This window comes from Nymphalis io, chromosome 29, assembly GCF_905147045.1.
Source record: "Nymphalis io chromosome 29, ilAglIoxx1.1, whole genome shotgun sequence".
Lineage (NCBI taxonomy): Eukaryota > Metazoa > Arthropoda > Insecta > Lepidoptera > Nymphalidae > Nymphalis > Nymphalis io.
The window spans coordinates 7,748,911-7,893,089 of record NC_065916.1 but is presented as its reverse complement, the minus strand read 5'-3'; the positions used below and the strand labels follow the sequence as shown (position 1 = coordinate 7,893,089).

At 38.2% G+C, this 144,179-nt stretch overlaps 1 protein-coding gene, 2 long non-coding RNA genes and 2 pseudogenes across 3 annotated transcripts in view; 2 read left to right on the top strand and 3 right to left on the bottom strand.

The window, feature by feature from the left end:
* The window catches only part of LOC126779410 (uncharacterized), a 6,315-nt pseudogene extending 285 nt beyond the window's left edge, over positions 1-6,030 (top strand).
* Positions 6,031-47,583: 41,553 nt separating this feature from the next.
* Positions 47,584-51,942, top strand: LOC126779409 (uncharacterized; annotated as a pseudogene).
* Positions 51,943-56,145: 4,203 nt separating this feature from the next.
* LOC126779767 (uncharacterized) lies at positions 56,146-105,167 on the bottom strand. Its single transcript, XR_007670397.1, has 7 exons — positions 105,085-105,167; positions 104,522-104,577; positions 92,196-92,284; positions 91,634-91,689; positions 73,237-73,325; positions 72,921-72,976; positions 56,146-56,165 (listed from the first exon to the last, which is right to left on the bottom strand). It is a non-coding gene; the product is annotated as an uncharacterized LOC126779767 (long non-coding RNA).
* A 21,218-nt stretch (positions 105,168-126,385) lies between these two features.
* Positions 126,386-127,782, bottom strand: LOC126779769 (uncharacterized). Its single transcript, XR_007670399.1, has 3 exons — positions 127,710-127,782; positions 126,825-126,856; positions 126,386-126,467 (listed from the first exon to the last, which is right to left on the bottom strand). It is a non-coding gene; the product is annotated as an uncharacterized LOC126779769 (long non-coding RNA).
* A 15,714-nt stretch (positions 127,783-143,496) lies between these two features.
* Positions 143,497-144,179, bottom strand: part of LOC126779408 (piggyBac transposable element-derived protein 4-like) — a 4,965-nt gene continuing 4,282 nt past the window's right edge. The window contains exons 4-5 of the mRNA XM_050503329.1: positions 144,124-144,179; positions 143,497-143,634 (exon numbers count right to left, since the gene is read on the bottom strand). The exon at positions 144,124-144,179 is cut by the window's right edge and continues 175 nt beyond it. Of these exons, the coding sequence (XP_050359286.1) occupies positions 143,497-143,634; positions 144,124-144,179 (194 nt within the window). The remainder of the gene's footprint in view (positions 143,635-144,123) is intronic.

Below are 144,179 nucleotides of genomic sequence, written 5' to 3'. Positions count from 1 at the left end.
ACCGGAGTCGAGATGGACCTGGTCAAGGGAGTGGCAAACGAGCTCCTGCAGAAGGAAAAGGACACACTTGAGATAGCGGGTAACATGAAGAGAGAAACCAAAGTTGCCGTCCATGATGAAATGGAGCAAGAGCGCTCACGACACTCAAAAGAACTGGAGCGAATCGAGAGGGCTCATAACAAAGAGCTAAACAAGTACCAGGTTGTCACAACTACCTAAAAAAAGACGTGCTAAGGAAACAACGCCGTATCTGCAATGCTCCTCCTCGTGGATAGTTTTTTGGGAAGATATAGAATCCGGATCAAATGTCGCAAGTGGTATATTCGATTATTTTATCACATGATTGATATGGCAGTGATCAATTTTTAAGTACTGAAAAAAATAATCCAAAACTTACTTAAGGATATTACAGATCTGAACTAGTAGACACGTTATGCTTATAAAAAGTACGATGCGAATAAAAGAGGAAAACCTTCAAGTAATTATATATAAAGGCAGATCGAATCTAACAAACACCGAGGTCCTGCCAAAAGATTTTCGGACTGATGGTATAGTAGTAGTAAATAGATTTTATTTATTGTTTTATTTTTATTATTAAGATGATGATTTTCATAGACTGAGTGCATCAAATGCAAGGTAGTTATGCAACCAGTACCACGAAGAACATTTACAATAAAAACCTAAAACTGCATCGTTGCATTTTGTCGTTGGATTACAGGAAAACCTAACTAAGCAAATAAATTCATGGGAAATAATATTTTTTAGTTTAGGTATTTCAATAATTAATTAAACTGGGCATCCAAATCTGTTCAGACGTATTTAATTCACTCTTTAGTTATTTTATATTTTTTTTAAATACAATTTGGCTCGTCGGATACTTGACTAGGTGGTTGCTTTGTATCATAACAAACGTCGGAATTGTTTTGATTAATTTAATTTATAAATAATAAGGAAATTCCTAAACTCAAGAATAAAAATATAATATGAATATTTGTTTAATTTATTTAAAAGTCTACATACCATGAAGTATATTTTTTCAAAATCTATATTCTTCATTATTACCTGGATTGTATTTTTATTATTTTTTACGTAATCTATGACAAATTTCTATTTAAGGGAGTGAGCATACATATCAACTCGGAAACGGATCGTAACCGTATCAACTCTAACCGTTCAGTATTCATTGTATGAAACTGCCTACTGCAAAGCACACTTATCGGAATCATAACGTAAAGGGCTCGCCTCGGGTGATCCAGCGGTCCCCGCGCTTACGGCTCGCCCTCGTCTCTCCGTCGGCGCGCTTGCGTCTCATCGTTCACCCTTGCCCCTCTCACCCCTCCCACGGCCTGCCTGCAGCATACTATTGTTGCCATAGCCACACGTGCTGTCATTTACAAGGCAACTTCCAGTCGTATTGGGCGTATTTTATTAAATTTATAGGTTAGGTTTCAAACAAAAAATAACAATGAAAAGAGAGAAACTTATTGAAGAAGTGAAAAAATATCCTTACGTACTTTAATTGGAATAGAGTATACGTACACTAAAGAACCGATGACTGTGACACCCCATACGGCTTCCAAGAAATATTTAGATATTGTAGGACAATTAGATACTGATAGATTAAATTACACATATATTAAATATACAATGTGAGTTGTCAAAATTCGTTGAAGCTTGTCCACGTGTTACGAAAACTGCAAACGAAGTTGCAAAATCTTTTGTTGAAAATTTTATACTTAAATATGGTGTTCCTAACAGCATAGCGACCGATAGAGGGACAGAGTTCATCAACACAACAATGGTAGGGGTATGTAAGCTATTACATACAAACAAACGCATGGGAACATTTTTAAGGATACCGTGTGTTAATTATCCCGATACGTGGAGCACATGGTTACCTTACTGGCGCTTCTTGTATAACACTTCCGTATATCGAGCGACTAATTATACTCCGAATGATCAAAATTTGTTTTATGTATTTGAGTTATTGTAATGAAATGTTTTGATAAAATTTGTTGTTATTTCTTACATTTAAATGGATTGAAATTTTATTTAGGTTATGATATGTGCTTTTTGTTTATTGGATATTATCTACAAATTTGACAAATTCTTAATATCGTCCTCTCATATGAGCCCAATATCGGCCCCCGGGACGGTAGTTAGGTCACTTCATCTTTTTTTGACTGTTTTTTAATTTTATTATTAGATACCGAAGAGAAAGCTAATTAGAAAGCAATGAAAAAAACCCGTTGAAGTGCCAAGTGCCAAGTGCCATATAAACAAGAAATAATAGATGCGGAAATGAAAAAAATGAAAATGATGAAAAAAAAAGGAAAAAATGGGTTAGAAATTTAAAGAAAAATACGTCAGGAAGCAATAAAAAGAAAACCAAAAAGACGGGTAAGAATCAATCTTCTGGCAAGGACACGTCTGAAGAAGACCCAATTTCAGTTTCTACTGACGAAGAAGATAGTTGCCCAGTAAATATCTTGAGAAAAGGTTCTCTCAAGATACAAAGGGAGAGAAATTAAAAAGATGCACAAAATGTTCCCAATGGATGCATCAGGATTGTTTTGAAAATACAGGAATAAATTTTACTTGTGCAATCTGTTTAGAGAATTAAAATTACTTAAAGTATACCAATGATTAATAAAAGTCTGATTAGATATAATAATTACGATTATTAATAATTACTTTTAACAATAAAATTTAAGTTTACGCACTGATTATTGTGAGCTTGAGCTGACTAAAAAATATTCTCAGAATTTCTAGTATTTTGTTAAAGCTATTTTTGTAGAAACGTAAGTTAAAAAAATTTAGATTTTTCAAAATAATAAACAAGAGTTTCAACTTTTAACTTTGATGTTTCATTTATTACTTCACTTAATATATTATTTTAAAAAAATATTTTTTATAAAAGGGGAACGTTATTTGGCGACTGTACCCATATATATGAGGCCTATAAAATCAAAGGCAGCTAAACGCCTTAATGTCGTAAAATGCGAACTATGGCGCCATCTACAAAATCTATTTTAGTCAGTCCGTAGTTTCATGCAAAAAGCATTTCCAGACAAATTAACTCATGAAAAATAAAAATAAGTATATAATTTTTTTTTGCCATCGAATTTGAAAGTAATCTCCTTAAAAGTAGTATTTCTAATTATACACATTTATTAATTAGTTTATTTTAAAAATATGAAAACCTGCCTATAAAATCATTCCTCTCGCTTTCCAACAAGGAACCTCAGCTGATTTTTTTTTTTATTTTTTTTAATCTTAAATATTATATACTATTGTATTATGTCGTATATACTATTGTAGTGTAGTATTCAAGAAATGACTCCTAGAGCACAATGAGAACAGAGAAGACATTGGAGAAAAAACACACAAAACTATTTAAAAAAGAAAGAAAAGAAAAAATACAAAAATATTAATAGAAAATTCGCCTCCAGACAGTGACTCGGAGATCAAAATCAATCCAGACCCTCCTAGATCAGATCCCTTGTTGCTCAACCGGGATCGTCTTCAAATAATGAAAATATAAGATTAACTAAGTTCAATAATGCAATAAATGCATGCGCTACAATCATATGAAGGCTGTAAAGAAACTGAAAGATTAAATTAATTAAGTAAAAAGAGAAAACGATGCTTTGCGTAAACCAAATAATATAACAATATGCTTCAGTTCATCAAGCCAATCATGGACTATTGATCAAAGTAAAATTATAGCTTTACGACGTCTTAGCTGTTTTGAATTTCAAGATTGCAGCGTTCCTTATATTCATAATAAACATTTAGGCTATCTTCATTTTGATAATTACGGTGAAGCACTGGGAGATCAATTTAATTCGGATAGAGCCCTAGACGTCGATAGCAATAATTTACTAAGCATAATTTTAAATACCCTACATAAATCTGACGTTTTGGAAAACTTGAAACCTCTCTCAGGTCCGATCGATTTACAGCTCTCACCTTTAGCAAATACAGCTACCACACCAACAAAGACAAGATCTCCAAAAATTAAGATTTTATCCGATGTCCGTTTTAATTGGGAAAACAATAAATTTTATAAAACACCAAATAATGTATTTTAATAAAAAGCTAGAGTCATATAAAACTATATAAATAAGCACCAGCTACAATTCGAAGCGTTTATCAATTCAAATGAGAAAAAGAAAATAGTTATAATAATTTATTTGACTCAAATGGCAGTGGCGATTTTTTTTTTATATTTGCCGGGAGGGCAAATGACTACTCCACCTGACGGTAAGTGGTATATATCATATCATATATCAACAGCCAATCATTGTCCACTGCTGAACATAGGCCACTCCCAAGGTGCGCCAAAGCTCCCTGTCCTCCGCCTTCCGCAGCCAGCCGGTCCCCGCCGTCTTCTTAAGGTCATCGGTCCACCTGGCTGGAGGGCGCCCTACGCTGCGTTTGCTGATCCGCGGTCTCCACTCTAGGACTCATCTGCTCCAACGGCCATCGGTCCTACGACATACGTGACCAGCCCACTGCCATTTCAGCCTGCTAATTTTGCAAGCTACGTCGGTGACTCCGATTCTTTTCCGGATAATCTCATTTCTGATCTTATCCTTCAAAGATACTCCGAGCATAGCTCGCTCCATAGCACCCTGAGAGACTGAATTTGTGGACTAGTCCGGCAGTTAGTGTCCACGTTTCGGCACCGTATGTCATGGCAGATAAGACGCATAAAATCCCCTGCCCTGCCGATACCGCGACCGCTACCTTGGTCGGGCCTAGCGGGCTTGCTTGTAACTGGGGGTCTTTTTTAGGCGCATTTACCATTGAGGAGGGTTTGCCCATACTCGCCGCGCTGGGCAGGCGTGTTGGCGAGCGCAGTAGGGGGGTATGATAAGGGGGCTCATGGGCTTTGACTGTGACAACGTCAAGCACTACGCTGAACAGAAAAGGACTCAGGGCTGAGCCTTGGTGGACACCAACTATGATCGGGAAAGGGTGTGTGTCGCCAACGGCGGTCCTTACTATCGATTCCGAATTATGGTACATGTCTCGGATAATGTCAATAAAGATATATTATTTAAATATATACTCCAGTTACAGGGCAAAGCAGAGACTGCCTTGCTCTATTAAAGAGTTCGCTAATTGGCAATTGAAAAAAATCCTCAAAACACAATTCAGTGAGAGGAAACATTTTGCCAATCTGCTGACAGAACTACAGAAATGCAAACAACAAAAAAACGAAACTGTAAGCCAGTATGCTCTAAGAATTGAAACCCATCTCTCATAACTATTACCTGAAATATCTATCTCGCACGGTCACTTAAGCCGAGAAATGATAGGCAGAACAGCAGCCATGGAGGAACTAGCACTCCATTAGGGCCGAAACACATAACCGTGTTGCGGCATAAATTCCTGCGTTATGACGTCATATTTGTTGACTGATTCAGTTTGTTTGTAAACAATTACAGTTTTTGCAAAAGGTTTCACAAAATGCAACTGATTCCAGTATAAATGTAATGGAAGGAGATAGAAAGGCCCAAAATGAAATAACAGCATTGCCTCGTTATCAAAGTGAATTACGAAAACGAAAGGCAGATGAGAAGGATGACTTTCAAGAAAATTTGTTGAAAATATTAAAAAACAGCGGAGAATAGACATTTTCATTTTTTCAAGGGGATTTTACCATCTCTTCAATCTTTGAACGATCATCAAACAGTAATATTTCAAAGTCGAGTACTTCAAATACTAACGGACATTCTTCAGCCTTCAATTCAGCAATATACACCTCACGGCTATACTCAAGATTATCAGCATCAGGGCTATAATCAAGGAAATTCATCTCAAAGATACAATAATACTTTTCACAGTGGCTACTACACTTCTACTCCTGGATGTTCGTTTGCTGAACCGAGGACTGCCTCATCCTCACAAATACATTTCTAGCCATCAAACCAACAACGTCCAACAACTTCACCATTTATACTGGACGAAACGTCAGGTACTTCCTATGGTACACCAGACGAAGAGTTTGATTTTTCTTAAATTTATCATTGTATTTTTGAAAGACCAATTAAAGTAACTAATTAAGTATAATGCAAAAAACTTAATTTGATTCCTAGTGCCATAAATATCAATAAAACAATATCAATATAAAACGTATTTGTTTTACTTTACCTTAGTCAATCCCAACATTTCCAAAGCAGTAACAGGTTTCCTTCCTTTAATATATATATATATATTTTTTGTATATATTTTGATAACCCACTTAATAGCTCTTCAAATGATGATATACTCATTCTGAAGTAGGCGAAAAATTTTTTTAAAAAAAAAATCAGCCCAAATCCCAAGTGGCGACGCAGCGAGAGGGAATAAAAGGTACCTTTGTGCGGGGCCTGAAGGAAGCAGCTACATCCATCAAGACTGCAGTGGAAGCCCTCTATATATAGTAGATCCTCGTCATCAGAGGTTGCAATTCTGCAGGCTGACACTGTTCGTCTATGCAAAGAAGTGGAAGATTTGCGCAAAGATTTACTAGAGTTGAAGGAACAGGCCGCACGTCCTGCTCAATCTGCCTCATCTTTGGCAACGCCGCAGACCAGTGTTGGCAATTTATCAGCAGAGGAGATAACAGAATCCGTCCAAAGACAAGTTGGAACGATGGTGAACGCGCGTTTTGAGGTGATCGAAGACAGGCTTCTGCCCGAGAAAATTGTTCGCCCTTCTCTGGCGGTTGATCGTCAAGAAGCGGTTATAACAGCAGTCTCTAATGTTCAACCTATAGGCACAACTGCTAAAGAGAAGTTTATAGAATAAGAAAAAAGAAGAAGAAAGACCTAAAATATACTAATACAAACAAAGATAATAAACAATTAACTTCTTCTGTCCCAGACGGCATGTGCGGCCGCGGAAAATAGCTGGACGGAAGTGAAGCGGTTAAACAGGGATTGATCTATGTCAAAATATTAGCCGAAGCTAAAAGCAAGATTGACCTGGCAAGTTGCGGTATCAATGGTTTCCGGTTTAGAAGAAGCAGCAAGTGGGGCTCGAGTTCTTGAAGTACCAAGTGCAGCGAGCAGTGATAAAGCAAGACTCACTTGCTCAAAAACTTAGAGAGGTCTTCTATGAAAGCGTGGCCAATGTCTCAAGACCAACAACATGCGCAAAGATACTAATCCATGGCTTGGATGACTCTGTCTCGACCGAGGAAGTGATTGATGCAATAGCCAAACACGGTTCTTGCTCAAAGTTAGTGAAAGTGGGAGAAATTCGTCTTTCCCCAAAGGGCTTTGGAAACGTCTGGGTACGATATCCTATTATTGCTGCGAAATGATTGAGCAGCGTCGGTTGCTTACAAGTAGGATACCCGGCCCCGACCATATTACTAATAAAGTAATTAAATACTTACCCGCCCAGATTCTTTGCTTATTAGTAGCAATATTCAACGCCATTATGGCAGGCTGCTCCTTCTCAGACCAGACGACCACCGTTATCGGTATTTACAAGCCCGGTAAGCCTAGAAATCTTCCTACTAGTTACCGTCCCATTAGTTTAATTAACTCATTGGGTAAGATATATGAAATGTTAATATTAGCCCGACTCAAAACAGTTATAGAGGTCAATAACCTTCTTATTAACGAGCAATTCGGCTTTAGAGCCGGATACTCGGCTACACATGCAGTGAACTGCGTCACGGAGCACATCTTATTAGGCCTAAATCGACCTCATAGGCCGTGCTACACAGGAGCCCTTTTCTTCGATGTAGCGAATGCCTTCGATAAAGTCTGGCATAACGTACTTATATATAAGTTACATATGCTAGGCATTCCCGTTAGTCTTGTACGTATCGAACACGACTATCTATCGAACCGTACATTCCGGTACAACGTAGAATGCACTCTGTCCTCTACTCGCCCCTTACGAGCCGGAGTCCCTCAAGGATCCGTGCTATCACCCACTCTCTACTCCCTGTACACATCGGACAACCCGAAATGTAAAGATACAGAGCTAGTCCTAGTCGCGGACGATACCGCTATATACACCTGTTCTAGATCCGCTAGATTCATTACTCTCCGCCTTCAGGCCGCGGCCAACGCTCTAAGCGCTTGGTTTCGAACCTGCACTGCAGTATACTTTCGACGGGGTGGCAGTAGAATTAACTCCCTCCGTACCCGTCCGGGGTCAATAACCCTATACGAAAGGCCCGTTCCTTGGCTTAATAAAGTCAAATACTTAGGTGTCATATTAGACCGTGCACTGAGTTTTAGACCTCAAAACACAAATATAAGGAACAAAGTTTTCTTTGTTCTAAGTAGACTATATCCGATGCTATGTAGGCGCAGTAAAATGTCCCTTAGAAATAAGGCGACATTATACAAAGCATGTATCCGTCCCATTCTTACATATGCTAGTGTCGAATTCGCATACACTATTAGGTTTATTATCAACCACAATCACGAAAAAAATATAGAAAACTTCGTGAGTAGTAATTCCTTAAAATTCTTCTAGATCCTATTTCTATAACTCATTAATTTTTGTGAATAAAGGACGTGGAAACCTGGAACGAAGACACTGATTATGTGGCTACCAAAAATATCGTTCATTCTTTGTAAGTAGTGAACGACATAGCTGAGCGCGGTGTTGAACCAATGAAGAACAAAAGCAATATTTGCTTTTGTTGGTGAAAGAGTGTAGGAAAAAGTACCCTCATACTAGCAAGGCAAACCTTGTATCTTAAAAATAAATGATTCATATATTTAAATAATATCTCAATTTATAATATCAACAACAATTTTGTATTTTTTTAATGTCCTGACTTATTAATAAAAGAATCCAACAAATATAGATTTTGAGTTTTTATTTAAAATTCAAACCTTTGTAGCGACGCTTAAATGTTATAAAAAATTTAAAAAAATACTGAAATCGTTTCTTATGGGTGTATATAATCAAATTAAGTATTGCCCCGGGAAATCAAAGAAGAAAATTTTTTCCTTAGAAACAAGGACCACGCAATAAACTCCAATAATGATAACCATGTATGTTCAATCCGACAAATATATTTTATTTCATAATTATTTCGACAAATAAGTAAGATTCAGTGGGCATACAGTACACTGATAAAGATTTCTCGTTGTCATAATGTAATTATTTTATTTAATATATTTCTACTGGTGGTAGAGCTTTGCAAGCTCGTCTGGGCAGGTACCGACCACTCATCAGATATTCTACCGCAAAACAGCAGTACATGGTATTAATGTGTTCCGGTTTGAAGGGTGAGTAAGTCAGTGTAATTGCAGGAACATAACATCTTGGTTCCCAAGGTTGGTGGCGCATTGGTAACATTTCTTACAATGCCAATGTAATATACCGTCGTATAGTATAGCATACCGTCGTAAGTGGTCACCAACGCCCATATACATTGACCACCTGACGAGGTGGCCCATTTGCTCGTCCGCTTACCTATACTGTTTTATATTGTTATTAGGTTGCACAAAGCACTACCGCCAGGTTTTGCTATTCATTTAAAAATAACAATCAACAGGAACCTTTAAAAATATTAGTTGAATTTTACTTACAGATTTCAAAGATGTGTAGACTCTTCAACTTCACCATCACCGACTGCATACTGTTACTGAAATGTAAATAAAAAACAAATGAAAACACAAATATTTGTTAAAAACGTAACATCAGCCATGTTAAAAAGAAAATTTTGATATCTTTCTATTGGTTTATGTAAAAAATACTTATTGGAACAACCGGGATAAAACAAATGTTAGTGATTTTTTTTTTAAATTGATTATTTTAATTTTGTAACTGGTTGTCGTCCAAATAATAAATAAATAAAATCAAACATATCATATTTATTTTAGGGAGAATATGAAGGTAATGTTTAGTATGCCAAGACATGTAGCGTCCCACACAAGGGCCTTTCAAATTCCCCGGGAATGAATTAAGAAAAATAATTAAAAACATTAAAAATGGATTATAATCATACATATATATTGGGAGTTTTGATGTAATGTGCAATTTCTGAAGACATTGCTTTGTATAATTTATGGTTTGTTAATTATATATAAAAAAGTATCCATTTGGTTACTTTAATAAATTGAAACCTTGAAAATAAGTAAGATATACTCACACATTAGAAGACAAAATCATTCAGGGCTATATCTCTTGATGACTGTGTTGTGTTATCTGCAAAGCAAACCTTCCAGAGTGCACACCATTCTGAATAAAAAATATATAAAAAGTTATTATCAAAATACACATAATTATGTAAAAATGCCTGTAATTGAACTTACCCTACCGTAACAGCCTGTGAATGTCCCACTGCTGGGCTAAAGGCTTCCCCTCTCCTCTTATTTAGGAGAAGGTTAGGAGCTTATTTTACCACTCTGCTCCAATGCGGGCTTGTGGAATATACATGTGGCAGAATTTCAGTGAAATTAGACACATGCAGGTTTCCTCACGATGTTTTACTTCACCGTCAAGCACGAGATGAATTATAATCACAAATTAAGCACATGAAAATTCAGGGGTGCTTGCCCGGGTTTGAACCCACGATCATCGGTTAAGATTCACGCGTTCTTACCACTGGGCCATCTCGGCTCGGTCGTTTTTGACATATTAGCATTCCTCGAAGTAATACCGAGATTAGCAACAATCAGAATCGTGACTACGTTTCACGTGGAAGAGGCCATTCCGGAGGCAACCGAGCAGCCCGCAACGCGCAACGCGCATATCAACGATTAAATGAGCGCCAGATGATAGCAGATTGGTCATATGAACCTGAACGATATGATCCAAGAAGGGAGGTCAACCGCAGTCCAACACAACGATCAAAGGTATTTAAGAAGCCGAAGACCCCAAAACCTGGTTCAGTGCAGGAAGTTAAATTCGATACGGTAGAAGAGCCCTTACAAGATGAGCCTCCCTATGACATTGGTCCGCACTCTATATTAATTCCTGACATTGACAAATACTGTCCGAATTTTGAATTTTCTGAATTTATTTCTTTGGTAAATGAAAAGTGCGTGGCATAGACCCAAGATTACAAGAGATACCTACCAATCTCCATGTTAACGCATGCAATGGCAACACATCTAAATCTAGAAATTCTAGAAAAGGCAAGGAAATCCGATCAGAACGTGCTTAATTTAAGAACAGACGCTAGGGAAATACTACCTGAATAATTGTATATATTATTGATCAAATTTTGATAATATTAACGAACATAATATTCTTATTAGATTACTGGATAACGCGAGGTGTTTTTAATAGAATTGTCACGAGAATGACAAGATCAGACGAACTACCACTGGTTCTCTGGACAGACCTTTTAATACATACGTTGATAAATTGGTTCTGTGATATTCGTGATGATGAAACAAATTGTAGTAGTAGTGAAATAGTAACGAACACTTCGATTGCAACCAAACTAAGATGAAAACGATGAATTGAAATTTTATTATATTATTGTTAGAGAGATCATAGCAAAATTATAATTTTCTCTAATAAAATCCTTATTCAAAATAAATAATCGGTTAAAAATAAGATAAAGTCAGATCGTGCATGGAGTACTGCAGCCATTTATGGGACGGCTCTGCTAAGTACCAGCTTGAAGCTTTGGATTCAGTGGATCGTCGTGCTTGAAGGCTCATTGGCGACCAGACACTGGTCGCAAAACTCCAGAACTTGAAACACCGTCGTAAGGTTGCCTGTCTGTCGTTTTTCTACAGAATATATTTCGGAGTGTGCCCAGGAACTATTTAATTTGGTTCCTCCGTCACCTTTTTACCATAGAACTTCGAGGCATCGTAAAGATCTGCACCCGTCCGTTGTTGATGTAACTAAGACACGTACGAAACGATTTGCTTCCTTGTTTCTGATACGCACCACTAAGATCTGGAATACCCACTACCTCCGTTTTTCCCACCACCTACATTAGGGGTACCTTCAAGTCTAGAGTGAATAGGCATCTTCTAGGCAAGCGCGCTCCATCTTAGACACCTGTCACCTGCCATCAGGTGTGATAACAGTCAAGCGCTAGCTTAAATACTTAAAAAAAAAAGAAATGCGGCACTGGTGTTTTGTTAGATAACCGCATAGAGCGCCGCTACAGACACGAGGTAACTTGAGGACTCCGCCCCATCGGATGAGCAGTTTAACGTACCAGAGCTGGCTGCAAGGTGAGGATCCATAGAACCGAACCTTCCCCTCAACCCAACCACCCCTTGCGACAGCTCATTCTAACCGGCGCAAGGAGATCCTACCAGAAAACCCCTTACCCTAACCCAGGGTATGTTTAAGGGTATGGTATTAGGTACTGTGTGCAGTAAACAGCCACAGTTTCATGACCAGGGCAAGAGTTTTCGTGCCCCGTGGCCCGTGTGAGAGCTTATAAAGAAGTTCACGCGGGACTACCCCGTTACAAAAACAAGATGTCGAAGAGTGCAAAAATTCTGATAACAACAGCAATTGATCTTCAAGCTGTATTGTCTTGTCCTCTCGGTCAATCGTCCTCGTCATCGAGCTGAAAATATTAATATTAACATCTTGTGTATGGTGACAAATACGTGTGCTGGCAACACTGAGCACGTGGACACATGTCTACGACGCTGCACTGAATGCCGTGTACGGTGCACCGGATGTTAGTTTATATTTTGCTGTTGGGTGTTCGCACGTGTTCATAAAAATCGTCATGATCGTAGAAAAAAGCAGAAGATCTATCCAAAGACATCCTCCTTCTAGAGAAAATTGGATAAGAACTGGCGGAGTTATTAGGGTTATAAATTATTAGAAAATAACCTTAAAACCAAGGAAACGCGGAACTCGTGTTTTGTCATATAACCGCATAGGGCGCCGCTACAGACAAGAGGAAACTTGAGGATTCCGCCCCATCGGATGAGCAGTTTAACGTACCAGAGCTGGCTGCAAGGTGAGGATCCATAGAACCGAACCTTCCCATCAACCCAACCACCACTTGCGACGGCTCATTCTAACCGGCGCAAGGAGATCCTACCAGAAAACCCCTTACCCTAACCCAGGGTATGTTTACGGGTATGGTTTTAGGTACTGTGTGCAGTAAATAGCCACAGTTTCATGAACAGGGGAAGAGCGTGTGCCCCGTGGCCCGTGTGAGAGCTTATAATTAAGTTCATTTTGTTGCTTTTGGCACGAGGGAAAGCGAGGAGCCACTGAAATAGGGGTTCTTGTTTGTAAAACTTTTTAAAAGAAAGTTCTTCGAATAACCCAAATTCAGACATAATTTTTATCTCAGATAACTGTTGCGGTCAACAAAAAAAAAACAAATACATTTTAATTTGTTACTTATTAGATCTATAACATACAAGTTCTTAATTCATGGACACACTCAAAACGTAATCTGGACCAATTTATACCCCAGATCAGTACGCGAGTCTAATCCGTAATGCCAAAAAGAGTGGTAATAGTTTCATTGTGAATGGAATGAACTTTCATAACTTGACGATTTAAATCTTAAATAGTTAGTTTCTAACGATATTAACTTAAACACTTAAAAGTAGGAAATATATGGAATTTACACCGACTATTTGTGCCGTTATCTTTGCAGTTCACAATACAACAACATCTATTATTAGGTTTTTTATTTTTATTTATTACGAACTCCGTGCGAATTGACTTTACTTTCCCGGATTGTTGCGTATTTCTGCCACGGTAAGCGCTGCGATCACTACTATACCCCCACCAGGTACTTCGCACATAGCGAATACAACTATCGACTTCAATTTCATTAATAGCATTTAAACAGAAGTACAGCAACTTTGTGCGGTTGCCAATTTGCCAGGGTTGCCAATTTTTATAAATATACAGAATGTGTAATAATTTAGTTATTTTATGTATCCAGATTTTATAAAAGTTTGCCTCGTACAATTGAATACAAAAATTAAAATTCGAATTCTTTGCAAGATTTAAAACATCAGTAAGTTTATTAAAGCTAGACTGAACGCTTCGAATTTTAAGATCAACAAAAATATTGTTTTTTTCGTATTCATTTAATAAACTTTTGATCACAAAATAAAAATAAGTTTACCAATCAACAAAAAATCCGAAGAAAGCGCGGAGGGAAACATGCCAGAAGTACAAGCGGAGGTCCACAATCAACCATCGCGACCACACCGGTTGCTGCCTGAAGATGCTGCGGTTGCGGACGAACCGACTTCATGAACGACCGAATTAGCTGAAGAATAGACCCCATTGAGGCGTGTCTTTAATTGTGTCGTCAGAGTGGTGTGATATCGGTCAGAGGTAAAGAAGGGAACAGAAGCAGGGGAGCCGAGACACCGGCAGGCGCCAGTTTTGCGCACGGCTTGCATGCTTGCGTCACTAGTATTGTTTAATAACCCTGGTATATGCTCTTTGCCGACGACGTTGTTTTCGTTGGTGAAAATGCAACCGAGGTGGAGAGCAAGCTAGAAAAATAGCGAGAAAGATTGGAGATAGTCGGTTTGAAAACTAGCAGGACCAAAACGTAACGTCTGTTTTGCGATTTCGATAGTATCTCCAATTTTTCTCACATAGCTTTAAATGGTGTCCATTTACAAGTATGCTCAGAATATCGTTACCTAGGTTCATCAATCCAAAACGATGATTACAATAACAGAGTATTGAGGAACCGGATAAATGCAGGGCGAATGAAATGGCGACAGGTCTCTGGGAGCATTTGTGACCCACGAATGAAGATCAAAGGGAAGATTTATAACACCTGTCGTGATGTATGGTTCTGAATGTTGGGCAGCAAAAGAAGAGAAAGTAAAACTATAAAACTGACAGAGATGCGAATGTTAAGAGGGACATGCGGTGTACCTAGCATAGACAAAATAAGAAAGGAGTATATCAGAGAAAGTAGCACAAATAGATCAAAGTTGAAAGAGTAATAGATTAGCGTGGTATGGGTATGTGATGAGGACGAAAAAAAAGCATGTTACTAGAAGGGTGATGAGAATGAATCTCGATGGATATAGGGGACGGGGGAGGACGCAGACAGTGTGAAAGGATATGTGTATGAAAGTGATAAGTATTAAGATGACGAGTGACAGAAAGAAGTGGACGGAAAATACATGTTTGATGAAATATTATTCGGACTGCTAAGACAAACTTATTAAAGCTGTCTTTAAAAACGCAACGTCATAAAGTAAAATATATATATTTAATAGTATAATAGGTCTCACATTGAAAACAGCGGAAGAAGATCTATCCAAAGACGAGAAAGTTGGAACCTAAGAAACACGGCACTCGTGTTTTGTCATATAACCGCATAGGGCGCCGCTACAGACACGAGGAAACTTGAGGACTCCACCCCATCGGATGAGCAGTTTAACGTACCAGAGCTGGCTGTAAGGTAAGGATCCATAGAACCGAACCTTCCCCTTAACCCAACCACCCCTTGCGACGGCTCATTCTAATCGGCGCATGGAGATCCTACCAGAAAACCCCTTACCCTAACCCAGGGTATGTTTAAGGGTATGGTTTTAGGTACTGTGTGCAGTAAACAGCCACAGTTTCATGACCAGGGGAAGAGCGTGTGCCCCGTGGCCCGTGTGAGAGCTTATAAAGAAGTTCACGCGGGACTACCCCGTTACAAAAACAAGATGTCGAAGAGTGCAAAAATTCTGATAACAACAGCAATGTGGCAATATTTGATCTTCAAGCTGTATTGCCTTGTCCTCTCGGTCAATCGTCAGCATTTATTTATAAAAGTAAACTAAACTTTACAGTCTCAAATATTAAGGATAAGAAAACATTTTGTTACTTTTGGCACGAGGGAAAGCGAGGAGCCACTGAAATAGGGGTTCTTGTTTGTAAAACTTTTTAAAAGAAAGTTCTTCGAATTACCCAAATTCAGACATAATTTTTATCTCAGATAACTGTTGCGGTCAACAAAAAAACAAATACATTTAAGTTTGTTACTTATTAGATCTATAACATACAAGTTCTTAATTCGTGGACACACTCAAAACGAAGCGGATACCGCCCACTCGATAATAGAGAAAAACATTCGTCAAGCAAAACAATCTGGACCAATTTATACCCCAGATCAGTACGCAGGTCTAATCCGTAATGCTAAAAAGAGTGGTAATAGTTTCATTGTGAATGGAATGAACTTTAAAACCTTTACGATTTAAATCTTAAATAGTTAATTTCTAATGATATTAACTTCAACACCGTCAAAAATTGTGATGGCGAACCAATCAGAATTTCCGACAATAAAATAATGAAATCCGTTAAAGTTTCTGATACCTACAAGTACAAAACTGCATATTAAACTGAACTATGAAACGAAGCTAAAATTAAAATTAGTCGTGCAAGCAAGAAAAATAACACTGATATTAACTTATAGCTCTAAGTTGCCAATTGTAAACAATAAAAAGCAAGATATTCAACAGCAATAATTTTTTACAAAAGATTAAAGTACAAAGTTTAATTTCAATTAATTCAAAATGAAGAATAAAAGGCTATTGTGGAAGCGGATCTATCACAAAACACTTCAGAGATAGCTGCAGGCGTCGGGGCAAGTGATAAAACTGTATTAATCCACTTGAAGCAAATCGGGAAAGTGTGCCCTAAACGAAAACTGACTCAGAAAAGGTTACTTGTGTAATTTAACTAAGTCAGATTGTAATAAATAATATTAGATGTGATACGAATTAATATTAAATATTACTGGAGAGTATTTGTCATTTTTAATATTAATTAATAATAATCTATATTTTTAATCTGGCAAGAAGACCATTACTAACTACTCATTATGACGGGAAACTGATAGACTTGAATTATCTTTACACACCGTGCGGATTTCGTGTTGAGATCTAGTTTTTACAATTCAGAAGTAGGATAAATATAAAACACACAGTTAATTAGAATAAATAAAAAATAATTATGGAATACGAAAATATTAATAAAATCGCCTTTGAAGGAGCCGCTTTACTCCAGATAGTATGAGTTACTCGAAAATGTTTCGCTGAAACTTAGGCAGACAATGATATTCCAGCATGATGGTTGCCCCGCACACTTTCGAATGTCCGTAAGACAGTGGCTAGACAGCAATTATCGTAATAGATGGATTGGCAGAGGAGGACCAATCCCATGGCCAGCGAGAAGTCCAGATTTGACTCCGATGGACTATTATGTCTGGGGGCATATGAAGCCTGGTTTATGATGTTTCACCAGTACAAACAATTGAAGAACTCAAAACAAGAATAATGAATGTTGCAAATTCTATTCAACATAGCTTGAGTAGTGTTGTAGTAAAAAGTGAATTAAGAAAAAGAATGCGTATTTGTATACGAAATAGGGGATCTCATTTTGAACACGAATTATGAATAATAAACAGTGTAATTTCGAAAGTATGGAGTAACTAAAAAGATTAAGTATTTTGTTTTTGATTTAAATTCAAAATTGCAATGACAGCTCTGGTTTATCTCTCCTTTTTACCTATTACCCCTATTAAAAATAATCTTTAACTACTTTGCATTGAGGTCCTTTTGTCTTTGATCCAGATTTAATTTCTTATCAATAGCATTTCTTAGAATTTCCTACCTGGTCTCTTTGTTATCTAATTTTCTCCTGAGTTTATGATTGTTACTGTACTTTTTATGTACCGATGGATAGCTAAGGAAACGCAGATGTTTTTAAAATGATCCGCACGATAAGAGCCATAGTGATTTTTACAAAAAAATTGCGAGTAACTTAAAGAATCAAAATTAAAAATCGAAAAGTTGTACAGTTTTGGATCTGTAATTTAAAAATGCTTGAAGATTGTTTTTGTTTTATAACTGGTTATTATTAACTAGGATGTACCCTAGCAAGAAATACAAAAAAAATAGGGAAAATACGTTGATTTTTTTTTATTGAATTTTAGAATCTTAAACATCCTTTAAATAAAAAAAATATTAAAAAATTAATAACTCGAAAACGATACACTTTTGCATAAGCATTTTCGGGGTCATTTGATAGCTATTGTCCTGAACTATAACCCTTTAAAAGGATCGTGACATATTACCCTGTAACCCTGTATAAAGGCAGATCGAATCTAACAAACACCGAGGTCCTGCCAAAAGATTTTCGGACTGATGGTATAGTAGTAGTAAATAGATTTTATTTATTATTTTATTTTTATTATTAAGATGATGATTTTCATTGACTGAGTGCATCAAATGCAAGGTAGTTATGCAACCAGTACCACGAAGAACATTTACAATAAAAACCTAAAACTGCATCGTTGCATTTTGTCGTTGGATTACAGGAAAACCTAACTAAGCAAATAAATTCATGGGAAATAATATTTTTTAGTTTAGGTATTTCAATAATTAATTAAACTGGGCATCCAAATCTGTTCAGACGTATTTAATTCACTCTTTAGTTATTTTATATTTTTTTTAAATACAATTTGGCTCGTCGGATACTTGACTAGGTGGTTGCTTTGTATCATAACAAACGTCGGAATTGTTTTGATTAATTTAATTTATAAATAATAAGGAAATTCCTAAACTCAAGAATAAAAATATAATATGAATATTTGTTTAATTTATTTAAAAGTCTACATACCATGAAGTATATTTTTTCAAAATCTATATTCTTCATTATTACCTGGATTGTATTTTTATTATTTTTTACGTAATCTATGACAAATTTCTATTTAAGGGAGTGAGCATACATATCAACTCGGAAACGGATCGTAACCGTATCAACTCTAACCGTTCAGTATTCATTGTATGAAACTGCCTACTGCAAAGCACACTAATCGGAATCATAACGTAAAGGGCTCGCCTCGGGTGATCCAGCGGTCCCCGCGCTTACGGCTCGCCCTCGTCTCTCCGTCGGCGCGCTTGCGTCTCATCGTTCACCCTTGCCCCTCTCACCCCTCCCACGGCCTGCCTGCAGCACACTATTGTTGCCATAGCCACACGTGCTGTCATTTACAAGGCAACTTCCAGTCGTATTGGGCGTATTTTATTAAATTTATAGGTTAGGTTTCAAACAAAAAATAACAATGAAAAGAGAGAAACTTATTGAAGAAGTGAAAAAATATCCTTACGTACTTTAATTGGAATAGAGTATACGTACACTAAAGAACCGATGACTGTGACACCCCATACGGCTTCCAAGAAATATTTAGATATTGTAGGACCATTAGATACTGATAGATTAAATTACACATATATTAAATATACAATGTGAGTTGTCAAAATTCGTTGAAGCTTGTCCACGTGTTACGAAAACTGCAAACGAAGTTGCAAAATCTTTTGTTGAAAATTTTATACTTAAATATGGTGTTCCTAACAGCATAGCGACCGATAGAGGGACAGAGTTCATCAACACAACAATGGTAGGGGTATGTAAGCTATTACATACAAACAAACGCATGGGAACATTTTTAAGGATACCGTGTGTTAATTATCCCAATACGTGGAGCACATGGTTACCTTACTGGCGCTTCTTGTATAACACTTCCGTATATCGAGCGACTAATTATACTCCGAATGATCAAAATTTGTTTTATATATTTGAATGTATTTGAGTTATTGTAATGAAATGTTTTGATAAAATTTGTTGTTATTTCTTAGATTTAAATGGATTGAAATTTTATTTAGGTTATGACATGTGCTTTTTGTTTATTGGATATTATCTACAAACTTGACAAATTCTTAATATCGTCCTCTCATATGAGCCCAATATCGGCCCCCGGGACGGTAGTTAGGTCACTTCATCTTTTTTTGACTGTTTTTTAATTTTATTATTAGATGCCGAAGAGAAAGCTAATTAGAAAGCAATGAAAAAACCCGTTGAAGTGCCAAAAGCTTTAAAAGATCACCAGCACACACCAACGGCATCACCTAGGTTAAGTAACCCTTCCTCTCCGTTTAGAGTTCCAGCTGACATACAACCCGTTCTAGTACCTTTAAGTACGTTCTAGTTTTTTAAGTACCTTTTGGATTTAAATGACACAAATGTAAACAGTTTATTTACACCTTTAAAATTGAATTAAATGCAACACACATACACACACACAAACACACACACACACACACACACACACACACACACACACACACACACACACACACATACACGCACACACGTACCAACGCTAACATAAGCATGGACGTCTTATTTACTTTATTTTATATTTTGTATTATTTCTTACATCCCAGCTTATACATTTATTTTTATTTTTTGTTCATATAAACGGGAGTGTAGGCCTGGTGTCTTGTAGAACAGTTTATCTATTGCAAGTACCAGTCTTCACATTAATTAGCTGTTATGTAAATGTTACATTTTACTTTATAAGCTTTTTGTGAAGAAAATAAATAAATATATTATTATTATTATTATTATTATTATTATTATAGTTGGCTTCACCGCATAAACAAGAAATAATAGATGCGGAAATGAAAAAAATGAAAATGATGAAAAAAAAAGGAAAAAATGGGTTAGAAATTTAAAGAAAAATACGTCAGGAAGCAATAAAAAGAAAACCAAAAAGACGGGTAAGAATCAATCTTCTGGCAAGGACACGTCTGAAGAAGACCCAATTTCAGTTTCTACTGACGAAGAAGATAGTTGCCCAGTAAATATCTTGAGAAAAGGTTCTCTCAAGATACAAAGGGAGAGAAATTAAAAAGATGCACAAAATGTTCCCAATGGATGCATCAGGATTGTTTTGAAAATACAGGAATAAATTTTACTTGTGCAATCTGTTTAGAGAATTAAAATTACTTAAAGTAGACCAATGATTAATAAAAGTCTAATTAGATATAATAATTACGATTATTAATAATTACTTTTAACAATAAAATTTAAGTTTACGCACTGATTATTGTGAGCTCTATATCGTTCCCGGGACATAATAAATGCGACTAAAAAATATTCTCAGAATTTCTAGTATTTTGTTAAAGCTATTTTTGTAGAAACGTAAGTTAAAAAAATTTAGATTTTTCAAAATAATAAACAAGAGTTTCAACTTAACTTTGATGTTTCATTTATTACTTCACTTAATATATTATTTTAAAAATTTATTTTTTATAAAAGGGGAACGTTATTTGGCGACTGTACCCATATATATGAGGCCTATAAAATCAAAGGCAGCTAAACGCCTTAATGTCGTAAAATGCGAACTATGGCGCCATCTACAAAATCTATTTTAGTCAGTCCGTAGTTTCATGCAAAATTTCTCTTATATATATAATATATCGAATCGAATATATATATTGAGGGTATTCTCTGAATATTCTCGTATTGTGTTCGGTAAGATTATTGTATGTATAAGTCGTGCCATCTCTCCGATTGAACATCCCCCGCTCCCCGCAACGACCCCCTCCGGTGCCAGTTGTACTCGCCGCGTCCTCCGACGTCGGCTTGAGGAAACGGCCGGTGCTAGTTGCCAGGAGTTTGCCTGCTCAGAGAAGAGAAGCGCACGAGTAGATCCTGCACTTTTTTGGTTAACAAAAAATCCTGCAAGATCAACAAAACATAGGAAAGCTGAAGATCAGAGTTACCGGTGTGCACGGACCGAACTTCCGCTCGCGGGCGCTTAGCTGGGCCTCCCCTAGGGGTCTCACCTGGCTTGGTTGCACGCGCTGAGGTCGTGGTGCCCGTGCATACATATCGCGAGCAGCAATCCGACACCACCATCATGTCTGAAGGGGGGGAGCCCCCCCCCCTTAGACCAACGCAAGCGTGGCCGAGGCAGGTCCGGCACCGCGCGGTCAGTTGTTCGAAGAGACATCTTCGACAACTCGACCGTGCCTGTCGCCCTCACCCCCGCCGCCGCCCCGCGTATACGCATAGTACACGCTGAGACCGGTGGAGAGGACGTTCACCGGGCTGCTGAAGCAGACTTCGCCGCCACTGTAGCTGAGTCTACAGCAGGCGCGGAAGGAGCCAAGCGCCCGAGACCGGACTCTTCTCCGGAGTCAATGGAAGGGGAGGACAAGCGCCCCAAGACCAATGTTTCCACTGCATCACCGCCGTACGGATCGCCGCAGGATTCGGCTTCCTCATCGCGCGCGGCATCGCCTACAACGGGCGAAGCAAGCGCAAAAGGACGGCCAACGGAATTACCACCGCCGCGATCCCCCTCCCCGATGGAGGGGGGGTCGCAAGACACCTGGCCGCGTGACTCGACGAGCTACGCGGCCCTGCCATCGACGGTCGAGGAGAGGACAGCCTCCCGTCCCACTTCACCGCAACCGGGGCCGTCAGGGGTCTCCTATGCGGCGGCCGCTGCCGCTCCAGCGTCGCCCAGGAGTCGAGCCCCTGCACCGGTACCAGCCCCAAGAGCGACGCCTCGTTCCAGCTACCCGCCGATCACGGCGGAACGCCTACCGAACTGGACGAGGCACTTCGAGGTGCTAAAAAACAAATTAGGACACGCCCCGAATGCACGCCCTTTGGGAAAGGGAGTGCGCTTCTTGCCCGGATCCGCGGAGGAATTTCGGGTCATCCAGCGCCATCTGACTGAGGCTATGAACCAGGATAAGACTATATCCTGGTTCTGCTATAGCCCAGCCGCGGAACTGCCAACCAAGGTGGCCATTAGGGGGCTGCCACTCGACACACCCCCGGAAGAGGTGATCGCCGCCCTGCGCAGTTTAGGGTTCCCTGCGCAGAGCGCGAAGGCGATCCCAGGCGGAAGAGGTCGACATGGGTGCACCTACTTCGTCCAGCTGGTGCACCTGAAGGAGCAGGAGCTCACATCACTATATAAGACTACTGAGCTCCTGTGCATGCCCGGCCTGCTGATTGAGGCCTGGAGAGGCGCGAAGAGCCCTCCTCAATGTCACCGCTGCCAGGCATTTGGCCACTCCTCGGCCAATTGCCACAGGCAACAAAAGTGTGTTCGCTGCGCCGGCGAACACCTGGCACGGGACTGCCCGAGACCTTTGTCAGAACCACCGACGTGCGCAAACTGTGCTAAGGCGCACACAGCAAAGGACCGGAGGTTCCCGGTCTTTAAGAAAGAAGCACGAAGGAGGGGCATTAACGTGCCCGCCCCTCGCCCGAACGGACCGAGAGCACAGCCAAAGGGGGACAGGGAGCGTGTCCCCCCGGTAGCACCTAAGCAGGTGGTCGGTCGCCCTATCGTCGCAGAACCCAAAGCGACGATAGTAGTCGACCAGCGAACGAAGCAGCCACCTCCTGTGAAGAAAGCCACGGAGGTGCGAGCCAAGCTTGCGCCCCCAACAACTCTGGCGCCTCCAGCCAACCAGCCGACGGCCAGGGACCAACCTATAAAGGTGCCTAGCAGAAAGAGGAAAAGGAAGAGGGCAGCTAGGCCACCCAGGACTGAGCCTGCGGCGGCATCGACGCCGCAGCCCAGGAAGGCAGCGACGGAGCCAAAGTCCGCTCCGGCTGCCGCCACGCGGCCGGTGGTGAGGCAAGAAATGCCTCCCCCTGTGCAGATGACAATCTCGGCCAGTGCGAAAGGCCCGGACACCACCATCATCGTCCGGGTCTTCATGGAGGCACTGACAGCGATCCTGGTCGCCTATACACAGGGCCAGGACATAATACCTGCCATCTCAGCTGGAATAGCCGCTCTTGCGAAGCTTAATTCCAGCTGAGAATACTCTACTGGAACCCAGGTGGCATACGTGGCCATATCCGGGAGCTGACCCTACTCGCCCAGTCGCAGGATATTCACGTAATCCTCCTGGGCGAGACGAAGCTCTCGGCCGAAATCGAGCTCCGAATCCCGAACTTCTTCGTGTATCGGCGAGATGAAGTCTCTCCCCGGGGCTGCCCATTCAGAGGAACTGCAGCCCTGGTGAGGAGGGATATCATACACGAAGAACTTGCACATGCACCGTTTGTGAGCCTACGTACGCAGGGGGTGCGTGTGCATGCTGGTGAGACGTAGCTGCTGCTGTATGCCGCCTACAAGCCACCCGGACAGGTTTTCTGCAGCACCGATGTCCAATCGCTTATCGACTCGCCGATGCCTACACTGATCGTGGGTGATCTGAACGCGAAGCACCACGCTTAGGGCTCGCGCGTCATCACCCAGGCGGGTAGGCACCTGCTCGAGGATAGCGAACGACAGGGTTACGGTGTGTTGGGTCCAGGAGCGCCGATCCACATACCGACTAACCCTTCGTACCAGCCGGACGTCCTGGACATCGTGCTGCACCACCGACTAGACGCACCCATCGATGTTGAGGTGAATTACGACCTCAACACACAGCACCTACCGATTGTGGTCAGAGTGTGGACTTCACAGTGCCCCGCTCCTCTCGTTTGCGGGTCGACTGGGGGCGCTTCTCCTCAGAGCTCTCGGAGTTTGAGCTCACGGTCCCGATCGCGACGACTGAAGATGTGGAAGGAGCTGCTTCTAAAATTTCTCAGGCGATCCAGAAAGCCAAAGAAGCAGCCACCTCTCAAGGAAGCACGCCGAGAAGTCGTCAGGACCAGCTGCCGAGCTCGCTCCGAGCGAAGCTGAGGAAGAAACGAGATCTTCGCCGACTGTGGGCGCGAACACGCTGCCCGAGGGTGAAGCGTGACCTCAATAGGATTGCAGAGGAAGTGTCGCGTGCGCTCGTGGCTCTCGAGGATGACTACTGGGAGGCCACCATCGATCGAGCATCCGAGCACGACACTACGCTGTACCACCTCTGCAAACAGCTTACCGGACATGACTCGCCTGTCTACCCGCTCCTAGATCGAGCGGGTAACAGAAGATATTCCGCCAGCGACAGAGCAGAGATCCTGGCGGAACACTTGGAGGGTCAATTCACCCCCAACCCACCGGACTTATCAAAGATCGATGTCGTCCATCATCACGCGGCGATCCAGAGGCAAGTGGAGGTATTCCTGTCGGCCCCAATCCCGCCGCTCCAGGGAGACGATTATATCTCTCTGTCCGAGCTGCGGAAGGCCGTCTTCCGATTACCGAAGAGGAAGGCGCCAGGCCCCGACGGAATTACCAACGCCGCGTTGATGCAGCTACCCAACAACTGCCTCGTAGCGCTCGCGAGTGCTTTTAATGGGATACTCCGGACCGGACACTTCCCCGAGGCGTGGAAGAGAGGGAAGGTTATCGCCCTCCCTAAACCCGGGAAGGATCGTCGCTTCCCGGCAAGCTATCGGCCGATCACGCTACTCTCGCACATCGCCAAGCTGTTCGAGCGTCTGTTGCTGCGAAGACTTGCGCCTCACCTGCCCCTGCGCGAGGAGCAGTTCGGATTCCGCAGCGACCACTCAACGACGCTCCAGCTGGCGAGAGTTCTTAGCCACTTAGCCAGTGAGCGAAACAAAGGGCATCCCACCGTCGGGGTCTTTCTCGACATGGAGAAGGCCTTCGACCGGGTGTGGCATGCCGGACTCCTGGCTAAGCTCTTGAACACCTCGGCGCCTCTCGCGTATGTGCGAGTAGTGGCGTCTTTTTTGGAAGGCCGAAGCTTCTATGTCTCGGTGGAAGGCGCGGATTCTCAGCCGCGCCCCATTCGAGCCGGAGTACCCCAGGGTAGCTGCCTGTCACCGCGTCTATACGCGGTGTACACGGACGACATCCCTACCCTCCGCGACCATCTGCGTGAGGGTGAAGAAGATGTGATGCTGGCCCTGTACGCGGACGACAGCGCATTCTTTTCGTCGTCCTACCACCAGATCGTCGCAATAAACAGGATGCAACGTGTGTTGGATCTGATACCGGATTGGCTAGACAAGTGGAGGATGGCTGTCAACGTTGATAAGACGGCCGCTCTGCTTGTCGGTGCTGATAAGCCGATGCGTCGGCTCACCTTTCGAGGCCAGGACGTGGGATGGCAGACCTCAGTCTGCTACTTGGGGTGTCACTTGGACCGCAGGCTGCGCATGATACCCACCGTTAACAAGGTGGTGAGTCATGCCGCGGCTGCCCGGTCTAAGCTGCACACCCTCTTCACGTCGCGGCTTCCATTGAAGACCAGACTGAGGGTCTACGGTGGCTACGTTCGCTCGCGCCTGACATATGCGGCCCCCGCCTGGTACGCACTCTGCTCAGCGTACCAGAAGCGGAGGATTCAGATCCAACAGAACCGATGCCTACGCTTGATTGTAGGAGCTCCGAGGTACGTCAGAAATGATGTCATCCATCGAGACACCAGGACGCCCACCGTGGAGGAGTTCGTCCGCAAACTCGCTCGCTCGCTATTTGCTAAGGCAGATAGCAGTGCGAGCGTACACCTCCACGGTATAGCACCGCTTCATGCCAGACCACCTGAGGGGCGTCCGTTACCTCGTGAGCTCCTATTGTCGCCGACCATCAGCGCCGATGCGGGCATCGGTGAAGAGGACGACGACGATCTGGAGACACGGAAGGACGACATTACTAGTGAACAAAAGATTACCGATGAAGAAGGACAGCCGCTGGGTCACAACGACCCTGGCCCTATGGGCCTAAATGAATTGACACGACGGATGAACCGTCGGGGAGGACCATCCCGGGTAGGGGGGGCAACCCCGAGGCCCGTACCCAGACTGGCCTAGGCCAGCCAGGAGGACCATTGATTGAGTTTCATGCAAAAAGCATTTCCAGACAAATTAACTCATGAAAAATAAAAATAAGTATATAATTTTTTTTGCCATCGAATTTGAAAGTAATCTCCTTAAAAGTAGTATTTCTAATTATACACATTTATTAATTAGTTTATTTTAAAAATATGAAAACCTGCCTATAAAATCATTCCTCTCGCTTTCCAGCAAGGAACCTCAGCTGATTTTTTTTTTTGTTTTTTTTTAATCTTAAATATTATATACTATTGTATTATGTCCTATATACTATTGTAGTGTAGTATTCAAGAAATGACTCCTAGAGCACAATGAGAACAGAGAAGACATTGGAGAAAAAACACACAAAACTATTTAAAAAAGAAAGAAAAGAAAAAATACAAAAATATTAATAGAAAATTCGCCTCCAGACAGTGACTCGGAGATCAAAATCAATCCAGACCCTCCTAGATCAGATCCCTTGTTGCTCAACCGGGATCGTCTTCAAATAATGAAAATATAAGATTAACTAAGTTCAATAATGCAATAAATGCATGCGCTACAATCATATGAAGGCTGTAAAGAAACTGAAAGATTAAATTAATTAAGTAAAAAGAGAAAACGATGCTTTGCGTAAACCAAATAATATAACAATATGCTTCAGTTCATCAAGCCAATCATGGACTATTGATCAAAGTAAAATTATAGCTTTACGACGTCTTAGCTGTTTTGAATTTCAAGATTGCAGCGTTCCTTATATTCATAATAAACATTTAGGCTATCTTCATTTTGATAATTACGGTGAAGCACTGGGAGATCAATTTAATTCGGATAGAGCCCTAGACGTCGATAGCAATAATTTACTAAGCATAATTTTAAATACCCTACATAAATCTGACGTTTTGGAAAACTTGAAACCTCTCTCAGGTCCGATCGATTTACAGCTCTCACCTTTAGCAAATACAGCTACAACACCAACAAAGACAAGATCTCCAAAAATTAAGATTTTATCCGATGTCCGTTTTAATTGGGAAAACAATAAATTTTATAAAACACCAAATAATGTATTTTAATAAAAAGCTAGAGTCATATAAAACTATATAAATAAGCACCAGCTACAATTCGAAGCGTTTATCAATTCAAATGAGAAAAAGAAAATAGTTATAATAATTTATTTGACTCAAATGGCAGTGGCGATTTTTTTTTTATATTTGCCGGGAGGGCAAATGACTACTCCACCTGACGGTAAGTGGTATATATCATATCATATATCAACAGCCAATCATTATACACTGCTGAACATAGGCCACTCCCAAGGTGCGCCAAAGCTCCCTGTCCTCCGCCTTCCGCAGCCAGCCGGTCCCCGCCGTCTTCTTAAGGTCATCGGTCCACCTGGCTGGAGGGCGCCCTACGCTGCGTTTGCTGATCCGCGGTCTCCACTCTAGGACTCATCTGCTCCAACGGCCATCGGTCCTACGACATACGTGACCAGCCCACTGCCATTTCAGCCTGCTAATTTTGCAAGCTACGTCGGTGACTCCGATTCTTTTCCGGATAATCTCATTTCTGATCTTATCCTTCAAAGATACTCCGAGCATAGCTCGCTCCATAGCACCCTGAGAGACTGAATTTGTGGACTAGTCCGGCAGTTAGTGTCCACGTTTCGGCACCGTATGTCATGGCAGATAAGACGCATAAAATCCCCTGCCCTGCCGATACCGCGACCGCTACCTTGGTCGGGCCTAGCGGGCTTGCTTGTAACTGGGGGTCTTTTTTAGGCGCATTTACCATTGAGGAGGGTTTGCCCATACTCGCCGCGCTGGGCAGGCGTGTTGGCGAGCGCAGTAGGGGGGTATGATAAGGGGGCTCATGGGCTTTGACTGTGACAACGTCAAGCACTACGCTGAACAGAAAAGGACTCAGGGCTGAGCCTTGGTGGACACCAACTATGATCGGGAAAGGGTGTGTGTCGCCAACGGCGGTCCTTACTATCGATTCCGAATTATGGTACATGTCTCGGATAATATCAATAAAGATATATTATTTAAATATATACTCCAGTTACAGGGCAAAGCAGAGACTGCCTTGCTCTATTAAAGAGTTCGCTAATTGGCAATTGAAAAAAATCCTCAAAACACAATTCAGTGAGAGGAAACATTTTGCCAATCTGCTGACAGAACTACAGAAATGCAAACAACAAAAAAACGAAACTGTAAGCCAGTATGCTCTAAGAATTGAGACCCATCTCTCATAACTATTACCTGAAATATCTATCTCGCACGGTCACTTAAGCCGAGAAATGATAGGCAGAACAGCAGCCATGGAGGAACTAGCACTCCATTAGGGCCGAAACACATAACCGTGTTGCGGCACAAATTCCAGCGTTATGACGTCATATTTGTTGACTGATTCAGTTTATTTTGTAAACAATTACAGTTTTTGCAAAAGGTTTCACAAAATGCAACTGATTCCAGTATAAATGTAATGGAAGGAGATAGAAAGGCCCAAAATGAAATAACAGCATTGCCTCGTTATCAAAGTGAATTACGAAAACGAAAGGCAGATGAGAAGGATGACTTTCAAGAAAATTTGTTGAAAATATTAAAAAACAGCGGAGAATAGACATTTGCATTTTTTCAAGGGGATTTTACCATCTCTTCAATCTTTGAACGATCATCAAACAGTAATATTTCAAAGTCGAGTACTTCAAATACTAACGGACATTCTTCAGCCTTCAATTCAGCAATATACACCTCACGGCTATACTCAAGATTATCAGCATCAGGGCTATAATCAAGGAAATTCATCTCAAAGATACAATAATACTTTTCACAGTGGCTACTACACTTCTACTCCTGGATGTTCGTTTGCTGAACCGAGGACTGCCTCATCCTCACAAATACATTTCTAGCCGCAGCGAGAGGGAATAAAAGGTACCTTTGTGCGGGGCCTGAAGGAAGCAGCTACATCCATCAAGACTGCAGTGGAAGCCCTACATAGTAGATCCTCGTCATCAGAGGTTGCAATTCTGCAGGCTGACACTGTTCGTCTATGCAAAGAAGTGGAAGATTTGCGCAAAGATTTACTAGAGTTGAAGGAACAGGCCGCACGTCCTGCTCAATCTGCCTCATCTTTGGCAACGCCGCAGACCAGTGTTGGCAATTTATCAGCAGAGGAGATAACAGAATCCGTCCAAAGACAAGTTGGAACGATGGTGAACGCGCGTTTTGAGGTGATCGAAGACAGGCTTCTGCCCGAGAAAATTGTTCGCCCTTCTCTGGCGGTTGATCGTCAAGAAGCGGTTATAACAGCAGTCTCTAATGTTCAACCTATAGGCACAACTGCTAAAGAGAAGTTTATAGAATAAGAAAAAAGAAGAAGAAAGACCTAAAATATACTAATACAAACAAAGATAATAAACAATTAACTTCTTCTGTCCCAGACGGCATGTGCGGCCGCGGAAAATAGCTGGACGGAAGTGAAGCGGTTAAACAGGGATTGATCTATGTCAAAATATTAGCCGAAGCTAAAAGCAAGATTGACCTGGCAAGTTGCGGTATCAATGGTTTCCGGTTTAGAAGAAGCAGCAAGTGGGGCTCGAGTTCTTGAAGTACCAAGTGCAGCGAGCAGTGATAAAGCAAGACTCACTTGCTCAAAAACTTAAAGAGGTCTTCTATGAAAGCGTGGCCAATGTCTCAAGAACAACAACATGCGCAAAGATACTAATCCATGGCTTGGATGACTCTGTCTCGACCGAGGAAGTGATTGATGCAATAGCCAAACACGGTTCTTGCTCAAAGTTAGTGAAAGTGGGAGAAATTCTTCTTTCCCCAAAGGGCTTTGGAAACGTCTGGGTACGATATCCTATTATTACTGCGAAATGATTGAGCAGCGTCGGTTGCTTACAAGTAGGATACCCGGCCCCGACCATATTACTAATAAAGTAATTAAATACTTACCCGCCCAGATTCTTTGCTTATTAGTAGCAATATTCAACGCCATTATGGCAGGCTGCTCCTTCTCAGACCAGACGACCACCGTTATCGGTATTTACAAGCCCGGTAAGCCTAGAAATCTTCCTACTAGTTACCGTCCCATTAGTTTAATTAACTCATTGGGTAAGATATATGAAATGTTAATATTAGCCCGACTCAAAACAGTTATAGAGGTCAATAACCTTCTTATTAACGAGCAATTCGGCTTTAGAGCTGGATACTCGGCTACACATGCAGTGAACTGCGTCACGGAGCACATCTTATTAGGCCTAAATCGACCTCATAGGCCGTGCTACACAGGAACCCTTTTCTTCGATGTAGCGAATGCCTTCGATAAAGTCTGGCATAACGTACTTATATATAAGTTACATATGCTAGGCATTCCCGTTAGTCTTGTACGTATCGAACACGACTATCTATCGAACCGTACATTCCGGTACAACGTAGAATGCACTCTGTCCTCTACTCGTCCCTTACGAGCCGGAGTCCCTCAAGGATCCGTGCTATCACCCACTCTCTACTCCCTGTACACATCGGACAACCCGAAATGTAAAGATACAGAGCTAGTCCTAGTCGCGGACGATACCGCTATATACACCTGTTCTAGATCCGCTAGATTCATTACTCTCCGCCTTCAGGCCGCGGCCAACGCTCTAAGCGCTTGGTTTCGAACCTGCACTGCAGTATACTTTCGACGGGGTGGCAGTAGAATTAACTCCCTCCGTACCCGTCCGGGGTCAATAACCCTATACGAAAGGCCCGTTCCTTGGCTTAATAAAGTCAAATACTTAGGTGTCATATTAGACCGTGCACTGAGTTTTAGACCTCAAAACACAAATATAAGGAACAAAGTTTTCTTTGTTCTAAGTAGACTATATCCGATGCTATGTAGGCGCAGTAAAATGTCCCTTAGAAATAAGGCGACATTATACAAAGCATGTATCCGTCCCATTCTTACATATGCTAGTGTCGAATTCGCATACACTATTAGGTTTATTATCAACCACAATCACGAAAAAAATATAGAAAACTTCGTGAGTAGTAATTCCTTAAAATTCTTCTAGATCCTATTTCTATAACTCATTAATTTTTGTGAATAAAGGACGTGGAAACCTGGAACGAAGACACTGATTATGTGGCTACCAAAAATATCGTTCATTCTTTGTAAGGCGTGAACGACATATCTGAGCGCGTTGTTGAACCAATGAAGAACAAAAGCAATATTTGCTTTTGTTGGTGAAAGAGTGTAGGAAAAAGTACCCTCATACTAGCAAGGCAAACCTTGTATCTTAAAAATAAATGATTCATATATTTAAATAATATCTCAATTTATAATATCAACAATAATTTTGTATTTTTTAATGTCCTGACTTATTAATAAAAGAATCCAACAAATATAGATTTTGAGTTTTTATTTAAAATTCAAACCTTTGTAGCGACGCTTAAATGTTATAAAAAATTTAAAAAAATACTGAAATCGTTTCTTATGGGTGTATATAATCAAATTAAGTATTGCCCCGGGAAATCAAAGAAGAAATTTTTTTCCTTAGAAACAAGGACCACGCAATAAACTCCAATAATGATAACCATGTATGTTCAATCCGACAAATATATTTTATTTCATAATTATTTCGACAAATAAGTAAGATTGAAGTTTGTAGTTTCAGACAAAAATCCGCGCCGGCGAATCAGTGAGCATACAGTACACTGATAAAGATTTCTCGTTTTCATAATGTAATTATTTTATTTAATATATTTCTACTGGTGGTAGAGCTTTGCAAGCTCGTCTGGGCAGGTACCGACCACTCATCAGATATTCTACCGCAAAACAGCAGTACATGGTATTGTTGTGTTCCGGTTTGAAGGGTGAGTAAGTCAGTGTAATTACAGGAACATAACATCTTGGTTCTCAAGGTTGGTGGCGCATTGGTAACATTTCTTACAATGCCAATGTAATATACCGTCGTATAGTATAGCATACCGTCGTAAGTGGTCACCAACGCCCATATACATTGACCACCTGACGAGGTGGCCCATTTGCTCGTCCGCTTACCTATACTGTTTTATATTGTTATTAGGTTGCACAAAGCACTACCGCCAGGTTTTGCTATTCATTTAAAAATAACAATCAACAGGAACCTTTAAAAATATTAGTTGAATTTTACTTACGGATTTCAAAGATGTGTAGACTCTTCAACTTCACCATCACCGACTGCATACTGTTACTGAAATGTAAATAAAAAACAAATGAAAACACAAATATTTGTTAAAAATGTTATTATTTTTTTCTTTGGCGTCGCTTATAACCGCACAATGGAAAAATAAATAAATCGGTATATTTACGGGTACGAGTTCTACCGTGTCACCAGTGCTGCAGAAACAGCTCCAAGGATTAATGATGTGTACGGCTCTGGTATCACAAAAGAAAGCACGGTACGTTTTTGGTTTCAACGATCTCGTTCTGGAAATTTCGACCTTCAGAACCAACCCTGTTTACGGCCGAAGACCAATATGGAAAATGAAGAATAACAGGCTATTGTGGAAGCGGATCCATCACAAAACACTTCAGAGATAGCTGCAGGCTTCGGGATAAGTGATAAAACTGTATTAATCCACTTGAAGCAAATCGGGAAAGTGTGCCCTAAACGAAAATTGACTCAAGAAAAGTTACTTGTGTAAGACTAAGTCAGATTGTAATATATAATATTAGATGTGATACGAATTAATATTAAATATTACTGGAGAGTATCTGTCATTTTTTATATTAATTAATAATAATCTATATTTTTATTCTGACAAGAAGAACATTGACAAATACTCTTTATGGCGGGAAACTGATTGAATTCTCTTTACGAGCATTGCGGATTTCGTGTTGAGATCTAGTTTTTACAATTCAGAAGTGAAAAGAATACAACACACAGTTAATTAGAATAAAGAAAAATTAATTATGGAATACGAAAATATTCGAAACTCAACTTTGGACAATGCATTGAATCCAAAGCTAAAACTGCAGGCAAAAAACTTGGTATCCTCAATACGGTCAAACAGTACTTCACACCGGAACAGCTTCTGACCATATATCAAGATAAAGTCAGATCGTGCATGGAGTACTGCAGCCATTTATGGGACGGCTCTGCTAAGTACCAGCTCGAGGCTTTGGATTCAGTGGATCGTCGTGCTTGAAGGCTCATTGGCGACCAGACACTGGTCGCAAAGCTCCAGAACTTGAAACACCGTCGTAAGGTTGCCTGTCTGTCGGTTTTCTACAGAATATATTTCGGAGTGTGCCCAGGAACTATTTAATTTGGTTCCTCCGTCACCTTTTTACCATAGAACTGCGAGGCATCGTAAAGATCTGCACCCGTCCGTTGTTGATGTATCTAAGACACGTACGAAACGATTTGCTTCCTTGTTTCTGATACGCACCACTAAGATCTGGAATACCCACCACCTCCGTTTTTCCCACCACCTACATTAGGGGTACCTTCAAGTCTAGAGTGAATAGGCATCTTCTAGGCAAGCGCGCTCCATCTTAGACACCTGTCACCTGCCATCAGGTGTGATAACAGTCAAGCGCTAGCTTAAATACTTAAAAAAAAAAAGAAATGCGGCACTCGTGTTTTGTTAGATAACCGCATAGAGCGCCGCTACAGACACGAGGTAACTTGAGGACTCCGCCCCATCGGATGAGCAGTTTAACGTACCAGAGCTGGCTGCAAGGTGAGGATCCATAGAACCGAACCTTCCCCTCAACCCAACCACCCCTTGCGACGGCTCATTCTAACCGGCGCAAGGAGATCCTACCAGAAAACCCCTTACCCTAACCCAGGGTATGTTTAAGGGTATGGTTTTAGGTACTGTGTGCAGTAAACAGCCACAGTTTCATGACCAGGGCAAGAGTTTTCGTGCCCCGTGGCCCGTGTGAGAGCTTATAAAGAAGTTCACGCGGGACTACCCCGTTACAAAAACAAGATGTCGAAGAGTGCAAAAATTCTGATAACAACAGCAATGTGGCAATATTTGATCTTCAAGCTGTATTGCCTTGTCTTCTCGGTCAATCGTCAGCATTTATTTATAAAAGTAAACTTTTTTTTTTTATATGCCCCGGGATGGCAAATGACTCTACTCCACCTGATGGTAAGTAGTAGTAGAGTCCAAACGCGACGACGGCCAGTACAGTCGGGAAGAATGTTATGTACTAGCAGTCCCCGCCTTGCCGGCCCGCAAGATACCTCTTCACGCCTCGTTTGAAGGAACCCGGGTTGTAAGAGGAGGGGAACACGTGAGCTGGTAAGGAATTCCATTTTTTGGTAGTGCGACAAAGAAAGGAGTTGCCAAATTTCTTTGTGCGCGATGGAATTGATGTCACAGTTAGGCGGTGACATCGAGAACTAGCTCGCGTGGACTTAAGAAGGAAGGGGGAAGCAGGAATTAGAGAGAATAATTCCTCAGAGCACTCGCCGTGATACAGTCGATAGAAAGCGCTCAGTGCTGCTATCTCGCGACGCAATTGTAAAGGTTCAAGGGTGTTTGTGACCTTTACGTCGCCAATAATGCGTACTGCACGTCGCTGCAACCGGTCCAAGGCCTCCAGTAGGTACTTAGCGGAGCCATCCCAAAGGTGCGAGCAATATTCAACGCAAGATCGTACCTGTGTTTTGTATAACAGGCACAGTTGTTGTGGCGTGAAAAAACGCCGCACCTTGTTCAGAACTCCGAGTTTCCGTGAAGCTGTTTTTATAATAGCCTCGATGTAATTCCTTGGACTAAGGTCGCAGCGAACGTCCATCCCCAGCATGGCGATTTTGCTTTGTATCATCAGCGGTGTGCCACAGAGGAAGGGATGAGGGTAAAATGGTGACTTTTTCGCTGTGAGAGCGCATACCTGTTTTTTCTTGGTATTAAACTCAACAAGATTATCAGAACCCCATTTGGCGATGAGCTCTAACGTCCTGTCGAGTTCAATGACAAGATTCTCCCGCCTTTCCTCAGTTTCCGCCCACCCAGCCACTGCGCGTCCGTGGTATCCACCATGCACTGTACTATCATCTGCATAGCAATGTATGTTCCCAAGAGAGAGCATATCATTGATATGCAAAAGAAAGAGTGTGGGAGATAGCACAGATCCCTGGGGGACCCCAGCATTCACTACATGGAATTGTGAAGCGCAACCATCTACTAAGACACGAAGGCTACGCTTGTGTAGGAAGCTGGCAATCCAGGTGCATAGCTGAGCAGGCAGACCATATGCCGGTAGCTTGGAGAGAAGACTTCTGTGCCAGACCCTGTCGAAAGCCTTGGAGATATCGAGGCTGACAGCCAACGATTCTCCATGCTTGTCGATAGCTTCACCCCAGAGGTGTGTTACGTACGCTAGAAGATCACCTGTGGACCGTTTTGGTCGAAACTAAACTTTACAGTCTCAAATATTAAGGATAAGAAAACATTTTGTTACTTTTGGCGCGAGGGTAAGCGAGGAGCCAATGAAATAGGTTCTTGTTTGTAAATTTTTTTAAAAGAATGTTCTTCGAATTACCCAAATTCAGACGATTTATTTCCGAGATAACTCTTGCGGTCAACAAAAAAACAAATACATTTTAAGTTTGTTACTTATTAGATCTATAACATACAAGTTCTTAATTCGTGGGCACACTCAAAACGAAGCAGATGCCGCCCACTCGATAATAGAGAAAAACATTCGTCAAGCAAAACAATCTGGACCAATTTATACACCAGATCAGTACGCAGGTCTAATCCGTAATGCTAAAAAGAGTGGTAATAGTTTCATTGTGAATGGAATGAACTTTAAAACCTTTACGATTTAAATCTTAAATAGTTAATTTCTAATGATATTAACTTAAACACCGTCAAAAATTGTGATGGCGAACCAACCAGAATTTCCGACAATAAAATAATGAAATCCGTTAAAGTTTCTGATACCTACAAGTACAAAACTGCATATTAAACTGAACTATGAAACGAAGCTAAAATTAAAATTAGTCGTGCAAGCAAGAAAAATATCACCGATATTAACTTATAGCTCTAAGTTGCCAATTGTAAACAACAAAAAGCAAGATATTCAACAGCAAGATATTCAATTAATTAGAGATAATACAACATTTTATTTGAATAATTTTTTACAAAAGATTAAAGTACAAAGTTTAATTTCAATTAATTCTAACCTAAGACAAACAAAAATGTTACTTAGTTTAAACGGAAATTTTAGATGTCTATTATTTTTCGTTTATGCTTGCAGTAGGGCGAACTCAAAGAGATTGAGAGAGAGGCTTGCACGTGTATAACGTGCTATACGAAACAAGTTTAGTGACTTTCATAGGGACAAAATATAACATCTTGTAAAAGTTCGTGTTCGTGATCCTTAACTTTATTTTATTCTTATCTTTTGATTATAAATTGTCCAATGATACTTACAAAAATTCTATAACTTATGTTTTCTGAATATAGTTAAAATTTGATTCAAACTAAATTAACGTAAACTTGTCTGGCGTAGTCGGATAGGATAGTTTCAAATTAATTACAGCCTGCGTTCTTAATAATTTATCGTCAAAATCCGTGAATAGTTAGAATTTCGAAGGTCTGTAAGATAAAATCCAGAACCAAAAAAATAAGACAGTAAGTGAGGAGTCCAGGAGATGACGATACTGGCGACCGGTTGGTGAGTAGAACTTTTCACCTGTCTTTGCCTTTTTGATATTTTGCGATAAGACCTCCTAAAATAACGTTATCTGGTGGTCTTATATAATTTTAATTAATAATTTGAATGTAACATCGAGAGTGATTTTTGTCTAAATGACAGTTTAATGAGAAGTGAAAAATATTATTACTGTAAGTTGAAGTGTTTAATATTAATTTATATGTTTTTTATATAAAATCTAAATGGAACATATAACTCCTAACGAATTTTTAAAATAAATTCCTCCTTTTAGTGGCTATAAACGCCAATTGAACTTATTTATAAGAAAATATTAATATGTTATAAGTAAATTTCAAGTGATGCACAAAATGTATATATCATTCATAGCATCTGAACACAATGAATTGAAAGATTTATTAATTAAACACTTCGGAGACCCGCGAAGTGAAGAATGTATTGCCGTAGAATTAGAAAATTTAAAAATAAATTCAGGAGAAAGTTAACTCGATTTTTGCAATAGAATTCAGTCGGTACGTACGATTCTTTTATCAAAAGTCAATCAAATATTAAACGAAGATATTAAGTAGAGTATTTGTGACGTATTATTGTAAAAAGTTATTTACAATAATACGTCACAAAATGTTTTTTTTATACAATTTACCAGAGAATATTGTCAGAATAGGTCGGCTAAAACCGCTGACATCATTGAGTGCGTTGCGTGCTAATAATAATTTTAATTTTTTCCAACTCCATTTCAAATTCCGAACACCGCACGTAAACCAAAGAGAACCTATGCATATGCCTACAGGTTTTAGACCAAATTTATCTCCATATAGATTCGGAATTGCTAAAGGACCACAAATACCAAAAACAAGGATTAACTTCTTCGTCGTATTAATATCGAAGTAGTGTATACACATAAATACGGAGTTTATACTCTTAACGAATAGTAAACCACACTGTTTTTATGCATATGGTTGTATATTTTAAAATAAAACATTAATATTAACGTCTTGTGTATGGTGGCAAATCCGTGTCCTGGCAACACTGAGAACGTGGACACATGTCTACGACGCTGCACTGAATGCCGTGTACGGTGCACCGGATGTTAGTTTATATTTTGCTGTTGGGTGTTCGCACGTGTTCATAAAAATCGTCATGATCGTAGAAAAAAGCAGAAGAAGATCTATCCAAAGACATCTTCCTTCTAGAGAAAATTGGATAAGAACTGGCGGAGTTATTAGGGTTATAAATTATTAGAAAAGCCTTTGGAACCTAAGAAACACGGCACCCGTGTTTTGTCATAGAACTGCATAGGGCGCGGCTATAGACACAAGGTAACTTGAGGACTCCGCCCCATCGGAGGCGAACGTACCAGAAAACCCCTTACGCTAACCCAGGGTATGTTTAAGGGTATGGTTTTAGGTACTGTGTGCAGTAAACAGCCACAGTTTCATGACCAGGGGAAAAGTTTGTGTGCCCCGTGGCCAGTGTGAGAGCTTATAAAGAAGTTCACGCGGGACAAACCCGTTACAAAACAAGATGTCGAAGAGTGAAAAATTCTGATAACAACAGCAATGTGGCAATATTTGATCTTCAAGCTGTATTGCCTTGTCCTCTCGGTCAATCGTCAGCATTTATTCATAAAAGTAAATTAAACTTTACAGTCTCAAACATTAAGGATAAGAAAACATTTTGTTACTTTTGGCACGAGGGAAAGCGAGGAGCCACTGAAATAGGGGTTCTTGTTTGTAAAACTTTTTAAAAGAAAGTTCAAAATTCAGACATAATTTTTATCTCAGATAACTGTTGCGGTCAACAAAAAAAAAACAAATACATTTTAATTTGTTACTTATTAGATCTATAACATACAAGTTCTTAATTCATGGACACACTCAAAACGTAATCTGGACCAATTTATACCCCAGATCAGTACGCGAGTCTAATCCGTAATGCCAAAAAGAGTGGTAATAGTTTCATTGTGAATGGAATGAACTTTAATAACTTGACGATTTAAATCTTAAATAGTTAGTTTCTAACGATATTAACTTAAACACTTAAAAGTAGGAAATATATGGAATTTACACCGACTATTTGTGCCGTTATCTTTGCAGTTCACAATACAACAACATCTATTATTAGGTTTTTTATTTTTATTTATTACGAACTCCGTGCGAATTGACTTTACTTTCCCGGATTGTTGCGTATTTCTGCCACGGTAAGCGCTGCGATCACTACTATACCCCCACCAGGTACTTCGCACATAGCGAATACAACTATCGACTTCAATTTCATTAATAGCATTTAAACAGAAGTACAGCAACTTTGTGCGGTTGCCAATTTGCCAGGGTTGCCAATTTTTATAAATATACAGAATGTGTAATAATTTAGTTATTTTATGTATCCAGATTTTATAAAAGTTTGCCTCGTACAATTGAATACAAAAATTAAAATTCGAATTCTTTGCAAGATTTAAAACATCAGTAAGTTTATTAAAGCTAGACTGAACGCTTCGAATTTTAAGATCAACAAAAATATTGTTTTTTTCGTATTCATTTAATAAACTTTTGATCACAAATTAAAAATAAGTTTACCAATCAACAAAAAATCCGAAGAAAGCGCGGAGGGAAACATGCCAGAAGTACAAGCGGAGATCCACAATCAACCATCGCGACCACGCCGGTTGCTGCCTGAAGATGCTGCGGTTGCGGACGAACCGTCTTCAGGAACGGCCGAATTAGCTGAAGGATAGACCCCAGGGGGGAGGGGGGTCGTGTCTTTGTGTCATCAGAGTGGCGTGATTTCGTTCCGAGGTAAAGAGGGGAACACAAGCAGGGGAGCCGAGACACCGGCAGGCGACAGTTTTGCGCACGGCTTGCATGCTTGCGTCACTAGTATTGTTTAATAACCCTGGTATATGCTCTTTGCCGACGACGTTGTTTTCGTTGGTGAAAATGCAACCGAGGTGGAGAGCAAGCTAGAAAAATAGCGAGAAAGATTGGAGATAGTCGATTTGAAAACTAGCAGGACCAAAACGTAACGTCTGTTTTACGATTTCGATAGTATCTCCAATTTTTCTCAGATAGCTTTAAATGGTGTCCATTTACAAGTATGCTCAGAATATCGTTACCTAGGTTCATCAATCCAAAACGATGGTTACAATAACAGTATTGAGGAACCTGATAAATGCAGGGCGAATGAAATGGCGACAGGTCTCTGGGAGCATGTGACCCACGAATGAAGATCAAAGGGAAGATTTATAACACCTGTCGTGATGTATGGTTCTGAATGTTGGGCAGCAAAAGAAGAGAAAGTAAAACTATAAAACTGACAGAGATGCGAATGTTAAGAGGGACATGCGGTGTACCTAGCATAGACAAAATAAGAAATGAGTATATCAGAGAAAGTAGCACAAATAGATCAAAAGTTGAAAGAGTAATAGATTAGCGTGGTATGGGTATGTGATGAGAACGGATAAAAAGCATGTTACTAGAAGGGTGATGAGAATGAATCTCGAAGGATATAGGGGGCGGGGGAGGCCGCAGACAGTGTGCATGGATTGCGTAAGAAAGGATATGTGTATGAAGGTGATAAGTATTAAGATGACGACTGACAGAAGGAAGTGGACGGAAAATACATGTTTGATGAAATATTGTTCGGACTGCTAAGACAAAGTTATCTCTTATTAGAGCTGTCTTTAAAAACGCAACGTCAAAGTAAAATATATATATTTAATAGTATAATACATAGGTCTCACATTGAAAACAGCGGAAGAAGATCTATCCAAAGACGAGAAAGTTGGAACCTAAGAAACACGGCACACGTGTTTTGTCATATAACCGCATAGGGCGCCGATTCAGACACGAGGAATCTTGAGGACTCCGCCCCATCGGATGAGCAGTTTAACGTACCAGAGCTGGCTGTAAGGTAAGGATCCATAGAACCGAACCTTCCCCTCAACCCAACGACCTCTTGCGACGGCTCATTCTAACCGGCGCAAGGAGATCCTACCAGAAAACCCCTTACCCTAACCCAGGGTATGTTTAAGGGTATGGTTTTTGGTACTGTGTGCAGTAAACAGCCACAGTTTCATGACCAGGGGAAGAGCGTGTGCCCCGTGGCCCGTGTGAGAGCTTATAAAGAAGTTCACGCGGGACTACCCCGTTACAAAAACAAGATGTCGAAGAGTGCAAAAATTCTGATAACAACAGCAATGTGGCAATATTTGATCTTCAAGCTGTATTGCCTTGTCCTCTCGGTCAATCGTCAGCATTTATTTATAAAAGTAAACTAAACTTTACAGTCTCAAATATTAAGGATAAGAAAACATTTTGTTACTTTTGGCACGAGGGAAAGCGAGGAGCCACTGAAATAGGGGTTCTTCTTTGTAAAACTTTTTAAAAGAAAGTTCTTCGAATTACCCAAATTCAGACATAATTTTTATCTCAGATAACTGTTGCGGTCAACAAAAAAACAAATACATTTAAGTTTGTTACTTATTAGATCTATAACATACAAGTTCTTAATTCGTGGACACACTCAAAACGAAGCGGATGCCGCCCACTCGATAATAGAGAAAAACATTCGTCAAGCAAAACAATCTGGATCAATTTATACCCCAGATCAGTACGCAGGTCTAATCCGTAATGCTAAAAAGAGTGGTAATAGTTTCATTGTGAATGGAATGAACTTTAAAACCTTTACGATTTAAATCTTAAATAGTTAATTTCTAATGATATTAACTTCAACACCGTCAAAAATTGTGATGGCGAACCAATCAGAATTTCCGACAATAAAATAATGAAATCAATATATTTCGGAGTGTGCCCAGGAACTATTTAATTTGGTTCCTCCGTCACCTTTTTACCATAGAACTGCGAGGCATCGTAAAGATCTGCACCCGTCCGTTGTTGATGTATCTAAGACACGTACGAAACGATTTGCTTCCTTGTTTCTGATACGCACCACTAAGATCTGGAATACCCACCACCTCCGTTTTTCCCACCACCTACATTAGGGGTACCTTCAAGTCTAGAGTGAATAGGCATCTTCTAGGCAAGCGCGCTCCATCTTAGGCACCTGTCACCTGCCATCAGGTGTGATAACAGTCAAGCGCTAGCTTAAATAGTTAAAAAAAAAAAGAAATGCGGCACTCGTGTTTTGTTAGATAACCGCATAGAGCGCCGCTACAGACACGAGGTAACTTGAGGACTCCGCCCCATCGGATGAGCAGTTTAACGTACCAGAGCTGGCTGCAAGGTGAGGATCCATAGAACCGAACCTTCCCCTCAACCCAACCACCCCTTGCGACGGCTCATTCTAACCGGCGCAAGGAGATCCTACCAGAAAACCCCTTACCCTAACCCAGGGTATGTTTAAGGGTATGGTTTTAGGTACTGTGTGCAGTAAACAGCCACAGTTTCATGACCAGGGCAAGAGTTTTCGTGCCCCGTGGCCCGTGTGAGAGCTTATAAAGAAGTTCACGCGGGACTACCCCGTTACAAAAACAAGATGTCGAAGAGTGCAAAAATTCTGATAACAACAGCAATTGATCTTCAAGCTGTATTGCCTTGTCCTCTCGGTCAATCGTCCTCGTCATCGAGCTGAAAATATTAATATTAACATCTTGTGTATGGTGACAAATACGTGTGCTGGCAACACTGAGCACGTGGACACATGTCTACGACGCTGCACTGAATGCCGTGTACGGTGCACCGGATGTTAGTTTATATTTTGCTGTTGGGTGTTCGCACGTGTTCATAAAAATCGTCATGATCGTAGAAAAAAGCAGAAGATCTATCCAAAGACATCCTCCTTCTAGAGAAAATTGGATAAGAACTGGCGGAGTTATTAGGGTTATAAATTATCAGAAAATAACCTTAAAACCAAGGAAACGCGGAACTCGTGTTTTGTCATATAACCGCATAGGGCGCCGCTACAGACAAGAGGAAACTTGAGGACTCCGCCCCATCGGATGAGCAGTTTAACGTACCAGAGCTGGCTGCAAGGTGAGGATCCATAGAACCGAACCTTCCCATCAACCCAACCACCACTTGCGACGGCTCATTCTAACCGGCGCAAGGAGATCCTACCAGAAAACCCCTTACCCTAACCCAGGGTATGTTTACGGGTATGGTTTTAGGTACTGTGTGCAGTAAACAGCCACAGTTTCATGACCAGGGGAAGAGCGTGTGCCCCGTGGCCCGTGTGAGAGCTTATAAAGAAGTTCACGCGGGACTACCCCGTTACAAAAACAAGATGTCGAAGAGTGCAAAAATTCTGATAACAACAGCAATGTGGCAATATTTGATCTTCAAGCTGTATTGCCTTGTCCTCTCGGTCAATCGTCAGCATTTATTTATAAAAGTAAACTAAACTTTACAGTCTCAAATATTAAGGATAAGAAAACATTTTGTTACTTTTGGCACGAGGGAAAGCGAGGAGCCACTGAAATAGGGGTTCTTGTTTGTAAAACTTTTTAAAAGAAAGTTCTTCGAATTACCCAAATTCAGACATAATTTTTATCTCAGATAACTGTTGCGGTCAACAAAAAAACAAATACATTTAAGTTTGTTACTTATTAGATCTATAACATACAAGTTCTTAATTCGTGGACACACTCAAAACGAAGCGGATGCCGCCCACTCGATAATAGAGAAAAACATTCGTCAAGCAAAACAATCTGGATCAATTTATACCCCAGATCAGTACGCAGGTCTAATCCGTAATGCTAAAAAGAGTGGTAATAGTTTCATTGTGAATGGAATGAACTTTAAAACCTTTACGATTTAAATCTTAAATAGTTAATTTCTAATGATATTAACTTCAACACCGTCAAAAATTGTGATGGCGAACCAATCAGAATTTCCGACAATAAAATAATGAAATCCGTTAAAGTTTCTGATACCTACAAGTACAAAACTGCATATTAAACTGAACTATGAAACGAAGCTAAAATTAAAATTAGTCGTGCAAGCAAGAAAAATAACACTGATATTAACTTATAGCTCTAAGTTGCCAATTGTAAACATTAAAAAGCAAGATATTCAACAGCAATAATTTTTTACAAAAGATTAAAGTACAAAGTTTAATTTCAATTAATTCAAAATGAAGAATAAAAGGCTATTGTGGAAGCGGATCCATCACAAAACACTTCAGAGATAGCTGCAGGCGTCGGGGCAAGTGATAAAACTGTATTAATCCACTTGAAGCAAATCGGGAAAGTGTGCCCTAAACGAAAACTGACTCAGAAAAGGTTACTTGTGTAACTTAACTAAGTCAGATTGTAATAAATAATATTAGATGTGATACGAATTAATATTAAATATTACTGGAGAGTATTTGTCATTTTTAATATTAATTAATAATAATCTATATTTTTAATCTGGCAAGAAGACCATTACTAACTACTCATTATGACGGGAAACTGATAGACTTGAATTATCTTTACACACCGTGCGGATTTCGTGTTGAGATCTAGTTTTTACAATTCAGAAGTAGGATAAATATAAAACACACAGTTAATTAGAATAAATAAAAAATAATTATGGAATACGAAAATATTAATAAAATCGCCTTTAAAGGAGCCGCTTTACTCCAGATAATATGAGTTACTCGAAAATGTTTCGCTGAAACTTAGGCAGAGAATGATATTCCAGCATGATGGTTGCCCTGCACACTTTCGAATGTCCGTAAGACAGTGGCTAGACAACAATTATCGTAATAGATGGATTGGCAGAGGAGGACCAATCCCATGGCCAGCGAGAAGTCCAGATTTGACTCCGATGGACTATTATGTCTGGGGGCATATGAAAAGCCTGGTTTATGATGTTTCACCAGTACAAACAATTGAAGAACTCAAAACAAGAATAATGAATGTTGCAAATTCTATTCAACATAGCTTGAGTAGTGTTGTATTAAAAAGTGAATTAAGAAAAAGAATGCGTATTTGTATACGAAATAGGGGATCTCATTTTGAACACGAATTATGAATAATAAACAGTGTAATTTCGAAAGTATGGAGTAATTAAAAAGATTAAGTATTTTGTTTTTGATTTAAATTCAAAATTGCAATGACAGCTCTGGTTTATCTCTCCTTTTTACCTATTACCCCTATTAAAAATAATCTTTAACTACTTTGCATTAAGGTCCTTTTGTCTTTGATCCAGATTTAATTTCTTAACAATAGCATTTCTTAGAATTTCCTACCTGGTCTCTTTGTTATCTAATTTTCTCCTGAGTTTATGATTGTTACTGTACTTTTTACTGTACTTTATGGATAGCTAAGGAAACGCAGATGTTTTTAAAATGATCCGCACGATAAGAGCCATAGTGATTTTTACAAAAAAATTGCGAGTAACTTAAAGAATCAAAATTAAAAATCGAAAAGTTGTACAGTTTTGGATCTGTAATTTAAAAATGCTTGAAGATTGTTTTTGTTTTATAACTGGTTATTATTAACTAGGATGTACCCTAGCAAGAAATACAAAAAAAATAGGGAAAATACGTTGATTTTTTTTTATTGAATTTTAGAATCTTAAACATCCTTTAAATAAAAAAAATATTAAAAAATTAATAACTCGAAAACGATACACTTTTGCATAAGCATTTTCGGGGTCATTTGATAGCTATTGTCCTGAACTATAACCCTTTAAAAGGATCGTGACATATTACCCTGTAACCCTGTATAAAGGCAGATCGAATCTAACAAACACCGAGGTCCTGCCAAAAGATTTTCGGACTGATGGTATAGTAGTAGTTAATAGATTTTATTTATTATTTTATTTTTATTATTAAGATGATGATTTTCATTGACTGAGTGCATCAAATGCAAGGTAGTTATGCAACCAGTACCACGAAGAACATTTACAATAAAAACCTAAAACTGCATCGTTGCATTTTGTCGTTGGATTACAGGAAAACCTAACTAAGCAAATAAATTCATGGGAAATAATATTTTTTAGTTTAGGTATTTCAATAATTAATTAAACTGGGCATCCAAATCTGTTCAGACGTATTTAATTCACTCTTTAGTTATTTTATATTTTTTTTAAATACAATTTGGCTCGTCGGATACTTGACTAGGTGGTTGCTTTGTATCATAACAAACGTCGGAATTGTTTTGATTAATTTAATTTATAAATAATAAGGAAATTCCTAAACTCAAGAATAAAAATATAATATGAATATTTGTTTAATTTATTTAAAAGTCTACATACCATGAAGTATATTTTTTCAAAATCTATATTCTTCATTATTACCTGGATTGTATTTTTATTATTTTTTACGTAATCTATGACAAATTTCTATTTAAGGGAGTGAGCATACATATCAACTCGGAAACGGATCGTAACCGTATCAACTCTAACCGTTCAGTATTCATTGTATGAAACTGCCTACTGCAAAGCACACTAATCGGAATCATAACGTAAAGGGCTCGCCTCGGGTGATCCAGCGGTCCCCGCGCTTACGGCTCGCCCTCGTCTCTCCGTCGGCGCGCTTGCGTCTCATCGTTCACCCTTGCCCCTCTCACCCCTCCCACGGCCTGCCTGCAGCACACTATTGTTGCCATAGCCACACGTGCTGTCATTTACAAGGCAACTTCCAGTCGTATTGGGCGTATTTTATTAAATTTATAGGTTAGGTTTCAAACAAAAAATAACAATGAAAAGAGAGAAACTTATTGAAGAAGTGAAAAAATATCCTTACGTACTTTAATTGGAATAGAGTATACGTACACTAAAGAACCGATGACTGTGACACCCCATACGGCTTCCAAGAAATATTTAGATATTGTAGGACCATTAGATACTGATAGATTAAATTACACATATATTAAATATACAATGTGAGTTGTCAAAATTCGTTGAAGCTTGTCCACGTGTTACGAAAACTGCAAACGAAGTTGCAAAATCTTTTGTTGAAAATTTTATACTTAAATATGGTGTTCCTAACAGCATAGCGACCGATAGAGGGACAGAGTTCATCAACACAACAATGGTAGGGGTATGTAAGCTATTACATACAAACAAACGCATGGGAACATTTTTAAGGATACCGTGTGTTAATTATCCCAATACGTGGAGCACATGGTTACCTTACTGGCGCTTCTTGTATAACACTTCCGTATATCGAGCGACTAATTATACTCCGAATGATCAAAATTTGTTTTATATATTTGAATGTATTTGAGTTATTGTAATGAAATGTTTTGATAAAATTTGTTGTTATTTCTTAGATTTAAATGGATTGAAATTTTATTTAGGTTATGACATGTGCTTTTTGTTTATTGGATATTATCTACAAACTTGACAAATTCTTAATATCGTCCTCTCATATGAGCCCAATATCGGCCCCCGGGACGGTAGTTAGGTCACTTCATCTTTTTTTGACTGTTTTTTAATTTTATTATTAGATGCCGAAGAGAAAGCTAATTAGAAAGCAATGAAAAAACCCGTTGAAGTGCCAAAAGCTTTAAAAGATCACCAGCACACACCAACGGCATCACCTAGGTTAAGTAACCCTTCCTCTCCGTTTAGAGTTCCAGCTGACATACAACCCGTTCTAGTACCTTTAAGTACGTTCTAGTTTTTTAAGTACCTTTTGGATTTAAATGACACAAATGTAAACAGTTTATTTACACCTTTAAAATTGAATTAAATGCAACACACATACACACACACAAACACACACACACACACACACACACACACACACACACACACATACACGCACACACGTACCAACGCTAACATAAGCATGGACGTCTTATTTACTTTATTTTATATTTTGTATTATTTCTTACATCCCAGCTTATACATTTATTTTTATTTTTTGTTCATATAAACGGGAGTGTAGGCCTGGTGTCTTGTAGAACAGTTTATCTATTGCAAGTACCAGTCTTCACATTAATTAGCTGTTATGTAAATGTTACATTTTACTTTATAAGCTTTTTGTGAAGAAAATAAATAAATATATTATTATTATTATTATTATTATTATTATTATTATTATAGTTGGCTTCACCGCATAAACAAGAAATAATAGATGCGGAAATGAAAAAAATGAAAATGATGAAAAAAAAAGGAAAAAATGGGTTAGAAATTTAAAGAAAAATACGTCAGGAAGCAATAAAAAGAAAACCAAAAAGACGGGTAAGAATCAATCTTCTGGCAAGGACACGTCTGAAGAAGACCCAATTTCAGTTTCTACTGACGAAGAAGATAGTTGCCCAGTAAATATCTTGAGAAAAGGTTCTCTCAAGATACAAAGGGAGAGAAATTAAAAAGATGCACAAAATGTTCCCAATGGATGCATCAGGATTGTTTTGAAAATACAGGAATAAATTTTACTTGTGCAATCTGTTTAGAGAATTAAAATTACTTAAAGTAGACCAATGATTAATAAAAGTCTAATTAGATATAATAATTACGATTATTAATAATTACTTTTAACAATAAAATTTAAGTTTACGCACTGATTATTGTGAGCTCTATATCGTTCCCGGGACATAATAAATGCGACTAAAAAATATTCTCAGAATTTCTAGTATTTTGTTAAAGCTATTTTTGTAGAAACGTAAGTTAAAAAAATTTAGATTTTTCAAAATAATAAACAAGAGTTTCAACTTTTAACTTTGATGTTTCATTTATTACTTCACTTAATATATTATTTTAAAAAAATATTTTTTATAAAAGGGGAACGTTATTTGGCGACTGTACCCATATATATGAGGCCTATAAAATCAAAGGCAGCTAAACGCCTTAATGTCGTAAAATGCGAACTATGGCGCCATCTACAAAATCTATTTTAGTCAGTCCGTAGTTTCATGCAAAAAGCATTTCCAGACAAATTAACTCATGAAAAATAAAAATAAGTATATAATTTTTTTTTGCCATCGAATTTGAAAGTAATCTCCTTAAAAGTAGTATTTCTAATTATACACATTTATTAATTAGTTTATTTTAAAAATATGAAAACCTGCCTATAAAATCATTCCTCTCGCTTTCCAACAAGGAACCTCAGCTGATTTTTTTTTTTTTTTTTATCTTAAATATTATATACTATTGTATTATGTCGTATATACTATTGTAGTGTAGTATTCAAGAAATGACTCCTAGAGCACAATGAGAACAGAGAAGACATTGGAGAAAAAACACACAAAACTATTTAAAAAAGAAAGAAAAGAAAAAATACAAAAATATTAATAGAAAATTCGCCTCCAGACAGTGACTCGGAGATCAAAATCAATCCAGACCCTCCTAGATCAGATCCCTTGTTGCTCAACCGGGATCGTCTTCAAATAATGAAAATATAAGATTAACTAAGTTCAATAATGCAATAAATGCATGCGCTACAATCATATGAAGGCTGTAAAGAAACTGAAAGATTAAATTAATTAAGTAAAAAGAGAAAACGATGCTTTGCGTAAACCAAATAATATAACAATATGCTTCAGTTCATCAAGCCAATCATGGACTATTGATCAAAGTAAAATTATAGCTTTACGACGTCTTAGCTGTTTTGAATTTCAAGATTGCAGCGTTCCTTATATTCATAATAAACATTTAGGCTATCTTCATTTTGATAATTACGGTGAAGCACTGGGAGATCAATTTAATTCGGATAGAGCCCTAGACGTCGATAGCAATAATTTACTAAGCATAATTTTAAATACCCTACATAAATCTGACGTTTTGGAAAACTTGAAACCTCTCTCAGGTCCGATCGATTTACAGCTCTCACCTTTAGCAAATACAGCTACAACACCAACAAAGACAAGATCTCCAAAAATTAAGATTTTATCCGATGTCCGTTTTAATTGGGAAAACAATAAATTTTATAAAACACCAAATAATGTATTTTAATAAAAAGCTAGAGTCATATAAAACTATATAAATAAGCACCAGCTACAATTCGAAGCGTTTATCAATTCAAATGAGAAAAAGAAAATAGTTATAATAATTTATTTGACTCAAATGGCAGTGGCGATTTTTTTTTTATATTTGCCGGGAGGGCAAATGACTACTCCACCTGACGGTAAGTGGTATATATCATATCATATATCAACAGCCAATCATTGTCCACTGCTGAACATAGGCCACTCCCAAGGTGCGCCAAAGCTCCCTGTCCTCCGCCTTCCGCAGCCAGCCGGTCCCCGCCGTCTTCTTAAGGTCATCGGTCCACCTGGCTGGAGGGCGCCCTACGCTGCGTTTGCTGATCCGCGGTCTCCACTCTAGGACTCATCTGCTCCAACGGCCATCGGTCCTACGACATACGTGACCAGCCCACTGCCATTTCAGCCTGCTAATTTTGCAAGCTACGTCGGTGACTCCGGTTCTTTTCCGGATAATCTCATTTCTGATCTTATCCTTCAAAGATACTCCGAGCATAGCTCGCTCCATAGCACCCTGAGAGACTGAATTTGTGGACTAGTCCGGCAGTTAGTGTCCACGTTTCGGCACCGTATGTCATGGCAGATAAGACGCATAAAATCCCCTGCCCTGCCGATACCGCGACCGCTACCTTGGTCGGGCCTAGCGGGCTTGCTTGTAACTGGGGGTCTTTTTTAGGCGCATTTACCATTGAGGAGGGTTTGCCCATACTCGCCGCGCTGGGCAGGCGTGTTGGCGAGCGCAGTAGGGGGGTATGATAAGGGGGCTCATGGGCTTTGACTGTGACAACGTCAAGCACTACGCTGAACAGAAAAGGACTCAGGGCTGAGCCTTGGTGGACACCAACTATGATCGGGAAAGGGTGTGTGTCGCCAACGGCGGTCCTTACTATCGATTCCGAATTATGGTACATGTCTCGGATAATGTCAATAAAGATATATTATTTAAATATATACTCCAGTTACAGGGCAAAGCAGAGACTGCCTTGCTCTATTAAAGAGTTCGCTAATTGGCAATTGAAAAAAATCCTCAAAACACAATTCAGTGAGAGGAAACATTTTGCCAATCTGCTGACAGAACTACAGAAATGCAAACAACAAAAAAACGAAACTGTAAGCCAGTATGCTCTAAGAATTGAAACCCATCTCTCATAACTATTACCTGAAATATCTATCTCGCACGGTCACTTAAGCCGAGAAATGATAGGCAGAACAGCAGCCATGGAGGAACTAGCACTCCATTAGGGCCGAAACACATAACCGTGTTGCGGCACAAATTCCAGCGTTATGACGTCATATTTGTTGACTGATTCAGTTTGTTTGTAAACAATTACAGTTTTTGCAAAAGGTTTCACAAAATGCAACTGATTCCAGTATAAATGTAATGGAAGGAGATAGAAAGGCCCAAAATGAAATAACAGCATTGCCTCGTTATCAAAGTGAATTACGAAAACGAAAGGCAGATGAGAAGGATGACTTTCAAGAAAATTTGTTGAAAATATTAAAAAACAGCGGAGAATAGACATTTTCATTTTTTCAAGGGGATTTTACCATCTCTTCAATCTTTGAACGATCATCAAACAGTAATATTTCAAAGTCGAGTACTTCAAATACTAACGGACATTCTTCAGCCTTCAATTCAGCAATATACACCTCACGGCTATACTCAAGATTATCAGCATCAGGGCTATAATCAAGGAAATTCATCTCAAAGATACAATAATACTTTTCACAGTGGCTACTACACTTCTACTCCTGGATGTTCGTTTGCTGAACCGAGGACTGCCTCATCCTCACAAATACATTTCTAGCCATCAAACCAACAACGTCCAACAACTTCACCATTTATACTGGACGAAACGTCAGGTACTTCCTATGGTACACCAGACGAAGAGTTTGATTTTTCTTAAATTTATCATTGTATTTTTGAAAGACCAATTAAAGTAACTAATTAAGTATAATGCAAAAAACTTAATTTGATTCCTAGTGCCATAAATATCAATAAAACAATATCAATATAAAACGTATTTGTTTTACTTTACCTTACAGTCAATCACAACATTTCCAAAGCAGTAACAGGTTTCCTTCCTTTAATATATATATATATTTTTTGTATATATTTTGATAACCCACTTAATAGCTCTTCAAATGATGATATACTCATTCTGAAGTAGGCGAAAAATTTTTTTAAAAAAAAAATCAGCCCAAATCCCAAGTGGCGACGCAGCGAGAGGGAATAAAAGGTACCTTTGTGCGGGGCCTGAAGGAAGCAGCTACATCCATCAAGACTGCAGTGGAAGCCCTCTATATATAGTAGATCCTCGTCATCAGAGGTTGCAATTCTGCAGGCTGACACTGTTCGTCTATGCAAAGAAGTGGAAGATTTGCGCAAAGATTTACTAGAGTTGAAGGAACAGGCCGCACGTCCTGCTCAATCTGCCTCATCTTTGGCAACGCCGCAGACCAGTGTTGGCAATTTATCAGCAGAGGAGATAACAGAATCCGTCCAAAGACAAGTTGGAACGATGGTGAACGCGCGTTTTGAGGTGATCGAAGACAGGCTTCTGCCCGAGAAAATTGTTCGCCCTTCTCTGGCGGTTGATCGTCAAGAAGCGGTTATAACAGCAGTCTCTAATGTTCAACCTATAGGCACAACTGCTAAAGAGAAGTTTATAGAATAAGAAAAAAGAAGAAGAAAGACCTAAAATATACTAATACAAACAAAGATAATAAACAATTAACTTCTTCTGTCCCAGACGGCATGTGCGGCCGCGGAAAATAGCTGGACGGAAGTGAAGCGGTTAAACAGGGATTGATCTATGTCAAAATATTAGCCGAAGCTAAAAGCAAGATTGACCTGGCAAGTTGCGGTATCAATGGTTTCCGGTTTAGAAGAAGCAGCAAGTGGGGCTCGAGTTCTTGAAGTACCAAGTGCAGCGAGCAGTGATAAAGCAAGACTCACTTGCTCAAAAACTTAGAGAGGTCTTCTATGAAAGCGTGGCCAATGTCTCAAGACCAACAACATGCGTAAAGATACTAATCCATGGCTTGGATGACTCTGTCTCGACCGAGGAAGTGATTGATGCAATAGCCAAACACGGTTCTTGCTCAAAGTTAGTGAAAGTGGGAGAAATTCGTCTTTCCCCAAAGGGCTTTGGAAACGTCTGGGTACGATATCCTATTATTGCTGCGAAATGATTGAGCAGCGTCGGTTGCTTACAAGTAGGATACCCGGCCCCGACCATATTACTAATAAAGTAATTAAATACTTACCCGCCCAGATTCTTTGCTTATTAGTAGCAATATTCAACGCCATTATGGCAGGCTGCTCCTTCTCAGACCAGACGACCACCGTTATCGGTATTTACAAGCCCGGTAAGCCTAGAAATCTTCCTACTAGTTACCGTCCCATTAGTTTAATTAACTCATTGGGTAAGATATATGAAATGTTAATATTAGCCCGACTCAAAACAGTTATAGAGGTCAATAACCTTCTTATTAACGAGCAATTCGGCTTTAGAGCCGGATACTCGGCTACACATGCAGTGAACTGCGTCACGGAGCACATCTTATTAGGCCTAAATCGACCTCATAGGCCGTGCTACACAGGAGCCCTTTTCTTCGATGTAGCGAATGCCTTCGATAAAGTCTGGCATAACGTACTTATATATAAGTTACATATGCTAGGCATTCCCGTTAGTCTTGTACGTATCGAACACGACTATCTATCGTACATCTATCGAACCGTACATTCCGGTACAACGTAGAATGCACTCTGTCCTCTACTCGCCCCTTACGAGCCGGAGTCCCTCAAGGATCCGTGCTATCACCCACTCTCTACTCCCTGTACACATCGGACAACCCGAAATGTAAAGATACAGAGCTAGTCCTAGTCGCGGACGATACCGCTATATACACCTGTTCTAGATCCGCCAGATTCATTACTCTCCGCCTTCAGGCCGCGGCCAACGCTCTAAGCGCTTGGTTTCGAACCTGCACTGCAGTATACTTTCGACGGGGTGGCAGTAGAATTAACTCCCTCCGTACCCGTCCGGGGTCAATAACCTTATACGAAAAGCCCGTTCCTTGGCTTAATAAAGTCAAATACTTAGGTGTCATATTAGACCGTGCACTGAGTTTTAGACCTCAAAACACAAATATAAGGAACAAAGTTTTCTTTGTTCTAAGTAGACTATATCCGATGCTATGTAGGCGCAGTAAAATGTCCCTTAGAAATAAGGCGACATTATACAAAGCATGTATCCGTCCCATTCTTACATATGCTAGTGTCGAATTCGCATACACTATTAGGTTTATTATCAACCACAATCACGAAAAAAATATAGAAAACTTCGTGAGTAGTAATTCCTTAAAATTCTTCTAGACAGATATATCTCATTAATTTTTTTGAATAAAGGACGTGGAAACCTGGAACGAAGATACTGATTATGTGGCTACCAAAAATATCGATTATTCTTTGTAAGTAGTGAACGACATAGCTGAGCGCGGTGTTGAACCAATGAAGAACAAAAGCAATATTTGCTTTTGTTGGTGAAAGAGTGTAGGAAAAAGTACCCTCATACTAGCAAGGCAAACCTTGTATCTTAAAAATAAATAATTCATATATTTAAATAATATCTCAATTTATAATATCAACAATAATTTTGTATTTTTTTAATGTCCTGACTTATTAATAAAAGAATCCAACAAATATAGATTTTGAGTTTTTATTTAAAATTCAAACCTTTGTAGCGACGCTTAAATGTTATAAAAAATTTAAAAAAATACTGAAATCGTTTCTTATGGGTGTATATAATCAAATTAAGTATTGCCCCGGGAAATCAAAGAAGAAAATTTTTTCCTTAGAAACAAGGACCACGCAATAAACTCCAATAATGATAACCATGTATGTTCAATCCGACAAATATATTTTATTTCATAATTATTTCGACAAATAAGTAAGATTGAAGTTTGTAGTTTCAGACAAAAATCCGCGCCGGCGAATCAGTGGGCATACAGTACACTGATAAAGATTTCTCGTTGTCATAATGTAATTATTTTATTTAATATATTTCTACTGGTGGTAGAGCTTTGCAAGCTCGTCTGGGCAGGTACCGACCACTCATCAGATATTCTACCGCAAAACAGCAGTACATGGTATTAATGTGTTCCGGTTTGAAGGGTGAGTAAGTCAGTGTAATTGCAGGAACATAACATCTTGGTTCCCAAGGTTGGTGGCGCATTGGTAACATTTCTTACAATGCCAATGTAATATACCGTCGTATAGTATAGCATACCGTCGTAAGTGGTCACCAACGGCCATATACATTGACCACCTGACGAGGTGGCCCATTTGCTCGTCCGCTTACCTATACTGTTTTATATTGTTATTAGGTTGCACAAAGCACTACCGCCAGGTTTTGCTATTCATTTAAAAATAACAATCAACAGGAACCTTTAAAAATATTAGTTGAATTTTACTTACGGATTTCAAAGATGTGTAGACTCTTCAACTTCTCCATCACCGACTGCATACTGTTACTGAAATGTTAATAAAAAACAAATGAAAACACAAATATTTGTTAAAAACGTAACATCAGCCATGTTAAAAAGAAATTTTGATATCTTTCTATTGGTTTATGTAAAAAATACTTATTGGAACAACCGGGATAAAACAAATGTTAGTGATTTTTTTTTTAAATTGATTATTTTAACTTTGTTGTTTGTCGTCCAAATAATAAATAAATAAAATCAAACATATCATATTTATTTTATGGAGAATATGAAGGTAATGTTTAGTATGCCAAGACATGTAGCGTCCCACACAAGGGCCTTCCACATTCCCCGGGAATGAATTAAGAAAAATAATTAAAAACATTAAAAATGGATTATAATCATACATATATATTGGGAGTTTTGATGTAATGTGCAATTTCTGAAGACATTGCTTTGTATAATTTATGGTTTGTTAATTATATATAAAAAAGTATCCATTTGGTTACTTTAATAAATTGAAACCTTGAAAATAAGTAAGATATACTCACACATTAGAAGACAAAATCATTCAGGGCTATATCTCTTGATGACTGTGTTGTGTTATCTGCAAAGCAAACCTTCCAGAGTGCACACCATTCTGAATAAAAAATATATAAAAAGTTATTATCAAAATACACATAATTATGTAAAAATGCCTGTAATTGAACTTACCCTACCGTAACAGCCTGTGAATGTCCCACTGCTGGGCTAAAGGCTTCCCCTCTCCTCTTATTTAGGAGAAGGTTAGGAGCTTATTTTACCACGCTGCTCCAATGCGGGCTTGTGGAATATACATGTGGCAGAATTTCAGTGAAATTAGACACATGCAGGTTTCCTCACGATGTTTTCCTTCACCGTCAAGCACGAGATGAATTATAATCACAAATTAAGCACATGAAAATTCAGGGGTGCTTGCCCGGGTTTGAACCCACGATCATCGGTTAAGATTCACGCGTTCTTACCACTGGGCCATCTCGGCTCGGTCGTTTTTGACATATTAGCATTCCTCGAAGTAATACCGAGATTAGCAACAATCAGAATCGTGACTACGTTTCACGTGGAAGAGGCCATTCCGGAGGCAACCGAGCAGCCCGCAACGCGCAACGCGCATCGCGCATATCAACGATTAAATGAGCGCCAGATGATAGCAGATTGGTCATATGAACCTGAACGATATGATCCAAGAAGGGAGGTCAACCGCAGTCCAACACAACGATCAAAGGTATTTAAGAAGCCGAAGACCCCAAAACCTGGTTCAGTGCAGGAAGTTAAATTCGATACGGTAGAAGAGCCCTTACAAGATGAGCCTCTCTATGACATTGGTCCGCATTCTATATTAATTCCTGACATTGACAAATACTGTCAGAATTTTGAATTTTCTGAATTTATTTCTTTGGTAAATGAAAAGTGCGTGGCATAGACCCAAGATTACAAGGGATACCTACCAATCTCCATGTTAACGCATGCAATGGCAACACATCTAAATCTAGAAATTCTAGAAAAGGCAAGGAAATCCGGTCAGAACGTGCTTAATTTAAGAACAGACGCTAGGGAAATACTACCTGAATAATTGTATATATTATTGATCAAATTTTGATAATATTAACGAACATAATATTCTTATTAGATTACTGGATAACGCGAGGTGTTTTTAATAGAATTGTCACGAGAATGACAAGATCAGACGAACTACCACGGGTTCTCTGGACAGACCTTTTAATACATACGTTGATAAATTGGTTCTGTGATATTCGTGACGATGAAACAAATTGTAGTAGTAGTGAAATAGTAACGAACACTTCGATTGCAACCAAACTAAGATGAAAACGATGAATTGAAATTTTATTATATTATTGTTAGAGAGATCATAGCAAAATTATAATTTTCTCTAATAAAATCTTTATTCAAAATAAATAATCGGTTATTGTAAATTGACATTCATATTAAAACTACTGGAATCGATATTCGTTTAAAATGCTGCCAGCATTTTATAACCTTCATCAAGTATAAACTTTCGCTTAATTTCCGTTTTCAATCGGATATAATATTATACGGACAAATTTATTTTTTCAAATTCAAATTTATAAATTCATTTAGCTGGTACATTTGAGTTTTGAAAACAGTTATTCATTTGTTTTTTTTTTTGTATTATTTTTTTCTTTGGCGTCGCTTATAACCGCACAATGGAAAAATAAATAAATCGGTATATTTACGGGTACGAGTTCTACCGTGTCACCAGTGCTGCAGAAACAGCTCCAAGGATTAATGATGTGTACGGCTCTGGTGTCGCAAAAGAAAGCACGGTACGTTTTTGGTTTCAACGATCTCGTTCTGGAAATTTCGACCTTCAGAACCAACCCTGTTTACGGCCGAAGACCAATATGGAAAATGAAGAATAACAGGCTATTGTGGAAGCGGATCCATCACTAAACACTTCAGAGATAGCTGCAGGCTTCGGGATAAGTGATAAAACTATATTAATCCACTTGAAGCAAATCGGGAAAGTGTGCCCTAAACGAAAATTGACTCAGAAAAAGTTACTTGTGTAAGACTAAGTCAGATTGTAATATATAATATTAGATGTGATACGAATTAATATTAAATATTACTGGAGAGTATCTGTCATTTTTTATATTAATTAATAATAATCTATATTTTTATTCTGACAAGAAGAACATTGACAAATACTCTTTATGGCGGGAAACTGATTGAATTCTCTTTACGAGCATTGCGGATTTCGTGTTGAGATCTAGTTTTTACAATTCAGAAGTGAAAAGAGTACAACACACACAGTTAATTAGAATAAAGAAAAATTAATTATGGAATACGAAAATATTCGAAACTCAACTTTGGACAATGCATTGAATCCAAAGCTAAAACTGCAGGCAAAAAACTTGGTATCCTCAATACGGTCAAACAGTACTTCACACCGGAACAGCTTCTGACCATATATCAAGATAAAGTCAGATCGTGCATGGAGTACTGCAGCCATTTATGGGACGGCTCTGCTAAGTACCAGCTTGAGGCTTTGGATTCAGTGGATCGTCGTGCTTGAAGGCTCATTGGCGACCAGACACTGGTCGCAAAACTCCAGAACTTGAAACACCGTCGTAAGGTTGCCTGTCTGTCGGTTTTCTACAGAATATATTTCGGAGTGTGCCCAGGAACTATTTAATTTGGTTCCTCCGTCACCTTTTTACCATAGAACTGCGAGGCATCGTAAAGATCTGCACCCGTCCGTTGTTGATGTATCTAAGACACGTACGAAACGATTTGCTTCCTTGTTTCTGATACGCACCACTAAGATCTGGAATACCCACCACCTCCATTTTTCCCACCACCTACAATAGGGGTACCTTCAAGTCTAGAGTGAATAGGCATCTTCTAGGCAAGCGCGCTCCATCTTAGACACCTGTCACCTGCCATCAGGTGTGATAACAGTCAAGCGCTAGCTTAAATACTTAAAAAAAAAAGAAATGCGGCACTCGTGTTTTGTTAGATAACCGCATAGAGCGCCGCTACAGACACGAGGTAACTTGAGGACTCCGCCCCATCGGATGAGCAGTTTAACGTACCAGAGCTGGCTGCAAGGTGAGGATCCATAGAACCGAACCTTCCCCTCAACCCAACCACCCCTTGCGACGGCTCATTCTAACCGGCGCAAGGAGATCCTACCAGAAAACCCCTTACCCTAACCCAGGGTATGTTTAAGGGTATGGTTTTAGGTACTGTGTGCAGTAAACAGCCACAGTTTCATGACCAGGGCAAGAGTTTTCGTGCCCCGTGGCCCGTGTGAGAGCTTATAAAGAAGTTCACGCGGGACTACCCCGTTACAAAAACAAGATGTCGAAGAGTGCAAAAATTCTGATAACAACAGCAATTGATCTTCAAGCTGTATTGCCTTGTCCTCTCGGTCAATCGTCCTCGTCATCGAGCTGAAAATATAAATATTAACATCTTGTGTATGGTGACAAATACGTGTGCTGGCAACACTGAGCACGTGGACACATGTCTACGACGCTGCACTGAATGCCGTGTACGGTGCACCGGATGTTAGTTTATATTTTGCTGTTGGGTGTTCGCACGTGTTCATAAAAATCGTCATGATCGTAGAAAAAAGCAGAAGATCTATCCAAAGACATCCTCCTTCTAGAGAAAATTGGATAAGAACTGGCGGAGTTATTAGGGTTATAAATTATTAGAAAATAACCTTAAAACCAAGGAAACGCGGAACTCGTGTTTTGTCATATAACCGCATAGGGCGCCGCTACAGACAAGAGGAAACTTGAGGACTCCGCCCCATCGGATGAGCAGTTTAACGTACCAGAGCTGGCTGCAAGGTGAGGATCCATAGAACCGAACCTTTCCCTCAACCCAACCACCACTTGCGACGGCTCATTCTAACCGGCGCAAGGAGATCCTACCAGAAAACCCCTTACCCTAACCCAGGGTATGTTTACGGGTATGGTTTTAGGTACTGTGTGCAGTAAACAGCCACAGTTTCATGAACAGGGGAAGAGCGTGTGCCCCGTGGCCCGTGTGAGAGCTTATAATTAAGTTCATTTTGTTGCTTTTGGCACGAGGGAAAGCGAGGAGCCACTGAAATAGGGGTTCTTGTTTGTAAAACTTTTTAAAAGAAAGTTCTTCGAATAACCCAAATTCAGACATAATTTTTATCTCAGATAACTGTTGCGGTCAACAAAAAAAAAACAAATACATTTTAATTTGTTACTTATTAGATCTATAACATACAAGTTCTTAATTCATGGACACACTCAAAACGTAATCTGGACCAATTTATACCCCAGATCAGTACGCGAGTCTAATCCGTAATGCCAAAAAGAGTGGTAATAGTTTCATTGTGAATGGAATGAACTTTAATAACTTGACGATTTAAATCTTAAATAGTTAGTTTCTAACGATATTAACTTAAACACTTAAAAGTAGGAAATATATGGAATTTACACCGACTATTTGTGCCGTTATCTTTGCAGTTCACAATACAACAACATCTATTATTAGGTTTTTTATTTTTTATTTATTACGAACTCCGTGCGAATTGACTTTACTTTCCCGGATTGTTGCGTATTTCTGCCACGGTAAGCGCTGCGATCACTACTATACCCCCACCAGGTACTTCGCACATAGCGAATACAACTATCGACTTCAATTTCATTAATAGCATTTAAACAGAAGTACAGCAACTTTGTGCGGTTGCCAATTTGCCAGGGTTGCCAATTTTTATAAATATACAGAATGTGTAATAATTTAGTTATTTTATGTATCCAGATTTTATAAAAGTTTGCCTCGTACAATTGGATACAAAAATTAAAATTCGAATTCTTTGCAAGATTTAAAACATCAGTAAGTTTATTAAAGCTAGACTGAACGCTTCGAATTTTAAGATCAACAAAAATATTGTTTTTTTCGTATTCATTTAATAAACTTTTGATCACAAAATAAAAATAAGTTTACCAATCAACAAAAAATCCGAAGAAAGCGCGGAGGGAAACATGCCAGAAGTACAAGCGGAGGTCCACAATCAACCATCGCGACCACACCGGTTGCTGCCTGAAGATGCTGCGGTTGCGGACGAACCGACTTCATGAACGACCGAATTAGCTAAAGAATAGACCCCATTTAGGCGTGTCTTTAATTGTGTCGTCAGAGTGGTGTGATATCGGTCAGAGGTAAAGAAGGGAACAGAAGCAGGGGAGCCGAGACACCGGCAGGCGCCAGTTTTGCGCACGGCTTGCATGCTTGCGTCACTAGTATTGTTTAATAACCCTGGTATATGCTCTTTGCCGACGACGTTGTTTTCGTTGGTGAAAATGCAACCGAGGTGGAGAGCAAGCTAGAAAAATAGCGAGAAAGATTGGAGATAGTCGGTTTGAAAACTAGCAGGACCAAAACGTAACGTCTGTTTTGCGATTTCGATAGTATCTCCAATTTTTCTCACATAGCTTTAAATGGTGTCCATTTACAAGTATGCTCAGAATATCGTTACCTAGGTTCATCAATCCAAAACAATGGTTACAATAACAGAGTATTGAGGAACCGGATAAATGCAGGGCGAATGAAATGGCGACAGGTCTCTGGGAGCATTTGTGACCCACGAATGAAGATCAAAGGGAAGATTTATAACACCTGTCGTGATGTATGGTTCTGAATGTTGGGCAGCAAAAGAAGAGAAAGTAAAACTATAAAACTGACAGAGATGCGAATGTTAAGAGGGACATGCGGTGTACCTAGCATAGACAAAATAAGAAATGAGTATATCAGAGAAAGTAGCACAAATAGATCAAAGTTGAAAGAGTAATAGATTAGCGTGGTATGGGTATGTGATGAGGACAAAAAAAAGCATGTTACTAGAAGGGTGATGAGACTGAATCTCGATGGATATAGGGGACGGGGGAGGACGCAGACAGTGTGAAAGGATATGTGTATGAAAGTGATAAGTATTAAGATGACGAGTGACAGAAAGAAGTGGACGGAAAATACATGTTTGATGAAATATTATTCGGACTGCTAAGACAAAGTTATCTCTTATTAAAGCTGTCTTTAAAAACGCAACGTCATAAAGTAAAATATATATATTTAATAGTATAATAGGTCTCACATTGAAAACAGCGGAAGAAGATCTATCCAAAGACGAGAAAGTTGGAACCTAAGAAACACGGCACTCGTGTTTTGTCATATAACCGCATAGGGCGCCGCTACAGACACGAGGAAACTTGAGGACTCCACCCCATCGGATGAGCAGTTTAACGTACCAGAGCTGGCTGTAAGGTAAGGATCCATAGAACCGAACCTTCCCCTCAACCCAACCACCCCTTGCGACGGCTCATTCTAACCGGCGCATGGAGATCCTACCAGAAAACCCCTTACCCTAACCCAGGGTATGTTTAAGGGTATGGTTTTAAGTACTGTGTGCAGTAAACAGCCACAGTTTCATGACCAAAACAAGAATAATGAATGTTGCAAATTCTATTCAACATAGCTTGAGTAGTGTTGTAGTAAAAAGTGAATTAAGAAAAAGAATGCGTATTTGTATACGAAATAGGATCTCATTTTGAACACGAATTATGAATAATAAACAGTGTAATTTCGAAAGTATGGAGTAACTAAAAAGATTAAGTATTTTGTTTTTGATTTAAATTCAAAATTGCAATGACAGCTCTGGTTTATCTCTCCTTTTTACCTATTACCCCTATTAAAAATAATCTTTAACTACTTTGCATTGAGGTCCTTTTGTCTTTGATCCAGATTTAATTTCTTAACAATAGCATTTCTTAGAATTTCCTACCTGGTCTCTTTGTTATCTAATTTTCTCCTGAGTTTATGATTGTTACTGTACTTTTTATGTACCGATGGATAGCTAAGGAAACGCAGATGTTTTTAAAATGATCCGCACGATAAGAGCCATAGTGATTTTTACAAAAAAATTGCGAGTAACTTAAAGAATCAAAATTAAAAATCGAAAAGTTGTACAGTTTTGGATCTGTAATTTAAAAATGCTTGAAGATTGTTTTTGTTTTATAACTGGTTATTATTAACTAGGATGTACCCTAGCAAGAAATACAAAAAAAAAATAGGGAAAATACGTTGATTTTTTTTTTATTGAATTTTAGAATCTTAAACATCCTTTAAACAAAAAAAATATTAAAAAATTAATAACTCGAAAACGATACACTTTTGCATAAGCATTTTGGGGGTCATTTGATAGCTATTGTCCTGAACTATAAACCTTTGAAAGGATCGTGACATATTACCCTGTAACCCTGTATAAAGGCAGATCGAATCTAACAAACACCGAGGTCCTGCCAAAAGATTTTCGGACTGATGGTATAGTAGTAGTAAATAGATTTTATTTATTATTTTATTTTTATTATTAAGATGATGATTTTCATTGACTGAGTGCATCAAATGCAAGGTAGTTATGCAACCAGTACCACGAAGAACATTTACAATAAAAACCTAAAACTGCATCGTTGCATTTTGTCGTTGGATTACAGGAAAACCTAACTAAGCAAATAAATTCATGGGAAATAATAAGTATTGGGCGTATTTTATTAAATTTATAGGTTAGGTTTCAAACAAAAAATAACAATGAAAAGAGAGAAACTTATTGAAGAAGTGAAAAAATATCCTTACGTACTTTAATTGGAATAGAGTATACGTACACTAAAGAACCGATGACTGTGACACCCCATACGGCTTCCAAGAAATATTTAGATATTGTAGGACCATTAGATACTGATAGATTAAATTACACATATATTAAATATACAATGTGAGTTGTCAAAATTCGTTGAAGCTTGTCCACGTGCTACGAAAACTGCAAACGAAGTTGCAAAATCTTTTGTTGAAAATTTTATACTTAAATATGGTGTTCCTAACAGCATAGCGACCGATAGAGGGACAGAGTTCATCAACACAACAATGGTAGGGGTATGTAAGCTATTACATACAAACAAACGCATGGGAACATTTTTAAGGATACCGTGTGTTAATTATCCCAATACGTGGAGCACATGGTTACCTTACTGGCGCTTCTTGTATAACACTTCCGTATATCGAGCGACTAATTATACTCCGAATGATCAAAATTTGTTTTATATATTTGAATGTATTTGAGTTATTGTAATGAAATGTTTTGATAAAATTTGTTGTTATTTCTTAGATTTAAATGGATTGAAATTTTATTTAGGTTATGATATGTGCTTTTTGTTTATTGGATATTATCTACAAACTTGACAAATTCTTAATATCGTCCTCTCATATGAGCCCAATATCGGCCCCCGGGACGGTAGTTAGGTCACTTCATCTTTTTTTGACTGTTTTTTAATTTTATTATTAGATGCCGAAGAGAAAGCTAATTAGAAAGCAATGAAAAAACCCGTTGAAGTGCCAAAAGCTTTAAAAGATCACCAGCACACACCAACGGCATCACCTAGGTTAAGTAACCCTTCCTCTCCGTTTAGAGTTCCAGCTGACATACAACCCGTTCTAGTACCTTTAAGTACGTTCTAGTTTTTTAAGTACCTTTTGGATTTAAATGACACAAATGTAAACAGTTTATTTACACCTTTAAAATTGAATTAAATGCAACACACATACACACACACAAACACACACACACACACACACACACACACACATACACACACACACACACACACACACATACACACACACATACACACACACGTACCAACGCTAACATAAGCATGGACGTCTTATTTACTTTATTTTATATTTTGTATTATTTCTTACATCCCAGCTTATACATTTATTTTTATTTTTTGTTCATATAAACGGGAGTGGAGGCCTGGTGTCTTGTAGAACAGTTTATCTATTGCAAGTACCAGTCTTCACATTAATTAGCTGTTATGTAAATGTTACATTTTACATTATAAGCTTTTTGTGAAGAAAATAAATAAATATATTATTATTATTATTATTATTATTCTAGTTGGCTTCACCGCATAAACAAGAAATAATAGATGCGGAAATGAAAAAAATGAAAATGATGAAAAAAAAAGGAAAAAATGGGTTAGAAATTTAAAGAAAAATACGTCAGGAAGCAATAAAAAGAAAACCAAAAAGACGGGTAAGAATCAATCTTCTGGCAAGGACACGTCTGAAGAAGACCCAATTTCAGTTTCTACTGACGCAGAAGATAGTTGCCCAGTAAATATCTTGAGAAAAGGTTCTCTCAAGATACAAAGGGAGAGAAATTAAAAGTATAGTAAAATATTTTTGAAAATACAGGAATAAATTTTACTTGTGCAATCTGTTTCAATCAACAGCCAATCGTTGTCCACTGCTGAACATAGGCCTCTCCCAAGGTGCGCCAAAGCTCCCTGTCCTCCGCCTTCCGCATCCAGTTGGTGCCCGCCACCTTCTTAAGGTCGTCGGTCCACCTGGCTGGAGGGCGCCCTACGCTGCGCTTGCCGATTCGCGGTCTCCACTCTAGGACTCGTCTGCTCCAACGGCCATCGGTCCTACGACATACGTGACCAGCCCACTGCCACTTCAGCCTGCTAATTTTGCAAGCTATGTCGGTGACTCCGGTTCTTTTCCGGATAATCTCATTTCTGATCTTATCCTTCAAAGATACTCCGAGCATAGCTCGCTCCATAGCACGCTGAGCGACTTTGAATTTGTGGACTAGTCCCGCAGTTAGTGTCCACGTTTCGGCACCGTATGTCATGGCAGGTAAGACGCATTGGTTGAAGACTTTCGTCTTCAAACATTGCGGTATAGACGACTTGAGGACTTGACGAAGGTTGCCAAATGCTGCCCATCCCAAGCGAATTCTTCGATCGGCTTCCTTCTCGAAGTTGTTCCTACCGACTTGTATTATCTGTCCTAGGTAGGTATATTCACTAACAACTTCGAGAGATTTCCCCTCGACGTATATCGGTCCCGGCACGACATGCCTATTGAACATGACCTTGGTCTTGTCCAAGTTCATATCGAGACCGACACGCCGGGAAGACTCGCCTAGGCTACGCAGCATTTCGGTGAGTTGTTCCAGCGACTCTGCTATGATGACGATATCGTCGGCAAATCGAAGGTGTGAGATGTACTCGCCGTTTACATTGACTCCATACCTAGTCCAATCCAGCGTTTTGAAAACGTCTTCCAACGCGTTGGTGAACAGTTTCGGGGATATTACATCCCCCTGTCTCACCCCTCTGCGCAGTTGGATCGCCTTCGTCTTACAGTCCTGGATGTGGACAGTCATTGTAGCGGCATTGTCATTTTGCAATCTGTTTAGAGAATTAAAATTACTTAAAGTATACCAATGATTAATAAAAGTCTGATTAGATATAATAATTACGATTATTAATAATTACTTTTAACAATAAAATTTAAGTTTACGCACTGATTATTGTGAGCTTGAGCTGACTAAAAAATATTCTCAGAATTTCTAGTATTTTGTTAAAGCTATTTTTGTAGAAACGTAAGTTAAAAAAATTTAGATTTTTCAAAATAATAAACAAGAGTTTCAACTTAACTTTGATGTTTCATTTATTACTTCACTTAATATATTATTTAAAAAAAATATTTTTTATAAAAGGGGAACGTTATTTGGCGACTGTACCCATATATATGAGGCCTATAAAATCAAAGGCAGCTAAACGCCTTAATGTCGTAAAATGCGAACTATGGCGCCATCTACAAAATCTATTTTAGTCAGTCCGTAGTTTCATGCAAAAAGCATTTCCAGACAAATTAACTCATGAAAAATAAAAATAAGTATATAATTTTTTTTGCCATCGAATTTGAAAGTAATCTCCTTAAAAGTAGTATTTCTAATTATACACATTTATTAATTAGTTTATTTTAAAAATATGAAAACCTGCCTATAAAATCATTCCTCTCGCTTTCCAACAAGGAACCTCAGCTGATTTTTTTTTTTATTTTTTTTAATCTTAAATATTATATACTATTGTATTATGTCGTATATACTATTGTAGTGTAGTATTCAAGAAATGACTCCTAGAGCACAATGAGAACAGAGAAGACATTGGAGAAAAAACACACAAAACTATTTAAAAAAGAAAGAAAAGAAAAAATACAAAAATATTAATAGAAAATTCGCCTCCAGACAGTGACTCGGAGATCAAAATCAATCCAGACCCTCCTAGATCAGATCCCTTGTTGCTCAACCGGGATCGTCTTCAAATAATGAAAATATAAGATTAACTAAGTTCAATAATGCAATAAATGCATGCGCTACAATCATATGAAGGCTGTAAAGAAACTGAAAGATTAAATTAATTAAGTAAAAAGAGAAAACGATGCTTTGCGTAAACCAAATAATATAACAATATGCTTCAGTTCATCAAGCCAATCATGGACTATTGATCAAAGTAAAATTATAGCTTTACGACGTCTTAGCTGTTTTGAATTTCAAGATTGCAGCGTTCCTTATATTCATAATAAACATTTAGGCTATCTTCATTTTGATAATTACGGTGAAGCACTGGGAGATCAATTTAATTCGGATAGAGCCCTAGACGTCGATAGCAATAATTTACTAAGCATAATTTTAAATACCCTACATAAATCTGACGTTTTGGAAAACTTGAAACCTCTCTCAGGTCCGATCGATTTACAGCTCTCACCTTTAGCAAATACAGCTACCACACCAACAAAGACAAGATCTCCAAAAATTAAGATTTTATCCGATGTCCGTTTTAATTGGGAAAACAATAAATTTTATAAAACACCAAATAATGTATTTTAATAAAAAGCTAGAGTCATATAAAACTATATAAATAAGCACCAGCTACAATTCGAAGCGTTTATCAATTCAAATGAGAAAAAGAAAATAGTTATAATAATTTATTTGACTCAAATGGCAGTGGCGATTTTTTTTTTATATTTGCCGGGAGGGCAAATGACTACTCCACCTGACGGTAAGTGGTATATATCATATCATATATCAACAGCCAATCATTGTCCACTGCTGAACATAGGCCACTCCCAAGGTGCGCCAAAGCTCCCTGTCCTCCGCCTTCCGCAGCCAGCCGGTCCCCGCCGTCTTCTTAAGGTCATCGGTCCACCTGGCTGGAGGGCGCCCTACGCTGCGTTTGCTGATCCGCGGTCTCCACTCTAGGACTCATCTGCTCCAACGGCCATCGGTCCTACGACATACGTGACCAGCCCACTGCCATTTCAGCCTGCTAATTTTGCAAGCTACGTCGGTGACTCCGATTCTTTTCCGGATAATCTCATTTCTGATCTTATCCTTCAAAGATACTCCGAGCATAGCTCGCTCCATAGCACCCTGAGAGACTGAATTTGTGGACTAGTCCGGCAGTTAGTGTCCACGTTTCGGCACCGTATGTCATGGCAGATAAGACGCATAAAATCCCCTGCCCTGCCGATACCGCGACCGCTACCTTGGTCGGGCCTAGCGGGCTTGCTTGTAACTGGGGGTCTTTTTTAGGCGCATTTACCATTGAGGAGGGTTTGCCCATACTCGCCGCGCTGGGCAGGCGTGTTGGCGAGCGCAGTAGGGGGGTATGATAAGGGGGCTCATGGGCTTTGACTGTGACAACGTCAAGCACTACGCTGAACAGAAAAGGACTCAGGGCTGAGCCTTGGTGGACACCAACTATGATCGGGAAAGGGTGTGTGTCGCCAACGGCGGTCCTTACTATCGATTCCGAATTATGGTACATGTCTCGGATAATGTCAATAAAGATATATTATTTAAATATATACTCCAGTTACAGGGCAAAGCAGAGACTGCCTTGCTCTATTAAAGAGTTCGCTAATTGGCAATTGAAAAAAATCCTCAAAACACAATTCAGTGAGAGGAAACATTTTGCCAATCTGCTGACAGAACTAAAACTTTACAGACAGAAAAAAACGAAACTGTAAGCCAGTATGCTCTAAGAATTGAGACCCATCTCTCATAACTATTACCTGAAATATCTATCTCGCACGGTCACTTAAGCCGAGAAATGATAGGCAGAACAGCAGCCATGGAGGAACTAGCACTCCATTAGGGCCGAAACACATAACCGTGTTGCGGCACAAATTCCAGCGTTATGACGTCATATTTGTTGACTGATTCAGTTTGTTTGTAAACAATTACAGTTTTTGCAAAAGGTTTCACAAAATGCAACTGATTCCAGTATAAATGTAATGGAAGGAGATAGAAAGGCCCAAAATGAAATAACAGCATTGCCTCGTTATCAAAGTGAATTACGAAAACGAAAGGCAGATGAGAAGGATGACTTTCAAGAAAATTTGTTGAAAATATTAAAAAACAGCGGAGAATAGACATTTGCATTTTTTCAAGGGGATTTTACCATCTCTTCAATCTTTGAACGATCATCAAACAGTAATATTTCAAAGTCGAGTACTTCAAATACTAACGGACATTCTTCAGCCTTCAATTCAGCAATATACACCTCACGGCTATACTCAAGATTATCAGCATCAGGGCTATAATCAAGGAAATTCATCTCAAAGATACAATAATACTTTTCACAGTGGCTACTACACTTCTACTCCTGGATGTTCGTTTGCTGAACCGAGGACTGCCTCATCCTCACAAATACATTTCTAGCCGCAGCGAGAGGGAATAAAAGGTACCTTTGTGCGGGGCCTGAAGGAAGCAGCTACATCCATCAAGACTGCAGTGGAAGCCCTACATAGTAGATCCTCGTCATCAGAGGTTGCAATTCTGCAGGCTGACACTGTTCGTCTATGCAAAGAAGTGGAAGATTTGCGCAAAGATTTACTAGAGTTGAAGGAACAGGCCGCACGTCCTGCTCAATCTGCCTCATCTTTGGCAACGCCGCAGACCAGTGTTGGCAATTTATCAGCAGAGGAGATAACAGAATCCGTCCAAAGACAAGTTGGAACGATGGTGAACGCGCGTTTTGAGGTGATCGAAGACAGGCTTCTGCCCGAGAAAATTGTTCGCCCTTCTCTGGCGGTTGATCGTCAAGAAGCGGTTATAACAGCAGTCTCTAATGTTCAACCTATAGGCACAACTGCTAAAGAGAAGTTTATAGAATAAGAAAAAAGAAGAAGAAAGACCTAAAATATACTAATACAAACAAAGATAATAAACAATTAACTTCTTCTGTCCCAGACGGCATGTGCGGCCGCGGAAAATAGCTGGACGGAAGTGAAGCGGTTAAACAGGGATTGATCTATGTCAAAATATTAGCCGAAGCTAAAAGCAAGATTGACCTGGCAAGTTGCGGTATCAATGGTTTCCGGTTTAGAAGAAGCAGCAAGTGGGGCTCGAGTTCTTGAAGTACCAAGTGCAGCGAGCAGTGATAAAGCAAGACTCACTTGCTCAAAAACTTAAAGAGGTCTTCTATGAAAGCGTGGCCAATGTCTCAAGAACAACAACATGCGCAAAGATACTAATCCATGGCTTGGATGACTCTGTCTCGACCGAGGAAGTGATTGATGCAATAGCCAAACACGGTTCTTGCTCAAAGTTAGTGAAAGTGGGAGAAATTCTTCTTTCCCCAAAGGGCTTTGGAAACGTCTGGGTACGATATCCTATTATTGCTGCGAAATGATTGAGCAGCGTCGGTTGCTTACAAGTAGGATACCCGGCCTCGACCATATTACTAATAAAGTAATTAAATACTTACCCGCCCAGATTCTTTGCTTATTAGTAGCAATATTCAACGCCATTATGGCAGGCTGCTCCTTCTCAGACCAGACGACCACCGTTATCGGTATTTACAAGCCCGGTAAGCCTAGAAATCTTCCTACTAGTTACCGTCCCATTAGTTTAATTAACTCATTGGGTAAGATATATGAAATGTTAATATTAGCCCGACTCAAAACAGTTATAGAGGTCAATAACCTTCTTATTAACGAGCAATTCGGCTTTAGAGCTGGATACTCGGCTACACATGCAGTGAACTGCGTCACGGAGCACATCTTATTAGGCCTAAATCGACCTCATAGGCCGTGCTACACAGGAGCCCTTTTCTTCGATGTAGCGAATGCCTTCGATAAAGTCTGGCATAACGTACTTATATATAAGTTACATATGCTAGGCATTCCCGTTAGTCTTGTACGTATCGAACACGACTATCTATCGAACCGTACATTCCGGTACAACGTAGAATGCACTCTGTCCTCTACTCGTCCCTTACGAGCCGGAGTCCCTCAAGGATCCGTGCTATCACCCACTCTCTACTCCCTGTACACATCGGACAACCCGAAATGTAAAGATACAGAGCTAGTCCTAGTCGCGGACGATACCGCTATATACACCTGTTCTAGATCCGCTAGATTCATTACTCTCCGCCTTCAGGCCGCGGCCAACGCTCTAAGCGCTTGGTTTCGAACCTGCACTGCAGTATACTTTCGACGGGGTGGCAGTAGAATTAACTCCCTCCGTACCCGTCCGGGGTCAATAACCCTATACGAAAGGCCCGTTCCTTGGCTTAATAAAGTCAAATACTTAGGTGTCATATTAGACCGTGCACTGAGTTTTAGACCTCAAAACACAAATATAAGGAACAAAGTTTTCTTTGTTCTAAGTAGACTATATCCGATGCTATGTAGGCGCAGTAAAATGTCCCTTAGAAATAAGGCGACATTATACAAAGCATGTATTCGTCCCATTCTTACATATGCTAGTGTCGAATTCGCATACACTATTAGGTTTATTATCAACCACAATCACGAAAAAAATATAGAAAACTTCGTGAGTAGTAATTCCTTAAAATTCTTCTAGATCCTATTTCTATAACTCATTAATTTTTGTGAATAAAGGACGTGGAAACCTGGAACGAAGACACTGATTATGTGGCTACCAAAAATATCGTTCATTCTTTGTAAGTAGTGAACGACATATCTGAGCGCGTTGTTGAACCAATGAAGAACAAAAGCAATATTTGCTTTTGTTGGTGAAAGAGTGTAGGAAAAAGTACCCTCATACTAGCAAGGCAAACCTTGTATCTTAAAAATAAATGATTCATATATTTAAATAATATCTCAATTTATAATATCAACAATAATTTTGTATTTTTTTAATGTCCTGACTTATTAATAAAAGAATCCAACAAATATAGATTTTGAGTTTTTATTTAAAATTCAAACCTTTGTAGCGACGCTTAAATGTCATAAAAATTTAAAAAAAAATACTGAAATCGTTTCTTATGGGTGTATATAATCAAATTAAGTATTGCCCCGGGAAATCAAAGAAGAAAATTTTTTCCTTAGAAACAAGGACCACGCAATAAACTCCAATAATGATAACCATGTATGTTCAATCCGACAAATATATTTTATTTCATAATTATTTCGACAAATAAGTAAGATTGAAGTTTGTAGTTTCAGACAAAAATCCGCGCCGGCGAATCAGTGGGCATACAGTACACTGATAAAGATTTCTCGTTGTCATAATGTAATTATTTTATTTAATATATTTCTACTGGTGGTAGAGCTTTGCAAGCTCGTCTGGGCAGGTACCGACCACTCATCAGATATTCTACCGCAAAACAGCAGTACATGGTATTAATGTGTTCCGGTTTGAAGGGTGAGTAAGACAGTGAAATTGCAGGAACATAACATCTTGGTTCCCAAGGTTGGTGGCGCATTGGTAACATTTCTTACAATGCCAATGTAATATACTGTCGTATAGTATAGCATACCGTCGTAAGTGGTCACCAACGGCCATATACATTGACCACCTGACGAGGTGGCCCATTTGCTCGTCCGCTTACCTATACTGTTTTATATTGTTATTAGGTTGCACAAAGCACTACCGCCAGGTTTTGCTATTCATTTAAAAATAACAATCAACAGGAACCTTTAAAAATATTAGTTGAATTTTACTTACGGATTTCAAAGATGTGTAGACTCTTCAACTTCTCCATCACCGACTGCATACTGTTACTGAAATGTAAATAAAAAACAAATGAAAACACAAATATTTGTTAAAAACGTAACATCAGCCATGTTAAAAAGAAAATTTTGATATCTTTCTATTGATTTATGTAAAAAATACTTATTGGAACAACCGGAATAAAACAAATGTTAGTGATTTTTTTTTTAAATTGATTATTTTGATTATGGTTTGTTAATTATATATAAAAAAGTATCCATTTGGTTACTTTAATAAATTGAAACCTTGAAAATAAGTAAGATATACTCACACATTAGAAGACAAAATCATTCAGGGCTATATCTCTTGATGACTGTGTTGTGTTATCTGCAAAGCAAACCTTCCAGAGTGCACACCATTCTGAATAAAAAATATATAAAAAGTTATTATCAAAATACACATAATTATGTAAAAATGCCTGTAATTGAACTTACCCTACCGTAACAGCCTGTGAATGTCCCACTGCTGGGCTAAAGGCTTCCCCTCTCCTCTTATTTAGGAGAAGGTTAGGAGCTTATTTTACCACGCTGCTCCAATGCGGGCTTGTGGAATATACATGTGGCAGAATTTCAGTGAAATTAGACACATGCAGGTTTCCTCACGATGTTTTCCTTCACCGTCAAGCACGAGATGAATTATAATCACAAATTAAGCACATGAAAATTCAGGGGTGCTTGCCCGGGTTTGAACCCACGATCATCGGTTAAGATTCACGCGTTCTTACCACTGGGCCATCTCGGCTCGGTCGTTTTTGACATATTAGCATTCCTCGAAGTAATACCGAGATTAGCAACAATCAGAATCGTGACTACGTTTCACGTGGAAGAGGCCATTCCGGAGGCAACCGAGCAGCCCGCAACGCGCAACGCGCATATCAACGATTAAATGAGCGCCAGATGATAGCAGATTGGTCATATGAACCTGAACGATATGATCCAAGAAGGGAGGTCAACCGCAGTCCAACACAACGATCAAATGTATTTAAGAAGCCGAAGACCCCAAAACCTGTTTCAGTGCAGGAAGTTAAATTCGATACGGTAGAAGAGCCCTTACAAGATGAGCCTCCCTATGACATTGGTCCGCACTCTATATTAATTCCTGACATTGACAAATATTGTCAGAATTTTGAATTTTCTGAATTTATTTCTTTGGTAAATGAAAAGTGCGTGGCATAGACCCAAGATTACAAGAGATACCTACCAATCTCCATGTTAACGCATGCAATGGCAACACATCTAAATCTAGAAATTCTAGAAAAGGCAAGGAAATCCGGTCAGAACGTGCTTAATTTAAGAACAGACGCTAGGGAAATACTACCTGAATAATTGTATATATTATTGATCAAATTTTGATAATATTAACGAACATAATATTCTTATTAGATTACTGGATAACGCGAAGTGTTTTTAATAGAATTGTCACGAGAATGACAAGATCAGACGAACTACCACTGGTTCTCTGGACAGACCTTTTAATACATACGTTGATAAATTGGTTCTGTGATATTCGTGATGATGAAACAAATTGTAGTAGTAGTGAAATAGTAACGAACACTTCGATTGCAACCAAACTAAGATGAAAACGATGAATTGAAATTTTATTATATTATTGTTAGAGAGATCATAGCAAAATTATAATTTTCTCTAATAAAATCTTTATTCAAAATAAATAATCGGTTATTGTAAATTGACATTCATATTAAAACTACTGGAATCGATATTCGTTTAAAATGCTGCCAGCATTTTATAACCTTCATCAAGTATAAACTTTCGCTTAATTTCCGTTTTCAATCGGATATAATATTATACGGACAAATTTATTTTTTCAAATTCAAATTTATAAATTCATTTAGCTGGTACATTTGAGTTTTGAAAACAGTTATTCATTTGTTTTTTTTTTTTTGTATTATTTTTTTCTTTGGCGTCGCTTATAACCGCACAATGGAAAAATAAATAAATCGGTATATTTACGGGTACGAGTTCTACCGTGTCACCAGTGCTGCAGAAACAGCTCCAAGGATTAATGATGTGTACGGCTCTGGTATCGCAAAAGAAAGCACGGTACGTTTTTGGTTTCAACGATCTCGTTCTAGAAATTTCGACCTTCAGAACCAACCCTGTTTACGGCCGAAGACCAATATGGAAAATGAAGAATAACAGGCTATTGTGGAAGCGGATCCATCACAAAACACTTCAGAGATAGCTGCAGGCTTCGGGATAAGTGATAAAACTGTATTAATCCACTTGAAGCAAATCGGGAAAGTGTGCCCTAAACGAAAATTGACTCAGAAAAAGTTACTTGTGTAAGACTAAGTCAGATTGTAATATATAATATTAGATGTGATACGAATTAATATTAAATATTACTGGAGAGTATCTGTCATTTTTTATATTAATTAATAATAATCTATATTTTTATTCTGACAAGAAGAACATTGACAAATACTCTTTATGGCGGGAAACTGATTGAATTCTCTTTACGAGCATTGCGGATTTCGTGTTGAGATCTAGTTTTTACAATTCAGAAGTGAAAAGAATACAACACACACAGTTAATTAGAAAAAAGAAAAATTAATTATGGAATACGAAAATATTCGAAACTCAACTTTGGACAATGCATTGAATCCAAAGCTAAAACTGCATGCAAAAAACTTGATATCCTCAATAAGGTCAAACAGTACTTCACACCGGAACAGCTTCTGACCATATATCAAGATTAAGTCAGATCGTGCATGGAGTACTGCAGCCATTTCTGGGACGGCTCTGCTAAGTACCAGCTTGAGGCTTTGGATTCAGTGGATCGTCGTGCTTGAAGGCTCATTGGCGACCAGACACTGGTCGCAAAACTCCAGACCTTGAAACACCGTCGTAAGGTTGCCTGTTTGTCGGTTTTCTACAGAATATATTTCGGAGTGTGCCCGGGACTATTTAATTTGGTTCCTCCGTCACCTTTTTACCATAGAACTGCGAGGCATCGTAAAGATCTGCACCCGTCCGTTGTTGATGTATCTAAGACACGTACGAAACGATTTGCTTCCTTGTTTCTGATACGCACCACTAAGATCTGGAATACCCTCCACCTACAATAGGGGTACCTTCAAGTCTAGAGTGAATAGGCATCTTCTAGGCAAGCGCGCTCCATCTTAGACACCTGTCACCTGCCATCAGGTGTGATAACAGTCAAGCGCTAGCTTAAATACTCAAAAAAAAAAAGGAAATGCGGCACTCGTGTTTTGTTAGATAACCGCATAGAGCGCCGCTACAGACACGAGGAAACTTGAGGACTCCGCCCCATCGGATGAGCAGTTTAACGTACCAGAGCTGGCTGCAAGGTGAGGATCCATAGAACCGAACCTTCCCCTCAACCCAACCACCCCTTGCGACGGCTCATTCTAACCGGCGCAAGGAGATCCTACCAGAAAACCCCTTACCCTAACCCAGGGTATGTTTAAGGGTATGGTTTTAGGTACTGTGTGCAGTAAACAGCCACAGTTTCATGACCAGGGGAAGAGTTTTCGTGCCCCGTGGCCCGTGTGAGAGCCTATAAAGAAGTTCACGCGGGAATACCCCCTTACAAAAACAAGATGTCGAAGAGTGCAAAAATTCTGATAACAACAGCAATTGATCTTCAAGCTGTATTGCCTTGTCCTCTCGGTCAATCGTCCTCGTCATCGAGCTGAAAATATTAATATTAACATCTTGTGTATGGTGGCAAATACGTGTGCTGGCAACACTGAGCACGTGGACACATGTCTACGACGCTGCACTAAATGCCGTGTACGGTGCACCGGATGTTAGTTTATATTTTGCTGTTGGTTGTTCGCACGTGTTCATAAAAATCGTCATGATCGTAGAAAAAAGCAGAAGATCTTTCCAAAGACATCCTCCTTCTAGAGAAAATTGGATAAGAACTGGCGGAGTTGTTAGGGTTATAAATTATTAGAAAATAACCTTAAAACCAAGGAAACGCGGAACTCGTGTTTTGTCTAACCCAGGGTATGTTTAAGGGTATGGTTTTTGGTACTGTGTGCAGTAAACAGCCACAGTTTCATGACCAGGGGAAGAGCGTGTGCCCCGTGGCCCGTGTGAGAGCTTATAAAGAAGTTCACGCGGGACTACCCCGTTACAAAAACAAGATGTCGAAGAGTGCAAAAATTCTGATAACAACAGCAATGTGGCAATATTTGATCTTCAAGCTGTATTGCCTTGTCCTCTCGGTCAATCGTCAGCATTTATTTATAAAAGTAAACTAAACTTTACAGTCTCAAATATTAAGGATAAGAAAACATTTTGTTACTTTTGGCACGAGGGAAAGCGAGGAGCCACTGAAATAGGGGTTCTTGTTTGTAAAACTTTTTAAAAGAAAGTTCTTCGAATTACCCAAATTCAGACATAATTTTTATCTCAGATAACTGTTGCGGTCAACAAAAAAAACAAATACATTTAAGTTTGTTACTTATTAGATCTATAACATACAAGTTCTTAATTCGTGGACACACTCAAAACGAAGCGGATGCCGCCCACTCGATAATAGAGAAAAACATTCGTCAAGCAAAACAATCTGGACCAATTTATACCCCAGATCAGTACGCAGGTCTAATCCGTAATGCTAAAAAGAGTGGTAATAGTTTCATTGTGAATGGAATGAACTTTAAAACCTTTACGATTTAAATCTTAAATAGTTAATTTCTAATTATATTAACTTCCACACCGTCAAAAATTGTGATGGCGAACCAATCAGAATTTCCGACAATAAAATAATGAAATCCGTTAAAGTTTCTGATACCTACAAGTACAAAACTGCATATTAAACTGAACTATGAAACGAAGCTAAAATTAAAATTAGTCGTGCAAGCAAGAAAAATAACACTGATATTAACTTATAGCTCTAAGTTGCCAATTGTAAACAATAAAAAGCAAGATATTCAACAGCAAGATAGTCAATTAATTAGAGATAATACAACATTTTATTTGAATAATTTTTTACAAAAGATTAAAGTACAAAGTTTAATTTCAATTAATTCAAAATGAAGAATAAAAGGCTATTGTGGAAGCGGATCCATCACAAAACACTTCAGAGATAGCTGCAGGCGTCGGGGCAAGTGATAAAACTGTATTAATCCACTTGAAGCAAATCGGGAAAGTGTGCCCTAAACGAAAACTGACTCAGAAAAGGTTACTTGTTTAACTTAACTAAGTCAGATTGTACTAAATAATATTAGATGTGATACGAATTAATATTAAATATTACTGGAGAGTATCTGTCATTTTTTATATTTATTAATAATAATCTATATTTTTATTCTGACAAGAAGAACATTGACAAATACTCTTTATGGCGGGAAACTGATTGAATTCCCTTTACGAGCATTGCGGATTTCGTGTTGAGATCTAGTTTTTACAATTCAGAAGTGAAAAGAGTACAACACACACAGTTAATTAGAATAAAGAAAAATTAATTATGGAATACGAAAATATTCGAAACTCAACTTTGGACAATGCATTGAATCCAAAGCTAAAACTGCAGGCAAAAAACTTGGTATCCTCAATACGGTCAAACAGTACTTCACACCGGAACAGCTTCTGACCATATATCAAGATAAAGTCAGATCGTGCATGGAGTACTGCAGCCATTTATGGGACGGCTCTGCTAAGTACCAGCTTGAGGCTTTGGATTCAGTGGATCGTCGTGCTTGAAGGCTCATTGGCGACCAGACACTGGTCGCAAAACTCCAGAACTTGAAACACCGTCGTAAGGTTGCCTGTCTGTCGGTTTTCTACAGAATATATTTCGGAGTGTGCCCAGGAACTATTTAATTTGGTTCCTCCGTCACCTTTTTACCATAGAACTGCGAGGCATCGTAAAGATTTGCACCCGTCCGTTGTTGATGTATCTAAGACACGTACGAAACGATTTGCTTCCTTGTTTCTGATACGCACCACTAAGATCTGGAATACCCACCACCTCCGTTTTTCCCACCACCTACAATAGGGGTACCTTCAAGTCTAGAGTGAATAGGCATCTTCTAGGCAAGCGCGCTCCATCTTAGACACCTGTCACCTGCCATCAGGTGTGATAACAGTCAAGCGCTAGCTTAAATACTTAAAAAAAAAAAGAAATGCGGCACTCGTGTTTTGTTAGATAACCGCATAGAGCGCCGCTACAGACACGAGGAAACTTGAGGACTCCGCCCCATCGGATGAGCAGTTTAACGTACCAGAGCTGGCTGCAAGGTGAAGATCCATAGAACCGTACCTTCCCCTCAACCCAACCACCCCTTGCGACGGCTCATTCTAACCGGCGCAAGGAGATCCTACCAGAAAACCCCTTACCCTAACCCAGAGTATGTTTAAGGGTATGGTTTTAGGTACTGTGTGGAGTAAACAGCCACAGTTTCATGACCAGGGGATGAGTTTTCGTGCCCCGTGGCCCGTGTGAGAGCTTCTAAAGAAGTTCACGCGGGACTACCCCGTTACAAAAACAAGATGTCGAAGAGTGCAAAAATTCTGATAACAACAGCAATTGATCTTCAAGCTGTATTGCCTTGTCCTCTCGGTCAATCGTCCTCGTCATCGAGCTGAAAATATTAATATTAACATCTTGTGTATGGTGGCAAATACGTGTGCTGGCAACACTGAGCACGTGGACACATGTCTATGACGCTGCGCTGAATGCCGTGTAAGGTGAAACTAACATCCGGTATGTTAGTTAATATTTTGCTGTTGGTTGTTCGCACGTGTTCATAAAAATCGTCATGATCGTAGAAAAAAGCAGAAGATCTATCCAAAGACATCCTCCTTCTAGAGAAAATTGGATAAGAACTGGCGGAGTTATTAGGGTTATAAATTATTAGAAAAGAACTTTAAAACCAAGGAAACGCGGAACTCGTGTTTTGTCATATAACCGCATAGGACGCCACTACAGACAAGAGGAAACTTGAGGACTCCGCCCCATCGGATGAGCAGTTTAACGTACCAGAGCTGGCTGCAAGGTGAGGATCCATAGAACCGAACCTTCCCCTCAACTCAACCACCACTTGCGACGGCTCATTCTAACCGGCGCAAGGAGATCCTACCAGAAAACCCCTTACCCTAACCCAGGGTATGTTAACGGGTATGGTTTTAGGTACTGTGTGCAGTAAACAGCCACAGTTTCATGAACAGGGGAAGAGCGTGTGCCCCGTGGCCCGCGTGAGAGCTTATAATTAAGTTCATTTTGTTGCTTTTGGCACGAGGGAAAGCGAGGAGCCACTGAAATAGGGGTTCTTGTTTGTAAAACTTTTTAAAAGAAAGTTCTTCGAATAACCCAAATTCAGACATAATTTTTATCTCAGATAACTGTTGCGGTCAACAAAAAAAAAACAAATACATTTTAATTTGTTACTTATTAGATCTATAACATATAAGTTCTTAATTCATGGACACACTCAAAACGTAATCTGGACCAATTTATACCCCAGATCAGTACGCGAGTCTAATCCGTAATGCCAAAAAGAGTGGTAATAGTTTCATTGTGAATGGAATGAACTTTAATAACTTGACGATTTAAATCTTAAATAGTTAGTTTCTAACGATATTAACTTAAACACTTAAAAGTAGGAAATATATGGAATTTACACCGACTATTTGTGCCGTTATCTTTGCAGTTCACAATACAACAACATCTATTATTAGGTTTTTTATTTTTATTTATTACGAACTCCGTGCGAATTGACATTACTTTCAAGGATTGTTGCGTATTTCTGCCACGGTAAGCGCTGCGATCACTACTATACCCCCACCAGGTACTTCGCACATAGCGAATACAACTATCGACTTCAATTTCATTAATAGCATTTAAACAGAAGTACAGCAACTTTGTGCGGTTGCCAATTTGCCAGGGTTGCCAATTTTTATAAATATACAGAATGTGTAATAATTTAGTTATTTTATGTATCCAGATTTTATAAAAGTTTGCCTCGTACAATTGGATACAAAAATTAAAATTCGAATTCTTTGCAAGATTTAAAACATCATTAAGTTTATTAAAGCTAGACTGAACGCTTCGAATTTTAAGATCAACAAAAATATTGTTATTTTCGTATTCATTTAATAAACTTTTGATCACAAAATAAAAATAAGTTTACCAATCAACAAAAAATCCGAAGAAAGCGCGGAGGGAAACATGCAAGAAGTACAAGCGGAGGTCCACAATCAACCATCGCGACCACGCCGGTTGCTGCCTGAAGATGCTGCGGTTGCGGACGAGCCGACTTCAGGAACGGCCGAATTAGCTGAAGGATAGACCCGAGGGGGGAGGGGGGGGAGGCGTGTCTTTGTGTCGTCAGAGTGGCGTGATTTCGGTCCGAGGTAAAGAGGGGAACACAAGCAGGGGAGCCGAGACACCGGCAGGCGACAGTTTTGCGCACGGCTTGCATGCTTGCGTCATTAGTATTGTTTAATAACTCTGGTATATGCTCTTTGCCGACGACATTGTTTTCGTTGGTGAAAATGCAACCGAGGTGGAGAGCAAGCTAGAAAAATAGCGAGAAAGATTGGAGATAGTCGGTTTGAAAACTAGCAGGACCAAAACGTAACGTCTGTTTTGCGATTTCGATAGTATCTCCAATTTTTCTCACATAGCTTTAAACGGTGTCCATTTACAAGTATGCTCAGAATATCGTTACCTAGGTTCATCAATCCAAAACGATGGTTACAATAACAGAGAATTGAGGAACCGGATAAATGCAGGGCGAATGAAATGGCGACAGGTCTCTGGGAGCATTTGTGACCCACGAATGCCATTGAAGATCAAAGGGAAGATTTATAACACCTGTCGTGATGTCGATGGTTCTGAATGTTGGGCAGCAACAGAAGAGGAAGTAAAACTATAAAACTGACAGAGATGCGAATGTTAAGAGGGACATGCGGTGTATCTAGCATAGACAAAATAAGAAATGAGTATATCAGAGAAAATAGCACAAATAGATCAAAAGTTGAAAGAGTAATAGATTAGCGTGGTATGGGTATGTGATGAGGACGAAAAAAAAGCATGTTACTAGAAGGGTGATGAGAATGAATCTCGATGGATATAGGGGACGGGGGAGGCCGCAGACAGTGTGAAAGGATATGTGTATGAAAGTAATAAGTATTAAGATGACGAGTGACAGAATTGACAGCAGTGGACGGAACATACATGTTTGATGAAATATTATTCGGACTGCTAAGACAAAATAACTCTTATTAGAGCTGTCTTTAAAAACGCAACGTCATAAAGTAAAATATATATATTTAATAGTATAATAGGTCTCAATTTGAAAACAGCGGAAGAAGATCTATCCAAAGACGAGAAAGTTGGAACCTAAGAAACACGGCACACGTGTTTTGTCATATAACCGCATAGGGCGCCGCTTCAGACACGAGGAATCTTGGGGACTCCGCCCCATCGGATGAGCAGTTTAACGTACCAGAGCTGGCTGTAAGGTAAGGATCCATAGAACCGAACCTTCCCCTCAACCCAACGACCTCTTGCGACGCTCATTCTAACCGGCGCAAAGAGATCCTACCAGAAAACCCCTTACCCTAACCCAGGGTATGTTTAAGGGTATGGTTTTAGGTACTGTGTGCAGTGAACAGCCACAGTTTCATGACCAGGGGAAGAGTTTGTGTGCCCCGTGGCCCGTGTGAGAGCTTATAAAGAAGTTCACGCGGGACTACCCCGATACAAAAACAAGATGTCGAAGAGTGCAAAAATTCTGATAACAACAGCAATGTGGCAATATTTGATCTTCAAGCTGTATTGCCTTGTCCTCTCGGTCAATCGTCAGCATTTATTTATAAAAGTAAACTTTTTTTTTTATATGCCTCGGGATGGCAAATGACTACTCCACCTGATGGTAAGTGGTAGTAGAGTCCAAACGCGACGACGGCCAGTACAGTCGGGAATAATGTTATGTACTAGCCGTCCCCGCCTTGCCGGCCCGCAAGATGCCTCTTCACGCCTCGTTTGAAGGAACCCGGGTTGTAAGAGGAAGGGAACACGTGAGCTGGTAAGGAATTCCATTTTTTGGTAGTGCGACAAAGAAAGGAGTTGCCAAATTTCTTTGTGCGCGATGGAATTGATGTCACAGTTAGGCGGTGACATCGAGAACTAGCTCGCGTGGACTTAAGAAGGAAGGGGGAAGCAGGAATTAGAGAGAATAATTCCTCAGAGCACTCGCCGTGATACAGTCGATAGAAAGCGCTCAGTGCTGCTATCTCGCGACGCAATTGTAAAGGTTCAAGGGTGTTTGTGACCTTTACGTCGCCAATAATGCGTACTGCACGTCGCTGCAACCGGTCCAAGGCCTCCATTAGGTACTTAGCGGAGCCATCCCAAAGGTGCGAGCAATATTCAACGCAAGATCGTACCTGTGTTTTGTACAGCAGGCACAGTTGTTGTGGCGTGAAAAAACGCCGCACCTTGTTCAAAACTCCGAGTTTCCGTGAAGCTGTTTTTATAATAGCCTCGATGTAATTCTTTGGACTAAGGTCGCAGCGAACGTCCATCCCCAGCATGGCGATTTTGCTTTGTATCATCAGCGGTGTGCCACAGAGGGAGGGATGAGGGTAAAATGGTGACTTTTTCGCTGTGAGAGCGCATACCTGTGTTTTCTTGGCATTAAACTCAACAAGATTATCAGAACCCCATTTGGCGATGAGCTCTAACGTCCTATCGAGTTCAATGACAAGATTCTCCCGCCTTTTCTCAGTTTCCGCCCACCCAGCCACTGCGCGTCCGTGGTATCCACCATGCACTGTACTATCATCTGCATAGCAATGTATGTTCCCAAGAGAGAGCATATCATTGATATGCAAAAGAAAGAGTGTGGGAGATAGCACAGATCCCTGGGGGACCCCAGCATTCACTACATGGAATTGTGAAGCGCAACCATCTACTAAAACACGAAGGCTACGCTTGTGTAGGAAGCTGGCAATCCAGGTGCATAGCTGAGCAGGCAGACCATATGCCGGTAGCTTGGAGAGAAGACTTCTGTGCCAGACTCTGTCGAAAGCCTTGGAGATATCGAGGCTGACAGCCAACGATTCTCCATGCTTGTCGATAGCTTCACCCCAGAGGTGTCTTACGTACGCTAGAAGATCACCTGTGGGCCGTTTTGGTCGAAACTAAACTTTACAGTCTCAAATATTAAGGATAAGAAAACATTTTGTTACTTTTGGCGCGAAGGTAAGCGAGGAGCCAATGAAATAGGTTCTTGTTTGTAATTTTTTTTAAAAGAATGTTCTTCGAATAACCCAAATTCAGACAATTTATTTCCGAGATAACTCTTGCGGTCAACAAAAAAACAAATACATTTTAAGTTTGTTACTTATTAGTCTATAACATACAAGTTCTTAATTCGTGGACACACTCAAAACGAAGCGGATGCCGCCCACTCGATAATAGAGAAAAACATTCGTCAAGCAAAACAATCTGGACCAATTTATACCCCAGATCAGTACGCAGGTCTAATCCGTAATGCTAAAAAGAGTGGTAATAGTTTCATTGTGAATGGAATGAACTTTAATAACTTTACGATTTAAATCTTAAATAGTTAATTTCTAATGATATTAACTTAAACACCGTCAAAAATTGTGATGACGAACCAATCAGAATTTCCGACAATAAAATAATTAAATCCGTTAAAGTTTCTGATACCTACAAGTACAAAACTGCATATTAAACTGAACTATGAAACGAAGCTAAAATTAAAATTAGTCGTGCAAGTAAGAAAAATTGCCAATTGTAAACAATAAAAAGCAAGATATTCAACAGCAAGATAGTCAATTAATTAGAGATAATACAACATTTTATTTGAATATTTTTTTACAAAAGATTAAAGTACAAAGTTTAATTTCAATTAATTCTAACCTAAGACAAACAAAAATGTTACTTAGTTTAAACGGAAATTTTAGATGTCTATTATTTTTCGTTTATGCTTGCAGTAGGGCGAACTCAAAGAGATTGAGAGAGGCTTGCACGTGTATAACGTGCTATACGAAACAAGTTTAGTGACTTTCATAGGGACAAAATATAACATCTTGTAAAAGTTCGTGTTCGTGATCCTTAACTTTATTTTATTCTTATCTTTTGATTATAAATTGTCCAATGATACTTACAAAAATTCTATAACTTATGTTTTCTGAATATAGTTAAAATTTGATTCAAACTAAATTAACGTAAACTTGTCTGGCGCAGTCGGATAGGATAGTTTCAAATTAATTACAGCCTGCGTTCTTAATAATTTATCGTCAAAATCTGTGAATAGTTAGAATTTCGAAGGTCTGAAAGACAAAATCCAGAACCAAAAAAATAAGACAGTAAGTGAGGAGTCCAGGACATGACGATACTGGCGACCGGTTGGTGAGTAGAACTTTTCACCTTCCTTTGCCTTTTTGATATTTTGCGATAAGACCTCCTAAAATAACGTTATCGGGTGGTCTTATATAATTTTAATTAATAATTTGAATGTAACATCGAGAGTGATTTTTGTCTTAATGACAGTTTAATGAGAAGTGAAAAATCATAAAGTTAAATTGTTTAAAAAATATTATTACTGTAAGTTGAAGTGTTTAATATTAATTTATATGTTTTTTATATAAAATCTAAATGGAACATATAACTCCTAACGAATTTTTAAAATAAATTCCTCGTTTTAGTGGCGATAAACGCCAATTGAACTTATTTATAAGAAAATATTAATATGTTATAAGTAAATTTCAAGTGATGCACAAAATGTATATATCATTCATAGCATCTGAACACAATGAATTGAAAGATTTATTAATTAAACACTTCGGAGACCCGCGAAGTGAAGAATGTATTGCCGTAGAATTAGAAAATTTAAAAATAAATTCAGGAGAAAGTTAACTCGATTTTTGCAATAGAATTCAGTCGGTACATACGATTCTTTTATCAAAAGTCAATCAAATATTAAACGAAGATATTAAGTAGAGTATTTGTGACGTATTATTGTAAAAAGTTATTTACAATAATACGTCACAAAATGTTTTTTTTATACAATTTACCAGAGAATATTGTCAGAATAGGTCGGCTAAAACCGCCGACATCATTGAGTGCGTTGCGTGCTAATAATAATTTTAATTTTTTCCAACTCCAATTCAAATTCCGAACACCGCACGTAAACCAAAGACAACCTATGCATATGCCTACAGGTTTTAGACCAAATTTATCTCCATATAAATTCGGAATTGCTAAAGGACCACAAATACCACCAACAAGGATTAACTTCTTCGTCGTATTAATATCGAAGTCGTGTATACACGTAAATACGGAGTTTACCCACTTAACGAATAGTAAACCACACTGTTTTTATGCATATGGTTGTATATTTTTAAATAAAACATTAATATTAACGTCTTGTGTATGGTGGCAAATCCGTGTCCTGGCAACACTGAGAACGTGGACACATGTCTACGACGCTGCACTGAATGCCGTGTACGGTGCACCGGATGTTAGTTTATATTTTGCTGTTGGGTGTTCGCACGTGTTCATAAAAATCGTCATGATCGTAGAAAAAAGCAGAAGAAGATCTATCCAAAGACATCTTCCTTCTAGAGAAAATTGGATAAGAACTGGCGGAGTTATTAGGGTTATAAATTATTAGAAAAGCCTTTGGAACCTAAGAAACACGGCACCCGTGTTTTGTCATAGAACTGCATAGGGCGCGGCTATAGACACAAGGTAACTTGAGGACTCCGCCCCATCGGAGGCGAACGTACCAGAAAACCCCTTACGCTAACCCAGGGTATGTTTAAGGGTATGGTTTTAGGTACTGTGTGCAGTAAACAGCCACAGTTTCATGACCAGGGGAAAAGTTTGTGTGCCCCTAGGCCAGTGTGAGAGCTTATAAAGAAGTTCACGCGGGACAAACCCGTTACAAAACAAGATGTCGAAGAGTGCAAAAATTCTGATAACAACAGCAATGTGGCAATATTTGATCTTCAAGCTGTATTGCCTTGTCCTCTCGGTCAATCGTCAGCATTTATTCATAAAAGTAAATTAAACTTTACAGTCTCAAATATTAAGGATAAGAAAACATTTTGTTACTTTTGGCACGAGGGAAAGCGAGGAGCCACTGAAATAGGGGTTCTTGTTTGTAAAACTTTTTAAAAGAAAGTTCTTCGAATAACCCAAATTCAGACATAATTTTTATCTCAGATAACTGTTGCGGTCAACAAAAAAAAAACAAATACATTTTAATTTGTTACTTATTAGATCTATAACATACAAGTTCTTAATTCATGGACACACTCAAAACGTAATCTGGACCAATTTATACCCCAGATCAGTACGCGAGTCTAATCCGTAATGCCAAAAAGAGTGGTAATAGTTTCATTGTGAATGGAATGAACTTTAATAACTTGACGATTTAAATCTTAAATAGTTAGTTTCTAACGATATTAACTTAAACACTTAAAAGTAGGAAATATATGGAATTTACACCGACTATTTGTGCCGTTATCTTTGCAGTTCACAATACAACAACATCTATTATTAGGTTTTTTATTTTTATTTATTACGAACTCCGTGCGAATTGACTTTACTTTCCCGGATTGTTGCGTATTTCTGCCACGGTAAGCGCTGCGATCACTACTATACCCCCACCAGGTACTTCGCACATAGCGAATACAACTATCGACTTCAATTTCATTAATAGCATTTAAACAGAAGTACAGCAACTTTGTGCGGTTGCCAATTTGCCAGGGTTGCCAATTTTTATAAATATACAGAATGTGTAATAATTTAGTTATTTTATGTATCCAGATTTTATAAAAGTTTGCCTCGTACAATTGGATACAAAAATTAAAATTCGAATTCTTTGCAAGATTTAAAACATCAGTAAGTTTATTAAAGCTAGACTGAACGCTTCGAATTTTAAGATCAACAAAAATATTGTTTTTTTCGTATTCATTTAATAAACTTTTGATCACAAAATAAAAATAAGTTTACCAATCAACAAAAAATCCAAAGAAAGCGCGGAGGGAAACATGCAAGAAGTACAAGCGGAGGTCCACAATCAACCATCGCGACCACGCCGGTTGCTGCCTGAAGATGCTGCAGTTGCGGACGAGCCGACTTCAGGAACGGCCGAATTAGCTGAAGGATAGACCCCAGGGGAGAGGGGGGGGAGGCGTGTCTTTGTGTCGTCAGAGTGGCGTGATTTCGGTCCGAGGTAAAGAGGGGAACACAAGCAGGGGAGCCGAGACACCGGCAGGCGACAGTTTTGCGCACGGCTTGCATGCTTGCGTCATTAGTATTGTTTAATAACCCTGGTATATGCTCTTTGCCGACGACATTGTTTTCGTTGGTGAAAATGCAACCGAGGTGGAGAGCAAGCTAGAAAAATAGCGAGAAAGATTGGAGATAGTCGGTTTGAAAACTAGCAGGACCAAAACGTAACGTCTGTTTTGCGATTTCGATAGTATCTCCAATTTTTCTCACATAGCTTTAAACGGTGTCCATTTACAAGTATGCTCAGAATATCGTTACCTAGGTTCATCAATCCAAAACGATGGTTACAATAACAGAGAATTGAGGAACCGGATAAATGCAGGGCGAATGAAATGGCGACAGGTCTCTGGGAGCATTTGTGACCCACGAATGCCATTGAAGATCAAAGGGAAGATTTATAACACCTGTCGTGATGTCGATGGTTCTGAATGTTGGGCAGCAACAGAAGAGAAAGTAAAACCATAAAACTGACAGAGATGCGAATGTTAAGAGGGACATGCGGTGTATCTAGCATAGACAAAATAAGAAATGAGTATATCAGAGAAAATAGCACAAATAGATCAAAAGTTGAAAGAGTAATAGATTAGCGTGGTATGGGTATGTGATGAGGACGAAAAAAAAGCATGTTACTAGAAGGGTGATGAGAATGAATCTCGATGGATATAGGGGACGGGGGAGGCCGCAGACAGTGTGAAAGGATATGTGTATGAAAGTAATAAGTATTAAGATGACGAGTGACAGAATTGACAGCAGTGGACGGAACATACATGTTTGATGAAATATTATTCGGACTGCTAAGACAAAATAACTCTTATTAGAGCTGTCTTTAAAAACGCAACGTCATAAAGTAAAATATATATATTTAATAGTATAATAGGTCTCAATTTGAAAACAGCGGAAGAAGATCTATCCAAAGACGAGAAAGTTGGAACCTAAGAAACACGGCACTCGTGTTTTGTCATATAACCGCATAGGGCGCCGCTACAGACACGAGGAAACTTGAGGACTCCGCCCCATCGGATGAGCAGTTTAACGTACCAGAGCTGGCTGTAAGGTAAGGATCCATAGAACCGAACCTTCCCCTCAACCCAACGACCTCTTGCGACGCTCATTCTAACCGGCGCAAAGAGATCCTACCAGAAAACCCCTTACCCTAACCCAGGGTATGTTTAAGGGTATGGTTTTTGGTACTGTGTGCAGTAAACAGCCACAGTTTCATGACCAGGGGAAGAGCGTGTGCCCCGTGGCCCGTGTGGGAGCTTATAAAGAAGTTCACGCGGGTCTACCCCGTTACAAAAACAAGATGTCGAAGAGTGCAAAAATTCTGATAACAACAGCAACGTGGCAATATTAGATCTTCAAGCTGTATTGCCTTGTCCTCTCGGTCAATCGTCAGCATTTATTTATAAAAGTAAACTAAACTTTACAGTCTCAAATATTAAGGATAAGAAAACATTTTGTTACTTTTGGCACGAGGGAAAGCGAGGAGCCACTGAAATAGGGGTTCTTGTTTGTAAAACTTTTTAAAAGAAAGTTCTTCGAATTACCCAAATTCAGACATAATTTTTATCTCAGATAACTGATGCGGTCAACAAAAAAACAAATACATTTTAAGTTTGTTACTTATTAGAACTATAACATACAAGTTCTTAATTCGTGGACACACTCAAAACGAAGCGGATGCCGCCCACTCGATAATAGAGAAAAACATTCGTCAAGCAAAACAATCTGGACCAATTTATACCCCAGATCAGTACGCGAGTCTAATCCGTAATGCTAAAAAGAGTGGTAATAGTTTCATTGTGAATGGAATGAACTTTAATAACTTTACGATTTAAATCTTAAATAGTTAATTTCTAATGATATTAACTTAAACACTGTCAAAAATTGTGATGGCGAACCAATCAGAATTTCCAATATTAAAATCGTGAAATTCGTTGAAGGTTCTGATACATATAAGTACGAAATTACATATTAAACTGAACTATGGAACACAGCTAAGATTATAATGAGAGGTGCAGGCAAGAAAAATATCACTGATATTAAAAAATAGTTAGTGCGACTAATTATTGCAAGACCTAAAAGCCTTTGAAAGCTTTAACAAAATAAAGCTTCTGTTGTGCTTGTGTTGTGTTTCGTTTGCATTTTCCGATGACGAATTTTCAATGTTCAAGAGATGAAGAAAACGGTAGAAGTACTGAAAATTGAAGGCACAGAAGACTGCTCAAAAATAATAATAAGGTTTATTATCAACCATAATCACGAAAAAAATATAGAAAACTTCGTGAGTAGTAATTCCTTAAAATTCTTCTAGACAGATATATCTCATTAATTTTTTTGAATAAAGGACGTGGAAACCTGGAACGAAGATACTGATTATGTGGCTACCAAAAATATCGATTATTCTTTGTAAGTAGTGAACGACATAGCTGAGCGCGGTGTTGAACCAATGAAGAACAAAAGCAATATTTGCTTTTGTTGGTAAAAGAGTGTAGGAAAAAGTACCCTCATACTAACAAGGCAACCCTTATATCTTAAAAATAAATAATTCATATATTTAAATAATATCTCAATTTATAATATCAACAATAATTTTGTATTTTTTTAATGTCCTGACTTATTAATAAAAGAATCCAACAAATATAGATTTTGAGTTTTTATTTAAAATTCAAACCTTTGTAGCGACGCTTAAATGTCATAAAAAATTTTAAAAAAATACTGAAATCGTTTCTTATGGGTGTATATAATCAAATTAAGTATTGCCCCGGGAAATCAAAGAAGAAATTTGTTTCTTTAGAAACAAGGACCACGCAATAAACTCCAATAATGATAACCATGTATGTTCAATCCGACAAATATATTTTATTTCACAGTAAGATTGAAGTTTGTAGTTTCAGACAAAAATCCGCGCCGGCGAATCAGTGGGCAGTACACTGATAAAGATTTCTCGTTGTCATAATGTAATTATTTTATTTAATATATTTCTACTGGTGGTAGAGCTTTGCAAGCTCGTCTGGGCAGGTACCGACCACTCATCAGATATTCTACCGCAAAACAGCAGTACATGGTATTGTTGTGTTCCGGTTTGAAGGGTGAGTAAGTCAGTGTAATTGCAGGAACATAACATCTTGGTTCCCAAGGTTGGTGGCGCATTGGTAACATTTCTTACAATGCCAATGTAATATACCGTCGTATAGTATAGCATACCGTCGTAAGTGGTCACCAACGGCCATATACATTGACCACCTGACGAGGTGGCCCATTTGCTCGTCCGCTTACCTATACTGTTTTATATTGTTATTAGGTTGCACAAAGCACTACCGCCAGGTTTTGCTATTCATTTAAAAATAACAATCAACAGGAACCTTTAAAAATATTAGTTGAATTTTACTTACGGATTTCAAAGATGTGTAGACTCTTCAACTTCTCCATCACCGACTGCATACTGTTACTGAAATGTAAATAAAAAACAAATGAAAACACAAATATTTGTTAAAAACGTAACATCAGCCATGTTAAAAAGAAATTTTGATATCTTTCTATTGGTTTATGTAAAAAATACTTATTGGAACAACCGGGATAAAACAAATGTTAGTGATTTTTTTTTTAAATTGATTATTTTAACTTTGTAACTGGTTGTCGTCCAAATAATAAATAAATAAAATCAAACATATCATATTTATTTTAGGGAGAATATGAAGGTAATGTTTAGTATGCCAAGACATGTAGCGTCCCACACAAGGGCCTTCCACATTCCCCGGGAATGAATTAAGAAAAATAATTAAAAACATTAAAAATGGATTATAATCATACATATATATTGGGAGTTTTGATGTAATGTGCAATTTCTGAAGACATTGCTTTGTATAATTTATGGTTTGTTAATTATATATAAAAAAGTATCCATTTGGTTACTTTAATAAATTGAAACCTTGAAAATAAGTAAGATATACTCACACATTAGAAGACAAAATCATTCAGGGCTATATCTCTTTATGACTGTGTTGTGTTATCTGCAAAGCAAACCTTCCAGAGTGCACACCATTCTGAATAAAAAATATATAAAAAGTTATTATCAAAATACACATAATTATGTAAAATTGCCTGTAATTGAACTTACCCTACCGTAACAGCCTGTGAATGTCCCACTGCTGGGCTAAAGGCTTCCCCTCTCCTCTTATTTAGGAGAAGGTTAGGAGCTTATTTTACCACGCTGCTCCAATGCGGGCTTGTGGAATATACATGTGGCAGAATTTCAGTGAAATTAGACACATGCAGGTTTCCTCACGATGTTTTCCTTCACCGTCAAGCACGAGATGAATTATAATCACAAATTAAGCACATTCTGTTCTGGAAATTTTGACCTTCAGAACCAACCCTGTTTACGGCCGAAGACCAATATGGAAAATGAAGAATAACAGGCTATTGTGGAAGCGGATCCATCACAAAACACTTCAGAGATAGCTGCAGGCTTCGGGATAAGTGATAAAACTGTATTAATCCACTTGAAGCAAATCGGGAAAGTGTGCCCTAAACGAAAATTGACTCAGAAAAAGTTACTTGTGTAAGACTAAGTCAGATTGTAACATATAATATTAGATGTGATACGAATTAATATTAAATATTACTGGAGAGTATCTGTAATTTTTTATATTAATTAATAATAATCTATATTTTTATTCTGACAAGAAGAACATTGACAAATACTCTTTATGGCGGGAAACTGATTGAATTCTCTTTACGAGCATTGCGGATATCGTGTTCAGATCTAGTTTTTACAATTCAGAAGTGAAAAGAATACAACACACACAGTTAATTAGAATAAAGAAAAAATAATTATGGAATACGAAAATATTCGAAACTCAACTTTGGACAATGCATTGAATCCAAAGCTAAAACTGCATGCAAAAAACTTGATATCCTCAATAAGGTCAAACAGTACTTCACACCGGAACAGCTTCTGACCATATATCAAGATTAAGTCAGATCGTGCATGGAGTACTGCAGCCATTTATGGGACGGCTCTGCTAAGTACCAGCTTGAGGCTTTGGATTCAGTGGATCGTCGTGCTTGAAGGCTCATTGGCGACCAGACACTGGTCGCAAAACTCCAGACCTTGAAACACCGTCGTAAGGTTGCCTGTTTGTCGGTTTTCTACAGAATATATTTCGGAGTGTGCCCGGGAACTATTTAATTTGGTTCCTCCGTCACCTTTTTACCATAGAACTGCGAGGCATCGTAAAGATCTGCACCCGTCCGTTGTTGATGTATCTAAGACACGTACGAAACGATTTGCTTCCTTGTTTCTGATACGCACCACTAAGATCTGGAATACCCTCCACCTACAATAGGGGTACCTTCAAGTCTAGAGTGAATAGGCATCTTCTAGGCAAGCGCGCTCCATCTTAGACACCTGTCACCTGCCATCAGGTGTGATAACAGTCAAGCGCTAGCTTAAATACTTAAAAAAAAAAGGAAATGCGGCACTCGTGTTTTGTTAGATAACCGCATAGAGCGCCGCTACAGACACGAGGAAACTTGAGGACTCCGCCCCATCGGATGAGCAGTTTAACGTACCAGAGCTGGCTGCAAGGTGAGGATCCATAGAACCGAACCTTCCCCTCAACCCAACCACCCCTTGCGACGGCTCATTCTAACCGGCGCAAGGAGATCCTACCAGAAAACCCCTTACCCTAACCCAGGGTATGTTTAAGGGTATGGTTTTAGGTACTGTGTGCAGTAAACAGCCACAGTTTCATGACCAGGGGAAGAGTTTTCGTGCCCTGTGGCCCGTGTGAGAGCTTATAAAGAAGTTCACGCGGGACTACCCCCTTACAAAAACAAGATGTCGAAGAGTGCAAAAATTCTGATAACAACAGCAATTGATCTTCAAGCTGTATTGCCTTGTCCTCTCGGTCAATCGTCCTCGTCATCGAGCTGAAAATATTAATATTAACATCTTGTGTATGGTGGCAAATACGTGTGCTGGCAACACTGAGCACGTGGACACATGTCTACGACGCTGCACTAAATGCCGTGTACGGTGCACCGGATGTTAGTTTATATTTTGCTGTTGGTTGTTCGCACGTGTTCATAAAAATCGTCATGATCGTAGAAAAAAGCAGAAGATCTTTCCAAAGACATCCTCCTTCTAGAGAAAATTGGATAAGAACTGGCGGAGTTGTTAGGGTTATAAATTATTAGAAAATAACCTTAAAACCAAGGAAACGCGGAACTCGTGTTTTGTCATATAACCGCATAGGGCGCCGCTACAGACAAGAGGAAACTTGAGGACTCCGCCCCATCGGATGAGCAGTTTAACGTACCAGAGCTGGCTGCAAGGTGAGGATCCATAGAACCGAACCTTCCCATCAACCCAACCACCACTTGCGACGGCTCATTCTAACCGGCGCAAGGAGATCCTACCAGAAAACCCCTTACCCTAACCCACGGTATGTTTACGGGTATGGTTTTAGGTACTGTGTGCAGTAAACAGCCACAGTTTCATGAACAGGGGAAGAGCGTGTGCCCCGTGGCCCGTGTGAGAGCTTATAATTAAGTTCATTTTGTTGCTTTTGGCACGAGGGAAAGCGAGGAGCCACTGAAATAGGGGTTCTTGTTTGTAAAACTTTTTAAAAGAAAGTTCATCGAATAACCCAAATTCAGACATAATTTTTATCTCAGATAACTGTTGCGGTCAACAAAAAAAAAACAAATACATTTTAATTTGTTACTTATTAGATCTATAACATACAAGTTCTTAATTCATGGACACACTCAAAACGTAATCTGGACCAATTTATACCCCAGATCAGTACGCGAGTCTAATCCGTAATGCCAAAAAGAGTGGTAATAGTTTCATTGTGAATGGAATGAACTTTAATAACTTGACGATTTAAATCTTAAATAGTTAGTTTCTAACGATATTAACTTAAACACTTAAAAGTAGGAAATATATGGAATTTACACCGACTATTTGTGCCGTTATCTTTGCAGTTCACAATACAACAACATCTATTATTAGGTTTTTTATTTTTATTTATTACGAACTCCGTGCGAATTGACTTTACTTTCCCGGATTGTTGCGTATTTCTGCCACGGTAAGCGCTGCGATCACTACTATACCCCCACCAGGTACTTCGCACATAGCGAATACAACTATCGACTTCAATTTCATTAATAACATTTAAACAGAAGTACAGCAACTTTGTGCGGTTGCCAATTTGCCAGGGTTGCCAATTTTTATAAATATACAGAATGTGTAATAATTTAGTTATTTTATGTATCCAGATTTTATAAAAGTTTGCCTCGTACAATTGGATACAAAAATTAAAATTCGAATTCTTTGCAAGATTTAAAACATCAGTAAGTTTATTAAAGCTAGACTGAACGCTTCGAATTTTAAGATCAACAAAAATATTGTTTTTTTCGTATTCATTTAATAAACTTTTGATCACAAATTAAAAATAAGTTTACCAATCAACAAAAAATCCGAAGAAAGCGCGGAGGGAAACATGCCAGAAGTACAAGCGGAGGTCCACAATCAACCATCGCGACCACGCCGGTTGCTGCCTGAAGATGCTGCGGTTGCGGACGAGCCGACTTCAGGAACGGCCGAATTAGCTGAAGGATAGACCCGAGGGGGGAGGGGGGGGAGGCGTGTCTTTGTGTCGTCAGAGTGGCGTGATTTCGGTCCGAGGTAAAGAGGGGAACACAAGCAGGGGAGCCGAGACACCGGCAGGCGCCAGTTTTGCGCACGGCTTGCATGCTTGCGTCATTAGTATTGTTTAATAACCCTGGTATATGCTCTTTGCCGACGACATTGTTTTCGTTGGTGAAAATGCAACTGAGGTGGAGAGCAAGCTAGAAAAATAGCGAGAAAGATTGGAGATAGTCGGTTTGAAAACTAGCAGGACCAAAACGTAACGTCTGTTTTGCGATTTCGATAGTATCTCCAATTTTTCTCACATAGCTTTAAACGGTGTCCATTTACAAGTATGCTCAGAATATCGTTACCTAGGTTCATCAATCCAAAACGATGGTTACAATAACAGAGAATTGAGGAACCGGTAAATGCAGGGCGAATGAAATGGCGACAGGTCTCTGGGAGCATTTGTGACCCACGAATGCCATTGAAGATCAAAGGGAAGATTTATAACACCTGTCGTGATGTCGATGGTTCTGAATGTTGGGCAGCAACAGAAGAGAAAGTAAAACCATAAAACTGACAGAGATGCGAATGTTAAGAGGGACATGCGGTGTATCTAGCATAGACAAAATAAGAAATGAGTATATCAGAGAAAATAGCACAAATAGATCAAAAGTTGAAAGAGTAATAGATTAGCGTGGTATGGGTATGTGATGAGGACGAAAAAAAAGCATGTTACTAGAAGGGTGATGAGAATGAATCTCGATGGATATAGGGGACGGGGGAGGCCGCAGACAGTGTGAAAGGATATGTGTATGAAAGTAATAAGTATTAAGATGACGAGTGACAGAATTGACAGCAGTGGACGGAACATACATGTTTGATGAAATATTATTCGGACTGCTAAGACAAAATAACTCTTATTAGAGCTGTCTTTAAAAACGCAACGTCATAAAGTAAAATATATATATTTAATAGTATAATAGGTCTCAATTTGAAAACAGCGGAAGAAGATCTATCCAAAGACGAGAAAGTTGGAACCTAAGAAACACGGCACTCGTGTTTTGTCATATAACCGCATAGGGCGCCGCTACAGACACGAGGAAACTTGAGGACTCCGCCCCATCGGATGAGCAGTTTAACGTACCAGAGCTGGCTGTAAGGTAAGGATCCATAGAACCGAACCTTCCCCTCAACCCAACCACCCCTTGCGACGGCTCATTCTAACCGGCGCAAGGAGATCCTACCAGAAAACCCCTTACCCTAACCCAGGGTATGTTTAAGGGTATGGTTTTTGGTACTGTGTGCAGTAAACAGCCACAGTTTCATGACCAGGGGAAGAGCGTGTGCCCCGTGGCCCGTGTGAGAGCTTATAAAGAAGTTCACGCGGGACTACCCCGTTACAAAAACAAGATGTCGAAGAGTGCAAAAATTCTGATAACAACAGCAATGTGGCAATATTTGATCTTCAAGCTGTATTGCCTTGTCCTCTCGGTCAATCGTCAGCATTTATTTATAAAAGTAAACTAAACTTTACAGTCTCAAATATTAAGGATAAGAAAACATTTTGTTACTTTTGGCACGAGGGAAAGCGAGGAGCCACTGAAATAGGGGTTCTTGTTTGTAAAACTTTTTAAAAGAAAGTTCTTCGAATTACCCAAATTCAGACATAATTTTTATCTCAGATAACTGTTGCGGTCAACAAAAAAAACAAATACATTTAAGTTTGTTACTTATTAGATCTATAACATACAAGTTCTTAATTCGTGGACACACTCAAAACGAAGCGGATGCCGCCCACTCGATAATAGAGAAAAACATTCGTCAAGCAAAACAATCTGGACCAATTTATACCCCAGATCAGTACGCAGGTCTAATCCGTAATGCTAAAAAGAGTGGTAATAGTTTCATTGTGAATGGAATGAACTTTAAAACCTTTACGATTTAAATCTTAAATAGTTAATTTCTAATGATATTAACTTCCACACCGTCAAAAATTGTGATGGCGAACCAATCAGAATTTCCGACATAAAATAATGAAATCCGTTAAAGTTTCTGATACCTACAAGTACAAAACTGCATATTAAACTGAACTATGAAACGAAGCTAAAATTAAAATTAGTCGTGCAAGCAAGAAAAATAACACTGATATTAACTTATAGCTCTAAGTTGCCAATTGTAAACAATAAAAAGCAAGATATTCAACAGCAAGATAGTCAATTAATTAGAGATAATACAACATTTTATTTGAATAATTTTTTACAAAAGATTAAAGTACAAAGTTTAATTTCAATTAATTCAAAATGAAGAATAAAAGGCTATTGTGGAAGCGGATCCATCACAAAACACTTCAGAGATAGCTGCAGGCGTCGGGGCAAGTGATAAAACTGTATTAATCCACTTGAAGCAAATCGGGAAAGTGTGCCCTAAACGAAAACTGACTCAGAAAAGGTTACTTGTGTAACTTAACTAAGTCAGATTGTACTAAATAATATTAGATGTGATACGAATTAATATTAAATATTACTGGAGAGTATCTGTCATTTTTTATATTTATTAATAATAATCTATATTTTTATTCTGACAAGAAGAACATTGACAAATACTCTTTATGGCGGGAAACTGATTGAATTCCCTTTACGAGCATTGCGGATTTCGTGTTGAGATCTAGTTTTTACAATTCAGAAGTGAAAAGAGTACAACACACACAGTTAATTAGAATAAAGAAAAATTAATTATGGAATACGAAAATATTCGAAACTCAACTTTGGACAATGCATTGAATCCAAAGCTAAAACTGCAGGCAAAAAACTTGGTATCCTCAATACGGTCAAACAGTACTTCACACCGGAACAGCTTCTGACCATATATCAAGATAAAGTCAGATCGTGCATGGAGTACTGCAGCCATTTATGGGACGGCTCTGCTAAGTACCAGCTTGAGGCTTTGGATTCAGTGGATCGTCGTGCTTGAAGGCTCATTGGCGACCAGACACTGGTCGCAAAACTCCAGAACTTGAAACACCGTCGTAAGGTTGCCTGTCTGTCGGTTTTCTACAGAATATATTTCGGAGTGTGCCCAGGAACTATTTAATTTGGTTCCTCCGTCACCTTTTTACCATAGAACTGCGAGGCATCGTAAAGATTTGCACCCGTCCGTTGTTGATGTATCTAAGACACGTACGAAACGATTTGCTTCCTTGTTTCTGATACGCACCACTAAGATCTGGAATACCCACCACCTCCGTTTTTTCCACCACCTACAATAGGGGTACCTTCAAGTCTAGAGTGAATAGGCATCTTCTAGGCAAGCGCGCTCCATCTTAGACACCTGTCACCTGCCATCAGGTGTGATAACAGTCAAGCGCTAGCTTAAATACTTAAAAAAAAAAAGAAATGCGGCACTCGTGTTTTGTTAGATAACCGCATAGAGCGCCGCTACAGACACGAGGAAACTTGAGGACTCCGCCCCATCGGATGAGCAGTTTAACGTACCAGAGCTGGCTGCAAGGTGAAGATCCATAGAACCGAACCTTCCCCTCAACCCAACCACCCCTTGCGACGGCTCATTCTAACCGGCGCAAGGAGATCCTACCAGAAAACCCCTTACCCTAACCCAGAGTATGTTTAAGGGTATGGTTTTAGGTACTGTGTGGAGTAAACAGCCACAGTTTCATGACCAGGGGATGAGTTTTCGTGCCCCGTGGCCCGTGTGAGAGCTTCTAAAGAAGTTCACGCGGGACTACCCCGTTACAAAAACAAGATGTCGAAGAGTGCAAAAATTCTGATAACAACAGCAATTGATCTTCAAGCTGTATTGCCTTGTCCTCTCGGTCAATCGTCCTCGTCATCGAGCTGAAAATATTAATATTAACATCTTGTGTATGGTGGCAAATACGTGTGCTGGCAACACTGAGCACGTGGACACATGTCTACGACGCTGCGCTGAATGCCGTGTAAGGTGAAACTAACATCCGGTATGTTAGTTAATATTTTGCTGTTGGTTGTTCGCACGTGTTCATAAAAATCGTCATGATCGTAGAAAAAAGCAGAAGATCTATCCAAAGACATCCTCCTTCTAGAGAAAATTGGATAAGAACTGGCGGAGTTATTAGGGTTATAAATTATTAGAAAAGAACTTTAAAACCAAGGAAACGCGGAACTCGTGTTTTGTCATATAACCGCATAGGGCGCCGCTACAGACAAAAGGAAACTTGAGGACTCCGCCCCATCGGATGAGCAGTTTAACGTACCAGAGCTGGCTGCAAGGTGAGGATCCATAGAACCGAACCTTCCCCTCAACCCAACCACCACTTGCGACGGCTCATTCTAACCGGCGCAAGGAGATCCTACCAGAAAACCCCTTACCCTAACCCAGGGTATGTTAACGGGTATGGTTTTAGGTACTGTGTGCAGTAAACAGCCACAGTTTCATGAACAGGGGAAGAGCGTGTGCCCCGTGGCCCGCGTGAGAGCTTATAATTAAGTTCATTTTGTTGCTTTTGGCACGAGGGAAAGCGAGGAGCCACTGAAATAGGGGTTCTTGTTTGTAAAACTTTTTAAAAGAAAGTTCTTCGAATAACCCAAATTCAGACATAATTTTTATCTCAGATAACTGTTGCGGTCAACAAAAAAAAAACAAATACATTTCAATTTGTTACTTATTAGATCTATAACATACAAGTTCTTAATTCATGGACACACTCAAAACGTAATCTGGACCAATTTATACCCCAGATCAGTACGCGAGTCTAATCCGTAATGCCAAAAAGAGTGGTAATAGTTTCATTGTGAATGGAATGAACTTTAATAACTTGACGATTTAAATCTTAAATAGTTAGTTTCTAACGATATTAACTTAAACACTTAAAAGTAGGAAATATATGGAATTTACACCGACTATTTGTGCCGTTATCTTTGCAGTTCACAATACAACAACATATATTATTAGGTTTTTTATTTTTATTTATTACGAACTCCGTGCGAATTGACTTTACTTTCCCGGATTGTTGCGTATTTCTGCCACGGTAAGCGCTGCGATCACTACTATACCCCCACCAGGTACTTCGCACATAGCGAATACAACTATCGACTTAAATTTCATTAATAGCATTTAAACAGAAGTACAGCAACTTTGTACGGTTGCCAATTTGCCAGGGTTGCCAATTTTTATAAATATACAGAATGTGTAATAATTTAGTTATTTTATGTATCCAGATTTTATAAAAGTTTGCCTCGTACAATTGGATACAAAAATTAAAATTCGAATTCTTTGCAAGATTTAAAACATCAGTAAGTTTATTAAAGCTAGACTGAACGCTTCGAATTTTAAGATCAACAAAAATATTGTTTTTTTCGTATTCATTTAATAAAGTTTTGATCACAAAATAAAAATAAGTTTACCAATCAACAAAAAATCCAAAGAAAGCGCGGAGGGAAACATGCAAGAAGTACAAGCGGAGGTCCACAATCAACCATCGCGACCACGCCGGTTGCTGCCTGAAGATGCTGCGGTTGCGGACGAACCGACTTCAGGAACGGCCGAATTAGCTGAAGGATAGACCCCAGGGGGGAGGGGGGGGAGGCGTGTCTTTGTGTCGTCAGAGTGGCGTGATTTCGGTCCGAGGTAAAGAAGTAATGCCATTGAAGATCAAAGGGAAGATTAATAACACCTGTCGTGATGTATGGTTCTGAATGTTGGACAGCAAAAGAAGAGAAAGTAAAACTATAAAACTGACAGAGATGCGAATGTTAAGAGGGACATGCGGTGTACCTAGCATAGACAAAATAAGAAATGAGTATATCAGAGAAAGTAGCACAAATAGATCAAAAGTTGAAAGAGTAATAGATTAGCGTGGTATGGGTATGTGATGAGAACGGATAAAAAGCATGTTACTAGAAGGGTGATGAGAATGAATCTCGATGGATATAGGGGGCAGGGGAGGCCGCAGACAGTGTGCATGGATTGCGTAAGAAAGGATATGTGTATGAAGGTGATAAGTATTAAGATGACGAGTGACAGAAAGAAGTGGACGGAAAATACATGTTTGATGAAATATTATTCAGACTGCTAAGACAAAGTTATCTCATATTAGAGCTGTCTTTAAAAACGCAACGTCAAAGTAAAATATAAATATTTAATAGTATAATACATAGGTCTCACATTGAAAACAGCGGAAGAAGATCTATCCAAAGACGAGAAAGTTGGAACCTAAGAAACACGGCACACGTGTTTTGTCATATAACCGCATAGGGCGCCGCTTCAGACACGAGGAATCTTGAGGACTCCGCCCCATCGGATGAGCAGTTTAACGTACCAGAGCTGGCTGTAAGGTAAGGATCCATAGAACCGAACCTTCCCCTCAACCCAACCACCCCTTGCGACGGCTCATTCTAACCGGCGCAAGGAGATCTTACCAGAAAACCCCCAAGTAAGGACCCTAACCCAGGGTATGTTTAAGGGTATGGTTTTAGGTACTGTGTGCAGGAAAAAAAAAGTATACAGCCACAGTTTCATGACCAGGGGAAGAGCGTGTGCCCCGTGGCCCGTGTGAGAGCTTATAAAGAAGTTCACGCGGGACTACCCCGTTACAAAAACAAGATATCGAAGAGTGCAAAAATTCTGATAACAACAGCAATGTGGCAATATTTGATCTTCAAGCTGTATTGCCTTGTCCTCTCGGTCAATCGTCAGCATTTATTTATAAAAGTAAACTAAACTTTACAGTCTCAAATATTAAGGATAAGAAAACATTTTGTTACTTTTGGCGCGAGGGTAAGCGAGGAGCGAATAAAATAGGTTCTTGCTTGTAAATTTTTTTAAAAGAATGTTCTTCGAATAACCCAAATTCAGACAACTTATTTCCGAGATAACTGTTGCGGTCAACAAAAAAACAAATACATTTTAAGTTTGTTACTTATTAGATCTATAACATACAAGTTCTTAATTCGTGGACACACTCAAAACGAAGCGGATGCCGCCCACTCGATAATAGAGAAAAACATTCGTCAAGCAAAACAATCTGGACCAATTTATACCCCAGATCAGTACGCGAGTCTAATCCGTAATGCTAAAAAGAGTGGTAATAGTTTCATTGTGAATGGAATGAACTTTAATGAATTAACTTAAACACTGTCAAAAATTGTGATGGCAAACCAATCAGAATTTCCAATATTAAAATCGTGAAATTCGTTAAAGGTTCTGATACATATAAGTACGAAACTACATATAAAACTGAACTATGGAACACAGCTAAGATTATAATGAGTGGTGCAGGCAAGAAAAATATCACTGATATTAAAAAATAGTCAGTGCGACTAATTATTGCAAGACCTAAAAGCCTTTGAAAGCTTTAACAAAATAATGCTTCTGTTGTGCTTGTGTTGTCTTTCGTTTGCATTTTCCAATGACGAATTTTCAATGTTCAAGAGATGAAGAAAATGGTAGAAGTACTGAAAATTGAAGGCACAGAAGACTGCCCAAAAATAATAACAAGGTTTATTATCAACCATAATCACGAAAAAAATATAGAAAATTCGTGAGTAGTAATTCCTTAAAATTCATCTAGATCCTATTTCTATAACTCATTAATTTTTTTGAATAAAGGACGTGGAAACCTGGAACGAAGACACTGATTATGTGGCTACCAAAAATATCGATTATTCTTTGTAAGTAGTGAACGACATAGCTGAGCGCGGTGTTGAACCAATGAAGAACAAAAGCAATATTTGCTTTTGTTGGTAAAAGAGTGTAGGAAAAAGTACCCTCATACTAGCAAGGCAACCCTTATATCTTAAAAATAAATGATTCATATATTTAAATAATATCTCAATTTATAATATCAACAATAATTTTGTATTTTTTTAATGTCCTGACTTATTAATATTTAAAATTCAAACCTTTATAGCGACGCTTAAATGTCATAAAAATTTAAAAAAAAATACTGAAATCGTTTCTTATGGGTGTATATAATCAAATTAAGTTTTGCCCCGGGAAATCAAAGAAGAAATTTTTTCCTTACAAACAAGGACCACGCAATAAACTCCAATAATGATAACCATGTATGTTCAATCCGACAAATATATTTTATTTCATAATTATTTCGACAAATAAGTAAGATTGAAGTATGTAGTTTCAGACAAAAATCCGCGCCGGCGAATCAGTGGGCATACAGTACACTGATAAAGATTTCTCGTTGTCATAATGTAATTATTTTATTTAATATATTTCTACTGGTGGTAGAGCTTTGCAAGCTCGTCTGGGCAGGTACCGACCACTCATCAGATATTCTACCGCAAAACAGCAGTACATGGTATTGTTGTGTTCCGGTTTGAAGGGTGAGTAAGTCAGTGTAATTACAGGAACATAACATCTTGGTTCCCAAGGTTGGTGGCGCATTGGTAACATTTCTTACAATGCCAATGTAATATACCGTCGTATAGTATAGTATACCGTCGTAAGTGGTCACCAACGCCCATATACATTGACCACCTGACGAGGTGGCCCATTTGCTCGTCCGCTTACCTATACTGTTTTATATTGTTATTAGGTTGCACAAAGCACTACAGGTTTTGCTATTCATTTAAAAATAACAATCAACAGGAACCTTTAAAAATATTAGTTGAATTTTACTTACGGATTTCAAAGATGTGTAGACTCTTCAACTTCTCCATCACCGACTGCATACTGTTACTGAAATGTAAATAAAAAACAAATGAAAACACAAATATTTGTTAAAAACGTAACATCAGCCATGTTAAAAAGAAAATTTTGATATCTTTCTATTGATTTATGTAAAAAATACTTATTGGAACAACCGGAATAAAACAAATGTTAGTGATTTTTTTTTTAAATTGATTATTTTAATTTTGTAACTGGTTGTCGTCCAAATAATAAATAAATAAAATCAAACATATCATATTTATTTTAGGGAGAATATGAAGGTAATGTTTAGTATGCCAAGACATGTAGCGTCCCACACAAGGGCCTTCCACATTCCCCGGGAATGAATTAAGAAAAATAATTAAAAACATTAAAAATGGATTGGAATCATACATATATATTGGGAGTTTTGATGTAATGTGCAATTTCTAAAGACATTGCTTTATATAATTTATGGTTTGTTAATTATATATAAAAAAGTATCCATTTGGTTACTTTAATAATTTGAAACCTTGAAAATAAGTAAGATATACTCACACATTAGAAGACAAAATCATTCAGGGCTATATCTCTTGATGACTGTGTTGTGTTATCTGCAAAGCAAACCTTCCAGAGTGCACACCATTCTGAATAAAAAATATATAAAAAGTTATTATCAAAATACACATAATTATGTAAAATTGCCTGTAATTGAACTTACCCTACCGTAACAGCCTGTGAATGTCCCACTGCTGGGCTAGTGGCTTCCTCTTCTCTTATTTAGGAGAAGGTTAGGAGCTTATTTCACCACGCTGCTCCAATGCGGGCTTGTGGAATATACATGTGGCAGAATTTCAGTGAAATTAGACACATGCAGGTTTCCTCACGATGTTTTCCTTCACCGTCAAGCACGAGATGAATTATAATCACAAATTAAGCACATGAAAATTCAGGGGTGCTTGCCCGGGTTTGAACCCACGATCATCGGTTAAGATTCACGCGTTCTTACCACTGGGCCATCTCGGCTCGGTCGTTTTTGACATATTAGCATTCCTCGAAGTAATACCGAGATTAGCAACAATCAGAATCGTGACTACGTTTCACGTGGAAGAGGCCATTCCGGAGGCAACCGAGCAGCCCGCAACGCGCAACGCGCATATCAACGATTAAATGAGCGCCAGATGATAGCAGATTGGTCATATGAACCTGAACGATATGATCCAAGAAGGGAGGTCAACCGCAGTGCAACACAACGATCAAAGGTATTTAAGAAGCCGAAGACCCCAAAACCTGGTTCAGTGCAGGAAGTTAAATTCGATACGGTAGAAGAGCCCTTACAAGATGAGCCTCCCTATGACATTGATCCGCACTCTATATTAATTCCTGACATTGACAAATACTGTCAGAATTTTGAATTTTCTGAATTTATTTCTTTGGTAAATGAAAAGTGCGTGGCATAGACCCAAGATTACAAGAGATACCTACCAATCTCCATGTTAACGCATGCAATGGCAACACATCTAAATCTAGAAATTCTAGAAAAGGCAAGGAAATCCGGTCAAAACGTGCTTAATTTAAGAACAGACGCTAGGGAAATACTACCTGAATAATTGTATATATTATTGATCAAATTTTGATAATATTAACGAACATAATATTCTTATTAGATTACTGGATAACGCGAGGTGTTTTTAATAGAATTGTCACGAGAATGACAAGATCAGACGAACTACCACTGGTTCTCTGGACAGACCTTTTAATACATACGTTGATAAATTGGTTCTGTGATATTCGTGATGATGAAACAAATTGTAGTAGTAGTGAAATAGTAACGAACACTTCGATTGCAACCAAACTAAGATGAAAACGATGAATTGAAATTTTATTATATTATTGTTAGAGAGATCATAGCAAAATTATAATTTTCTCTAATAAAATCCTTATTCAAAATAAATAATCGGTTATTGTAAATTGACATTCATATTAAAACTACTGGAATCGATATTCGTTTAAAATGCTGCCAGCATTTTATAACCTTCATCAAGTATAAACTTTCGCTTAATTTCCGTTTTCAATCGGATATAATATTATACGGACAAATTTATTTTTTCAAATTCAAATTTATAAATTCATTTAGCTGGTACATTTGAGTTTTGAAAACAGTTATTCATTTGTTTTTTTTTTGTATTATTTTTTTCTTTGGCGTCGCTTATAACCGCACAATGGAAAAATAAATAAATCGGTATATTTACGGGTACGAGTTCTACCGTGTCATCAGTGCTGCAGAAACAGCTCTAAGGATTAATGATGTGTACGGCTCTGGTATCGCAAAAGAAAGCACGGTACGTTTTTGGTTTCAACGATCTCGTTCTGGAAATTTCGACCTTCAGAACCAACCCTGTTTACGGCCGAAGACCAATATGGAAAATGAAGAATAACAGGCTATTGTGGAAGCGGATCCATCACAAAACACTTCAGAGATAGCTGCAGGCTTCGGGATAAGTGATAAAACTGTATTAATCCACTTGAAGCAAATCGGGAAAGTGTGCCCTAAACGAAAATTGACTCAGAAAAAGTTACTTGTGTAAGACTAAGTCAGATTGTAATATATAATATTAGATGTGATACGAATTAATATTAAATATTACTGGAGAGTATCTGTCATTTTTTATATTAATTAATAATAATCTATATTTTTATTCTGACAAGAAGAACATTGACAAATACTCTTTATGGCGGGAAACTGATTGAATTCTCTTTACGAGCATTGCGGATTTCGTGTTGAGATCTAGTTTTTACAATTCAGAAGTGAAAAGAATACAACACACACAGTTAATTAGAATAAAGAAAAATTAATTATGGAATACGAAAATATTCGAAACTCAACTTTGGACAATGCATTGAATCCAAAGCTAAAACTGCAGGCAAAAAACTTGGTATCCTCAATACGGTCAAACAGTACTTCACACCGGAACAGCTTCTGACCATATATCAAGATAAAGTCAGATCGTGCATGGAGTACTGCAGCCATTTATGGGACGGCTCTGCTAAGTACCAGCTTGAGGCTTTGGATTCAGTGGATCGTCGTGCTTGAAGGCTCATTGGCGACCAGACACTGGTCGCAAAACTCCAGAACTTGAAACACCGTCGTAAGGTTGCCTGTCTGTCGGTTTTCTACAGAATATATTTCGGAGTGTGCCCAGGAACTATTTAATTTGGTTCCTCCGTCACCTTTTTACCATAGAACTGCGAGGCATCGTAAAGATCTGCACCCGTCCGTTGTTGATGTATCTAAGACACGTACGAAACGATTTGCTTCCTTGTTTCTGATACGCACCACTAAGATCTGGAATACCCACCACCTCCGTTTTTCCCACCACCTACATTAGGGGTACCTTCAAGTCTAGAGTGAATAGGCATCTTCTAGGCAAGCGCGCTCCATCTTAGACACCTGTCACCTGCCATCAGGTGTGATAACAGTCAAGCGCTAGCTTAAATAGTTAAAAAAAAAAAGAAATGCGGCACTCGTGTTTTGTTAGATAACCGCATAGAGCGCCGCTACAGACACGAGGTAACTTGAGGACTCCGCCCCATCGGATGAGCAGTTTAACGTACCAGAGCTGGCTGCAAGGTGAGGATCCATAGAACCGAACCTTCCCCTCAACCCAACCACCCCTTGCGACGGCTCATTCTAACCGGCGCAAGGAGATCCTACCAGAAAACCCCTTACCCTAACCCAGGGTATGTTTAAGGGTATGGTTTTAGGTACTGTGTGCAGTAAACAGCCACAGTTTCATGACCAGGGCAAGAGTTTTCGTGCCCCGTGGCCCGTGTGAGAGCTTATAAAGAAGTTCACGCGGGACTACCCCGTTACAAAAACAAGATGTCGAAGAGTGCAAAAATTCTGATAACAACAGCAATTGATCTTCAAGCTGTATTGCCTTGTCCTCTCGGTCAATCGTCCTCGTCATCGAGCTGAAAATATTAATATTAACATCTTGTGTATGGTGGCAAATACGTGTGCTGGCAACACTGAGCACGTGGACACATGTCTACGACGCTGCGCTGAATGCCGTGTAAGGTGAAACTAACATCCGGTATGTTAGTTAATATTTTGCTGTTGGTTGTTCGCACGTGTTCATAAAAATCGTCATGATCGTAGAAAAAAGCAGAAGATCTATCCAAAGACATCCTCCTTCTAGAGAAAATTGGATAAGAACTGGCGGAGTTATTAGGGTTATAAATTATTAGAAAAGAACTTTAAAACCAAGGAAACGCGGAACTCGTGTTTTGTCATATAACCGCATAGGGCGCCGCTACAGACAAGAGGAAACTTGAGGACTCCGCCCCATCGGATGAGCAGTTTAACGTACCAGAGCTGGCTGCAAGGTGAGGATCCATAGAACCGAACCTTCCCCTCAACCCAACCACCACTTGCGACGGCTCATTCTAACCGGCGCAAGGAGATCCTACCAGAAAACCCCCTACCCTAACCCAGGGTATGTTAACGGGTATGGTTTTAGGTACTGTGTGCAGTAAACAGCCACAGTTTCATGACCAGGGGAAGAGTTTGTGTGCCCCGTGGCCCGTGTGAGAGCTTATAAAGAAGTTCACGCGGGACTACCCCGATACAAAAACAAGATGTCGAAGAGTGCAAAAATTCTGATAACAACAGCAATGTGGCAATATTTGATCTTCAAGCTGTATTGCCTTGTCCTCTCGGTCAATCGTCAGCATTTATTTATAAAAGTAAACTTTTTTTTTTTATATGCCTCGGGATGGCAAATGACTCTACTCCACCTGATGGTAAGTGGTAGTAGAGTCCAAACGCGACGACGGCCAGTACAGTCGGGAATAATGTTATGTACTAGCCGTCCCCGCCTTGCCGGCCCGCAAGATGCCTCTTCACGCCTCGTTTGAAGGAACCCGGGTTATAAGAGGAAGGGAACACGTGAGCTGGTAAGGAATTCCATTTTTTGGTAGTGCGACAAAGAAAGGAGTTGCCAAATTTCTTTGTGCGCGATGGAATTGATGTCACAGTTAGGCGGTGACATCGAGAACTAGCTCGCGTGGACTTTAGAAGGAAGGGGGAAGCAGGAATTAGAGAGAATAATTCCTCAGAGCACTCGCCGTGATACAGTCGATAGAAAGCGCTCAGTGCTGCTATCTCGCGACGCAATTGTAAAGGTTCAAGGGTGTTTGTGACCTTTACGTCGCCAATAATGCGTACTGCACGTCGCTGCAACCGGTCCAAGGCCTCCATTAGGTACTTAGCGGAGCCATCCCAAAGGTGCGAGCAATATTCAACGCAAGATCGTACCTGTGTTTTGTACAGCAGGCACAGTTGTTGTGGCGTGAAAAAACGCCGCACCTTGTTCAAAACTCCGAGTTTCCGTGAAGCTGTTTTTATAATAGCCTCGATGTAATTCTTTGGACTAAGGTCGCAGCGAACGTCCATCCCCAGCATGGCGATTTTGCTTTGTATCATCAGCGGTGTGCCACAGAGGGAGGGATGAGGGTAAAATGGTGACTTTTTCGCTGTGAGAACGCATACCTGTGTTTTCTTGGCATTAAACTCAACAAGATTATCAGAACCCCATTTGGCGATGAGCTCTAACGTCCTATCGAGTTCAATGACAAGATTCTCCCGCCTTTTCTCAGTTTCCGCCCACCCAGCCACTGCGCGTCCGTGGTATCCACCATGCACTGTACTATCATCTGCATAGCAATGTATGTTCCCAAGAGAGAGCATATCATTGATATGCAAAAGAAAGAGTGTGGGAGATAGCACAGATCCCTGGGGGACCCCAGCATTCACTACATGGAATTGTGAAGCGCAACCATCTACTAAAACACGAAGGCTACGCTTGTGTAGGAAGCTGGCAATCCAGGTGCATAGCTGAGCAGGCAGACCATATGCCGGTAGCTTGGAGAGAAGACTTCTGTGCCAGACTCTGTCGAAAGCCTTGGAGATATCGAGGCTGACAGCCAACGATTCTCCATGCTTGTCGATAGCTTCACCCCAGAGGTGTCTTACGTACGCTAGAAGATCACCTGTGGGCCGTTTTGGTCGAAACTAAACTTTACAGTCTCAAATATTAAGGATAAGAAAACATTTTGTTACTTTTGGCGCGAAGGTAAGCGAGGAGCCAATGAAATAGGTTCTTGTTTGTAATTTTTTTTAAAAGAATGTTCTTCGAATAACCCAAATTCAGACAATTTATTTCCGAGATAACTCTTGCGGTCAACAAAAAAACAAATACATTTTAAGTTTGTTACTTATTAGTCTATAACATACAAGTTCTTAATTCGTGGACACACTCAAAACGAAGCGGATGCCGCCCACTCGATAATAGAGAAAAACATTCGTCAAGCAAAACAATCTGGACCAATTTATACCCCAGATCAGTACGCAGGTCTAATCCGTAATGCTAAAAAGAGTGGTAATAGTTTCATTGTGAATGGAATGAACTTTAATAACTTTACGATTTAAATCTTAAATAGTTAATTTCTAATGATATTAACTTAAACACCGTCAAAAATTGTGATGACGAACCAATCAGAATTTCCGACAATAAAATAATGAAATCCGTTAAAGTTTCTGATACCTACAAGTACAAAACTGCATATTAAACTGAACTATGAAACGAAGCTAAAATTAAAATTAGTCGTGCAAGTAAGAAAAATTGCCAATTGTAAACAATAAAAAGCAAGATATTCAACAGCAAGATAGTCAATTAATTAGAGATAATACAACATTTTATTTGAATATTTTTTTACAAAAGATTAAAGTACAAAGTTTAATTTCAATTAATTCTAACCTAAGACAAACAAAAATGTTACTTAATTTAAACGGAAATTTTAGATGTCTATTATTTTTCGTTTATGCTTGCAGTAGGGCGAACTCAAAGAGATTGAGAGAGGCTTGCACGTGTATAACGTGCTATACGAAACAAGTTTAGTGACTTTCATAGGGACAAAATATAACATCTTGTAAAAGTTCGTGTTCGTGATCCTTAACTTTATTTTATTCTTATCTTTTGATTATAAATTGTCCAATGATACTTACAAAAATTCTATAACTTATGTTTTCTGAATATAGTTAAAATTTGATTCAAACTAAATTAACGTAAACTTGTCTGGCGCAGTCGGATAGGATAGTTTCAAATTAATTACAGCCTGCGTTCTTAATAATTTATCGTCAAAATCCGTGAATAGTTAGAATTTCGAAGGTCTGAAAGACAAAATCCAGAACCAAAAAAATAAGACAGTAAGTGAGGAGTCCAGGACATGACGATACTGGCGACCGGTTGGTGAGTAGAACTTTTCACCTTCCTTTGCCTTTTTGATATTTTGCGATAAGACCTCCTAAAATAACGTTATCGGGTGGTCTTATATAATTTTAATTAATAATTTGAATGTAACATCGAGAGTGATTTTTGTCTTAATGACAGTTTAATGAGAAGTGAAAAATCATAAAGTTAAATGGTTTAAAAAATATTATTACTGTAAGTTGAAGTGTTTAATATTAATTTATATGTTTTTTATATAAAATCTAAATGGAACATATAACTCCTAACGAATTTTTAAAATAAATTCCTCGTTTTAGTGGCGATAAACGCCAATTGAACTTATTTATAAGAAAATATTAATATGTTATAAGTAAATTTCAAGTGATGCACAAAATGTATATATCATTCATAGCATCTGAACACAATGAATTGAAAGATTTATTAATTAAACACTTCGGAGACCCGCGAAGTGAAGAATGTATTGCCGTAGAATTAGAAAATTTAAAAATAAATTCAGGAGAAAGTTAACTCGATTTTTGCAATAGAATTCAGTCGGTACGTACGATTCTTTTATCAAAAGTCAATCAAATATTAAACGAAGATATTAAGTAGAGTATTTGTGACGTATTATTGTAAAAAGTTATTTACAATAATACGTCACAAAATGTTTTTTTTATACAATTTACCAGAGAATATTGTCAGAATAGGTCGGCTAAAACCGCCGAAATTTTAATTTTTTCCAACTCCAATTCAAATTCCGAACACCGCACGTAAACCAAAGACAACCTATGCATATGCCTACAGGTTTTAGACCAAATTTATCTCCATATAAATTCGGAATTGCTAAAGGACCACAAATACCACCAACAAGGATTAACTTCTTCGTCGTATTAATATCGAAGTCGTGTATACACGTAAATACGGAGTTTACCCACTTAACGAATAGTAAACCACACTGTTTTTATGCATATGGTTGTATATTTTAAAATAAAACATTAATATTAACGTCTTGTGTATGGTGGCAAATCCGTGTCCTGGCAACACTGAGAACGTGGACACATGTCTACGACGCTGCACTGAATGCCGTGTACGGTGCACCGGATGTTAGTTTATATTTTGCTGTTGGGTGTTCGCACGTGTTCATAAAAATCGTCATGATCGTAGAAAAAAGGAGACGAAGATCTATCCAAAGACATCTTCCTTCTAGAGAAAATTGGATAAGAACTGGCGGAGTTATTAGGGTTATAAATTATTAGAAAAGCCTTTGGAACCTAAGAAACACGGCACCCGTGTTTTGTCATAGAACTGCATAGGGCGCGGCTATAGACACAAGGTAACTTGAGGACTCCGCCCCATCGGAGGCGAACGTACCAGAAAACCCCTTACGCTAACCCAGGGTATGTTTAAGGGTATGGTTTTAGGTACTGTGTGCAGTAAACAGCCACAGTTTCATGACCAGGGGAAAAGTTTGTGTGCCCCTAGGCCAGTGTGAGAGCTTATAAAGAAGTTAACGCGGGACAAACCCGTTACAAAACAAGATGTCGAAGAGTGCAAAAATTCTGATAACAACAGCAATGTGGCAATATTTGATCTTCAAGCTGTATTGCCTTGTCCTCTCGGTCAATCGTCAGCATTTATTCATAAAAGTAAATTAAACTTTACAGTCTCAAATATTAAGGATAAGAAAACATTTTGTTACTTTTGGCACGAGGGAAAGCGAGGAGCCACTGAAATAGGGGTTCTTGTTTGTAAAACTTTTTAAAAGAAAGTTCTTCGAATAACCCAAATTCAGACATAATTTTTATCTCAGATAACTGTTGCGGTCAACAAAAAAAAAACAAATACATTTTAATTTGTTACTTATTAGATCTATAACATACAAGTTCTTAATTCATGGACACACTCAAAACGTAATCTGGACCAATTTATACCCCAGATCAGTACGCGAGTCTAATCCGTAATGCCAAAAAGAGTGGTAATAGTTTCATTGTGAATGGAATGAACTTTAATAACTTGACGATTTAAATCTTAAATAGTTAGTTTCTAACGATATTAACTTAAACACTTAAAAGTAGGAAATATATGGAATTTACACCGACTATTTGTGCCGTTATCTTTGCAGTTCACAATACAACAACATCTATTATTAGGTTTTTTATTTTTATTTATTACGAACTCCGTGCGAATTGACTTTACTTTCCCGGATTGTTGCGTATTTCTGCCACGGTAAGCGCTGCGATCACTACTATACCCCCACCAGGTACTTCGCACATAGCGAATACAACTATCGTCTTCAATTTCATTAATAGCATTTAAACAGAAGTACAGCAACTTTGTGCGGTTGCCAATTTGCCAGGGTTGCCAATTTTTATAAATATACAGAATGTGTAATAATTTAGTTATTTTATGTATCCAGATTTTATAAAAGTTTGCCTCGTACAATTGGATACAAAAATTAAAATTCGAATTCTTTGCAAGATTTAAAACATCGATGTGATACTGCATTTCTCTCGTAAGTTTATTAAAGCTAGACTGGACGCTTCGAATTTTAAGATCAACAAAAATATTGTTTTTTTCGTATTCATTTAATAAACTTTTGATCACAAAATAAAAATAAGTTTACCAATCAACAAAATATCCGAAGAAAGCGCGGAGGGAAACATGCAAGAAGTACAAGCGGAGGTCCACAATCAACCATCGCGACCACACCGGTTGCTGCCTGAAGATGCTGCGGTTGCGGACAAACCGACTTCAGGAACGGCCGAATTAGCTGAAGAATAGACCCCATCGAGGAGTGTCTTTAATTGTGTCGTCAGAGTGGTGTGATTTCGGTCCGAGGTAAAGAGGGGAACACAAGCAGGGGAGCCGAGACACCGGCAGGCGCCAGTTTTGCGCACGGCTTGCATGCTTGCGTCATTAGTATTGTTTAATAACCCTGGTATATGCTCTTTGCCGACGACGTTGTTTTCGTTGGTGAAAATGCAACCGAGGTGGAGAGCAAGCTAGAAAAATAGCGAGAAAGATTGGAGATAGTCGGTTTGAAAACTAGCAGGACCAAAACGTAACGTCTGTTTTGCGATTTCGATGGTATCTCCAATTTTTCTCACATAGCTTTAAATGGTGTCCATTTACAAGTATGCTCAGAATATCGTTACCTAGGTTCATCAATCCAAAACGATGGTTACAATAACAGAGTATTGAGGAACCGGATAAATGCAGGGCGAATGAAATGGCGACAGGTCTCTGGGAGCATGTGATGCACGAATGAAGATCAAAGGGAAGATTTATAACACCTGTCGTGATGTATGGTTCTGAATGTTGGGCAGCAAAATAAGAGAAAATAAAACTATAAAACTGACAGAGATGCGAATGTTAAGAGGGACATGCGGTGTACCTAGCATAGACAAAATAAGAAATGAGTATATCAGAGAAAGTAGCACAAATAGATAAAACACTGAAAGAGCAATAGATTAGCGTGGTATAGGTATGTGATGAGGACGAAAAAAAAGCATGTTACTAGAAGGGTGATGAGAATGAATCTCGATGGATATAGGGGACGGGGGAGGACGCAGACAGTGTGCATGGATTGCGTAAGAAAGGATATGTGTATGAAAGTGATAAGTATTAAGATGACGAGTGACGGAAAGAAGTGGACGGAAAATACATGTTTGATGAAATATTATTCGGACTGCTAAGACAAAGTTATCTCTTATTAGAGCTGTCTTTAAAAACGCAACGTCATAAAGTAAAATATATATATTTAATAGTATAATAGGTCTCACATTGAAAACAGCGGAAGAAGATCTATCCAAAGACGAGAAAGAAGAAAACTAAGAAATGCGGCACCCGTGTTTTGTCATAGAACTGCATAGGGCGCGGCTATAGACACAAGGTAACTTGAATACTCCGCCCCATCGGAGGAGGAGTTTAACATACCAGAGCTGGCTGCAAGGTAAGACACCCCCCTCGTAAAGATTGGATAAGAACTGGCGGAGTTAAGAGGGTTATAAATTATTAGAAAAGAACCTTAAAACCAAAGACACGCGGCACCCGTGTTGTGTCATATAACCGCATATGGCGCCGCTCTAGACACGAGGAAACTTGAGGACTCCACCCCATCGGATGAGCAGTTTAACGTACCAGAGCTGGCTGCAAGGTGAGGATCCATAGAACCGAACCTTCCCCTCAACCCAACCACCCCTTGCGACGGCTCATTCTAACCGGCGCAAGGAGATCCTACCAGAAAACCCCTTACCCTAACCCAGGATATGTTTAAGGGTATGGTTTTAGGTACTGTGTGCAGTGAACAGCCACAGTTTCATGACCAGGGGAAGAGTTTGTGTGCCCCGTGGCCCGTGTGAGAGCTTATAAAGAAGTTCACGCGGGACTACCCCGATACAAAAACAAGATGTCGAAGAGTGCAAAAATTCTGATAACAACAGCAATGTGGCAATATTTGATCTTCAAGCTGTATTGCCTTGTCCTCTTGTTCAATCGTCAGCATTTATTTATAAAAGTAAACTAAGCTTTACAGACTCAAATATTAAGGATAAGAAAACATTTTGTTACTTTTGGCGCGAGGGTAAGCGAGGAGCCAATGAAATAGGTTCTTGTTTTACAATCAACCCTTGCGACGGCTCATTCTAATCGGCGCAAGGAGATCCTACCAGAAAACCCCTTACCCTAACCCAGGGTATGTTTAAGGGTATGGTTTTAGGTACTGTGTGCAGTGAACAGCCACAGTTTCATGACCAGGGGAAGAGCGTGTGCCCCGTGGCACGTGTGGGAGCTTATAAAGAAGTTCACGCGGGTCTACCCCGTTACAAAAACAAGATGTCGAAGAGTGGAAAAATTCTGATAACAACAGCAATGTGGCAATATTTAATCTTCAAGCTGTATTGCCTTGTCCTCTCGGTCAATCGTCCTCGTCATCGAGCTGAAAATATTAATATTAACATCTTGTGTAGGGTGGCAAATCCGTGTCCTGGCAACACTGAGAACCTGGACACATGTCTACGACGCTGCGCTGAATGCCGTGTAAGGTGAAACTAACATCCGGTATGTTAGTTAATATTTTGCTGTTGGTTGTTCGCACGTGTTCATAAAAATCGTCATGATCGTAGAAAAAGCAGAAGAAGATCTATCCAAAGACATCCTCCTTCTAGAGAAAATTGGATAAGAACTGGCGGAGTTATTAGGGTTATAAATTATTAGAAAAGCCTTTAAAATCTAAGAAATACGGCACTCGTGTTTTGTCATATAACCGCATAGGGCGCCGCTACAGACACGAGGAATCTTGAGGACTCCGCCCCAACGGATGAGCAGTTTAACGTACCAGAGCTGGCTGTAAGGTAAGGATCCATAGAACCGAACCTTCCCCTCAACCCAACCACCCCTTGCGACGGCTCATTCTAATTGGCGCAAGGAGATCCTACCAGAAAACCCCTTACCCTAACCCAGGGTATGTTTAAGGGTAAGGTTTTAGGTACTGTGTGCAGTAAACAGCCACAGTTTCATGACCAGGGGAAGAGTTTGTGTGCCCCGTGGCCCGTGTGAGAGCTTATAAAAAAGTTCACGCGGGACTACCCCGATACAAAAACAAGATGTCGAAGAGTGCAAAAATTCTGATAACAACAGCAATGTGGCAATATTTGATCTTCAAGCTGTATTGCCTTGCCCTCTTGTTCAATCGTCAGCATTTATTTATAAAAGTAAACTAAACTTTACAGTCTCAAATATTAAGGATAAGAAAACATTTTGTTACTTTTGGCACGAGGGAAAGCGAGGAGCCACTGAAATAGGGGTTCTTGTTTGTAAAACTTTTTAAAAGAATGTTCTTCGAATAACCCAAATTCAGACATAATTTTTATCTCAGATAACTGTTGCGGTCAACAAAAAAACAAATACATTTTGAGTTTGTTAGTTATTAGATCTATAATATACAAATACTTAGATGTCATGTTAGATAGTAAACTAAATTTTAGGCCTCATATCGCACATATAAGGAACAAAGCTTTCTTTGGTCTAGCAAAATCGCCATGCTGGGGATTGACGTTCGCTGCGACCTTAGTCCAAGGGATTAACATCGAGGCTGTTATACAAACAGCTTCACGGAAACTCGGAGTTCTGAACAAGGTACGGCGTTTTTTCACGCCACAAAAACTGTCCCTGTTGTACAAAACACAGGCACGGTCTTGCGTGGAATATTGCACGCACCTTTGGGATGGCTCCGCTAAGTACTTACTGGAGACCTTGGATCGGTTGCAGCGACGTGCGGTCCGCATTATTGGCGACGTAAAGGTCACAAACGCCCTCGTGCCTTTACAATTGCGTCGATAGATAGCAGCACTGAGCGCTTTCTATCGACTGTATCACGGCGAGTGCTCTGAGGAATTATTCTCTCTCATTCCTGCTTCCCCTTACTTCATAAGTCTACGCGTGCTGGCTCTCGCCATCACGACATCAATTCCATCGCGCACAAAGAAATTTGGCAACTCCTTTCTTTGTCGCACTTCCAAAAAATGGAATTCCTTACCAGCTCACGTGTTCCCCTCCTCTTACAACCCGGGTTCCTTCAAACGAGGCTTGAAGAGACATCTTGCTGGCTGGCAAAGCGGGGGCGGCTAGTGCAGAACATTCTTCCCGACTGTTCTGGCCGTCGTCGCGTTTAGACTACTACCACTTAGCATCAGGTGGAGTAAAGTCATTTGCCCTCCCGGAAATATAAAAAAGGGGTACAAAGGGTTAAAAGCGACTGCCAATAACTTTAATTCATCATCGAATCATTCAACGAATTGTTTTTCCATGAATTATGTTTGACGAATTGTTTTCAGTAGTTTTAAGTAAATTATATCAGATGCTATGTAGGCGCAGTAAAATGTCCCTTAGGAATAAGGTGGCATTATACAAAGCATGCATCCATCCCATTCTCAACACGCTAGTGTCGCATTCGCACACACTATCAAGCACAATACAAACCGCCTACAGGTTATACAGAATAGATTCTAACGCGTGGCCTCGGGCTGTCTGTGGTACATGCGTAATATAGAGGTGGAAATCTCCACAGCTAAATAAGCGAAGAAAACGGCAGGTAAGTCACCTGGACCCACGAGTAAATATTATTTATTGTTATTATCTTAGTATTTTTATACTATAATCTTACAAAATACATTGTAATTTTACTCTTATATTAATATTTCATAGAAAAGTTTATAATTATTTCTAAATTTTACGTTTTTCTACGAGTATTATACGTGATACCTCCGGCATTTTGGTCTTATAGTTTCTTTAGGTTTATTTTACCGGTAAGCTATCTGAAATAGATATCATAAAAGAGCTCAATTATGATGAGTCAGTTATGGAAGAAGACAGTGATGGCGAAAGTGACCTCCTAGCATGCTGAGAGGAAGAAATTCGTGAGGAAGTCCATCTTACTAATGAAGAAGATTGGCATGAATCGGACGATAAACCTCTCTCATCTTTTCGCGTACAACCCCAACCGTCCCGAAACATTCTTTAACGGTGGAAACACAGCAAAAACTTAGATTTTACTCCACATGAAGACGATCTGGACGTCTCTTTCGATCCTAGCGTAATTGTTATGAGTTCTTTCGAGTACTTTGGTCATTATATTGATGACCGTTTATTTGAAATTATTTCCGAATGTACAAATGTTTGCAGCGTATCAAGGACGGGAAAATGTCTGAATACCGGATGAACTTAGACAGCTCTTTGGATGTTCAATGGCAATGAGTGTGTTTGTTTTCCAGGAATTAGGATGTACTGGGCATAGGAATCAAATACATAGCAAACACAATTACTCATAATGGGTATTTTCAACTTAGATCAAATTTAAAGGTTACATATGATGAACTAATTACTCAAAACGCCGATAGGTTGACAAGTTTTGGAACGTACGTCTTATTGTTTCTGCCGTAGATAAGGGTTGTCGTGAAAATAAAAGAGATAATTGCGTCGCTATTAACGAGCAAATTAGTCCTTTCACTGGAAAATGCAAACAAAAACAGTTGTTAAAGGCAAACCAAACCCTCAGAGCGTCACGGAAGCAAGCGACAGCGATCCCGTGGCGCTCCTCGTTTTTTAGTGGGTATTACGATGTTCGGGGCGCACTCGGCGCCTTGGACACCGGCGAGCCCTACATACCGCTCCACTTTTCCCGTGGGGGAAATGCGTTATGCGTTTTTCCAGCGAAAAAAACTAGGCAAACCAAATCCATTAGGCATAAAAAAAAATCTAATGGCAAATCCTAATGGTATTCTGCTTGATTTATATATATAGCAGCTTATATATATAGCAGCTTGATTTATATATATATTATATATATAGATTTATATATATAGCAGGGCAAGGATACAACAATTGAATCAGCACTGTATCAATCGCCCGAAAAACTTGATCTTGGCGGGCGTTTCGTGTTAAAACTAGTGGATACGTTGCCTACAGGTCCTTCCATTTTTATTAAACGATACTTCACATCTATTTCACTTCTTGATAACTTAATAGAAAGGGGAATCAAGGCAACCTGTCCCGGTTGCCTTGATTAATTTGTAAATTTAATAAATTGATTAAGGAAAAATAGAGTGACAGAGTACCAGCGGCCAAATTCAAAGAAATAAGCTAATAAGCAGGTATTGTTTAAGACAGATGCCGGAATTACAAAAAGCTGGAAGAGGCAGTCACGGTTGTGTTGTAAGGGGTGACAACAAGATTGCTGTCGTAAAATGGTTAGACAGCAAACCAATCTATGTTGCATCAACTGATGTGGCTGTCCGGCGATTAGGAACATATCGTCGCTGGAGCAAGCAGAATGAGAAATATATCGAAGTGCCACAACCTGTAGCTATAAAAATTTATAAAAGGTATATGGAGAGGTATTGACTTACTGAATCTTATTATTGACAAATATCCCATGAGAGGAAAAACTGGATACATAAGTGGACTATTAGACCACTATATTATATTATTCATGGCGACCACGACCGCTCTGACAAGAGTGTCACGACGAAGAAGAAGAAGGACTATTAGAAGAATATTTCACTTTTTCGTCATTGCTGCAGCAGCAGGTTGGGTGCAGTATCGAGACGATGCTACAAAATCTGGACGAAAGATATAGACCAATAGTTAGATTTCAAGCTGGATTTGGCAAAACAATTAATTTACTCAAGGCCAAGACCATCACAGCCACAAATTTTGAACCCACAATTTGCACGCGTGACACGCAATACCCTATAGCAAACACCTCAATCCAGTCCAAGCATTCGCGACAGTCCTGGTCCCATACTATATATATATGGTGAAAGTTATGAAAGCTTGCTTAGAGAAATCCTGCATGAGTTACTCGAAAATGTTTCGCTGAAACTTAGGCAGAGAATGATATTCCAGCATGATGGTTGCCCCGCACACTTTCGAATGTCCGTAAGACAGTGGCTAGACAGCAATTATCGTAATAGATGGATTGGCAGAGGAGGACCAATCCCATGGCCAGCGAGAAGTCCAGATTTGACTCCGATGGACTATTATGTCTGGGGGCATATGAAAAGCCTGGTTTATGATGTTTCACCAGTACAAACAATTGAAGAACTCAAAACAAGAATAATGAATGTTGCAAATTCTATTCAACATAGCTTGAGTAGTGTTGTAGTAAAAAGTGAATTAAGAAAAAGAATGCGTATTTGTATACGAAATAGGGGATCTCATTTTGAACACGAATTATGAATAATAAACAGTGTAATTTCGAAAGTATGGAGTAACTAAAAAGATTAAGTATTTTGTTTTTGATTTAAATTCAAAATTGCAATGACAGCTCTGGTTTATCTCTCCTTTTTTACCTATTACCCCTATTAAAAATAATCTTTAACTACTTTGCATTGAGGTCCTTTTGTCTTTGATCCAGATTTAATTTCTTAACAATAGCATTTCTTAGAATTTCCTACCTGGTCTCTTTGTTATCTAATTTTCTCCTGAGTTTATGATTGTTACTGTACTTTTTATGTACCGATGGATAGCTAAGGAAACGCAGATGTTTTTAAAATGATCCGCACGATAAGAGCCATAGTGATTTTTACAAAAAAATTGCGAGTAACTTAAAGAATCAAAATTAAAAATCGAAAAGTTGTACAGTTTTGGATCTGTAATTTAAAAATGCTTGAAGATTGTTTTTGTTTTATAACTGGTTATTATTAACTAGGATGTACCCTAGCAAGAAATACAAAAAAAAATAGGGAAAATACGTTGAATTTTTTTTTATTGAATTTTAGAATCTTAAACATCCTTTAAATAAAAAAAATATTAAAAAATTAATAACTCGAAAACGATACACTTTTGCATAAGCATTTTGGGGGTCATTTGATAGCTATTGTCCTGAACTATAACCCTTTAAAAGGATCGTGACATATTACCCTGTAACCCTGTATATGAAAGACCTCCTACTTAAACTAGAAAACACAGACTCATTGAACCAATACCTCACATAGCAAAAAGGACGAAACCTGACGAGACGAAAGAAGCAAAATATCCGCCAACTTGTGCTAAGGGAACCCAAAACAACAGATCAAAATGTCGATATAAATATTGTAGAAACTTGACGTTTGTAAAATGTTTCGAATGTGACATTTTTCTTTGCTTTAATGTGAATAGGAACTACTTTTTTTGATTACATTTATTCTGATTAATGTGCCATTTTTTAAGTAAATTGCAAATAAAAATAATATGAATAATAACCATGTTTTAAACTAATGCAGTCCCAAGGTATCACCTGTGGTACCATCCCTTATGCCAAAAGGGGAGGGGGAGGATTTTTTCCTCTTGTGTTTTATTAATAATATGTAGTACCTAGCTATAAAAAGTAGCAATCTTAATTGTGGTTATACACTTTAGTCTTAGGTCTCAGGAGGATATAATACGTACGAAACGATTTGCTTCTTCGTTTCTGATACGCACCGCCAAGGTCTGGACACCCTCCCTCCGTTTTCCCCACCACCTACAATAGGGGTACAATACAAGTCTAGAGTGAATAGGCATCTTCTAGGCAAGCGCGCTCCATCTTAGACTGTATCTCACTTTCCAAGCGCTAGCCTATACATTAAAAAAAAAACTAATATAATGTGGCATCGCAACACAGCGAGGAAGCGAAAATGACGAGAGGGGCACGCAAACCGAGCACCGCGACCGCACAATCGCCCGCACCGCCCACACACTATCCCGCTCTTCATGCGCTCGCACGCCACGCTTACGTTTTATTTATATATTTATGATTCACTTCATATTGTGTACTTAAGTGGGGAATAAAGAAGACATCGAAATGTTTGGCTTCATTCCTCAATAACTAGAAGAGATAATTCTTCCACCAATAAAAAAATCTACTTTATTCAGTAACATAGGCTATAATAAGATTGAAGTGTAATCTTAGTGACGAATCCGCGCGGGCGAAAATGTGGGCATAGACAATATAATTTATTAATTTGTAATAGCAAATATACAACATACATATAATGCATTAAAAAAAAAACAATAATAGTATATCTATGCATATGCATGTCAATTACAAGTGTACATAGTACTTCCAGATTCAATCTAATCAAATTCAAATTAAAAGCAAGAAAAAATTATCAGTAATTTTTAAAAATGTCAATATTAAATAATAAATAATGTCATTGTTATAATAAAAAATTAATCGGCGAAATAATAATTAAAAGTGTAATGATAAGATATTATGTCAACGCATAATGTAATAATTTAAGTTTAATAATATAAGGATCCTCCAGACCGATTTACCCAAACACTTTTTATAGGCCCGAGCTGGGATTTGAACCCAGGACCCCGGATCTGCGACCTTACATTTAGCCACCAGACCAACGAGGCAGTCTTTCCAATTTTCGCTATTTTGTCTTATTTATCGCAATTTCTAGTCCAATATAAGCTTACTTTTAACTCGAAACAATAATAGAAACCACATATTCACCTAGTGAAGTGATGCCTTACTTCATTTCTTCACTGGAAACTGAAAAATACAAGAGAGCTTTTTAGAAACAATATTATACAAACCAAACATTTTTGAGTAATTTTTTTTTTTATTGAAATTGTTATGCAAAATTGTAATTGGGCTACCAAATGGTAAGTGGTCACCACCACCCCTAGGTCATTAGTACTATAAGAAACATTAACCTTTCCTTACATCGCCATCCTTACATAGCCGAGGTGGCCTAATGGTTAGAACGCGTGAATCTTAACCGATGATCATGGGTTCAAACCCGGGCAAGCACTGAATTTTCACGTGCTTAATTTGTGTTTATAATTCATCTCGTGCTTGACGGTAGGTAAACATCGCGAGGAAACCTGCATGTGACTATTTTTTTTTTTAATTCTTGCTTTATTTATTTATTTATTTACTGCAATTCTGCCACATGTAAATCCACCAACCTGCATTGGAACAGCGTGGTGGAATAAGCTCCAAACCTTTTCCTCAAAAAAGGAGCGGAGGCCTTAGCCCAGCAGTGGAACGTTCACAGGCTGTTACTTTACATCACCAATACACTACCACTATCCTTGGGAACTTAGATGTTATGTCCCTTGTGCCTGTAGTTACATCGGCTCATTCACCTTTAACTTTAACTCGGATTGATGTAGCAACACTTATGAATTGTAATAACAATTGGTATTTGAACATATGTTCTCGAGCGGTTACAGCCCAGTGGTGACCAATGAACCTTAACCGATGACAGGTCCAAACTTGGACTAACACCAATTAATTATCATGTGCTTAATTAGTGTTTATAATTCCTCTAGTGCTCAACGGTGGAGCAGCACCCATCGTGAGCAAACATGCATGTGTCTAATTTCTCAGTGGGACATTCACAGGCTGCTACTTAATACATAAGCAGGAAAGCATCGACCAGGTTTTGCTAGCCGCTTAAAAAAAGACAATAACCTTGAATAAATATTAGATATTTTATATTTAAATTTCTTTATTGGTTTTGTTTTAATTAAATATTAATATTATTTTATTCATACCACCACCTACCTCCCATCTGTAATTATTTACACCGTTGGTTGCCTGGAAGAGATTGCTATGTAGCGATAAGGTCGCTATAATTGTACATTTATTTAGGCAGTATACATGTTTTGTATTTTTCTCTTTGTGGTGTGGTGTACAATAAAGTATTAAGTAAAATAGGTAACATTTACTTACAGATTTCACAGGTGTGAATACTTCAACTCCTCGATCACCGACAACATACTGTTCATCATAATAATCATCTCGGTCGGCCTTCATACAGTTACTGAAATGTAAATATAAAACAAATGAAAACACAAATAGTTTATTAAAAACATGAATATGAGGTATCATTTTATCTGGTTTATGTAAAAAATATTCATCGAATACAAAAGGAATAAAACGAATATATAGTTTTAATATATATCTGTACATCCCAACTTCATGGTGGTCAAATAAGAGTTTTCATTATGTTATTTTTTGCAGCAGCAGAAGCAGCGCTCTTGATGGCTTAGATTACATCTGATAGGTGGACCGAACCAGACCTAATCTAAGCCATCGAGAGAACCAATCAACAACGTCAAAATAGGTCCAGCTTTTCACGAATGTTCAGTGACATACATGTAGACAAAAATATAATAAAAATAGCCCATGTCCTTCCTCGGCATTCTGTCCGGAGTTACTTTTTAATATAATAATGATATGAAATCTTTATTTATAATAAAATGTTAAGTAATTATTACAAAAAGTTTTGTACTAAGTAATTTAATTTCAATCAAGGTACCCACCTGAGCAATCCATGTTAAGGAGTAACACTCTTATTCCCCTTTTTGTCTGAACAAAATTATTATGAAAAATATAAAAATTTCACCTTAGTATTTATAATATTAGTATAAATATTCCTAGGTTATAAGCTATATAGCTACAAGGTACTAAGCAACTGTGTATAAGCACTTTCAAAAAAACTGTACTAGAATTTACCAGTGGTATGTTACTTACATACATACTACACATATATAATATAAACCATACTCACAATATATGTTTTATTTATTTATTAGAGGTTTGTTAGTGGATGTTACATAAATAATATCTTAATAAATTATCTACTAAAACTAGAAACATTTTATGTACACCCATTTGAAAGCAAACACTGCATAAATAATATATATATTATATACATAAAAAAATAAATTAAAAAATAAATGACATGAGGGTATTAAAAAAAAAATTGGTTTAAAATTAAAAAAACAAAGAGATATATGCCTAAATAAACTAAATTTATTTTACTTTTATTATATAAGTTTTAGAGAGAGCAATGACTACAGCATATTTACTTTATGGTATTGCTTTGTGCGAGGCGGACTGGGTAGGTACGGTTTAAAGGGTGGATTAGACAGTGTAACTAAAGGCACAAGTGAAATAACATCTTAAAATTGTAATTTAATCATAGTATAAATTGAAATTGTGATCAAATGTGTAATTTCTAAGGCATATTTCAATGTTTATATATAAAGTAACCATTTGAAAATAAATAAGATGTACTCACACATTAGAAGACAAAATCAGTCAGGGCTATTTGGATACATCTCTTGATGGCTGTTGTTATTTGTTGTCTGCAAGGCAAGCTGTGTATTCTGAAAATAAAATTATTCATAGCTATTATCAAAATATTCATATAATTGTGTTACTGTTCTATATAAGATAGCTAGGTAGACTGGTGAATGTTATTTATGTAATAAGTAGTCAACACCGACCATATGTGTAAGAAATATTATGCATCCCTAATATTGTCAATGCACCACAAACCCAGGGACCAAGATGGTATGCCATGTGCCAGTAATGAAACATAAATTAAGAATAAGAATAAAAAATATTTCCTTTAAAACATAATATAGTATTGATCAGATTTAAATATATTTTTTATGTTTCTTTTTTATGGTAAGTTGCCACCAATGCCTAGATATTGGTCAGGTAAGAAGTAATAACCATACCTTACATCGCCAATGCTTCACCATCCTTGGTACTGAAAATAATATTAATATTTAATTACATACATAATATCTTAATAAATTATGTACTAAAACTAGAAACATTTTATGTACACCCATTTGAAAGCAAACACTGCATAAATAATATATATATTATATACATAAAAAAATAAATTAAAAAATAAATGACATTTTTTTTTTTTTTATAGAATAGGAAGGCGGACGAGCATATGGGCCACCTGATGGTAAGTGGTCACCAACGCTCTTAGACATTAGCATTGTAAGAAATGTCAACCATCGCTTACATATCCAATGCGCCACCAACCTTGGGAACTAAGATTTTATGTCCCTTGTGCCTGTAATTACACTGGCTCACTCACCCTTCAAACCGGAACACAACAATATCAAGTATTTAGTAAGTTTTGCGGTAGAATATCTGATGAGTGGGTGGTACCTACCCAGACGAGCTTGCACAAAGCCCTACCACCAGTAATAAAAGTAAGTAAAAAAGACATGAGGGTATTAAAAAAAAAATTGGTTTAAAATTATAAAAACAAAGAGATATATGCCTAAATAATCTAAATTTATTTTACTTTTATTATATAAGTTTTAGAGAGAGCAATGACTACAGCATATTTACTTTATGGTAGTGCTTTGTGCGAGGCGGACTGGGTAGGTACGGTTTAAAGGATGGATTAGACGGTGTAACTAAAGGCACAAGTGAAATAACATCTTAAAATTGTAATTTAATCATAGTATAAATTGAGATTGTGATCAAATGTGCAATTTCTACGGCATATTTCAATGTTTATATATAAAGTAACCATTTGAAAATAAATAAGATATACTCACACATTAGAAGACAAAATCAGTCACTGGCTTACTCACCCTTCAAACTGCAACGCAACAATACTAAGTACTGCTGCTTAGCGGCAGAATATCTGTTGAATGGGTGGTACCCACCCAGACGGGCCTCCACAAAATCCTACCACCAAGAAAAATTAAATTTTGTCACGAGAATTAGATATTTGATAAATACTTCACAAGGAACAAATTTTAAAACTAGGTATCGAATTGGACGTCTTCGTACTAAACGTCGTAACTGACTATCAACGCGTATCAAATATTTAGAAATATTGCTAAATCGTGACGCGAATCTACTAATACCCCCAGAAACTTACTATAAGTCTATTGTACTCGCTTGAATCTTAACTTTGCCATACTTGAATGCGCGACCGGTAAAAATGTATTATACTTTTTAAAATAAACGAACTCATTTGAGTTTGTTTAATTTTGATTAGTGGATAACTGCCTACATCTTTTTTTAAATTCACGACTAGGATTCTACTCTAGTGAAAGACAGATGAATTGTTTTGGCCGCTATAACACTGTTTTTGTTAATATATTAACATATAATCATAATTTGTTTTATAAGATCTATTATTAAAAATGTTCTATATACTATATTAGCATTGTAGTATTGTAACAAAATATTTTGATATGCGGGTAGTTTTAAAGTGAATTAAAAATTATAAAAAAAGATATAAAATGTTTAAATTTTCTAAAATATATGATTCAATTACTGTAGTTGTAACTACAAATGTGTAACACTTCGTCGAAATCATTAAATGGTAAAAATATATTGGTAAAATTTGTTACAATTCGAAGCGCCATGATTGAAAAATTATTTTTTAAATATAAAAAATGTAAAGACTTACAAATGAATTGCTTGATAACATTTTAATCTGCAGCACGATAGCAATCAGCAACTAATTTTAATTAATAAATAAAATTAAAATTTTGTAGCAAAATCGGATCTACGAGAAAGGACGTGATCGGCGGATCGGCGGACCGGCGAAACCACAGATCCGTAGAACAATAATAATCCAATAAAACCAAGGACGACGATTGGCGAAACTGAAAAGGAAGCGAAGGGAGGAGTTACATAAAAGAGATGTACCGATTGTCGAGTCAGACTGACTCGAGTACTAACTCGAACACTTATTGAGTGCTCACATAGTCAAGGATTCGGATATACGGTATTTGAACAAGGGTGCCTAGTACTTTCTGGTATTCGAATACTAAGTTGGGTACTAAATATATCTATAACTCAAAATTTATTATTTATTGTGAACTTAGTAAAGCACGACAGCAACACATATGAACTTGTACTACCATCGGCCGGCCGCTGGATGAAATAAGTTTAATAACTTATTAATTTTGATTTCTAGCATGTGTTGCTTTAAAGTGATTAATTAATATATGTCATTATTGGTTGTTTTGATTTTCTTATTGAGTGTTATATAGGACAGTGTGTCAAACGGCACGTGAAATTTAAAACTATAAAGTGCAGTGTTTTTATAATATATAAAGATAAAAGCAAAATTATGTTTTTCTAATAATGACCCCTTATTAAAATAATCGGTTCTTGTAAATTGAAATTCATATTAGAACTACAGGAATCGATTGCTTCGCTTGAAATATTGCTAGCATTTGGCTGCCTTGTCAAGTAGCTTAACTTTCGTTTTCAAGCATTGCATTTTATCCGTTATGACATAAGGTGCGAAACGAAGATAAAGTCAATAACTTTAACTACTACAAAAATATATTAACAAAGAATTGGTCAAATTTAGTATATGTTATAGCCGTCCCGCGAAATTTTTTATAAGGAATACATATTTAAAAAATAAAATGTTTGAAAATACTATACTATGCCTCCTTTATAACGTTTAATAAAATGTATTGATTGTACGTTAAAAGTAGTAGAACAAAATTTTTCAAAAGTTAAATTTACATCTACTGTATTTCCAAACACAATTATTGAGTAAATTTAATTCCAGGCTATGTTGGATTAATAAGCTTAAATAAACGTCAAACGTATAAAATAACATGAAAATTCCATTTTTAATTCGTATGTACATATAAAATAAAAATAAAATATATATTTCATAATTTATTTAGATCTACGAACCGAAATCAATAAAACAAAACTTTATAAAACTCGTATTTTATAATCATACCAGATTTAAAATGAAAAGAAAAATTGATTTTCTATTTCTACACTTAAAAATAAAATCTTGTTAAATGTTTAAATAGAAAGTAACTTATTGATCGATGAATCGATGATCGTACAAATAATCGACCTTTTGTTTAAGCCTATCGATTTTATTTAAACGGAAGTACGATAATTTTGTCTATGGGGTAAGGGTTGCCAGGTATTATAATTGTAAAGAATGTGTACATATTTAGTTATTTCATATATCCAGTTAATATAGAAGTTTGTCTTGTGCAATTGGTTACAAAAGTAAATTCTTATACATTTCTTATAAATTCTTATATTTAAAATTCAAATTAATTGCAAGATTTAAAACATGAAAACGTATTCCTCTTGTAAGTTTAATGAAGCTAGCCTGGTTGCTTTAAATTTTTACGATAAACAAAAATATTGTTTTTTTTAAACATTCTAGATAAGTCAATGTAAGAAATGAATGTTTTATGTGTCAGAGATTATTTCTTAACAGTTTCATTAGTAAGTACAATAAGATTTGAATCTGTATCATTCCAGAGAACCAGCTGTATAAAATATGTCGACTCTACTTGCAGCCCCAATGGGGTACATTTACTGACTTATATTATTTACATATTACTTTATAAGCTTTTTCAATATTCAGCCTAAATATAGACTTACTTACTCAGATAAGTTTCAAATTTAAAATATATAAGTAATGAGAAATTATAACTGAGTTACTGTAGAAAAAATATCTGTCAAAAGAGCTGTGATTAATTTCAGTTTTAAATGATCACATTAATTTGTTTTTTTTTCGAATAGACTTGTTAGTTGTTGCTGTTGGTCCAAGTGGCCTTGACAGCGTTTCTTATTATAAGTATTAAAACCATTAACATTAAATATTATTTTTATGACTGTAACATAGTGCGAAACAAGCATTACTTCAAGAATTGGGAAAATAGATTCTACTTCTAGTCACAATCATCCGTAGACTGGAAACATCCGTAGTGATATTGTACTGGAAATGTATTGTGTTAAAAAAAATATTGATCAAAAAATGAAAATAAGCTTACCATTAAAATCATATGTAAAAAAAATACTGTATGATTAAGTTTACTGAGTTTTGGACTTATAGTTCGTACGTCTGAGTACAGGTTTAGACCAAGGAGGTGAGGAAAACCTCTGGTGATTAATCCTTATATTTTTCTTTCCATAACGTAATAAACACACTACAACTATGATATTATTTTAAAAATATTATAATGATATAAGTGTCCAAACAATACAACTTGTATGTTTATTTAATCTGTTGATATTGGCTTAATTAATAATCTGTACCGCTATATTAAAAGCGTAGACTTTAATTTCTCTATCTATGTAAGCTTAACTTACTGTCTACGATTAAAAGCAAACAACATAATTATTGACTTATTTATTTAAAATTAAACCGAAATGGTTACGTACTCTATGTCTACGTATTATGATATAAAGGTAAGGTTCATGGTTAAAAAAAGTATATTTAGTCGATAATATAGTTAAACTTAATTACACAGTAGCTTGCGCAAGCAATCCCGTGGCGCTCCTCGTTAAGTTGGAAAGGGTACCGCTGGTTTTTAGTGGGTATTCCAATGTTCGGGGGGCACTCGTCGCCTTGGTCACCGGCGAGCCTGACAAACCTCCCACTGTTAAAAACATTTATTGATGTTTTAAACAAATATTTCATTTATTCAAGTGTTCATTTTGATATCAATCAACTATTGACTGTGTATTAATTTGAGAAAAAGTGTATTAAATTTTTTGCCATTTCCTCTCAGTAAAATCTACATTCCTAACCAATAGTAGTTTTATATTTAAAAAAAAATGTTAAATTGGGTTCAGTAGTGTAATTGTAATAGTTGAGAGAGCCGGATAAAGTATAATTTTTGACTTAAAGTCAAAATATGAAACCTGTTATATGAAAATTCAAAACTCTTGTTTGTAGTAAATTATCACATCATATATTATTTTTATAGGTTACATAATGTTGTGGAATATTTTTAAAATAATATACATGACATTATATAACACAGTTATAATCACAACAGGTTGTAATTAATTAAATATTAGGTATTATTCTTATCGTTGTATGTTTCCTTGCAGTTTGATGAAATATAACTCGGACTGCTAAAAAGAAGTTAGCAATGGAAGCTCAGTCTATTAGTAAGCAATTAAACTGATATCCACAAATGAACATACAATATTCGTAAGTAACTTTATTTATTATAATTTTATATAAAATTATAAATTTGACTTAACTTTGATAATAATTTGTAACATATTTCTTTTAGGGTTTAGGGTAATTTAATTATTTCTAGTTATTTTCAATTAGATCTACTTTAACTGAACTTCTCAAAATAACACCAGTATGCAGGGCGCTATACTATACTGTAATCAGTATCATATTTAGCATCTTATAAACTTTAAACAATGTGCTCATAACAAGACATAATGAGAATCCTTATCAATAAATACATCTCACAACTTACAACCATGCTACTTAAAAAATTTGATATTTTCTTTTCCATGTTTACATTATGCAACAAAACAAAAGTTATTAAAAGTTATAATGTGCTTTACACATTTTATACCATCTAAATGTGTAATAGGTATATCCTTCAACACTATTTTCAGCTTAACGGGTGCATCTTAAGTCTTTAACCCTTTCATTGTTGTTTATTGAACCAAAAAACCAAAGTTGTTGCTCTGTAAAGGGAAATTGATTATTTGATGAAACATATTGGAATTACTTTTGCAAACATTTATTTATTTATTTAACTTTTTGGTAAACAAACAGTGTATTATACTGAAATAATAAATAACAATAAAATAACACAAACCAAATAAATAAATCCAACTCCATCAAATCCTGCGGTTTCTCCTATGAACTGAAATATGAAGTCTTCATACTCATAAATTGAGTTTTCAACTCTCCGCAACTCTGATAAACCCAATACATAAAATTTTATATTTTTCATCATATCTATTAGTTTAATTAATCAGGAATGAGAAGAAAGACACCTCACCTTGTACATTATTATGTCGAGTGATCTCTCTGGAGGGTTTTGGTAGTAAATCTCTGCAGTGACCAGCTGTATTGGAGATGTTTGAAGAGAGGCTTGTGCTGGTTGTCTTTGGTTGGGTGCCTCCACCGGGTGGTTTTTGTTCGGGATTTCATAATTTTTTAAGGGAATCGATTGTTTTTCTTAAAGCGGCAGTGCATCTCTTTTTGACATAAAAAAGGTACAAATTTTTGGCTAACTTAATAATTGAATTAAAGTGTGCCCAAATGGCGTGGGGTTCATGGCAGTTGCTAATAAACAACGTCACAAGAGAATGGCATCGTGTGGCTGTGTAAATCATATAGTGTTGTAAATACGCTCGATTCGGAGCTATAACGCTCGAGTCAACGCTCGAGCAGTTTAAAAGTGCTCGAGTCGACAATCGAGCAGCTTCGTAAGCCTCGAGCCGTTTCCACAACGCTCGAGCGCTGACTTGAGCGTTTAGATAAAAAAGCTCAATTTTAGCGCGGAACTCAACGCTCGACTCGCGCTCGAGCGCCAGAATTTACAAAGTATACGAAGTACTAATTTGTTATTAGTTTATTTGTAACTACTTCTTAATACTTCTGGGGTTGTCTTTATGTATATATTTATAATATTTATAACAGACACATATAGCATTATTTGTGAAAACCTTATTTATTGATCAAAATGACCATTAATTTAACAAATTTTACGTAATTATTAAACAAAACAAAAAATGTGATATTCTTTACATTTAGATATTTCTGATTTTTATTATCAACTCAATCAGCCGCCGTCCAGCCCGTTTAGTATAAACTTAGAAAATCTTAAATACTCTTTTTTAACCATGAGGAAAGACACATACAGGCTTGAATATTTTTATTGCTCAATCTGTTTCTTCTTTTAGATATGATGAGGCCTGCTTTTGAAAATGCTACCTCACTTGGCACACTTGTACTTGGAACAGACAAAATTTCATATGCCATTTTAGTTAAGTTAGGCAATGCAGATTCTTTATTTTTCCACCACATCATAACATTTGTGCTTTCAGGTTCAATTGACGAGTTTAAATAAATTTCAATCTCATCTTTATATCTCCTATCAGATTTTTGTTTATATAAAAATGTCGGGTTGACACAAAAGTGTTGAGAGATCTCAGGTCGAATATAGGCCTCTGAGAGCCGTCTGGCTTTTGCACTAGAAACATCTTGCAATGGAAGCCAGCATTGAGATCCTTTGGTCTTTCTAAAACATTTTGTTCCTTGAGATTTTCTATTGCCTGTGTAATTGCTGGTGTGACTTTTGTAGCATATTTTTTCAGTACATGATGATTTGGATAATGTAGGGGAGGCTTTTTCACAAATGGAATGCGACAATTGGTAATTATTTTTAATATGAATTGGTTTGCATTTAACTGATTCCAATAAGTTACATGACTGGCCTCCTCCAAAAAAATCGACCCACCTACATTTTTTGTAAAAAAGCTATCGTATGGTTTTAAACTACCACATATTTATATTTTTAAGATTGATAATGAAAAAATGCAATTGTAGGATTATACAAAAACAGAAATAGTGCGCAAAAAATAGGTTTTTAGGTAAATATGTGACAAAACACGAAAACACAAAATTTTACGCAATTTTATTTTTTTGTGTACATAACGATTATGCCGTTTGTTTTTAAATTTGGGTGCCTAAATCTTACTTTAATAGGGAGTGTTTCCTCCTCTTGACCTAATCACTGCCTGCATACGCCTATTAAGTGACCTGATTAGCTTTTTAATGTCTTCCTGTAGGGTCCGTTGCCATTCTTCAGTTAGGGCAGCTTCCAGTTGATTCAGGGTTTCTGGAATTGGATTTCGTGCTCGAACCGTACGTTTTAGCTGGTCCCAGAGGTGCTCTATCGGGTTTAACTCCGGACTATTGGCTGGCCACTGCATAACTGGAATTTCGACTTCCCTGAGATAGTCTTTAACAATTCTAGCGACGTGAGGTCGTGCGTTGTCGTGCATAAGTTGGAAATTATCCCCAATATATCCAGCGTAAGGCATCACATGAGGCTCCAGAATGTCTGTTATGTAAGTTTCAGCATTAACAGCACGATTACGGAAAAAAACCAGCTCTGTGCGTCCCGTCAAAGAAATACCTCCCCAAAACATTGTAGAGCCTCCACCAAATCGGACTGTTTCTCGAATGCAACACTGAGAGTAGCGTTCTCCTAGCCTTCGCATGACGTTACGTCGTCCATCAGAGCCTACTAGAGACATTCGGCTTTCATCACTGAACAATACTGTCTCCCATTGGTCCAGTGTCCAATCGACGTGCTGCCTAGCAAATTGTAGTATTGCTTGTCGATGGGATGCGTGAGTTTTGGTCCTGTTGCTGGCTTGTGAGGGGTTAAGTTTTGCTCTCGAAGTCTTCTACTTACAGTATTTTCACTCACAGACACTCCACGACATTCTCGGAGTCTACCTTGAACGTCAACAGCCGAAAGATGTCGGTTTCTTAAAGACGTCAAACCAATAAAACGGTTATCGGTCGGGTTCGTGACACGCCCCCTGCCAGATCCTGGTCTCCGGCGATACTCCCCAATCTCCAAGTAGCGTTTGTACACTCTTCGCACCGCTGAACGACTTAATTTTAGTGTTCTAGACACATTTCGCTGACTTAACCCCTCATGAATAAGAGCTACGACTTGAGCAGCTTCTGCTTCAGTAGTATTCATTTTTTATGTTTAAACTTATTAAAATTATTGTTTCAACAAAGTTTCATACACTTAACCCTTAGTAGCCTGATTTACGCGAGTCTTCTTTGTTAAATATTACTGTATTTGCTTGAGGGTCTAGATGAAGGGAAAAATAGCTAAATAAATCACAATATTTATTTTACATATTTATTTAAAAAAAAACAGGTATCAATTTTGATACTTCAGGCATTATGGCCATAAAGAAATCTTAAATGACCTATGCATGAAATAATGCGAAACATCGATTGTTTTTATTATCGCATAACGATACTTTGCATTTTTTACAGAACCAGGAGGTAAGTTTCCTACAATTACTAAATTTACATTTATTCCTAGACTCCATAAATATTTTTTCATGGCCAATACAATCGGAACGCACGTCAGTTGGGGGTAGTACTTGTGCACCTGTCCGGGGTTTTTTAGAGGGTACTGTATTGTCTTGTTGACTGTTGGTACTGGGTCTGCCCCTTTTATTTTTTGAGTGACTTTGATATCTACATAAAGTATCGGCAAGCTCAGTTCTAAAATCTGCTAACTTCATAATATTCTTCTGAAGTTTTCCTTTCCTTGTGTTTACCTTTTTGTACAGTACCCAAGCATTGATGACAGTCATGTCTAACAAGTGGTAGAAGAGCCTCGTTGTCCACTTTCTCGACTTTATGCGGATGCGATATCGACCAATGAAGCTATCCATCAAATCAACGCCGCCCATGTGTGCATTATATTCTTTTACAACCCGAGGACATGATATTTGAATATTGGCCTTTAGTTTTTTTTCGTAGCGGGTTATAGTATCCGCTGGTTCAGCGCCAACATACGTGGATAGTAATAATACCTGTTTGTTGTCTTTCCAACTTGTGGCCGACAATTCTAGGCCTTCGTGAGAGGCCACATTTTCGTGATATGTTCCTCTGGGTACGTTGGATTTCATAATCTCCCGTTTATCCGGCAACTTGCACGACTTTCCAAGCCTGTTTCTCTGTACTGTTCCAAGACAATAAATACCTTCGTTGGTCAAGTAATGTACCAGAGGAATATTCGTATAAAAATTGTCAAAATAAATTATATGATTGACATGCCTTGGTACTGGTCGTAGCAATCGAATAACTGTATTCGACACAGCTCCGAGGTCTGGTTCGCCAGGTAAACGGTCCATGTCCTTAGCTCCCGAGTAAATCTCAAAACTGTAGGCATAACCAGACAGAGAGCATAACACGTATAATTTGAATCCCCACTTATGGGGCTTGTTGGGTAAATATTGTTTCATAAAATGTTTCATTTTTGTGGAACACATCTGCTCGTCTAGTGATAGACGATGCTCAAATGGTAAAGTAATAAATTTCTTGTTCAAATAGTCTATCACTTGTCTTACTTTATGCAGTCGGTCGTGCTGGGGGTGATCAATGGGCAAATGTTTAGAGTCGTCATTCATGTGAAAAATTTCTCTAATTTTATCAAATCTGTTGCGATTCATTGTTTGTACTATGGGTTCAAACTTTGTAATGTTTGACCAGTATGACCGGACACTAGGATAATGATATACACTAGTAAAAATAAGAATTCCAATAAATTTACGTAATTCTAAGACAGTTACAGGTTCTGTAAAGTTGGGATTCTTTTGGAAGGCATATTTATTTGACTCGTCCACTAGAAATCTCAAAATGTCTTCACCGAATAAATAAGAAAAAAACTGAAATGGAGTGTCTAAGTTCATAATTTCTTGTGAATACTCAGTATTTCCAGCAAACTGGAAAGCATTTTGGACTAAATCCATATTTTTTACTCTCCACACTAAGTTTCTAGAGTTGAAAGGTGCAGTTTGCAGGTTGTTCTGGCTGCTGGTTGTAGGAGTTGGGTTTCGTTCAACAGTCTCTAAATTATGTTGCATGTCGGTATCTACGTTTGCTGCAGGCGGATCTGCATACAAGTTTGGGTCAGTGGGAAAATTACCTACATCCTCTTCATCATCTAGCTCCATCAGACGATCTCTTTGGCTCGAATAATAGTCTATGTCATCTTCATTGTCGGTGGAATCGTCTTCCGAAATTTCACCATTTTCTAACCGCTTCAATATGTTCTCAATCTCTTCTGGCCGCATTTTGGATAAATTTCTATAATAAATAAAAACAAAAGTAATCCCCACACCAAGCTATGCAGAAAAAATATGAAACGAAAGTTCAAAAAGTTTTATAGCTAAAGAGTTAGTAGGTAGGTTTTATGTAGGGCGGAATGCCTGAAGTATCAATATTGATACCAAAAAAAAAGCACTAATTTCTTCAAGTAAAACATGCATTTGCTAAAAATAATTATATCATAGCGAAAATAATGTATTCACTTACCTCAAAAGTATTTATATTCTTCAGAAAAAGAAAATATATCAAATTTATATTCAACAAAACTTTTAGTAAAATGTGTTTACTTGTTCACTTTGCCGCGCAAGTAATATGTCACAGATAAAATAAAACAATAATGACATTTGTTTTTTTTTTAATTTCGTTGGATAGAATACTATACAACAGTAAAATACATACAGCCAACATATAAAAAAAAACTAATAGTGATGTGAATATTCGGTTTAAAATATTAGTATCAAAATTGAAACTCTAGGTTATTAAGGGTTAATCAATAATAAACATCGAACCACACCACAAAGTAACGTTTTCTTATCAATACTTTAAAAATATTCCAAATATCCTCAATAACACTTACAACTCCTCCTAAAAATCAATATCAAGTGGGTAATAAAATGTTAAATGTATAACAACTTTGTAAGTAAAAAAATACGGGTGGGTCGATTTTTTTGGCGGCCAGGTATATTGAAGAAAAAAAAGATTTCTTGATCTGAACATCTGAAGAAATTTTCTCGTCTAACATATCGTCTTGAGATAATGGTGATATGTAATATTTATCGACATAAAGTTGCTTTAGTTTTTTTAAAGGTTCTGGATTACCTTTATTCATAAAGAAATTATTATTTAAACGGGGATCTAAGATGGTTGCAATTTCAGTAAGATCAATTTGAATTTTTGAAGAGTATTCATTTAACTTGTTTATCATTGCTTTAGCACAATCTTTTAATATATCAACATCTCGAAAATTATTTATATGACTCCGTAGAGAATCTACAATTGGGAAATCATAATATAAACTCGGATATTCATGTATAGATAACATTACTGTGGCTTCATAGAAAGGCTGTAAAAAATCGAGAATGGCTTTATGTCATCCCAATTCTGAATGAAATTTGCATTGAAATCTGTTTCTGAACACATATAATCTAATACCGTTTTCATCGAATAAGCTCTTTCCAACATTAAAAATGTGGAGTTCCGTCGCGTGGGACAATTTTTTATAAGATCTAATTTTTTTACGTTCAGCAAAATGCAGCATTCTTCGTAAACTTGCTTTCTTTTAGGTGAAAGGGTTATATATTTCACTAGATTTGAGACCGCAGATATAATTGATTCAACTTCATTAACGCCTTTTTTAACCACTAAATTGAGCACATGAGCCAGGCATCTTACATGGACCACATCTTTATACAGGGTGGACCAAAAGTCCGGTAACATTTCGAATGGTTATAAAAAATACAAAAGAGATATGAGAGAAAATATGTTTATTTATTCTAAAAGTACAAAAATCAGGGTTTTATTTTTTAAAAATAACGTCGTCCAAATGTGTCCCTTGTTTAGTTTGGCACTCCTGTAATCTAGAGCGGAAATTTTCCATCACCGCCCGACAAGTGTTTGGAGAAATGTTCTGAATTTCCTCGCGTATATTTTCTTTTAATTCTTCAATAGACTGAGGGTTGTTATTAAAAACTTTACTTTTGAGGTATCCCCAAAGGAAAAAGTCCATTGGTGACAAATCCGGGCTGCGGGGTGGCCAGTTAATGTCACCTCTTTTGGATATGACTTTTTGCCCAAAAATTTCACGAACCGCTGCTATTGAGTCGTTGGAGGTGTGACATGTGGCCCCATCTTGTTGAAACCATGTCCGTTGATTAAAACCAGAGTAGTCCTGTAATGCTGGAGCAAAAAAGTTCTGTAGCATGGCAATGTATCGCTGTGTGTTGACGGTAACGGGACGGCTTCTCTGATCCTCATAAAAATACGGACCGATAATTCCACTGGCTGATAAAGCTGCCCATACAGTAACTTCGGGCGAGTGTAAGGGCTTTTGGTGCTTCAATTGCGGGTTAGCATCACTCCAGTATCTGCAATTTTGCCTGTTCACATGCCCATTTATGTGAAAATGTGCCTCGTCTGAGAAAAAGATGTTATTGAAGCTCGTAAACCTCGCAAGCATTTCGTTGGCAAACTGCAGTCTCTGAGTGTAGTCATTTGGCCTTAATTGTTGTACAATTTGAATTTTATACGGGTGTAAATGTAAATCCTTGTGAAGAATACGATTTAAAGATGTCCTAGACACATTTAAAACACTAGACCGCTTTCGAGTAGACAGGCCAGGTTGTTCTTTAACAGATGCTCGTACGCGCTCTATGTTTGCGGGCTCTCTCGACGTCTTAGGTCGGCCGGATCGTGGTTGATTTAATGTTGAACCCGTCTTCTCAAACTTCTGTACCCAATTTTTAATTGCACGAGTTGATGGAGCTTGATTTTTATTTCGTATGTTGTACTGTGTACAAAATTTTCGTTGCGCTTCAGTCGCAGAATCGTTGTTGCGATAGTACTCGCGTACGCAAAACGCGCGTTGTGCTCCGCTGAACGACGCCATTGCACTGAATTCCAACTAGCCGCTCTCGCGCTTAGTAACGCCCCGCTCCCCCCTATCCCCCGCAATTGGAAGCAGCGCTCGATTCAAATGTTACCGGACTTTTGGTCCACCCTGTATTCTTCGTGAAAGAGTTTTAAGAGGTTAATACATTTTACGTTTGTTGCATCATTATCTGTTGCTATGCACATTATTTTGTCTTTTAAAGAATAATCGGAAAATATTTGAATAATCTTTTGCAAGACTTGTTCACTTTTATGAGGGTATGGTATTATATCAAATTCAATTATCATAGAAATCAGTTGGCTCCCATTAGTTATAAAATGTGCAGTAACTACTATGTAAGGTTTATTCGTAATTGATGTCCAAAAATCAAAAGTGAGTGACAGTTTATGCTTAGATGACTTGATGAAATTAATTACATCAATTTTCTTCTCTTTAAATAAATTTTGAATACTTTTAGTCAATTTGTAACGAGATGGTAGGGTATAATTTCCATTTAATGTAGATATCAATTTCTGAAAGTGTTCTTCTTCAACTATGTGTAATGAATGGTTTCCGTGTATTACAAAATTTTTCAAAAGCATATCGTAGTCTGAATGTTTCGTACCAAATTTTCGTTTTCCTAACAAGGAGTTACTTGGCTGACGTGGAGAACAAAGAGATGTGCTTGCAATGCTTGCATCTGGATCTGAAGAATTGGTAGTCGTATGCTGCGACGTATGTCTTTTAAGTATGGAAGTGGAGGTCTTCAGTGAAAAACTTCTGTTACATATTTTACATGAAACACGACCCGCGATGGTTTTAAAGTTAACCCATTTCCAACTGTTCATACTTTTTTCGCACTTAAATAAATCTCTCAGTTCATCACTAACTTCCATGTCGTCTCGTTCATTCTCACTATCACTAATGATATCGCTATCATGTTCTATTTCATGGGCAACACTCGACATTATGAACGATTTTAAAAACAAAATAATGATAAATTATAGCAAAAACGATTATATGTCGATGAAAATGAATTTTGTTACGTGTCGTGTCGTCATTTAAAGTACATAGGCATTTACACGTCACAATAACTAAAGAATGCCCTTTCGTAAAATAATTTTGATTTTACCCTCCCTATAAATAAAAACGCTTCGACGCTCAAGCGCGCAACTCTAGCGCGAGGCTCCGAGTCATCAACGCTCACGAGTCTTAAACGCTCAACAGCGTCGACTCAGCGCTCGACGCTCGACGCTCAGCGCTAATTTTTACAACACTACCATCATACCCATATGGAGGGTTATAGATTTTTTTGATCCACCCCAACGCAGTGCCTGAATTTCTTCAGACAACTTACAATTGTAGTTCCGAAAAATCAATCAGAATTGCGCATTCAATGATTTAAAATTATCTATACAAATTCTATATTAATGCTGTTGCTCTTGGAAATTAAAAAAAGTGTTTTATGAATAAAGGCGATTGTTTATTGTACTCGCCCATTAAATTCTGTACCATTCCTGTTCTTTTTACTTTTTTTGTTATATTGGCTATCATATCTTCATCATTTTTTTTGTGAGTTTTTTTTAACGCTCTCACTGGCACCATGTAACTTCAGTATTATTAGTAGCTTCGAAATTTATTTGTTATTTTTGCATTTGTCACATAAACCTTACATACATTTAAATGACTTTATGTCACAAGAAGTTAGTTTTATAAGGCCTATGGTGCCTTTGAATGCAATGGCAGGAAAAGTATATTTTTTCAGGTTGTTATTAAATATTTAAAATTGCTGTTTCTTGATTTAGTACGTAATAAATTTTATTATATATAATAATATTTAAGCCAGAGACCATCTCTATTGTTTTAGAATTTAATTTAAATTATTTTCAATGCATAATCTTTGATATGTCAAATTATTATTACACTGCTTAATAGAAGCAGCGGTCTGGTCAACCAAAAGATTGCTTGGTTTTGTAAAGATATAATATATCATATTATATCTTCTTATATCTTCCTTCTATCTTATATCTTCCAAGCGGGTTTGCTCTCTGTTTTCTATAAAAGGTTGATAGATTATACCTATTACCAGTTAAAGTACATGCTTTAAAATTAATGATGTTATTAATGTCGATGACGCTTATTTTCATACAATTCTTACTCTCTGTTACATAGTCACAATGTGATATTGTGTGTAATGGGATTATAATTTTAGCAATATTTATATTTAACAATTGGTTGTAGTATTTTTCTTGTATTTTTTTATTTACATTTCCACCATTTCTCCCAATTAATATTATTAGTCTTGCATTTAGGCATTAGAACAATGTCTATTTAAAATACTATTCATTACATGAGAATATGATGCATCTGGCATGCAATAAATAGTAACTATAGTTGCACACCCATATTTTTTCCCATTTCATCACTATATACTTTTCTATAATTTTGGAAGGAAATATTATATGTTTTAATATGAGAGCAGATATGCCGATATGAGTTGCAACAGGTCAGGATGGGGACATGATGTCAATATTCAGCCTCGAACGATCCTTAAGATGGCTCTGTCACAATTATACGACCTGCTTATTTCAAGCAGGTCGTTTGTGGCAGCAATATGTCCAAAAATTTATTTTTGTGTCATTTCATACTTTTTTGATATGGTGTTTAGCAAGCTATGTAAGAATGATATCTCATCCTGAAGAGTTTGCACATCAGCCTCATAACTCAGTCTAATTTGTGTCACCTCCTTAGAGTAAGCATTCATTTTTATTTTGAGTGCATTTCTTTCATTATAATATTTTTGATAATTTGAGCATTTATTTTTTGAATTTATAGCTTTTGTCTTTTTGATATATTTATTAACCTTTATAGATTTCTTTAATATATTATTACTCAGAACTGGATAGGATGTCACCATGTCATCCCCAGTCAGATCTATTGATAGAATGTCATTATTATGAGAGACTTGGGACACTAAGGTGGGTGCTTTCCCAACCAGTTCATCAAATAGACATTCGGTTTGAGCGGCCTTTTCAATAAAAATTATTCCTTTCTAAATATAATATATGTTATTCGGCCTTTTGTAATTTAATTTTTAATTGACTGGTGAGCATAAGCTTCCTCATACTCATCTCTGCAGTTGTCAAACCCAATGACATTGCAGATTATCATTTTGTTCTTGTAAGTCCAGGTATTGACATGTAATTTTGCTGACTAGGATTCGCTGATGTTCAGGAGCCTCATATTCTATCATCGCTCCTTCAGACAACATTTTAACCTCCTTCCGGGATACGAATGAAATAAAATTATTCACTCGGGAAACGTCATGTTAAAATTCTTCAATGCCATAGTGGTGTAGGGAAGAGGGTATTGAAACACTCGAATGTTGAAATGATACTGTCTTTTTAATAATGAAGTCGCGAGTATAGTCTTACAGCTGTAGGATATATATACTAAGTTACATCTAATACACACTTATATAATACACCTCCCTCATAATAATAAAAAAAAATAGTTACTTATTAAACTATCATTTGGTGATGTAAATAATCATATGATGTTATAATTTTAATTTTTTGAAACTATAATGAAAACCCCATCGTGCCCCAGGGTAGGGGCAGTATGGGGTACGTATTTATTTTGCGTCACAGTACACGTAGATGTGGATTTCTTCTGTCTTGTCTACACCAGCACAAGCTGTATGAGCCCACCGTTCACATAGTTGGCAAGCCACCCAACCTTCCTAAGACTTTAAATAAGTATGGTTCACGTCAAGGCAGTACAGGCACATGGTATTCTCGTCGGTTTTCTCTACACCAGAGGGAG